The 114,992-nt window shown below is 42.3% G+C and overlaps 1 protein-coding gene across 1 annotated transcript; it reads left to right on the top strand.

Annotated features, from left to right (window-relative positions):
- The first annotated feature begins 36,041 nt into the window (after nt 1-36,041).
- On the top strand, nt 36,042-101,341 carry LOC132822847 (deoxynucleoside triphosphate triphosphohydrolase SAMHD1-like). The gene is made up of 14 exons (XM_060836220.1): nt 36,042-36,257; nt 40,825-40,985; nt 44,628-44,743; nt 46,820-46,893; nt 53,460-53,609; nt 58,667-58,767; nt 63,293-63,401; nt 64,278-64,369; nt 64,998-65,113; nt 71,907-72,046; nt 87,030-87,101; nt 95,438-95,542; nt 96,120-96,248; nt 100,723-101,341. Exons 1-14 carry the CDS (start codon nt 36,042-36,044, stop codon nt 100,753-100,755), a joined length of 1,614 nt encoding a protein of 537 aa, XP_060692203.1. The 3' UTR covers nt 100,756-101,341.
- Nucleotides 101,342-114,992: the final 13,651 nt, after the last annotated feature.

Below are 114,992 nucleotides of genomic sequence, written 5' to 3'. Positions count from 1 at the left end.
AAATCAATTCCTGAACTGGTTTCTCGTCATGATCTGACTGAGTTTGTGGCTCAGTGTTTAGCCCTCTGCCTCACAGTCTTGGGCGACTATCTGTGTGGAGTTTGTACATTCTCTCTGTGTCTGCGTGGGTTTCCTCCAGGTGCTCTGGTTTCCTCCCACAGTCCAAAGATGTGCAGGTCAGGTGAATTGTCCATAGTGTTAGATGCATTAGTCAGAGGGAAATGGGCCTGGGCAGGTTACTCTTTGGAGGGTTGGTGTTGACTTGTTGGGACAAAGGGCCTGTTTCCACTCTGTAGGGGAATCTAATCTGAACAAACTGCGGTGGTACTCACAGCCCATGCAATTGGACAAGTTTACATATTACAAATTGAAGGCCTCATTTAATTCAGGAGGGATCCTGAGAGATCCCTGTGGACCTCACAAAGTGGCTCCACTGCCTCTGGTTTCTTTCCTTCTCTCAGCCACAGTCACGGCTGGACTGCTACCCCACTTTAGTGCCAAGATCCATTCAACAGGGTCCGTGCTATCCACCCAAAATGCAACTCCCATTGGTCAGCCACAAACTGGGTCCAAGCAGGAGTATGAGACTCCTCAATATGATGCTGGCAAGGAGGTAGAGTTCTGCTAAAATACATGCACCATTGCCACTTTTTGTTAATGTGATTCACCTTCCCTCCTCCACACATTAATCCAGCTTTTTCTTAAAATCCATCCCTTATTCCAATCAGCTCTTTCTTCTCCTCCCACCTTCTGCATTGTAACCCATCCCTTTCTGACAATGTGCTACGCTAAAGGGTCCATATTATCCAAGCTGGTCATACATTTTACTGGCTCCAACTTTCACTCATAGAAACATTCTAACTTCAATGCCAAATGAGGATAGCTTCTCCATTATTACGCTGAGTTGATGAATGATTTACAAGGGCTCTCTCTCGGAGTGTGTTCAGTGTGTTGGTGTTTATACTGTTTGAGAAAGAGGAGAAATCACAAAGGATTTTGCCCCAAGATCCAAACTTAACATTTACAGGAACTATCTGCAAAGTTTCTTTCTCCTATAATGACTCATTTCTAAGAAAGAAAATCCTTTCCGATTACTTTTACTGAAGCAATGAAGTTCTTTACAAGAATAGGTCATTAACCTGTTCCATTATTCCATGAGAATTATACTTGATAGATTGTTCTGTGTCTCCATGGCAACAGAGCCTTGCCAAGGGGCCAGTAGTCACGTCAGTGGAATATTTGATGGAGGGGGCAGGACCATTACAGTTAAATCCAATCCTGTTTTTGTGCATCATTCATACACTTGCACTTTCTAACAGGTCATTGTACAGGGGTGGCTCAGTGGTTAGCACTGCTTCGTCACAGTGCCAAGGACCCAGGTTTGATTCCAGCCTTGGGTGACTGTGTGGAGTTTGCATGTCAGTGCGGGTTTCCTCCGGGTGCTCTGATTTTTTCCACAGTCCAAATGTGTGCAGGTTAGGTGAATTGGCCATGCTAAATTGCCCATAGTGTTCAGGGATGTGTAGGTTAGGTGCACCAGTCAGGGATGGTATAGGGGAATAGGTCTGAGTGGGATACTCTTTGGAGGGGTCGGTGTGGACTTGTTGGGCCAAATGGCCTGTTTCCACACTGTGCAGGAATTCTATAGCAATTGGAAACAAGGAACCTGGTTGGCATTTTGCCCTTTATTTTTGTGGGGTTAGGGCATGGGATGCAACATAGTCCTGTAGAGGTACTGCCATCCTGACTGGGCCCTCAACATGAGGAGCTGAACGAAGACAAGCTTCTGCTTTTAGATATAACAGGGACCAGGACTTCAATGGAGCCGCCGGGAGGTGGGGGGCTGGGGGGGGGATGGGGGAGTTAAACATGGGTGGGAAGATGGTGGCAGTGATTCCTCCCAGCGGAAGAGAAGATGATGGGATGCGAGAGAAGAGTTGGTGAGGAGCTTATCCTCCCCTCAGCCCAGTAAGTCCCCTAACTGACTAATTAGACCCATAAAATCTCAGCCCAATGGTGAGACCTTCATTGAACATAGGAAGAGGTGGAGGCCATTCAGCCCCACAAGCCTGTTCCATTCCACCACTTAATTCCTTCATAACTGACCTGCATCTCTGCTCCTTCTATTCACTTTGATTCTATATCAGAGTTTTGAACATTTTAGTTAACCCCATATGCAGCCTTTTGAGGGACAGCATTCCAGAATTCCACATCCCTTTGCGTGAAGTGAGGGAGGAATGGCCTAACTCTAATTTTAATGTTATCACAACATCATAGAATTGCAGGAAGAGGCCATTCAGCCCATCATGCCTGCCCTGGCTCTCTGAATGAGCATTATGAGCATTTGATTGTCTTCTCCCCCTAACCTAGCACAATGCCTCTATTCAAATAAACATTCAATGTCTTGACTGAACGTGCCTCCACCACATTTCCAGCCAACATATTCCAGACCCGAACTACTTGCAGAGTGACAAAGGTTTCCTTTTAAACGTCATATTCACTTCTTTTGTAAGTTACTTTAAATATATGCCTTTTCATTCTTGATCTTTTTACACATGGGAGCAGCTTCTCCTTACCTGATCCTGTCCCTTCACGATTTCTACTAAATCTCCTCTTTCTCCTTTATAAGGGAAACAGCTCAATATTTTCCAATGTATCTTCACAATTGAAGTATATCATTCCAGAACCCTCCTCATAGGGTGGCTCAGTAGTTAGCACTGCTGCCTCACAGCACCAGGGATCTGGGTTCAATTCCAGCCTTGGGTAGAACTCTGTTTGCACATTCTCCCTATGGGTTTCCTCACATAGTCCAAAGATGTGCAGGTGAGGTGAATTGGCTGTGCTACAGTGTTCAGTGATGAATAGGTTAGGTGCATCAGCCTGGGGAAATGTAGGATAACAAGTCTGGGTGGGATACACTTTGGAGGGGTGATGTGGGCTTGTTGGGCTGAAGGGCCTGTTTCCACATTTGGAATTCTAATTCAAAAACACGTTCTCTAATGCAGTTGCATCTTTCCTAATGTATTGTTGAAAATATGCCAGACAATATTAGACTAACTAGTGTCTTATAAAAGTTCAGTATAACCTCCTTTCTCCTGTAATCCACGTCTTTATGAATTAAGCTGAGGATACTGAATACTTTATTGACTGCTCTCTTTACCTATCCTATCACCTTTAATAACATATGCGTTGTGCATCCAGGTCTCCTAGCTCTTGCACTCCTGTTAGAGTGTCAGTATCCTTGACGTTATCGGCTCAAAATTTCTTCCAAAATGTATCACCTCATACTTCTCCACATTGAATTTAATCTGCTGCCTGTCTTGCCTACTCCACCAGCTTGTCACTGTCCTTTTTATAGTCCTCACTGTTTGCAATATTTCCAAGTTTTATACCATTTGAAACTGTCTCCTGCAAACCAAATCAAGATCATTACTATATATCAGAAAATGCACCTCTTAACTGCCCTCTGGGCAAGTAACGATGGGTAAAAAATGTGGGCCTAGCCAGAAATACCCATTTCGTGAGCTAACAAAATAAAACTCCCTCATCCGAGCAAATATCTTTCTCTCTCTGTACCTAACTACATCCACTGAATAATTTCAAACCAGCTTATTAGTTAAACTAGCTGCTGTGGAACCAACTGCTCTGTACCCATTTTCCTCTAGTTTCCATGTGCATATTTATCCCATTTCCTTGCCGTGTTTCCGAATTTACTCTCAAATATTTAGATTTTTTCCCCTAATTCACTCAAGGGAGGTGAGGGTTGCTGCCTGGCCAGCATTTATTGCCCTTCCCGAGCCGCCCTGCAGATGAGCTAGGCTTTTTCAGAGGGCAGTTGAGAGACTGGAGAGTTGGGTCTGGAGTCACATGTAGGCCAAACCAGGTAAGGATGGCAGATTTCCTTCCCTAATGAACAGGTGGATTTTTCCAACAATTAACAATGGGTTCACAATCAACATTAGATTTTTAATTCTAGGTTTTTTAAAAGTCAAATTCAAATTCTGCCATCTTTCATGGCAAGATTCAAACCCTGGTCTCCTGAACATTAGCTGAGTTTCTGGATTAATAGTCTAGCAATAATACCTATCACCTTCCCCCTAAATATCTCTTCACTGAGGTACAGTGCCCAGAACTGATCCATTTTCAGAAAAAGGTTAGTCTTTAAATAAAGAGACAGTGAATGACATTGTTCTGAGAGGACAATCCTGTAATTGCACCTCCCTTTTTCAAGGAGTTAAATACCCTTCGAGCACCTTTTCACTCATGACCTGATTTCCTAAGTGCTTTTCACTCATGACCTATTTCCATAGGTTGTGATTTTAAACCCTCCGTTATTGCTAACTTTACTTTCAGGTTCTTAGATCTCTGGAATGTGCTTCTAGAACGTTTCTATCTCCCTAACCCTCTTTCCGCTTCAAACACATTCCTTAAAACCATCTTTTTGGCCAGGTTAAAAACTGAAAGAACTACAGATGCTGTAAAATAAGAAACAAAAATAGAAGCTGCCAGAAAAGCTCGGCAGGTCTGGCAGCATCTGTGAAGAGAAGTCAGAGTTAACAGTAACCAGCCCGGTGACCCTTCCTCAGAAATGTTAATAGAATCCGTGCGATGTGAAAACAGGCCTTGAAGACATGTTAGGCTTCAACCCAACAAGTCCACATTGACCCTCCGAAGAGTAATCCACCCAGACCTATTTGTCTACTTTTAACCCTGACTAATGCACCTAACCTACACATCCCTGGACATTATGGCCAATTCACCTAACCTGCACATCTTTTGATCATGAGAGGAAACCCACACAGACACAAGGAGAATGTGCAAACTCCACATAGACAGTCACCCATGGCAGGGGTCAAACCCAGGTCCCTGGCACTGTGAGGCAGCAGTGCTAATCACTGAGCCACCATGCTCCCCAAACTCTTGATTTCTCTTTACAGATGCTGCCAGACCTTCTGAGCTTTCTCAGCAACTTGTTTTCACTTTTGGTCATTTGCTGTAACACCTCCTTCTGTGGCTGTATGAGCAATTTGTTTTACAGCACTCTTGCAAGATTCTTTGGGATGTTTAACCACATTAACGGTGCCGTAGAAATGAAAGTTCTTTTGCCACTGAAAGGCTTTGCTACTCGTCATGCAGTTGCAACGGTTTAACCAATGTGAAGCAGTATCCCAAAAATGTAAAAGTAGAGAGAGAACCCAAACATTCAGAGCTCTTTTCCTAAGATAGAAAATTTCTGAGAGAACTTCTTACCTGCAGAAAGAATAGGTCAAGTTCCTGTAATCTTAGTTTGAAGGATAATGCCAATGGGACTGTACACTGTTTAGAAATCAGCTCGCAAGGGCACAGTTCCAAATTACAGCTCCCACAACTGCTTTGGCCAATAGCACTACCCTCCAACATTACTTTGTACCTTGGCTGCATTCCAACAGATATCTGTATCTGGTATGATTAAGGTGTGTTTTATGAGTTGGACACAATAGAATGAATCATTTTAATCTCCATGTCTCACTTGCCTAGGTTAAAAAACTTCCATAAAGTTAACATTTTTTTCTTTTTTTGTGAGAGCAATTGTGACAAAATGTAGACCAGCCTGATCCACAGACAAATCAATCCATATAAAGTAATGCTTTGGAGATGCCAGTATTGGACTGGGGTGTACACAGTTAAAAATCACACAACACGAGGTTATAGTCCAATAGGTTTAATTGGAAGCACTAGCTTTTGAACCACCTAATGAAGGAGCGTCGCTCTGAAAGCTAGTGCTTCCAATTAAACCTGTTGGTCTATAACCTGATGGTGTGTGATTTTTTAGCTTTGCATAAACTAATATGCTTCTTAGTTCAAAATTCTTGTTCGAAAGGAATGGGGGAGGGGTTCATCTAATAACTTGAATGAGATAGTGCAAAAAATAGCTGTAATTTAAGTTCAACACATTTGCATTATGAGATCATCGGAAATAAGTAGCTTGAAGTGAGAGTTTGAATGGATTCTGCAGATTTTTCTTCAGTTTCAATTGAAAGCAGCACTGCCCTCCTGTGATCATAGACAGTCACTACAATATAATTCACAAGATCAGGTCAATCAGGAGTTTATTCGCAAATGAAAGATGCACTTTTATGATATTTCACGACCTTACAATGCCTCACAACCAAATGAGTTGCAGGCTTTGTTGTAATGCAGTAAACTCGGCTGCCTACTTGCACATTGCACGTTCCCAGAAGCAGCAATATTATATGTTTTTACTTTGTGATGATTGACAGTCAATTTTGGCCAAGGCATGGAGATTAACTTGTCTGCTTTCATTCAAAACAGCACCATGGCAGATTTTATGCCCCCCCTCAGAGGACCTCAGGTAAATGGCTCACCTGAAAAGTGCATCATTAACAATAAAGCAGTCACACAGAGGCCCAGTGGATGGATGGCCCAGATTTTTGAGATAAAGATTTGAGGCAGGAGATGAACCCACACACTTTGACCTGAAAACTTACGGTGCTGCTAACTGAACTATGGCTGTGGTATTTGTAACATATTAGCATTGCATATCATTACATTTTGTTCATTAAAGGTTCCCCATGGGAGGCTGGTTAACAAGGGTAGATCTCACAGAATAAAGGTAGAACTAACCATTTGGATACAGAACCGGCTCAAAGGTAGAAGACAGAGGGTGGTGGTGGAGGGTTGTTTTTCAGATTGGAGGCCTGTGACCAGTGGAGTGCAATTTGGATCGATGCTGGGCCCTCTACTTTTTGTCATTTACATAAATGATTTGGATGCGAGCATAAGAGGTACAGTTAGTAAGTTTGCAGATGACACCAAAATTGGGAGGTGTAGTAGACGGCGAAGAAGGTTACCTTAGATCACAACAGAATCTTGATCAGATGGGCCAATGGGCCGAGAAGTGGCAGATGGAGTTTAATTCAGATAAATGAGAGGTGCTGCATTTTGGGAAAGCAAATCTTAGCAGGACTTATACACTTAATGGGTGTGTTGCTGAACAAAGAAACCTTGGAGTGCAGGTTCATAGCTCCTTGAAAGTGGAGTTGCAGATAGATAGGATAGTGAAGAAGGCATTTGGTATGCTTTCCTTTATTGGTCAGAGTATTGAGTACAGGAGTTGGGAGGTCATGTTGTGGTTGTACAGGACAGTGGTTAGGCCACTGTTGGAATATTGCATACAATTCTGGTCTCCTTCCTATCAGAAAGATGTTGTGAAACTTGAGACGGTTCAAAAAAGATTTACAAGGATGTCATCAGGGTTGGAGAATTTGAGCTATGGGGAGAGGCTGAACAGGCTGGGGCTGTTTTCCCTTGAGCGTCAGAGACTGAGGAGTGATCTTATTGAGATTTATAAAATCATGAGGGGCATGATTAGGATAAATAGACAAAGTCTTTTCCCTACGGTAGGGGAGGCCAGAACTAGAGGGCATAGGTTTAGGGTGAGAGGGGAAGATTTAAAAGGGACCTAAGGGGCAACGTTTTCACGCCCAGGGTGGTAAGTGTATGGAATAAGCTGTCAAAGGAAGTGTTGGAGGCTGGTACAATTGCAACATTTAAAAGTCATCTGGATGGTATATGAATAGGAAGGGTTTGGAGGGATATGGGCCAAGTGCTGGCAGGTGGGACAAGATCGGGTTGGGACATCTGGTCGGCATGGATGGATTGGACCGAAGGGTCCATTTCCATGCTGTACATCTCTATGATTCTATGATTTTAATGCAAGTCCAGATAAATTTCATTATTTGAATGAATTAATGAATGAGCTGAATTAGCTTTATTGTTCACAAGTACTCAAATGATCACAGTGAAAGGTTTCCAGTTGCTGCATTGCAGTGCCACCTTGTTACAAACGTACAGATACTTCAGATCAAATTCTTAGGAAACAAAAAAAAGTTAGAAAAATAGAGAAATAAGTAGTCCTGCATTACAGGTCTTCGGAATATATAATAAAAATAAAGAAGTAAAAAGTTCAGAATATCACTCCGACCCAGAGCATGCCAGCACTTATCCTCAAAGGAGACATTCAGGGCCTCACCATCACCTATACCAGAACCACCAACATAGGAGTCACCCACTTTAGGCACCATCTTTTCATCGCTGGGCCCCTTGCACTGATTCTGCTGAACCCCTACTCACCCCACAACTAAGAGTCCCTGGTTCTGCTGCCCAGCCACCACTGAGTCACGAGTCATGCTTAAGCTGCAGATGTCGCTTTACCAGCGCCGCCGTCTTGAAGAGTTCACTGCTGCCGGCGCAGCCATCCCTGATTGTCAGAGTTGCTTTGCTGCTGCTGCCACCAGCCCCAATGCCGGAAGAACACACTCACTGCTCAAGGCCCAGTGTAGAGGGAGAATGACCCTGCTGGCGCTGGTCTCTGATCACCAGGAGAAGCCATGTCCCTTGTGGCCCGCTCTCGCTTCTGTGTTGGTGCTGATGACCAACCCACTACAGAAAAGAAGGAAAAAAAGACAACAAGAAAGGAAAATAAAGCAAAAGAAAAGAGCAGAAGCAAGAGGCAAACAAACAAGGAAAACAAATAGGAGCAAATGCAGCCTGGGCAATAACCTGCATACAGCTTTGTACTCTGCCACCATCTTGCACTGGATGCTCACCCTCATCATTAACTCACCCTCACTTTAATTATGCTCAAACTGGGAGGGGGAACAGGGTCAGTTAGCTCAATTGGCTGGACAGCTGGTTTGTAATGTGCAGTGATGCCAACAGTATGGTTTCAAATCCTGTACCTATTGAGGTTGCCATAAATGTCCCACTTCCTCAACCTTGCCCCAGCCTGAGGCATGACGAAACCACCACCAGTTATTTCTCTCTAATGAGAGAGCATCCTATGGTCTGCTGAGACTCAATTTACCTTCATGTGCAAACTCTGGTGCTATCAAAATGATCTTTCAAGCAATTAGAGATGCAATGTTGCCTGATAAAGCACTATTCCCAAGATCATATATGAATCAAGGGAGTATGCAAGAAGTCAAACTAAACCAAGATGGTTCTTTGTAATGACATAGGAAAAAGGAGCAAGAATAGGTTATTCAAGTCTACCCTGCCATTCAACTAGATTATGACAGATCTTCTGTCTCAATGTCATTTTCCAGCACTATCCCCACATCCCTTGTTTTAAATATCTAGAAATCCATTAATCTCCATATGCAACATACTCTCTTGTTAAATTTTCAATTGAATTTACAGGATTAAAATGCTTGCTACAGCTCACATGATGTGCAAGTTTGCTCTGGAGCCATGTAGCTATGAAAAGAGAATGGATGTGCGCATGCTGTTTTCTTTGAAGCAGAGAGCTCTGAGAGGGAGTGGATAGGTTCCCTATATTCACAGAGTTACAATCGAGAATAATCTGTCTGAGTATTGATGGTAGAAGACACATTTTGTGGAAGCATTTCATTTTGCATTCATCAGGACAATTTGCAAGAATAACAATACAAAAGGGGGAGGGGGAGGAGAAATGGCAATGCCTGTTCCAAACAGAGTCTATTTACCAACCAATCAGCACTCTTCTCATACAGCTTTAATTGCTTTCCCCCAATGATGGTCATTCTTGCAAAGTGTTCTGTTGAGTGCAAGAACGAAAAGCCTCACAAAATTTGTCTCTTTCCAGCAAATTGTTGTGTGGTGGCAGTGTTACTGGACTAGTGATCCAAAGAATGTTCACTGCCACAGTAGTCTCATAACTTGAACCCAACTTAAATGAAACATAAAAATTGGTATCACCAAAGTAAACATGAAACTGTCAGATTTTCACAAAGTTCAAACTGATTCACTCCTTTCCTTGATTGTCACTCTTAATCAGTCTGGAACCAGGGGTGACTCCAATCCAATGTTTACTTTTAATTGAAGTTCCAGAGCAATAGTTATGTCAAAGCTGTCAGTACAGCAACTCAAGTTGCTTCTCATGGGAGTTGGTGATTGGCAATACAATGTTAGTCTGGCCAGCAATGGACACTCCCCAGAAATGTAAAAAGAAAGTTAAGGGGAATCAGAGATGAATTAGAGAGTGCGCAATGTGGAAAAAAGGAGTGAAAAGAGGATATGAAATGAGAATGAGGGGTGTTACCTTTACACCACACAGAATACATTGTCAATCATTCCCTTGGCCAGCTGCTACCTGTAACTCACTGTGGAAATTAACATGACAATGATAAATAAGGACATTTTTGCCTTTATTTCATACAGTTTTTAAAAATGGCTTGGGCATCAATATTCAAATGGAGGAATTCAAATAATAACCTTAACTTAGTGTCAAAATTCCTGATCTGGCAATTAGCTCATTAAATTGTACTAGTTTAAGTGATTATCCCCCAATACCTTCTGGGGTGGAGGGAGGTTTTTTTTTAATTCATTTGGCCCATCAACAGTGATGGAATGACAATATAGTTCCAATTCAGGATAGAACAAAGAACAAGCAAGAACAAAGAAAACTCCAGTACAGTAACAGGCCTTCGGCCCACTAAGCCTATGCTGATTCCAAATCTTTCTTGAAAGCCACTACTAATTGCCCATATGCTGTTTCTAGCTTTATGTTCACCTTCCATTCATGCATCTATCAAGATATACTTTAACCGTTGTCAACGTGCCTACTTCCACCACCTCCACTGGCAAAATGTTCCAGGCAATTACCACCCTGAAAATGTTTTTCCTATACTCGCCCTAAATTTTCCCCCTCTCACCTTGAACCTGTGCCCTCTTGCAGATGACCTTTCCACCTTGTGAAAAAAGCAACTGACTTTCCAACTTGTCTATGAAGACCTCTATCAGGTCACCCGTCAGCTTCCAGTGAAAACAATCTGAGTTTATCCAACCTCTCCTCATATCTAAAACTCTCCAGATCAGGCAACATCCTGGTAAACCTTCTCTGCACTCTCTCCAAAGCAACCATATCCTTCCAGTAGTGTGGCGACCAGAACTGCATGCAATATTCAAAATTTGGCCAAACTAATGTTTTAACAGCTGTTACTGCCAGCTTTGATATTTGTTACCCAAGCCAATGAAGGCAAGCATGCTGTACGCCTTCTTGACCACATTATCTACTGTGTTGGCATTTTCAGGGATCTGTGAACCTAAATACCCAGCTCTGTCTAAGGGGTTCTGACATTTATTATATAATTCACACCTGAATTCAATATTCCAAAATACATCTTAGAGCATTCATCTGGAGTAAATTCCATTTCTAAACTAATCTCCAAGCTCCGAGATCTAAGACTTGGCTCCACACTGTGCAACTGGATCCTCAGCTTCCTGTCTCACAATTAGTGAAGATAGACAACAGCTTCTCCACAATAATCCTCAAAAACAGTGCCCCACAAGTATGTGCACTCAGCCCTCAACTGTACTCCCTGTACACTCATGACAGTGTGGCCAAATGTTGCCCAAACACCGTCTACAAGTTTGCTGATGATACCACCCTGTAGGCTGGATATTGAACAATGATGAATCAGAATACAGGAAGGAGATAGAATGCTTGGTGTCATGGTGCAAAGATAACAATTTCTTCCTTAATGTCAGTAAAACTAAAGAGCTGATCATCAACTTCAGGAGGAAAGGCGGGGGACATGCCTCTATCTACATCAACAGAGCTGAGGTGGACAGAGTTGAGAATTTCAAATTCCTAGGAGTGACAATATCCAACAACCTGTCCCGACTCTCCCACGTAGATGTGATGATCAAGAAAGCACAACAATGCCCCTTCTTCCTCGGAAGGCTAAGGAAATTCAGCATGCCCATAAGGACTTTCACCAACTTCTACAGATGTACCACAGAAAGCATTCTGTTTGGGTGCATAACAGCCTGATATGGCGACTGATCTGCCCAGGGCCGTGAGAAACTACAGGGTTGTGAACACAGCCCAGGCCATTACACAAACCAACCTCCCATCCATGGACTCCACCTACATCTCCCGTTGCTGCAGAAAAGCAGCCAACATCATCAAAGATCCCTTTCACCCTGGTATTACTTTCTTCCAACCTCTTCTGTCAGATAGAAGACACAAAAACATAAACACATGTGCCAACAGGCTCAAAACAGCTTCTCCCCTGCTGCTACCAGACTGCTGAATGCACCTCTCTAATTTCAAATCTAATATTGATCTTGCTTTTGTGCACCTCCTCTGCAGTTGTAACCTTGTATGCCTCACTGTTTGAATATCCTATGGCTTGTATGTCCTTATATGTTATGAGCTGCCTGTACTGTTCGCAAAACAAAACTTTTCACTGTACTTAGGTACATGTGATAACAATAAATTAAATCAAATCAACTCTGTCATGTCACTGCCCAAACCTATAATTATCTATATCTCGTTGTATCCTTTGACAGTCCACCACACTATCTGAAACTCCACCAATGTTGGCGTCATCCACAAACTTACGAATCACACCACCAATATTTTCCTCCATATCATTTATATATACACACAAACAACAAAGGCCCCTGTGGAATACCACTAGTTAGTGATCTCCATTCTGAAAAACATCTTTCAAATGCTATGCTGTGAGAGGAACTTGCAGGAGTGGTACCTGAGCAGTAGCTGTCTTGTCTCATCTAGGTGGGTTTGGAAGCTGCTGCTGACAGAGGCTTAGTGAGTTTCTGAAATGTATTTTGTGGTTATATATCATATGAGCATTCAATGCCAAACACTGCCACCATATGGTTGGATAGAAGCTTCCTGCCACCAGCTTCATTTTCAATGTGGGTCTACTTGATTTACAGTGGCAGTGAAACACCACTAGATAGTCAAATGAGAAGAGGCTATTGCCCTGAATAAGATGTGGTTTATTGCATGGTAGCAATCAGATACAAATTATATTATTAAGATAGTCAAAGTAACAATGTCTATTTGGAGATGTAGGAAAGTAATTTTGAGATCCCAAAGTGGTCTGTCTTTGCCCTACGCAAGTTCTTATAACATGATCAGATTAGGAAGACCTTATTTTACACATTAACATTTCAGAGGGCCCTCTGTGGTGCAGTAGCAGTGTCCCTATCACTGACTTCACAGGTCAGTAGGTTTTTGGATTGAGATCTGCTGACCTGGATTCTGTTCTTGACCGCAAGTGATCTGTAAATTGTTGTCCACATCATGTTCCCCATGTTCCTCAAGCAATTATTGGTGGATGATTGATTGGTAAGGAGACAAGGTTCCTACGGTTCCTTTGTTCAATTCCCTCAGCTATGAACAACATAAAATTGCTGATGATCTGTCACTTCTTGAACTATCATACCTTTCTTGTTAAGGTTGCAAATCCATAGCTGTCCAAATGTTTCAACCACTGTTCATAATATATCTACTCTCTTTCATTTTATGTTTCAATTGACATTTTTTTTACTTCTTGCCAATTTAGTTTCATAAGCAATTTCTTTCTCATAAGCTTTTTAGTCACCTGCTCCTGGTTCCCCCAAAATTCAGAGTCTTCTTCCCTATAACTAGTTTTCACCACATCATATGGCTTGGTGTCTGATTGGATACTCCCCTTGACTGTGTTTGTTAACAGTGAGTGTTTGATTGGATACTCCCCTTGACTGTGTTTGTTAACAGTGAGTGTTTGATTGGATACTCTCCTTGACTGTGTTTGTTAACTGTGAGTTTTGATTGGATACTCCCCTTGACTGTGGTTGTTAACTGTGAGTTTTTGATTGGATACTCCCATTGATTGTGTTTGTTAACTGTGAGTTTTTGATTGGATACTCCCCTTGACTGTGGTTGTTAACTGTGAGTTTTTGATTGGATACTCCCCTTGACTGTGCTTGTTAATTGTGAGTTTTTGATTGGATACTCCCCTAGAATGTGTTTGTTAACAGTGAATGGCTCAATCTTCCCATTGAATTCTTCTTTTTGACTGGAATAAGGTTTGCTGAATGTCATGAAATATCTTCTCCATTGTCTGCCACTGCTCATCTACTGACTTTCCCCTTAGTCTGTTTTCCCAGGCTACTCTGGACAACTCCTTCTCCATACTTCTGTAATTGCCCTTACGTTTGACTTCACTGATTTGAGACCAAAGCTGCTCTCCCTCAAGTTGAATTTGAAATCTACCCTAATGTGATGCTCACTGCTAAGGGATCCTTAAATATGAGATCTCTCAGTAAGAAAGCGGTATTACACAGTACTGGATCAAAGGAGGAGACAATGGCCAGGTAGTATTATTGATAATCTAGAGACTGAGGTAATGTTCAACCATGTATGGCATCAAGGAGCTCTTGTAAAACAGGAATCAAATGGGGGACAAACTCTGAAAAGTTTTTTCAAATATTTATTCATGGGATATGGATGTCACTGGGTAGACCATCACTTATTGTCTATCCCAAATTCCAACAAAATAGTAATGAGATAGGCAGAAAATGCCTCAATAGTTTTGAGATAGTTGTATGGATGTGCATTGCCACAATAAAAGTCAATGAAAATGGTCAAGTGACATTCCTTTGAATTTTCCCTCTTTCTGTCTTAACTGTTGAATACAGAAGGCCAAGCAATAAGCACAGGTGAAGATCATTTAGTTTAATGTACCTCATCCATTTACAATGAACCATAAGATTCATCATTACATTATTCAACAATTTTTAAATGATAAATTGCTGTTCCTCCCTACAATGCCTTACCCTGGAACTTGAGTCAATCTCAACTTAAAGGCTAAAGAATTGCAGGTTACAGAAGATGAAGATGTGGGCATACATTTTCCACAGTTCCAATTTTGATAAGCTGCCCTGAAATATTATCACATCACTCATTGCACAATATTTCTCCCCTAAAGCCTATGGATGCAGTTACAAAGATTAATAAAAGCTGGATGTAGATTTGCTCGCTGAGCTGGAAGGTTCATTTCCAGGCATTTTGTCACCCCATTAGATAACATCTTCAGTGGGCCTCCGGGCGAAGTACTGTTAATAATTCCTGCTTTATATTTATATGTTTTGGTTTCTTTGGGTCGGTGATGTCATTTCCTGTGGTGACATCATTTCCTGTGGTGGTGTAATTTCCTGTTCTTTTTCTCAGGGTGTGGTAGATTACTCAGACCCCTTGACATCATGGTGGTCCACAAACCCACCAACACACTAGAACAGCAGCTAATGAATTTGAAAGACTCTGTACAGACAACAAACAAAACATAGAACATAGAACATAGAAGGATACAGCGCAGTACAGGCCCTTCGGCCCTCGATGTTGCGCCGACCGAATCCTACCTAACCTATACTAGCCCAATAACTTCCAAATGCCTATCCAATGCCCGCTTAAATGACCATAAAGAAGGAGAGTTCACCACTGATACGGGCAGGGCATTCCATGAACTCACAACCCGCTGTGTGAAGAATCTACCCCTAACATCTGTCCTATACCTACCACCCCTTAATTTAAAGCTATGTCCCCTAGTAACACCTGACTCCATTAGCGGTAAAAGGTTCTTAGTATCTACCCTATCTAAACCCCTAATCATCTTATACACTTCTATCAGATCTCCCCTAAACCTTCTCTTCTCCAATGAGAACAGCCCCAAGTGCCTCAGCCTTTCCTCATAAGATTTTCCTACCATTCCAGGCAACATCCTGGTAAACCTCCTCTGCACTCGTTCTAAAGCTTCCACATCCTTCCTATAGTATGGCGACCAAAACTGCACACAATACTCCAGATGAGGCCGCACCAGAGTCTTATACAACTGCAACATGACCTCAGGACTCCGGAACTCAATTCCTCTGCCAATAAAGCCCAGTACACCATATGCCTTCCTCACAGCACTATTTACCTGGGTGGCAACTTTCAGAGATCTGTGTACATGGACACCAAGATCCCTCTGCTCATCCACACTACCAAGTAGCCTACCATTAGCCCAGTAATCCATCATCTTGTTATTCCTACCAAAGTGAACGACTTCGCACTTAGCTACATTGAATTCCATTTGCCACATTTCCGCCCAGCTCTGCAACTTATCTATATCCCGCTGTAACCTACCACTTCCTTCCTCACTATCCACAACTCCACCGACTTTTGTGTCATCCGCAAACTTGCTTACCCAGCTTTCAAGTCCTTCCTCTAGATCATTTATAAAGATAACAAAAAGCAATGGTCCCAAAACTAATGTTATTTTCAAAATACCATGCAAGGACTGTAACAAACACTACATTGAACAAACGGACAGAAAACTAGCCACCAGGATACATGATCATCAACTAGCCACAAAACGACATGACCCTCTTTCACTAGCATCCTTACATACAGATAAGGAAGAACACCGCTTCAACTGGGACAACACATCCATCCTAGGACAAGCCAAACAGAGACATGCACGAGAATTCTTAGAAGCATGTCATTCCAACCGGAACTCTATCAACAAATACATCGAGTTAGACCCCATCTACCACACCCTGAGAAAAAGAACATGGACAACAGCACATGGACAACAGCAATTCAAGAAGGTACCTTACCACCACCTTCTCATGGGAAACTAGGAACAGGCAATAAATGTTGGCCCAGCCAATGACGCCCACGTCCCACAAGTGAAAGAAATAAAATAATAGATCCAACATTATCAATAACAGAATCAGAGTCAACATTTGACAGTGACCTTCCAGCAATGTTTTGGGCAGCCATTGGGCGGTTCTGCACACGTTACTCAGTAGCTGGAGGTCCACATAGCTGTGAAAATAAATACAGTGATAGGAGCCAAACAGTCAAAGGGTTCAATTACAGGAGCAGGAGTGTCTTGCTGCAATTATACAGGGCCTTACTGAGACCATGCCTGGAATATATTGTGCAGTTTTGGTCTCCTTATCTAAGGAAGTTAAAAATCACACAATACCAGGTTATAGTCCAACAGGTTTATTTGGAAGAACTAGCTTTCGGAATGTTGCTCCATCATCAGCGCTTTGGAAGCTAGTGCTTCTAAATAAACCTGTTGGACTATAACCTGGTGTTGTGTGATTTTTACTTTTGTACACACCAGTCCGACACTGGCACCTCCAAATCATATCTAAGGAAGGATGTCCTCATAATAGAGGGTGTTATACTAAAGGTTTCTAAACTGATTCCTGAAATGGTGAGACTGACAGATGAGAAGAGATTGAATCCATTAGGATTATATTCACTAGAGTTCCAAAGAATGAGGGGAATCTCATAGAAACCTCTAAACTTCTAATAGGACTAAACAGGATGGATACAGGAAAGGTATTCCTGATGGTGAGATTGTTCAGAACCCGGTATAACAGTCTATTGATATGGGGTAAACTATTTACGGCTAGGATGAGCAGAAAGTTCTTCACACAGTGACTACTGAGATTGTGGAATTTACTATCATAAAAAGCAATCAAGGCCGAATCATCGTATGATTTCAAGGAGGAGTTGGATTTAGCACGTGGTGTTGAATGAATCAAAGCGTTCGTAGAAAAGCAAGAATCGGCTATTGAATTAGATAATCAGCCATGATCATATTGAATGGTGGAGCAGAGTCAAAGGGCTGAATGGCCTACTCCTGCACCTGTTTTCTATGATTCTGTGGTTCCATGTCTTCCAAGTCTGAAAGGAAAGTCTGGGAGAGTCAATAATACCCTCGATCTCCTAAATTTGTGAAAGCAGACTATTGGGGAGCTGGGGTCCTGGTAAATGTCAATCTATAGCCTAATGTATAGTATTATTAACAATAAGAAATAGCTTCTTGAGAGATGTTCCACAAGGATTTGAATGGGTTAATGCTGAGGGGTATATTAAGAAGTCTCCAACAGAACAACATCACTTGAACTGGGAGTAAGAATCAGGGAACAGTTTTGAATCTCAAAGATGTAAGACCTGTCTTCAAGCTCTCTCAATAGCCTCAGAAACAATGTCTATTTTGATCATGCAATAACCCAATAAAGCTTATCTTATTGAGACAACAGCTTTTCAGTTATTCTCACCACTCAATGTGATAGGCCTCGAGCATACAACATGCTGAGCAACAGTAGTAGCTGAAGGTTTAGCTTAACTACAGTTTACAACAGTTATCATTTCCTTTCCTTTCATTTCTTGAAATTCTCTTTTAAGGCTTCCATTTAGTTAATTGGTACTATTTTCATTTGGTTTCACTTGTGATCAAGAGGTTGTTCCTTTTGCATTTTGCTTTTCAATTTATTCCCAAGCTGCTCATATATGTTTTCCTCAGTTGTTCATTTCTTTAAGCATGTAAGTTTTACTATTCAGAATTAAAGTTAGGGATTGGCAACAAATTCATCAGATCTCATGAAAATTTTAAAGAAAAGGATTTTTGAAGTGACAGATGAGGATGGGTCACTGATGATGTAGTGGAATTAAGTGAATAGGATTGATGGTGAATTTTGTGATGTGCATTGAGAAATAAAACAGCATTGACAGTTTCAGTTACAGTTTGACAACCTGAAAATTAGCAACTTATCTTGGCTTTCTATTTTATGTTAGTCAGTCAGTCCTCTATCGTTGCTAATACATCATTCCTAATCATTCTTATCTTGTAGTAGTGTTATGAAGTTGAAGGCGTGTACTGTACCTTTAAGAGAGAGGGAATGCTGTTCTGAACTGATATCTTGAAAGCACCTGTGTATTTGAAGAGATGGCAGTCCTAGAGTGTACTGGAAATTTGAAAATATGTGACATTTAGCTGTTAAATGGATACCTGAGGTTTGGTTGCTGTTTTGACAACAATTCAAATTTAGCCAATCAGCTTAAATTATACTCCAGGATAGTAAAACCTAATCAAGTATGAATTTAATGTTTTGGCAACATCAAACCAATGAAACAATCCACTGTTGAGGTGGGTATAAAATGGAGACCTTTCGAAAATGGTCAGAGAGAGCAAGTACCATTGAGATAGAAATGCCTAGTGATATAATATCTTACTCACCCAGAAATTAGGAAACACAGTCTATCAAAGGTACATTTTTAATGTGAAACATATTCACAGTAAAAAGAAAATAGATAACCCACGGAGATCTTCAGCCAGAAGAGGACAGACATGGAAGAAGACAGCAGCTGTGTGGTTTTGAAATTAAATTGATATAATTTTAATACGTGTTTTACTAGAACAGCATATTGTTATAGAGTTGAAGGCAGATAATAAGCAGTTAAGAGAAAGGAGAACTTAGAGTTGTGAATAATTGTTTAATATTCACTTTTAGAGTTAAAAATAAATTGATGTTATTTTCTTTAAATGTGAGATATGTGAGTTCGCTGTCACTCATATGTTAATACATTACTAGGCGTGGTGAGCTTTTCTGGGTGTTTGGTTTAATTAGCAGAGAGGTTCACCTCTGTGTCGGAACAGTAGTAATCTTTTATTTAACATTTGATTCAATAACTCTTGAAAATCCAATGAATTAAATCTACTGGTTGCCCTTTATCTACTCTGTGTGCTGAATCCTCAAGAACTCTAATAAATTTGTAAAATATAATAATTACCTTTTGTAAAACCACATTAACTCATTACAGTGCCTGACTGTAATATGATTTTCTAATGCCCTAAAATTATCCCTTTAATAACAAATTCTAGCATTTTCCCAAAAATGGATCTTAGCTAAGTAGCATATAGTTTCTTGTTTTCTGCCTTCCTCCTTTCTTAAATAGTGAAGTTAAGTTTGCAATTTTGCAATTCAGGAGAAAGTGAGGACTGCAGATGCTGGAGATCAGAGCTGAAAAAATGCGTTGCTGGAAAAGCGCAGCAGGTCAGGCAGCATCAAAGGAGCAGGAGAATCAACGTTTCAGGCATAAGCCCTTCTTCAGGAAGGAGGCCTTATGCCCGAAATGTCGATTCTCCTGCTCCTTTGATGCTGCCTGCCCTGCTGTGCCTTTCCAGCAACACATTTTTCAATTTTGCAATTCACTATACCTTTCCACAACCAAGGTAATTTTGGGAGATTACAGCTAATATATCCACTATTGCTACACCCACTTTCTTAATAACTCTAGCAAATTACTTCCATGGAATTCTTCAGCCTATCAGCCCATTGAATTCCCTCATACCTTTTCTCTAATTATTATGATTAGTTTCGGTTCCTCCCCACCTTATGCCATTTGGTTTTCCACTGAACTTGGAATGCTTCATGTCAGCTTCTGTGAAGACAGATACAAAATACTTGTTCAAATTATCTGTCATTTCCTTGTTGTATCTTATTCTTTTCCATTCACCAACCTCAAACCACTTTATCTTACATTTTATATCATTATAGAAACTTCTTTGGTCTTTTTATATTCCTTGTCTGCTTTTTCTTGTACTTTAATTTCTCCCTTTAATACGTTTTTAGATGTCTTTTTTCTGATTTCCTGAATTTACCCAAACTTCTGATCTACCAGTAATCTTTGCAACACTTTTTCAATATTTGATTTGGAGTTGCCAGTGTTGGACTGGGCTGTACAAAGTTAACAGTCACATTATGATACCAAGCTTGCCTTCCTTAGTTATCAATGGATGACACATTGTTTCCATATCTCTCTTTCTCTACAGAATACTTTGGTTGAAAGTTGTTGACTAAAATGTCTGCCACTGCTTCTGTAACAATTTACGTTTAAAACTATTTACCAAGTTCATTTTAGACAATTGTGAATTCATACCTTTGAAATTTCCTTTAAGACATTAGTTTCGCGCACACGTTTCTTGTCTTCAAACTCAATGTCCAATTTTGTCATGTTATGATCACTCTCATCCAGAGAATTCTTTGCCTCATTAATTAATCCTGTCTCATTATACATTTCTGGCTCTGAAAGAACCTGTTTCCTGATCACTTTCAGGACACATTATGTTGTGAATGTGTTTCAAATATACCATAAGTTCATCCATCATAGAGTCAAAGGGATGTACAGCACGAAAACAGACCCTTCGATCCAACTCGTCTGTGCCAACCAGATATCCTAAATTAATCTAGTCCCAATTGCCAGCATTTGGCCTATATCCCTCAAAACTGTTCCTATTTAAATACCCTTCCAGCTGCCTTTTAAATGTTACAATTGTACCAGCTGGCAGCTCATTCCATACACACACCACCCTCTGCATAAAAACATTGCCCCTTAGGTCCTTTTTTATATCTTTCCCCTCTCACCTCTTGTTTCCCCTCTCACCTCTATGCTCTCTTGTTTTGGTCTCTCCTCACTTTTTGCCTAGTTGATTTTAACCGTACTGCGAATCCTCTTGCAAGGATGCCTACCTTGAAGAAGTTTGCCTCCTCTCTCCACAAGACATTTTGCTACCTTCTCCCCAGCCCCATTTATCTCTCCACCCTGGAGGCTTCCTGCCTCTATTCCTGATCCCGAAACGTCGATTCTCCTGTTCCTCGGATGCTGCCTGACGTACTATATTTTTCCAGCACCACTCTGATCTAAACTCTGGGAAAAATACCTTGGCTATTCACCTTATCAATGCCCCTCATGATTTTATAAACCACTATAAGGTTATCCTTCAGCATCCAACCCTCCAGGGAAAATTGCCCCAGCCTATTCAATGTCTGCGTATAGATCAAACCCTCCAAATCTGGAAACATCTTTGTAAATCTTTTCTGCACTCCACCAAGTTTAACAACATCTTTCCTATAGCAGGGAGACCAGAATTGAACACATTACTCCAAAAGTGGGGAAACAAATGTCCTGTACAGCCAGGATATGATATCTCAATTCTTATGCTCAATGTACTGATCAATAAAGGAAAGTGAACCAAATGCCTTTTTATTACCCTATCTACTTGTGACTCCACCTTCAAGGAACTATGAACCTGTACCTCAAGGTCTCTTTGTTTGGCAACACTTCCCATGACCCTACCATTAAATGCATAAATCCTGCCCTGATTTGCCTTATCAAAATGCAGCACCTCACATTTATCTAAATTCAACTCCATCTGCCAGTCCTTGGACTATCTGATCAAGGTCTCATTGTACTATGAGATAACCTTCTTCGCTAATCACTACACTACCAACTTTGCTTTTAATTGTAAACTTACTAACCATTTCTTCTATACTCATTTCCAAATCATTTATATAAATGAGAAAAACCAGTGGTCCCAGTACTGATCCTTGAGGCATTCCACCATTACCCTCTGTCTTCTCCCTTCAAGTAAAAAGTGAGGTCTGCAGATGCTGGAGATCAGAGCTGAAAATGTGTTGTTGGTTAAAGCACAGCAGGTCAGGCAGCATCCAAGGAACAGGAAATTCGACGTTTCAGGCCAGAGCCCTTCATCAGGAAGCCCTTTCTGATGAAGGGCTCTGGCCCGAAACGTCGAATTTCCTGTTCCTTGGATGCTGCCTGACCTGCTGTGCTTTAACCAGCAACACATTTTCAGTCTTCTCCCTTCAAGCCAATTTTGTATTCAGATTGATAGCTCTCCCTGGATTCCATGTGATCTAACCTTGCTAAGTAGTCTTACCAGGGGAATCTTGTCAAATGATTTGCTGAACGTGTTGTCCATATAGACAACATCCACCACTCTGCCTTCATCAATCTTCTTTGTCATTTCTTCAAAGAACTCAAGCAAGTTAGTGAGGCATGATTTCCCATCCAGAAAGCCACGTTGACAATCCCTAATCAGTACTTACCTTTCCAAATATGGGTATATTTGGTAATATGTCCCTCAGAATCTCCTCCATCAACTTACCCATCATGACATCTGGCTCACTGGTTTATAGTTCCCTGGCTTTCTCTTCCCACCTTTTTTAAATAATGGCATCACATTAGCCACCTTCCATTCTTCTGGCACCTCCCCCATGGCTGTCAATTATACAAATAAGACCATAAGGCCATAGGACATAGGAGTGGAAGTAAGGCCATTCGGCCCATCGAGTCCACTCCGCCATTTCAACTCCACTTACCAGCATTCTCCCCGAAGACCTTAATTCCTTGTGACATCAAGAATTTATCAATTTCAGCCTTGAAGCCATTTAGCGTCCCGGCCTCCACTGCACTCCGCGGCAATGAATTTCACAGGCCCACCACTCTCTGGCTGAAGAAATGTCTCCTCATTTCTGTTCTGAATTTACCCCCTCTAATTCTAAGGCTGTGCCCACGGGTCCTAGTCTCCTCGCCTAACGGAAACAATTTCCTAGCGTCCACCCTTTCCAAGCCATGCATTATCTTGTAAGTTTCTATTAGATCTCCCGTTAACCTTTTCAACTCCAATGAATACAATCCCAAGATCCTCAGCCATTCCTCATATATTAGACCTGCCATTCCAGGGATCATCATCCGTGTGAATCTCCGCTGGACATGCTCCAGTGCCAGTATGTCCCTCCTGAGGTGTGGGGCCCAAAACTGGACACAGTACTCCAAATGGGGCCTAACCAGAACTTTATAAAGGCTCAGTAGCACATCGCTGCTTTTATATTCTAATCCTCTTGAGATAAATGACAACATTGCATTCGCTTTCTTAATCACGGACTCAACCTGCATGTTTACCTTTAGAGAATCCTCAACTAGCACTCCCAGATCCCTTTGTACTTTGGCTTTCTGAATTTTCTCACCATTTAGAAAGTAGTCCATGCTTGTATTCTTTTTTCCAAAGTGCAAGACCTTGCATTTGCTCACATTGAATTTCATTTGCAGAATTGTATTTGCAGATTAACAGCAATCTAGGTTTGTTCAATATATCGTATCAGTTGCATAACACTAGATCCTGTGCTATAAATTCTGTGTCTTACGATCCTGCCCCACTATGTAACTGACGAGATCCTTCTGCAGCCTCCCCACTTCCTCAGTACTACCTGCCTGTCCACCTAACTTCGTATCATCGGCAAACTTCACTAGAATGCCCCCAGTCCCTTCATCCAGATCATTAATATATAATGTGAACAGCTGCGGCCCCAACACTGAAACCTGTGGGGCACCGCTTGTCACCGGCTGCCATTCCGAAAAAGAACCTTTTATCCCAACTCTCTGCTTTCTGTCAAACAGCCAATCCTCAATCCATGCCAGTAGCTCACCTCGAACACCATGGGCCCTCACCTTACTCAGCAGCCTCCAGTGTGGCACCTTATCAAAGGCCTTTTGGAAGTCTAAATAGGTCACACATCCACTGGGTTTCCCTGGTCTAACCTACTTATCACCTCTTCAAAGAATTCTAACAGATTTGTCAGGCACGACCTCCCCTTACTAAATCCATGCTGACTTGTTCTAATCCGACCCTGCTCTTCCAAGAATTTAGAAACCTCATCCTTAACGATGGATTCGAGGTTAGGCTAATTGGCCCATAATTTTCCATCTTTTGTCTTGATCCTTTCTTGAACAAGGGGGTTACAATGGCGATCTTCCTATCATCTGGGACTTTCCCTGACTCCATTGACTTTTGAAAGATCTCAACCAACGCCTCCACTATTTCCTCAGCCACCTCCCTCAGAACTCGAGGATGTAGCCCATCGGGGCCAGGAGATTTGTCAATTTTAAGATCTTTTGCCTTTCTAGCACTATCTCTTTTGTAATGGCAACCATACTCGACTCAGCCCCCTGAATCCCTTTAATTGTTGGGATATTACTCATGTCTTTCACTGTGAAGACTGACGCAAAGTACTTATTAAGTTCACCAGCCATTTCCTTATCTCCCATCACTAGCCTTCCAGCATCAGTTTGAAGTGGCCCAATGTCTACTTTTGCCTGTCGTTTGTTTCTTATGTATTGAAAGAAACTTTTACTATCATTTTAATATTACTGGCTAGCCTATCTTCATATTTGATCCTCTCCTTCCTTATTTTTTTCTCTCTTTGAATAATTCAAAGTTAAAAATCACACAACACCAAATTATAGACCAACAGGTTTATTTGGAATACTAGCTTTTGGAGCACTGGTCCTTCGTCAGTTACATAGTGAGGCAGGATCGTAAGACACAGAATTTATAGCACAGGATCTAGTGTCACGCAACTGATACGATATATTGAACAAACCTAGGTTGTTGTTAATCTGCAAATACAATTCTGCAAATGAAAATTCCCCCCCATAGACTTATATGTGTGTGTGTGTGCATGTGAGGCAGAGAGAGAGAGAGAAAGAGAGATAGAGACAGTATGTGTGGGTGGGAGAGAGTGCGAGCATGAGTGTATGTGTGCACATGTGTCCGTGCGCATGTGTGTGTGCATGGTAGAGTGTGTGAGTGAGCGTGACGGAGTGTGAGAATTGCATACATTCTATTTTGCTCAGTAAGCACACAATCTGCAGTCAATCCATGTGACATTTTATAAATTCCCTCTTTGGAAATAGAACCAGTCAGACTCAAAATTGGAATATAGACAGACTCTAACCTCACATTTTAATGCATTGTCTGAGTTGAGATGCCACTTTTTTTTATAAAACCTTAAGTTATCTAGGTAACATGACTTGAAAGATGTTCTGAGATTTACATATTAATGAATCAAAACCCGCAACACATTCCAAAAGATGAAAGACTTAACAGCAATCTAGGTTTGTTTAATATATCATATCAGATGCATGACACTGTGATCTTGTGTTATAAATTCTGTGTCTTATGATCCTGCCCCACTAGCTATCTGACGAAGGAGCAGTTTATACTTCTAAATACAGAAATCCTGTTTGACAAGAACCTGATGTTGTCTGACTTTTAACTTTGATGCGCCCCAGTCCAACACCAGCACCTCCACATTATAAATATTCCAACTAGGGGCCTAGCAATCACTTCCCTAGCTTCCCCCAAAATTCTAGGATACAACTGATCAGGTGAATCTTGTCAAATTGTTCATCCAATCTATAAATTATTGCAATACCTCTCTTCCAAGGTCTGATTTCTTCTTGATTTACATTCAGACCAAAGGTATAGCTGCTGTCATAGAACTTTTAAAATACTTAAATTACTTCTTTCTTTCATTTTCTCCAACCCAAACTGATTTTATATCTGAATCAAGATTATCTCTCTCTCTACTATACTCATCCCATCTTTCATGAAGAGACCTACCCCACATGAACTTCCCACCCCATTATTTTATGTACAGACTTCTGTGTGGTCCCAGTTAGAAACCTCTTGGTTGAAGCATGATACATGTGAATGATCGTCCGAACAGTCACAGAGTCATTAGAGTCATACAGCATGAAAACACAGTTCAGCTCCCCATTTTAGCCCAGAATAGACAGATCTGGTCACCAGAGCTGCAGCTGCCACCTTGGATAAAACTTGATCCCGAATCAAGTGACAAATGTGCCAACATCAGGGCAGCAAACATTGACGGAAGAGCTTTAGGAGGAAATTCGACAAACTGGGGTGACTTTATAGAGGAGGAAGTGAGGACTGCAGATGCTGGAGATCAGAGTTGTGAGTGTGTTGCTGGAAAAGCACAGCAGGTCAGGCAGCATCCAAAGAGCAGGAGAATCGACGTTTTAGGCATAAACCCTTCATCAGGAATGAGGCTTGTGGGTCGGGGCTGAGACATAAATTGATGGGGAATGGGGTTTGGGGGAGGTAGCTGGGAAAGCGATAGGTGGATGAAGGTAAGGTGATAGGTCAGAGGGGGCAGTGATGGACAGGTCTGGAGGATGGTGCCAAGTTGGAGGCTTGGCACTGGGATAATGTGGGGAGAGGGGAAATGAGGAAACTGTGGAAATCCACATTTATCCCATGTGGTTGCAGGGTCCCAAGGTGGAATATGAGGTGTTCCTCCTCCAGGTGTCTGGTGGTCACGGTTTGGCGATGGATGAGGTCCAATATCTGCATGTCGGAGGGGGAGTTGAAGTGTTCAGCTTTGGGGCGGTGGGATTGGTGGATATGGGTGTCCCAGAGTTGTTCTCTGAAACGATCCGCAAGTAGGCATCCTGTCTCCCCGATGTAGAGGAGACCACACCGGGTGCAACGGATGCAGTAGATGGCATTGGGAGAGGTGCAGGTGAATTTCTGACGGATGTGGAAGGATCCCTTGGACAGAGGTGAGGGGAGTGGCGTGGGCAAGGTTTTGCCTTATAGAGGTTTATAAAATCATGAGGGGCATGGGTAGGGTAAATAGACAAAGTCTTTTCCCTGGGGTGAGGGAGCCCAAAACTAGATGCATAGGGTTAAGGTGAGAGGGGAAGAATTTGGAAGGGACCTAAGGGGCAACCTTTTCACTCAGAGTGTATGGAATGAACTGCTGGAGGAAGTGGTGGAGGCTGGTACAAATGCAACATTTAAAAGGCATCTCGGTGGGTATAAGAATATTTGGGTTCAGAGGCATATGGGACAAATGCTGGCAAATGGGACTAGATTTATTTGGGATATCTGGTCGCCATGGATGAGTTGGATGGAAGGGTCTGTTTCTGTGCTCTACAGCCCTATGACTATGATACATCAACAAAATGACAGTGGCGTTGGCAGAATGGCAAGGAAGGTTGGTGTGGAGACATTGTGTGCACTCTCTTGAGAGCAGGGCAGGGCTGGGCTGAGGATTTGATTGTCAGCTGGACCTGAACAATGAGCGGAGAGGGCGGACCGAAACCGGGAAGACTGTATTTTTGGCAATCTGAGAGTTGTGAGGACTCAGACAGCGGGCGAGAGAGTGAGAGAACATCTTTACTGCACTCATAGCGAGAGAGAGAGAGAGAGCCGCGCCACCGCACTCGGAGATGGCCAGTAATCCAAGAGACTCCAGATCAACAAGATACCACAGGGGTACGTCCGATTGCTCTGACTGGGGAAGGAACATAAGTCGCCGGAAAAAAAAACTCAGCATCTGTGGAGAGAAGTCAGAGTTAACGTCGACTGACCCTTGCTCAGAACTCGCTCCGAAACGTTAACTCCTGGTTTCTCTTCACAGATGCTGTCAGACCTGCTGAGCTTTCCCAGAGATTTCTGTCCTTGTTTCGGACTTTCGGGGTTTTATTTTACCGGAACTGGAATCTCGATGAGGGGTGATCGGGTTGACAGCATGGTATCTTCCTTGCAGCTGGATAGAATGGAATCAGCAAGTGAAGGGTATCTAGAAAGAGCCCTCTCGGTTGTCCCCATCCCACTTGCATTTTGGCTGGAGCATGGTTTGAATATTTTGTAAATTTTCTGAAGGGACCTTGTAAAGTGTTGGGAGATACCCCTGGATCCCTGGCAAGAACTGATTCCAGTCTGACCAGTTGTGGGCTTGTTTTAATCTGAGAATCTTCAAGGAGAAAGTGAGGTCTGCAGATGCTGGAGTATCAGAGCTGAAAATGTGTTGCTGGAAAAGCGCAGCAGGTCAGGCAGCATCCAAGGAACAGGAGATTCGACGTTTCGGGCATAAGCCCTTCATCAGGAAGGGCTGATGAAGGGCTTATGCCCGAAACGTTGAATTTCCTGTTCCTTGGATGCTGCCTGACCTGCTGCGCTTTTCCAGCAACACATTTTCAGCTCTGAGGATCTTCAGGCAGGCTTCAGACCTTGGGCATTATTCTGTAACATATGGGGGATAAAACTCATTGGGATTTGCGACAGAATTAAAGTGATGCAGATGGGAGTACAGTGAGGAACTTAGAGTAGGATAAAAGGCTGGCACAACATCTAGGGCCGAAGTGCTTGTACTGTACTATGTTCTATGTAACTTCACCCTCAAAGTCATAGCTGCAGCTGGGTGTTTGAGGAAAGTGGCCCTCCCAAATTTTTGACAACGCTGATTGAACCTTGAATAGGCAGTACTTCCCAAACTTTTCCCACTGTGACCCCATTTCGAGCTTGAAGACTGGTGTGACCCATCAGTGAGTGAAGGGGCTGGGAGAAGATGAAGACCCACCTGTTGGAGCAGGGAAAAGGAGGTCAGACACTGATCCTGGGAGGGCGGGACCCCAACATTTGTCGTTCCATTTGGGGTCCTGACTCCAACTTTGGGAAATCCCGTGTTAAGATCTGAGACCGAGGGGGGAAGCAGTAAGTATTACTTTATGAAAATTAAGTGTGGGAATTTTAAAGGAATGGCATCATTTGACTGCAGTAAAAAAAAGGGCTGAGGCTGTGGTGAGTAAATAAACAAATCTAGGAAGTATGGAGCACTAAGGCCACGTTTTGAAGCTCTGGAGAGCCACCTTCATCAGTGTCACCTCTGAACCCCTTTGAGACCCTCTTTAGATCAGATTTGTCCACAGAACAGCTGACCAAAAGGTTACAATGCAGCTGAGTGTCTCTGTGTAAGGAGCAGTTCCTCCAATCAATGATATTTGCTTCAATATAACATTTAGCACCACAGCAATCCAAGTTCTGTGTCTATAAAAATCAGTGAGGTTGTTGAGCAACTACGGTTACCAAATGAGGGAAGAAACAGTCTCAAGCTAATTTACCATATTTGGATAAGAATATTAAACTCACAAAATAATTGTTTTGGCCTCACATGGAGTACTATAAACCTTTCTGGTTCCTTTATCATAGAAAAGACAGAGCTGCTGGACAAGTGCAAACAGTTGAGGATCATCCTGGAACTGAAGACTATATCTGTCAAGAAGTGTTGACCAATCTGGCGTTCATTTTCTTGTAGACGTAGAGGGGTGATCTGATCAGGTTATGGTTTAAGGTTATGAAGAAGATATGTAGAAGACAGACCAAAGGAGACTAGAACTAAATTCACAAAAATAAAATCATTACTAATAAGGAATTCAAAAGAAACATTTTGCCCAGAAATTAGTGAAAATATGGAATTTACTATTTTGAAGCAGTGCTATATTTGAGGAAAAGCTACATACCTACTTGAGGGAGATAAGAATAGAAGGAAATATTGACTGGTTTTAGAAGAAGGAGAAGATGTTCGTACAGAGCATAAATGCAAGCATGGATCTGCTGGCCCAAATGTCCTTTTGGGAAGGAAATCTGCCATCTTTACCTCGTCTGGCTTACATTTGACTCTCTAGACCCACAGCGATGTGGTTGACTGTCAACTGCCCTCTGGGCAATTAGGGATGGGCAATAAATGCCAGCCTAGCCAGTGACACCCTCATCCCATGAAGGAATAAAAAAAGGATTGTTTCTGTGTTGTGAACACTCCATAAACATTGAACTCAAGGACAAGGAAAAATAGAAACCCAGTAGGTTTGGGAGAACGATGAGGTGAGATGAAGGAAATACTGAAATATTTTTTTAAAAGTAGCATGAAAAAGGCCTACACAATTGGTAGCAATGCTTATCATCAATATCTGAAGAAAAAGATGAGTTGAAGGGAATGCAGAGGCATCATGGTTACGGCACTGTAGTCACACTCTTCTCATTACAGAGAGATGGTTGAGTGTTTATCATGAGGGCCATTACACCTCAGAAAAGGGTCAAAGTTGAGAAGACAATGCCTTCACAGTGATCTCAGCTGGTATAGGAATTAAATCCACACCGTTAGCATTGCTCTGCATCACAGACCAGCTGTCCAGCTGACTGAGCTAACCCGTTAAATACAATTTAAAATTAGATCATAATTATCAATAAAGGACTGACAGACTTGTTAAGTGAGTAAAAATAGAAGATATTGGAAATATTGAGCACAACTGACAACATTTATGAAGAGAGAAAAACAGAATTCAAAGTTGAAGACTTGAACCATTTCTCGCTCCACAGATGCTTCCTAACCTGCATTAATTCCACTTGGGAATACTTGCAGTATTTTTTGTTTTTGTTTTTCTCTTTTCAGTATTTTGTTTTTGCCATTGTTGCCTACTTTTAAAAACATTTTGCAGTGGAGAATAACAGTGTAACAGGACATAACAAGGAGTCAAGGAAAGAATTTAATGAGCTTCTTATTTTGATAAACAAGGAAATGCAAAGTAGCCAATTCACCAAGACCTGATGCAGTCATGCCAGAAAATGAACATAAATAATTGAAAAGTTATAGATGCCATAGATGTAATTCTATCAAAAACATGACATCATAAGATTGACTAATTCAAAGATATTTTAATAGCTCTAGATCCAACAAAATGGGTCCTTTTTTAACTGTTTCTCTGAAATGCAGAATCTTAAATGCTGTGTGATCTTAGTCTGCTAATCTATTTGCACGGTTCAGGATTGTAGTTTTCCGACAGCCAAGCAGAACAGCAAGCTGAGTACCAGGAGAGGTGCCAAGCGGGTGGATGGTGGCGTTGCAAGCAGAACGGCGCAGAATTAATAATGCAGAACCAGTGGTTGTGGTTCACCTGGATGTTCAAAAAGGTTTAGTAAGGCCCCACACAGAGATTAGCATGCGTGATCGGAACATGGGATCAGGAGTAGTGGACTGACATGGATAGAGATCTGTTCGGCAGACAGGAGACAAATGGGTCATTTTCCAAGTGACAGCCAGTTGGTCACCATAGGGTTCAGTGTTTGGACTGCAACTATTCACAAAATAAATGGCTTAGATGAGGGAATTAAATGGAATACCTCCACATTTTCAGACACGCAAAAGTCAGTTGGAGGGTGAACTGTGAGGAGGATGCAGAGATGCTTCAATGTGATTTGGACCATGTGAGTGAGTGGATAAATGTGGGGTTATCCATTTTGGTAGAAAAAATCAGGGAAGCATATTATTATCTAAATAGTGATAGCCTAGGAAAAGGGACGTTACAACAAGTTGTGATTATCCTTGCATGCAGAGAAGAAGGCAAATGTATGTGGCCCTTCATAGAGAGAGGTTTTTTTATTCACTTTGGCATCATTGGCTGGCAATATTTATTATTTGTCCCTTGTTCCATTGAGAAACTGGTGGTGAGCTTTAGGCTTTTCCGGTGCCTAGGTGAATGCCATTTTGTCCGTCCAGTTTCATTTCTCTGTTGAGAGTTTGTAGTGATTGATACAACGGAGTGGCTTGCAAGTCCATTTCAGAGGAGTCATTTGTAGGCTAGACCTGGTAAGATTAATGTATTTACTGCCTTGAAGGATATTGGGAAACCAGATGGTTTTTCTTTTTCCCCACAATCAATTGTGATTTCATAGTCATCATTGAGTTATGTATTGAATTCAAATACCACCTCAGACATGGTGGAATTCAAACCCGGGTCACTGGAACATTTGTTTCTGGATTACTAGATCTAGCAATAATATCACTGGGCCATTGCCTTGCTTCAACAGCAGGAATGTCTGCAGTCATTGTACAGGGCCTTGGTGAGGTGACACCTAGAGTATTATGTGCAGCTGTGGTGTCCGTATCTGAGGAAGGATATTCTGGCGATGGAGGGAGTGCAACAAAAGTGTACTAGACTAATTCCTGGGATGGCATGACTGATGTAAGGAGAGAGACTGAATCAGTTAGGACTACATTTACTGGAGTTTAGAACTAAAGTTGGATATTGCATAGTATCCTGTAATATTCTAACAGAATTAGACAGAGTAAATGCAGGAAGAATGGCCCTGATGACTGGGCAGTCCAGATCCAGGGGCCACAGTCTATTGATACAGAGGAGGCCATTTAAATCTGAGATGAGAAGTTTCTTCACCCATACAATGGCAAGTTTTGGAATTCTCTACAACAGAAAGTGGTTGAAGCCAAAACATTGAATCCTTTTAAGAAGAAAATACTGCAGTTCTTTGAGCTAATGGGATCAATGGAGAAAGTGGGAAAAGGATACTGAGTTAGATGATCAGCTGGGATCATATGGAACGGTGTGGTGAGTGTGGTGCTGGAACAGTACAGCAGGTCAGGCAGCATCCGAGGAGCAGGAGAATCGATGTTTCGGGCATTAGACCTTCATCAGGAATTTGGGGTGGTGGTGGGGGGAGAAGAGGAAGTGGGCTGAGAGTGAAATGGGATGGAGGGGATTTGAGGGGTTTTCTTCCCACCTATCTGCTCCACCCTCCTCTCTGACCTGTTACCTTTTCCCCCACTTCATCCACCTATCGTACTCTCAGCTACATTCCTCCCAGCCCCACCCCCTCCCATTTATCTCTCCACCCCCGAGGCTCACAAGCCTCATTCCTGATGAAGGGCTTATGCCCGAAACATCGATTCTCCTGCTCCTCTTCACACTAAATCTTTTTCAGCACCACACTCTCGACTCTGATCTCCAGCAACTGCAGTCCTCACTTTCTACTCATATCATTTTTGAAGTAAAGTAATATGTTTTCTGAGCATGTTGATTGTTCCTGATTAAAAATCTGTGTATCTCAGCGTTGAAGTTACTCGATGACTTCACCTCAAAAGCCCTCAAATTCCAGTAAAGAATTCCACAGATTCACTACATTGTGCGAGAAAAAATTCATCCACAGACCCAGCCTACTCAACCTTTCCTCATAAGACAGTCTCTCAATACCCAGGATCGACCTCATGAACCTTCTCTTGATTGGTTCCAATCCTACTATATCTTTCTTTGGATAAGGGAATTAGAACTTTTGAGGATTTCAGATGTGATGTAATTAGTGTCTTGCATAGTTTTAGTGAGTCCTCCCTATTTCTATACCTCACTGCCTTGGAAATAAAGGCCAACACTCTGTTTGCTTTCCCTATTAGCTGCTGAACTTGTATGCTGGATTTTTAAAATTTACCCACAAGGACTCTGAAATTCCATTGCGCGGTAGTGTTTTGCTAACCTTCTCCAATTGAATAATATTCCGATCATCTATTCTTCCTGCCAAAGTGCATAATCTGACATTTTCCCATGTTGTGTTCCATCTGTCACCTGTTCAATCCGTCTGTATCCCTTTCTGCACTCTTTCTGTAAAAAATGAGGTCTGCAGATGCTGGAGATCCGAGCTGCAAATGTGTTGCTGGTCAAAGCACAGCAGGTTAGGCAGCATCTCAGGAATAGAGAATTCGACGTTTCGAGCATAAGCCCTTCATCAGGAATTCCTGATGAAGGGCTTATGCTCGAAACGTCGAATTCTCTATTCCTGAGATGCTGCCTAACCTGCTGTGCTTTGACCAGCAACACATTTGCAGCTGCACTCTTTCTGTCAAAACCATTTAAAAACTTTTCTACCCAACTATCTTCTCTTTTTTCCAAATTGTGCTCTCACCTCCTTGGAATTTCCAAATTTCTCCAAACTCATCTCTGTTCATAAATCTCCAATTTGTTATTGTCTCACTCAGTATATTTTTTACTTATCAATACTGATGGCTATAACCACTCTGAGAAGCCTGGATGTTCTTTAATGAACTTCTGCATTCCACAATAATTTGCCCTTAATATCATGGTAATTCTTATTGGAGAAATTTGCCCAATAGGTTAGAGATCACAAAACACAGCTCGAGGTGAAATTGACAGTTTATTGCAAACGATATCGCCGGAAGAGAAACTGACTCGGCTGATGCAGAACTGACAGTCTGCACTGGTAGATCAGAATTTCTCTTCCCAGAGCTGAGGATGAGAGCAGTTTTATAATACTGCTGCACAATAAGGCTGATTAAGAAATGGGGAAACTACAATGTAGTTGTATCTGGAAATGGAGTAATCTAGTTACAAGGATGTTAATTGGAAAACAGTTATCGGATGAATGCCCTGTTCCTTCACACAATGCAACATCCTGACAGTATCGATAGTTCCACTCCTCTTCACAGGTAGGTGTTAATGCCTCCTCTGAGGTGATGAGGTGCCTCCATTGTCTTGTTCTGGGAGCATGACCTTGCTGGTGCCTCTCTGTCTGACTTGCTCTTTGTGTGGCTTTGGTATTGCTGGGTTGTGAAACTGCACTTGTGGCTTTGAGATATTTGTGGTGCTCGGTCATTGTTAGCGAGCTTGAAGTGTATTCCCTTGTCTACGTGGACTGTCTGATTTGGCTTGTGAGCCTGCTTGGGAATTCTGGGTGTCTTTTTGGTACAGTTTGGCCAATTTTGCTTTGTGAGCCTATTGTGGGTTGGCAGTATAGCAAATCTTTTCCCACAATCCACCCCTTTTTTGTTTTGCTTAGGGGAGGGATGAGAAGGGGGCAATGTTGCCGGAGCCAGAGGGTTTGTCGGGTGGGAGGGGCTCCGCATCAGACATGGAGCTCTCAGTGTCCAAATGTGACCCAGCAGAGACTATCCCAGAGGCAGGGGTGTTCTCCCAGTGGATCCGTGCCAGCTGATTGGTGGTGGGGTGGGGGGGGGAGCAGAGGGTAACAGGATTGCACATAGGTGTAAGTAGCACAGTCAGATGGCCATGGCTAGTGCTATAAGGCTGGCTTTGATAGCAATGAGGACTATCAATCCTTGTAGTAGGGCTATGCCCCATGACCCCAGTCAGGAGGCTGCCCAGTTCCATTGGGAGTTCTGATCATGCAGGACAGAAGCTGCCTGCCAGATATGTTGGGCCAGGTCTGTGATATTTTCACTGGGGTCAGGAATGTAAGTGCAGCAGTCAGCACCACTAAGGGTGCATGTGCCCCCTTTTGCAGCGAGCAGGTAGTCCAGGGCCATCCTGTTCTACAGAGCCTCAGTATAGATGATAACAGTCTCCACACTCAGCTGAGTGAATGCGCCTGCTGTGGAGTTTGCAACCTCCTCTAGTGTTGCGGCGAGTTTGTGGGCTTCTACCTGTAACCGCAGGGTTGCAGAGTGGGGGACCATCAGGTAGAGAGCTGCTTCAATGGCAGCAAAGGCTCGTCTGCTGCCAGTCGTGGACTTTGGGAAGGGAGGGGACTGGGAGTGATAGATGAATGGTACTGTGTACCCAACATAGCAGCTCCTAGTCCAGGATAACGGCAACCGGGGTAGGCTTTCCGGCCACAGATAAAATAGGTGCCATTGTAGGTCCGGAGATGGTGGGTCTAGGTCCCTGTCCAGATGATGAGGAAGGTGATGTTCTGGCTGGTCCTGTTGAGGACCTGTAGGTTTAAAATGCTGCCATCTGCAGCTGACCAGCGTGCTGCAGGAGTTAGGAGGAGGGAGTCAGTGCGCCTGCTCCAGCCTGCCTCCCATCCGGATGGCTGTGTGTGTTTCAAACAGATGGATCCCGCAAGTGGCCCGTGTGTCAGTGTCAGCAATGGTCAGGGCTGGGGGCTCATGGGAGAGGTTGTAGGCGGGTAAAACCGCCCTTTAAATTTGTTCAGGTCGTACCCTGCCGACCTCCAACGGGCTGGGCTGTTGTCCCTATAGTTGGGCATGGCCAGTGTGGTAACTTCAGGGGACCTGTCTGGGTCTAGCCACCATTCCGCCATGGCAGAGATATTTAATGGGACTGAGGCTAAGGGTATGCCCCCATCAGAGTGGATAGGGACCCTAGTGCAGATCCAGTAGCAGGTCTGATTAAATCTCTGGGCGTATCCATGGGCCATTTTGAGGAAGTCACGGCGGGTTATGAAATGTGCTGCCCCTTGTGCCTGTTTACCAGCAAGCCACAGTGTGATGGTCAGACAGATCAGGCCGAGCGTGCTGATGGTGATGGCTGCCGTGAGCAGTTGGATCCATCCGCGGTGGTTGGAATGGTGCCTTCCTCTGTGTGGTCCCTGGTCATTGGTTGTGGAGCCCTCTTGCAGCAGGTGGTATGTGTCCAGTCGAGCCATCCTTCCAGTTTCACAGCAGTCCAGGTCGTCGTCAAGATCAGATACAGGCCTTTCCACCTAGGGGAGAGAGAACCTTTTTCTAGTGACTTTATCATGACATAGTCCCCGGTGTGGGCATTGTGGCCTTGACCTGGCCGTGTGTAGCACTAATGCTCCTGCTAAGGGTCTGGACATATTCTAGCAGGGCGTCTTGAGTCAGGAGAAGGGCTGTGTCTGTGGAGAGTTTCTGGGGTCTGGTCGCAGTGGGCATAGGCCGCCCCATAAGTACTTCAATAGGGGTGAACCCAGTTGTACGGTTTGCCTTCACATGTATGGTGTAGAGGGCAAGTGGCAAGGCATCTGGCCAGGTCAGTCCTGTTTCCTGGGTGACTTTTGTCAGTGTGGTCTTCAGGATGCCATTCATTCACTCGACCATGCCTGATGATTGGGGTTGGTAGGGGATGTGGTGTCACTATAGTATCCCTATATCCTCGCTAATGCCAGTCATAAGCCTAGCTGTGAAGTGAGTCCCCCTGTCCATCTCTATGCTACTGGGAACTCCAAATCTGGGTCGACATCCTCTAGGAGGCATGTACCAAAAAAACACCCAGAATTCCCAAGCAGGCTCACAAGCCAAATCAGACAGTCCACGTAGACAAGGGAATACACTTCAAGCTTGCTAACAATGACAGAGACCCACAGATATCTCAACGCCCCAAGCGCAGTTTCGTAACCCAGCAATACCAAAGCCACACAAAGAGCAGGTCAGACAGAGAGCCACCAGCAAGGACATGCTCCCAGAACAAGACTTCAGAGGATGCATTAACACCTACCAGTGTAGAGGAATGGAACTATCGATACTGTCAGGATGTTGCATTGTGTGAAGGAACAGGGCATTCATCCGATAACTGTTTTCCAATTAACATCCTTGTAACTAGATTACTCCATTTCCAGATACATTGTAGTTTCCCCATTTCTTAATCAGCCTTATTGTGCAGCATTATTATAAAACTGCTCTCATCCTCAGCTGATCTACCAGTACAGACTGTCAGTTCTGTGTCAGCCAAGTCAGTTTCTCTTCCAGCGATATCGCTTGCAATAAACTGTCAACTTCACTTCGAGCTGTGTTTTGTGATCTCTAACCTATTGGGCAAATTTCTCCGACAGTTCTTGTCAACTTAATACAGCCAATACCAATTAGTAAGGACTACTAAGTGAGTAAAAATGAGTTCCACTGAGTATTGGTCATGTTTCTCTTTCCTATCATCATTTTCTAGAAGACAATCGATCCGGCTGCCCTCAGGGTGATTCTGCGGATGATTTAGACGTTCAAGAGGGGTAAGTGCAGCAAGGTTAAGTGATGGTGAGTACTCCCTGGGAGCCCAAGGCATGGTGTGATCATCATTATGTGAAGATTGTTGTTTCTATCCAGTGAGCAGCAGGATGTTTCTCCAGAATCACAGGCAATGGACAGTAGGTTGGAAGCCATCATTATATTTGTGCTCACCTGCACATTTGGAAGTAAGTTCATAATTCAGCATATATCAATGGTCATCGTTGCTCCAACAAGGGGTGATATACATTTGGTTGAGTCAGGGCTGGCATCAATGATGAAGAAAGCAATGGGATTTCATCCTTTTATAAATGATAGGTTGGTGGATTATATTAGCAGTGCTAGACAGCATGGATTAATCTGCTTGGTCAGTGGGAACTAGGGCCAGGGATATACAACACTTGTGGTCTTATAGCTACCCATCTCCAAGCAGAAGATGTACGGGAAGCATTTAAGATGGAAACCATGGAGACCAAAGACGAGAGGGGCTTTTGTCATTTGCAGCTCCTCTCTCGAACTTGATAAACCAGAATCAGACTTGAAAAAACCTGAACACTGAGTGTTGCTCAGAGAGAGGAGTTTACTCGTGTTATTTTGGTGTTATGGACCAGATCAAAACCACTCAAAATATATTCAGTAGATAGTCTCGACCTTAAAAGTTCTACTTTAAAGATAAATTTATTGTGTTCCAGATGCAACTGATTGGTCAAAGTACTTAACATTAAGCAAAGTACACTGTATTCATGCTCTATAGTAAAAATACAACAAAGGAAAGAAGAAATTGGAATAACTGAACAGAAAAATAGAACTACTAAACAGTAACTGTAAAATATAAAACTATCCTATAAACACACTCTTGACAAAGGCAATATCAGTAAAGCAGATTGTCTCATGTGCTACTCCAGCAACAAGAAGACAACCCCTGGTTTTTAGCTGTAATTGGGAGAGGAAAAACAGCTTCCACATTCAGCTTGAAGGATCTAACAGCTGCTACTGAAAACTAAAACTAAAATTAAAATTCCTGGTTCTATGGGAGCTTTCCACACCCTTTCAGGCTGCTTCTATTGTTCCAACTGTTTACCCTAGTGGCTCTGAGTAGACTACTCAGAACGTCTCAACCTTTCTTCACAAAACAAAACACCAAGAGAAAATGCACTCTTAAAGCCGTGGTATTGTCACAGTTGCTACTGGGGATATTTGGGATGCATCTTCTCAATGATCAGATTCTTCCCTTATCAGCAAAGAGATGACATTTACATTTTCTGTTTCATTTACTTATCCTTTCCAGAATTCATGGAAAACAATCATCATGTACTGGTGGCATAAATCGTGCTCCAAAGGTAGGAGAACATTTCTGAAGAGGAAATAGATATTCAAAGTTTGTGAGAAGATTTGTAGCTCGGGTGCTTGTTGTTGTGGTTCTGTTCGCCGAGCTGGGAGTTTTTGTGGCAAATATTTCATCCCCTTTCTAGGTGACATCCTCAGTGCTTGGGAGCCACCTGTGAAGCGCTTCTGTGCTGATTCCTCCGGCATTTATACTGGTTTGAATCTGCCGCTTCCGGTTGTCAGTTGCTGTCCGCAGCAGTGGCCGGTATATAGGGTCTAGGTCGATGTGTCTGTTGATAGAATTTGTGGATGAGTGCCATGCCTCTAGGAATTCCCTGGCTGTTCTCTGTTTGGCTTGTCCTATAATAGTGGTGTTGTCCCAATCGAATTCATGTTGTTTCGATTGGGACAATACCACTATTATAGGGCAAGCCAAACAGAGAACAGCCAGGGAATTCCTAGAGGCATGGCACTCATCCACAAATTCTATCAACAGACACATCGACCTAGACCCTATATACCGACCACTGCTGCGGACAGCAACTGACAACCGGAAGCGGCAGATTCAAACCAGTATAAATGCCAGAGGAATCAGCACAGAAGTGCTTCACAGGAGGCTCCCAAGCACTGAAGATGTCACCTAGAAAGGGGACGAAACGTTTGCAACAAAAACTCCCAGCTCGGCGAACAGAACCACAACAACAGGAAATAGATAGTTTAAAGTTATCAATTGTCCATCCTTCTGTCTGGCTTACAACAATCTTGAGGATTTGGAGTCAATTGTGATTCTGTAAAATCAATACAAGATGGAAAAGGAGGTTGGAATGAATTAAAAGATATTTGCACTGAATCATTTTGCTACTGTACTTTGTTGCAGAGAAGAAGTTACCAATAATTTTATGATGTACATTTGCAAATTGTCTGATCTGTGTGATCTGATACACAAGTCAGGTTAAAGTTAAATCCAGTACTGGGGTTTATTTTCACAGTGATCAAAGTGAAGAACAGGGAAGGCAGGTTAGACTCGTACAGAAACTCTTGCAATGTGTGTACTTCTGCAGCTCATGTTTCCATGTTACAAATAGACCACGGAGGCATTGCTGAAGATGGGAAAGAGATTTACAAGGACAATACCCAGGTCTGTGATCCTTCTAGAAAGACTGAAGGATCCAAGGTGCTTTTCTGCAGAAGAGAGAAGCCTGGATCTCTGATAGGGATCTTTAAAAATATGAAGAGGTTCAGCAGAAAAATGTTTTGATTTGTGGGAATTCAGAAATGAAGGATGATAAATAAAATACTAAATATGCCAGCTCGGTGGCTCAGTGGTTATCACTGCTGCCCCCCATCGCCAGGCACCCGGGTTTGATTCCAGCCTCTGGCGACTTCATGGAGTTTGCACATTCTCTCCATGTCTGCATGGGTTTCCTTCTACAAGGTGTGCAGGTTAGGTCAACTGGCCATGCTAAATTGCCCATAGTGTTCAGGGATGTGTAGGTTAGATGCATTAGTCAGGGGTAAATATAAGATTGTACGGGAATGGGTCTGGATGGGTTGCTCCTCGGAGTGTCGGTGTGGACTTGTTGGGCCGAAGGGCCTGTTTCTACACTATGATTCTAAAATATTCAAGAAAAACATTGTTACTCAGAGTGGTGAGGAAAGCTGGAACTTCCAACCACATGGCATCATTAAGGCAAATAGCTTAGATGTATTGAAGAAATGAGAATATTATGAAGAAAAGATTAGGCTGTTCCAATAGGCTGATCTGTAAAGTGTTGACATCCAGATATGGCCTGGGGGCCAGTTTTTCTCTAATAACCTGAAGGTAGCTCAATATGAGATGTAATACACATGTCCGTGTTTAAAGCTCTGTCATGTAATGTAATGAGTCATCTTTCCGTTTTTCTGTAGATTTTCAATGACCCGATCCATGGACACATTGAGATGCATCCACTCCTCGTCCGGATCATTGACACTCCACAGATGCAGCGGCTCCGGTTCATCAAACAGCTTGGCGGGGCATACTTTGTGTTTCCGGGAGCCTCCCACAACAGATTTGAGCACTCCATCGGGTAAGGATCCGGGATAGAATTCCAAATATGACAGCAGATTTACATTACTTCTCCTTTATTATTTATTTTCCCAATAATTCTTTCTCCACGGTTGTTAGTGAGCCATCAATCCCTTGTTCTTAGAGCAAAGAGCTAACCAGGTGATTGCGGTTATAGTAAGTCCTCGTTTAAAGTTGCCTCAATTTATGTTGATTCCCTTTAAAATCTAAGTTATTGGGATCTGTTATCGTGCTGAAAGTTGCAAGATATGATTAGTGCGACTCGCCACTGGAGCCATTTTGAAGTGGCTTCCCCTGCTGTCTACCTCTCCACTTCAGTCTGCTCTCTATATTGAGGCAAAAGTAAGGACTGCAGATGCTGGAAACCAGCGTCTAGATTACAGTGGTGCGGGAAAAGCACAGCAGGTCGGGCAGCATCCAAGGAGCAGGAAAATCGACATATCGACGTTTCGGGCAAAAGCCCTTCATCAGGACTGAAGGCAGGGAGCCTCCAGGGTGGAGTGATAAAATATCTGCTCTCTATATCTTATCTTTCAATATGTGGCCACTCCTGGTGCCCAAGACTCTGCATCAACCCCTAAGAGTGGAGCCCAAAGTGTTGCTGCCTGAGGTCTGCTTAAGAAAACCTTTACTCACCAGAACCAGGCGGCCTGCTTGAGCCATAACCTGTTTCTGGGCCATCTCAGAGCTGCAGCCACAAGAGACCATGGTGCACCATCTTGCTGGCTGCCTCTGCCTTCAGGTAAATTTTGGGGCCTGTGATAAATGGACAGCAATAATCATGAGTGTTTTTGATTGCAATTAGCTCCACTTCTCCCGAACACTGCATGCAGGAGAACAGCATTCATTAAGAAGAACATTCCTGAAGTTTCAGACAAAATTCAGCAAACCTTAGGGTATTGTATAAGACCATCAGAAATAAATTTTAATCCAGGGACGAGATACATCACAAATGAAAAGGGCAGAAAGAATAGAAAGTTTGGGTAAGGACGTAAGTCGTAATGGACAATGGTAATTTTACACCACAGCAACTAATCTGTTATGGTGCATTCCTCAAGATTAATTGACACTGATTACATGCTTACAGAATCTGAACCAATTGCAACTCACTTTTGGAATATTGCATGCAATTCTTGTCTCTTTCCTATCAGAAGGATGTTGTGAAACTTGAAAGGGTTCAGAAAAGATTTACAAGGATGTTGCCAGGGCTGGAGGATTTGAGCTATAGGGAGAGGCTGAACAGGCTGGGGCTGTTTTCTTTGGAACATCGGAGGCTGAGGGGTGACCTTATAGAGGTTTATAAAATCATGAGGGGCATGGATAAGGTAAATATACAAGGTCTTTTCCCTGAGGTGGGAGAGTCCAGAACTAGAGGACATAGGTTTAAGGTGAGAGGTGAAAGATATAAAAGAGACCTAAGGGGCAACAGTTTCACGCAGAGGGTGGTACGTGTATGGAATGAGCTGCCAGAGGAAATGGTGGAGGCTGGTACAATTGCAACATTTAAAAGGCATCTGGTTGGGTATATGAATGGGAAGGGTTTGGAGGGTGCTGGCAGATGGGACTAGATTGGTTTGGGATATCTGATCGACATGGACAAGTTGGACCAAAGGGTCTGTTTCTGTGCTGTACATCTCTACGACTCTATAAGTTAAAGGAGATAATGAAGCACCAGGCATTTGACATATGCTTTGAAAATAGAACAATACAGAACAGTCCAGGCCCTTTGACCCTCGATGTAATGCCGGCCTTTTATCCTACTATAAGATCAAACTAACTTACATACCCTTCGTTGTACTATCATCCATGTGCCTACCCAACAGTAACTTAATTGCCCCTAACGTATCTGACTCTACTACCACCACTGGCAGTGCATTTCACTCATCCACCACTCTCAGTGTAAATACATTAATTAAATACAGTTTCCCTTTCACAAAGCCATGTTGGCTGTGCCAAGTTCTAATTATCCTTCAAAGCCCTTTCACGACGACAGATGCTGTTTCCTGCTTTCTGCCTCCCTCCTTATTTCACTAAAGGTTAAATCTATTTATTTACACCATTCGCTAGGACCCTTCCATAATCTAAGGAACTTTGGAAGATTATAACAATGCATCTACTATCTGTGCCAGACTGTAGGATGCAGGCCTTCTAGCGTAAAGAACTTGACAGCTTTTGGGTTCAATAGTATGCTAGCAATTTTTCCCTAGTGATTGTTGTAAGTCATGGGGCCAAGGCAGCAGCTCCTGGACTGCAGCGTCATGGAGAGGTGGGCAAAGCAACAGAGAGGAGAAGCTATTTGCAGAGGGGGAGGGACGACTTCCAATAGGAGACCTTACCCACTCCTCGCCCCTCCACCTCAGGAGCAGTGGTTGCAATGGCTTCTCTGAGACGTTGGTGACTAAGATGTGCCATTATCTCAAACTGGATGGACCTGCTACCCTACAGCAGGGCAAGAGAAGCAGACCCAGTGGCCATCAAAATCTCCACGGCTGTCAACTTCTCCATGATGTTTCTGGTATCAAAACATTTCTCAGTTTAATGTGCAGCTCTGTATCTGGAAGGTCACTAAGGCATTGTGGTCAGTGCCTCCATTCTAAGAAGACTGTGAGATTCTCAATAATGCAGAGAACCGTTGAATGTAAGCATGTGATTCTGCAAATGCTGTATCACAAAGTGGAGCTCTAACGATACCACAGAGGGATTCTTTAACTTTGAAATGATTTCAGACATGCCAAATATGTGGAATGCTTAATTAGAAATGAAAATTCTTCTCCCTGAAATTTCACAAATGCGTGGATACCATTTTGTGATTTTGTTTCTATAATGCAATAATAGCAAATCTAGGCCTACACTTAATGTCTTAAAAAAATCATAACCCCTTTCAGTTTAGATGTACTGTTTCACATGCAGTCTGCTTTTCAAGATGACTCTATCATAGCTAGTATTACATTCATTGTCCTTTATTTGTTAAAGAAAGACTTGCATTCATAGATAATTTCATCCACCTGTTCAGAAATGTTATTACACACCTCTGAAGCTGGTGGGACTTGAACCCAGGCTTAGGGGTAAGGGCACTATTGCTGCACCACAAAAGCTCATCGTTCTCCACCTCAGGATATTCCAATTTGCTTTTCACTTCAAAAATACTTATGACTTCTGTCACAGCCCATTTACACATAACCTCTCTCAAATAGAACTGGAGCAATCTGTTTTTTATAATGGTTGATGGTTAAGTATTGCCCAGGAAACTGGGAGACCTCCTAACTCTTTGAAATACTGCTGTAAAACCTGTTATATCTGGCAGATAGGTCCTTGACTGAATATGATGGCACTTCTGACAGGGCAGTGCTGCACTAAAATGCCAGCCAAGGTCTTTGCCTTTTGGTCTCTGAATTGAGATTTAAACACACAACTTCTGACTCCATAGCGAAAGTGTTGCCAATCAAATTACAGAGGAGTAATTAAAACATGCATATTGTTAATTAATTTCCTTAATTGCTCGTGTGAAAATTATTGTGTGCAGGAAATTGAAACAGCTGATTTTCATAGGAAAATCAATTGGTATTTATTGATTAGAAACTCTGACAGTTAAAGTTTAAAGAACTGTGTAACTTTGTTAAATTGCTCTTTTCTCATCCTTCAGTGTGGCATATCTGGCAGGCCAGTTGATTAAAGCTCTCGCTGAGCGACAACCAGATCTTGATATAAGCCAGAGAGACATTCTGTGTGTGAAGGTAGCTGGACTCTGCCATGATCTGGGTGGGTAAACAAATCTGTAAGAGCTGGTAGAACAGAATCCTATTTTTGTTAACAAGTTATAATGATTCTTTACTTAAAATCATTAGCCAAACTGATTAAAATTCTGTTTATCCCAGCCTTCAATATACTTAAGAGCCTCAACAGCTCTCTCCAGTAAAGAATATTACAGAATCATTACGCTTCAAGAGAAAAAATTCCTCCTCATCTCTGTCTTAAATGTGTGGCTCCATATGCTGAGAATATGTCCTCTGGTCCTAGATTCTCCCACGGGGAGAAACAACCTTTCTGCATCTACAGAGACCCCTTGTAAAATCCCTAAGAATCCTGTATGTTCAATAAGATTGTGTGACATTTTTGTAAAATCCAATCAGCAAAGGCTTAACCTACTCCGCTTCTGCTCATAAGACAGTTCTTTCAGCTGTGGTCCAACTAGAGCCTAGTATAGTTTTAGCAAGGCATCCCTAGTTTTAACTCAATTTCCTTCGAAATAAAGGCCACCATTCAATTTGCATTGCCTATCCCCAATTGAGGAGAAAGTGAGGTCTGCAGATGCTGGAGATCAGAGCTGAAAATGTGTTGCTGGAAAAGCGCTTTTCCAGCAACACATTTTCAGCCCTATCCCCAGTTGAACTTGGATGCTAGCTTTTTGTGATTCATGCAAATCCTGTGTTCCAAAGCTTTCTCCAGTTATCCCTCATTTAAATAATATTCACTCCTGTATTCTTCCTGTCATAGTCATAACTTCACATTTCCCTACACTATATTCCATCAAGTTTTTGCCCACTCGCTTAATCTTTCTAGATGCCTCTGCAGAATCTCTATCCCATCTTCTTCGCTTGCCTTCCCAGCTATTTTTGGGTCATCCAAAAACTTGGCTATTGTTCATTCACTTTTCTCATCCAAGACATAAAAATATAAAATAAATAACTGTGGTCCCTGCACTAGTTAAAGGTTGCCATCCTGAAAATACCTCCTTATCCCAACTGGCTTCTATTCGGTAGCCAATCCTCGACTCACATTAACATACTACCTCAAATATCAGGGGTTCTTATCTTTTTATGTAGCCTAATGTGTGCTAGTTTATCAAACAACTTCTAAAAATCCAAAAATATTGCGTCACTGCTTCCCTTTCATCTATCCTGTTTGTTACCTCCTCAAAGAATTCTAGTCAGACAAGATTTCCCCTTCATAACACAATGCTGACTCTGTTTAATCACATTATGTATTGCTAAATGCATTGCTGTTACATCCTTTATAGTAGGTTCTAACATATTCCTAATAACAGACGTTAAGATAACTGGCTTATAGTTACTTTCTCTTGTCTCCTTTTTTAAAGTAAATCCTCTGAGACTCTGAAGGATTCTTGGAAGATTACTATTTGTGCATCCACTATCTCTGTAGCAACTTCCTTTAATATCATAGGCTGTATCTCATCTGGTCCAGGGGACTTATCATCCTTTTTAGAATCCCTACAGTGTGGAAACAGGCCCTTCAGCCAGCACATCCACACCAACCCCCCGAAGAGTAACACACCCAGACCCATTCCCCTATTACTCCACATTTCCCCCAACTAGTGCACTTAACCTACACTTCCCTGAACACTGTGGGCAATTTAGCATGGCCAATTTAGCATGGCCAATCCACCTAACATCTATGACCCCCATTACTTTCCCTTGTATTTTTTTTCTAGTGATAGTTATTGTGCTTATTGCCTCTTCTCCTTATTGATACTGGAATGCTGTTTGAATTGAGAAGCAACTTTTATGAACATTCTGCTTGGTTGTTAACAAAAAACACAATTTATGCTGCATTTCACAGCAGTAGCTGCTGTTCCTCCTCACTGCAGTAATTCCTTTGTTGCTCTATTCACCTGTGTCTCTAAAACAAACACTCCCTTTACGGAGTTACCGTGCCAAGGCATGAATTTTCAATGGGTTTCTATTTTGTTTCCTTTCCTATGTGACGCATTACATAGACCTGCAGAATGTCTCTCTTTAAAGTTAGATGAGTTACCACAATTAAACTACACCTGTTGATGTGAACAGTAGGTATAACACATCGTCTTTGTTTCCCCAGGTCATGGCCCATTTTCACATCTGTTTGATCAAAAATTTATCCCTAAAGCTCGAGGAAATGATTTTGGCTGGAAGGTAATAACTGCAGTGTCTGAGTAACGCTGAGCGATACTAGAAACAATGAAGTCAACTGGAAGTTATTATCAAATTAACAGGAGTAAAAAGTGAGGTCTGCAGATGCTGGAGATCAGAGCTGAAAATGTGTTGCTGGTTAAAGCGCAGCAGGTCAGGCAGCATCCAAGGAACAGGAAATTCGACGTTTCAGGCACATGAAGGACTTGTGCCCGAAATGTCGAATTTCCTGTTCCTTGGATGCTGCCTGACCTGCTGCGCTTTAACCAGCAATACATTTTCAGCTCAAATTACCAGGAGACTATCTTCAAGCATGTACCTGTGAGAACTAAATTACCTAACCCTAACAGAAACAGAGGAACCGGAGTAGGTATTCAGCATGTGGTATGGTGGCTCAGTGGTTAGCACTGCTGCCTCACAGCACCAGGGTTCCAGGTTCGATTCCAACCTCGGGTGACTGTCTGTGTGACGTTTGCACATTCTCCCCATGTCTGCATGTGTATCCTCTGGGTGCTCCAGTTTCCTCCCACATCCAAAAATGTGCAGATCAGGTGAGTTAGCCATGCTAAATTGCCCATAGTGTTAGGTGCATTAGTCAGAGGGAAATAGGTCTGGGTGGGTTACTCACCCATGGAGGGTTGGTATGGACTGGTTGGACCAAAGGGCCTGTTCCCACACTGTAGAGAATCCAATCTAATCTGATGTAGAGCTTGCTCTACCATTCAACTAGATCATGGCTGATCATTCACTTTCCTGTATGATTTCCTTGGCCTTAGTTTCCAGAAATCCATTCACTTCCACCATGGACTTTTACAGCTCCTTACAGCAGAAAATTCAAAAGATTTAGCATGTTCTGAGTAAAGAAATTCCTCTTCATTTCAGTCTTAAATTGCTTATGTCATATCCTGAGATTATGACTGGTTTAAAACTTGGGTTGGGTAACATCTACGTCTACCCTGTCAAATCCTGAAAGAAGTTTGTCTGCTTCAATGATGTGACCCTGAACTCTTTGAAAGTTTAAGGAATATGGACTCAGTCCTCAATCTCTCCAACTAAAACGGTCCCACCTTCCCAGGGATTACTTTGGTGAACCTCCAGTGCACACCTTCATGGCAAGTAAGCCCTCCATTAAGAATGAGACCAAAATTGTACATTTTACACTACGTGAGGTGTCCTCAAGGCTCTGTACAACTGCAGCAAGACGTCTTTACTTCTGTATTCAAACCACCTTGAACGAAGGCCAAGTTACCAGTTGCTTTTCTAATTACTTCCACCTTTCTGGTTTTCTACCAAAGTGAATAACTTAACACATTATTTTCCATCTGCCATGTTTTAGTCTATTTACTTAGCCTGTTCAAGTCCTCTCAATGCCTCCTTGCATCTACTTCGCAACTTAAGTTCCTGCCAAGTTGGGCACATCACCAAAATATGGAACATTACAGTTAAACCCATATCCGAACCACTAACATAGATTGTGAGCAACTGTGGACCTAGCACTAATCACTTTAGTACTTCACTAGCAGCAGCCTGTCACCCTGAGAATGATCTGTTTATTGATGTTCTGTGCATTTATCTGTTAACCAGTTCTCAATTCATGTGAGTATAATTCCCCAATCCCATGCCCTTTATTTTGTTCACTAAGTCCTGCATGGAATCTTACCAAAAGCGTTCTGAACATCTAAATACACCACACCAGTTGTCCTTTATTAATGCAGCAAGCAAAAGCCTCAAAAAGACTCCAAACAATTTTACCAAACAAGATTTCCATTTCATTAACGGGTGTGCACTCTAACCAATTTTACAATTGTTTTCTAAGGGTCTCGTGAGCAAAGCCATTATAATAGATTCCAATATTTTCCGTATTGATTTCAATTTGATAGTTTGTGATTCATCATTCTCCCTATACCTCCTTTCTTAAATTCTCATCAAATATTGGCTGTCTTTCAATCAACCAAAACTTTTCTAGAATCTATAGAATTTTGAACAATAACCATCAATGAATCAATGCATCCATCCCTTGTCTAACCTCCTCCTTCAACGCTTTGGGCTGAAGCTCATCTGGACCAGAGAATTTGTCAAGCTTCAATTTGATTAACTTTTCAAGTACTACTTTTTTATTATTACTCATCATTCATAATTCCACAAAACCCTTTGTCAGATGATGTTTCTGGGAGATTTTTTTCATCTTCTTCTGTGAAGGTAGAGGCAAAGCGATTATTTAATTTCTCCACCATTTCTTGTTCTCTGCTATACATTGTCCTGTCCCAACTGCAACAGGCCTACGTTTGTCCTAGGTGATTATTTTCCTTTTTACATATTCAATAAAGCTTTTACACTTTGATGTTTCTGGCTAGTTTACATTTATATATTCTCTTTTCTCTTTCCTAATGAGTTTCTTGGACCTCCTTTCCTCAGTTTTTAATTGTTTCCAATCCTTAGGCTTACCACTTTTTTGGCATTCAGGCATCCTTATAAGCTACTGATCTAATGCAGTATTAAATTCTTTCATTCATCATGGTTGATTTGACCTTTTCCTTCTGATTGAGGTTGTTCCTCAGAGGAATGTTCACCCATTACATAGGAACCTCGATTATCAACTTTTCGAATTTTGGATTATTCGAAGAAGATCTCAAGGTCCCGATAGAAACATTACATCAAAGAGGTGTTACCAACACTGATTGAGTCTTTTGTTTACAGTGATTAAAAGTGAATTCGGCTTATTGAAATGCTGTCGAGAGCAGTCCTGGACATCGATGGGAGCCCAGGCACCATCTCCAAATGACTGACCTCCCACGCCCCCACTCTCTCTCTCTCACCCTCCCACACTTTCCCTGGAGTTCTACACAGGGATTCCCCCCTTCCCCGGATAATCTCTCCAACGTTGTCCTGTACAGGGCAGAGTGGGAACTTGCCAAAAAGTTGCAGTAAAAAGTGTGTTTGACTGTGGTTGTGCATGCTATTTTGAGACTCGCCCAGCTCCCCCCCACCCCCCCAACCACAACCCCCCCAACCACCACCCCACTCCCAAAGGTAGCAGCAATCTTGCTGTTGGTTTCCAGGACAGCTACCGTCTCCATTCCGTTACTTTATTTTGTTCTGGATTCCCAGTGGAGAGAAGAGATAAGAAGCATCTGGCTGCTTCATTCCATCCACTGGCTGGAAATGTGGAGAGTTGAAAGCACACAGCAGGGACTAGATGCCGCAGTGTGCTGCTGCCTATTCTACTGAACAGGGAGCGGACTTAGCAAGTGCTCACTCTGTCAATCCCATTGAAGTGAAGCAGCAGCAGGGAGAGACATCAGCAATATGTGTCTGTTCAGAAATACATTCTGATACAGAGAAAGGGAGCAAGGCAGCAAGAGCAAGGAAAAAGGAATTTTCAGAAGACTCCGAGTCCCAAAGGAGAGGCATTGGATCAGTTATCCAAATAATCAATTATCCAGGCAAAATGCTGCCTGCCCATCTCATTCGGATAATCGAGGTTCCTCTGTATAGACTATGTAGTATTTATTTAAATACGAGCCATTGTCTGTGTACCATTAAATTCTCGAGTGCATTTTCTCAAAGGCTCCACTACAGCAAGGTTAATAAATAGGCCTTTCTCATCTTCCAGCTCTTAATCCTCAAAATTGCCTGAGCCTTAGTTGACTCTTGATGTCCTGCTCCAGAAATCTGACTTGTAAGCAGAAATCCAGAAATTCATTGTCCACGATATTCATGCTAATCAACTCACTCTGTGCTCAAATTGAAATTGCTGATCATTAATGTATTGCCTTTATTACATACATCCCTTACTGTCCTGATCTATATCTTGTCTAACAATGCCACTATAGTTTGATCACCTAGGAACAACTCCCGTCAAAGTCTGCTGCCTCTTGTTGTTTCTTAGTTCCATCGTGACAATAAAACCTGAATCTAAATGTAAATTGAGATTAACTCTTCATCTTAAACCTTCACTCCAAGATCTTCTGTTACTAATGTACTGATTCTGTCCCTTATTATGAATGCTGGCCTACCTACTTTTCCTTTTTGCCCATTTCTCCTAAATTTTGAATATCCTTGGATATTCACTTCTCAATCTTTCTCAGCCTCCAGCCACATAAGGTGTTTAGAGAGGCAAGGTTACGACTGCACAGGAGGTGCACAGAAGCAAGGTCAGTATTGGATTTGAAATTAGAGAGGTCCATTTGGCAGTGTGGTACAGCGGGGAAGAAGCTGCTCTTGATCCTGTTGATATGTCTGTTTAGGCTTTATATCTTCTGCCTGAGGGAATAGGTTAGAGGAGAGTATAGCGGGGTGGGTGAGGAGTCTTTGATGATGTTGGCTGCCTCTCCCCAGCAACGGGAAGTGTAGGTGGAGTCCATGGATGGGATGGCATGCTTGCATGATGGTTTAGGCCATGTTCACAACCTTCTGTAGTTTCTTACAACCCTGGGCAGAGCAGTTGCCATACCAAGCCGTGATGCACCCAAATAGAATGCTTTCTTCAATGCAACCGCAAAAGGAGGTGAGATTCCATATGGACATGGCAAATTTCCTAAGTCTCCTGAGGAAGAAGAGGCATTGTTGTGCCTTCTTGTCCAATGCATCTTTGTGGGAGGATGAAGACATTTTGCTGATTATCATCACTCCAAGAAACGTGACGCTCTCAAATTCTCCACCTCAGTTCCATTGATGTAGATAGGGACATGTCCTCCTCCTTTCTTCCTGAAGTTAATGATCAATTCTTTTGTTCTGCTGACATTAAGGGAGAAGATATCAAAGATCCCATGCTTCTATTTTGAAGATCAAGGAATTCATCCCTGGTTTCCAGCCAATATTTATTCTCATTCAACTTCGCAAAACAACAATTGGATTGATCTGGTTCTTATCAGATGGCTGATTGTAGGACCTGCTGTGCATACATTGGCTGCCACATTTCCTGAATTACATGTGTGACTGCACTTCAAAAGTAACCATTGGCTGCAAAGTATTTTGTAACATTCTGAGGTTATGAAAGGCCCCATATAAATGTGATTCTGATTTTCTTTTTTTTTAATTTTGTTGTCACATGTACTCAAGTATACATTCCTGATGAAGGGCTTATGCCCGAAATGTTGACTCTTCTGCTCCTGGGATGTTGCCTGACCTGCTGTGCTGTTCCAGCACCACACTTTTCAACTCTGACCTGCAGTCCTCTCTCTCTCAAGGACAGAGGTGCAGGACTACAATGAAAAATATATAATATTGCCACACGTGGCACCATCCTGGATACCAAGACACTCAGGCACAAAAAGCTTAGGTACAAAGTAGTAAGAGAAGCAAGAATTAAAAATTTAAGCATTACTTCATCGATAGTAGAAAGGTAACGAAATAAGGTAATAGTTAATATTGAAATCTTTTGTAGTTTTAAACTAAAAATAAGTTAAAAGTTCAATAGTCTTTGAGTCCTCCTGTTATCTTGCTCTCTGGGAGACCTCAGCTGTCTGTTCTTGACACCACCACCAGAGATACCGTCGCTTCAGCTGGAACTGCTGTCTCTCCAAACTCCCCAGTGCCTCGGGAACATGCTTGGGCAGAATCCACAGACCTGCTGAGCCGAGACACTGTCACAAGCTGCCGAGGGACCATGCTAGGATTCACCATGAGCTGCCGAGGGACCAGGCTGAGACACCAACATGAGCCACCGAGGGACCAGGCTGGGATTCACCACGAACCGCCGAGGGACTGGGCTGAGACATGATCACTAGCCACCGAGGACCATGCCAGGATTCACCATGAGCTGCCGAGGGACCAGGCTGAGACACAACCACAAGCTGCCGAGGGACCAGGCTGAGACATCACCACAAGCTGCCGAGGGACGAGGCTGAGATTCACCACGAGCTGCCGAGGGACCAGGCTGAGACATCACCATGAGCTGCCGAGGGACCATGACAGGATTCACCATGAGCTGCCGAGGGACCAGACTGAGACATCACCATGAGCTGCCGAGGGACCAGGCTGAGATACCGCCATGAGCTGCCGAGGGACCAGGCTGAGATTCACCACGAGCTGCCGAGGGACCAGACTGAGATACCGCCATGGGGGAGGTGAGCAACAAGAGGGGAGAAGCACGAATAAGGGGAGAAAAGAGAGAAGGAAACAGAAAATAAACTGAAGGAGCAAAAGAGCTCTGATTGGAATGTCCTACTCTGCCGCCATCTTGACCGGAAGGCTTTCCTTCCTGAAGTATATTTTTTGTTTGTCCAGTTGTCCTCTCCCAGTTATTTTGCAAATTCTGTCCTTTTTCTGCTGGTTTTCTCCCCTCCCTCCTGGTTAAGCTTCCTGAGACAGATCCATTGCCTGAGGAATGATGATGATGGTCCAATAGTCCTTTGTGCCTGCAAGTTTCACTATTAGGAAACCAAATCCTGAACGTCACCAGAAGGATTTGGAAAAGCCCAGGGAGCTGGGGATCCCTAAATTGATAACCTGGAATAGGGTTTTCACTCTAAGTCTCTGCATCTTAACATGCTTGAGTGTGATACTATAGATTTCATTTGTTCTTCATCTGCATTGAATGATGACTCAATCTTTGTTCTTGTACAAAGCACGAAGAAGGTTCAAGGGCCATGTTTGACCACATGATCAAGACCAATAAGCTGGAGGGTATTTTCCAGGACTATGGCCTTGTGTTACCAAAAGACCTTGACTTCATCAAAGAACAGATCGCGGGACCTGAAAAGTCCAATAAAAATCCAGTAAGTGTTGATGCTCAGCTATTGGGAAGGAAGCTGCTTTAAAAATAATAATGCACACTTTTTTTGTTTTTATACACTGACTATACTGCAGACATTCTATTAACAAATTAGTGGAAAGGCCCAATGATAAAATTCAATTGATGGAACCGGGGTACATGGGACTGGAAGGCAATGGGTTCAGTTTGTGTTCTGTGCTGGATTGGATGATCAGTAACGGGGAGTGAAATGACCAATAATTTGGAACTGGGAGTTCAAATTCCACTGTGAGAGTTTAGTAACATTTTTTGAAAAGTCTATAAATTAGAAAAAAAACAGAAAATGAGACTGGGAAGTCATTGAAATGTTTTACAAACTTAACTGATTCATTCATGTCCTTGAAGAAAGTGAAACTTTTGTTCCTTGGTGGGTCTAAACCTACATGTGACTTGAGTCCCACAGTAACTCAAAGGCTCTGAGCTGTCCTTTGAAATGTCTTAGCAGGTTAATTGTTTGGATGAAATCTGCATTCACAGCAAAGAATTTGGGGAACTCGGAACCACTTTGCCATAATTTGCACTTTCCAGGAATTCATGTAAAAATGTTTTTGGTTGGGGCAGTAGACCTCTGCAGCTGTGGGAATGAAAGGATTTAAAAGGGACCTAAGGGGCAACCTTTTGATGCAGGGGGTGGTGCGTATATGGAATGAGCTGCCAGAGGATGTAGTGGAGGCTGGTACATCTTCTTGGGTATATAAATAGGAAGGATCTAGAGGGATATAGGCCAAATTTGTCAAATTCAAGTTGCACTTTGCTGTCAATGATTCTTGATTGAAAGAATTCATGTGTGACATCAGCAAAAACATGGGATTTTGTCTGAAGCCTTCCACGGTTCATTAGTAAAATATGTATTAGTAAAACATTACTAAAACTGGAAGACCAAGGTATTGCAATAGAATTTTACAGATGAGTGTCCGTGTCACCAGTACATCATCACCCCATTAATCGGAAGAAAACTCAGTGCTGCAACAACTGGTATTCAATCATAATGATCTCCAGGTGACCCTGAGGGGAGAGTTGGATTTTTGCCCTTTATTGGGCATTAATAGAGTCATAGAGATGAACAACACAGAAACAGATCTTTCAGTCCAAATCATCCATGCCAAACTGATCTAGTCCCATTTGCCAGCATTTGGCTCATATCCCTCCAGACCCTTCCTATTCATATACACAAGAAGATGTACCACCTCCACTGCATCCTCTGGCAGCTCATTCTGTACACGCACCACCCTCTGCATCAAAAGTTTGCCCCTTAGGTCCCTTTTAAATCTTTCCCTTCTCATCTTAAAACTATGCCTTCTAATTTTGGACTGCCCTAACCAGATGAAAATACCTTGGCTCTAACACCCTGTCCATGATTTTATAAAACCTCTATAAAATTCCCCCTCAGCTTCTGATGCTCCAGGGAAAACAGTCCAGGCCTATTCAGCCTCTCCTTATAGCTCAAACCCTCCAACCCTGGCTACATCTTTTCTGAACCTTTTCCAGTTTCACAACATCCTTCCTATAGCTGGAGACCAGAATTGAATGCAGTATTCAAAAAGTGGACTGACCAATGTCCTGTACAGCTGAAACATGACCTTCCAACTCCAATACTCAGTGCACTGACCATTAAAAGCAAGCATACCATATGTTTTCTTCACTACCCTACCTGCGACTCTGCTTTTAAGGAACTATGAACCCTAGGTCTCTTTGTTGGTCAACACTCCCCAGGATCTTACCGTTAAGTGTATAAGACCTGCCCTGATTTGATTTACCAAAATGTAACACCTCTCATTTCTCTAAATTAAACTCCCATCTGCCACTCCCTGGCCCATTTCCCCATGTGATCACGATTCCACTGGACTCTGAGGTAACCTTCTTCACTATTCACTGCAGCACCAATTTTGGTGTCATCTGCAAACTTACTAACCATACTATATGCGCATCCAAGTAATTTATATAAATGACAAAAAAGCAGTGGACCCAGCACTGATTCTTGTAGCACACAACTAGTCACAGACCTCAAGCCCAATAAGCAACCTTCCACCACCACCCTCTGTCTTCTACCTTCAAGCTAATTATATATCCAGACGGCTAGCTTTCCCTGTATTCCGTGTGATCTAACCTTGCTAACCAGTTTACCGTGCAGATGAAAATGTGTTGCTGGTTAAAGCACAGCAGGTTAGGCAGCATCCAAGGAACAGGAAATTCGCGTTTCGGGCACAAGCCCTTCATCAGTTTACCATGCAGAACCCTGTTGAACGCCTTACTAAAGTCCATATAGACAACGTTCACCACTCTCTTCATCAATCTTCTTTGTCACATCTTCAAAAACTCAATCAAATTAGTAATTCCCCACTCACAAGGCCATGTTGACTATCCCTAATCAGTCTTTGCCTCTTAAAATACATGTAAATCCTGTCCCTCAGAATCCCCTACAACAATGTACCAACATTGAGGTCAGGCTCACCAGTCTATTGTTCCCTGGCTTTTTAATACCAACTTTATTAAATAATGGATACCACATTAGCCAACCTTTATCAATCTTCTTCAAAAAACGCATTCAAGTTAGTGAGACGAGTTGGACACTAACAGGGCACTTAACAAGCTATAATCCCCCTTCATTGGTTGTTGCTTAGTGATCATCTCGCATTGTGCTCAAGTAAAGCAATGTCAAGATAGGTCCCACCAGACTTTTTGTCTGATCTTGCCACAAATATCGCTCCAGTCCATGTCACTCAATACTTTTCAGGTTCTGCCCAATGAATTCAGACAGACATACATAAACCCATCTGTATTTCAAGGCACTGTTTATGGCAGAAAGATAGAAAGAGAGAAGAATCTAAAGATTCAGACCTGATTTGGCTGGGAACTCTCTCTCCCTATCGCTCAAGATGGAAAAGGCATGTGGAGATAATAGGGATCAAAATAAAACAAAGTCAACAGTGTGATGCTGGAAAAGCACAGCAGGTCAGGCAGCATCCGAGGAGCAGGAAAATCGATGTTTTAGGCATAAGCCCTTCATCAGGAAAGCTTATGCCTGAAACGTCGACTCTCCTGCTCCTCGGATGCTGCCTGACCTGCTGTGCTTTTCCAGCACCCCACTCTCGACTGTGATCTCCAGCATCTGCCGTCCTCACTTTCTCCTCTCAAAATAAAACATCAGAACATCAAAAATGCAAAGGGTAATAGAAAATAATCTCCAAGAGACCAACCAAAACACCACTGTCTCAGATTAAAACCTTACACTTGAAGGACTCCAGAAGAAATTTAAACTCTTCACTCCTTTCATTTTCCATTTGTACCGAACACTATCCCTTTCTAACTCTGTACTTGTGAAGATGTATGCTTGACATCATATCTTTATGATTTGTCTTGGGGTTAGCAAATAATAAAATCCCTTTTTCTTTCACGCAAGAAAACCTCTAATTGGTTCCTTATTTGTTCAGTGGAATTGAATTCACCACATTTTAGTTGGAGAGTGGTATAGTTTTATCCTATAAAGAATGTAAATCTTTGTTGTGGTTAGGTTAAAAAGAGGGATGGCTATTTGCCCTCTCGCCTAGTTGTAATGCCCACCTGGAGTGCATTCTGAGACCTTGCTGCTCTCAGTATTTCTACCAAGTTGTATATAATGAGCTGGTTCATCAGCTGAGGAAGGGTAGGTCATAGGAGCTAGTCAGCAGTATCTTTGCCTTGGTGCCATGAAACTTCACGGAGACTGGAGTCATTGCTGAGAACTCCCAGGATGACCCCCTTGCAGCCCATTCTAACATCACCTCTATCCATGTGGGACAGCTGTGTTAGCTCAGCCTCCCAGATGTTCAGAGAACTTCTTGGGTTGGTGCCAAGTGGTCCATCTTTTTTATTTACTTTTCTGCAGTGGTTTGCTACAGCTGAATAGATCACTGGTCCATTTCCAAAGACATTTAAGAGTCAATCTCACTTTTTGTGTCCAAGTCATATGTAGACCAAACTGAATAAGGATGGTAGGCTTCCTTCCTAAAGGGTACGATTCAACCAAATGGGTTTTTACAACAATGTGTTAGTTTTCTGGCCACTATTCCCAGCATGAAGATTTAATTCCAGTATGATTAATTGTATTTATATTTCACCCATTGCTGCAGTACAGTGTGAACCAATGTCCCAGAATTAGCTTGGATCTGCAGATTATTACACGAACATTACCATTATGCTACCAGTTAGCTGTTCATCAGGAAAAGTGTTGTTACCTCTGCCAACCTTTTGGCCAATTAGTTCCAGATCATCATTGTACTCGGGGTAAAAAGAATTACTCGAATCCCTTCTAAACCTTTGCCAATCATTTTCAATCAATTCCTCCAATAATGACCCAATTGGAAAGAGAAATAGGTCCTTCAATTCTTATGTCTGGGCATTTCATGTTTTTATACACCTCAATTAAATCTACTTCTCAGCCTCGCTGTTCCAGCTAATCTACTCCCTCCTCAGAAGTAAAGTAATCTAATTCTAGAGAAATCTTCATGCATTTCCTTTGTTCATTCGAACCCAATCACATCCTTCCAGTAACAGAACTGTACACAAATTTCTATGTTCAGCTCAACACACAATTTATGAAGTACCAGCATAACTTTGTTGCGCTAACTTCCCTTTACTCTTTGAGTTACGGGATATATTCCAAGTGCACACTAATCACCTTTATGACCTCACCCATTATCTTCGGGGATCTGTAGACAATATGCTCCCAAAGTCCTTCTGTTCCTCTAAACTGCAAACTATCCGATTTATCCTGTATTCCTATGCCTTCCTCAAATGCATTCCATCATGTGCCTTTGTATTGTATTCCCTTATCATGTTTCTGTCTATCAGAGTGGTGCATCTTAGTGCAGTTTACAGCTTTCTTCCTCTCTTTGAACCACATAACCAATTTTTGGATCATGCACAAACTCCTTAATTATGTCTCTAACCCTGAATTTCCATTGACCTCCTTCTACACCATTACAGTCCTGTGATTCTGTGGTCCTGTGAACTGTATCTAACTCTGGTTCCATATCTTTTCAGTGGCCATATAAGGGTCGTCCCAAAGAGAAAAGTTTTCTTTATGAAATCATTGCCAACAAAAGGAATGGGATTGACGTTGATAAGTGGGATTATTTTGTCAGGTAAGCCTCATCTTTTAATTTCTCTGATCAATTAGTGATGGATATTCATTAATCCATTGTTTCTCACAGTAAGAATTCACCACAAACATTATAAATTTCATTAAAACCAAATGTGGTATTTTCTGGGTACAATTTCCCATGATCATTGGGTCCTAATAGTGATGCACACAGACATATGCTCTAGTTTGGAGGACTGTATCAGAATCGGGCATTTTAAGTTGCTGAATAAGTTAAGGCCCAGAACTTCAGGGTCATCAGAAACAGCTCTGTGGAAGCCCATTGGAACTTGTCACAAGATGTCCCAGACTTAACTAGTTTGCTACTTGTCTTATTTTATGTTGCTCCTAGTCAGCTGGAAGAACCTTTTAAGTCAGGAAGAATGGCTTCACCTTCATGTTACACCCACTGCCCATCACACACCTTCCCACATCCATGCTCAGCACCTCTTCCTTTCACCCCGGCTCACCCTTCATAAAGATAGTGAACATAAAGTCGCACCCATTTAAAACTGAGATGCGAAGTAATTTTTTCTTTCGAATGCTAATGAATGTTTGGAATTTTTACCACAGAGAGTCGTGGAGGCTAAATCACTGAAAGTATTTGGAGAGGAGGCAGATAGACTTTTCAGATATTAAGGAGTTGAAAGCTATGAGGAGCTGGCCTGAAAGAGGAGTTGAGGCCTGAGCTGATCATCGAGTAAAAAGTGAGGTCTGCAGATGCTGGAGATCAGAGCTGAAAATGTGTTGCTGGTTAAAGCACAGCAGGTCAGGCAGCATCCAAGGAACAGGAAATTCGACGTTTTGGGCCGGAGGCCTTCCTTGGATGCTGTCTGACCTGCTGTGCTTTAACCAGCAACACATTTTCAGCTCTGAGCTGATCATCAAAGAGCTTACTGAATGGAGGGACATGTTTGAAGGGCTGAGTAACCTATTCCTGGTCCTATTTCTTATGTTCTTATGTTCTTTACCATTGAGCAACTTATTACAATATTACAGTTCCCCCGTTGACTAATGTCTTCATTTTGGAGTCATGAGATGATTCAGCAGGAAGTGCAGGGCATATTAACTGGCATGATTTCTTTAAACTAGAAAGTTATCAGAAGGCAAAGGTAAAACTCGAAGGAGTATATCTGAAAAAAGTGAAAGGGATGGAGAGCTCAGGAGAGGTTATTAAAGTCTCCACACAAAATAGGACAGAGTGTTTGGAAAAAGTTAGGAATCAAATGTCAAGGACACTGCATAAACGAATGACAATGAGAAGAGGGACGGTCAATACAGGACTGAACATGTTGGACGCAGTAGGTAAACGAGCTTATTGTGCACATCGAAACTGTAGTAAGGACATGATGGGCATCATGGAGACATGGCTGCAAGGGAATCGGACTGGGAGCTAAATATCTAAGGAGTTATACATCCCATCAAAAAGACAGGCAGGTGGATAGAGGGAGTGGGATTGCCTTATTAGTAAGAAATGAAATTAAATCAATAGTAAGAAACAAAGTAGAGTCAGATGACATAGAACCTGTGTGGGTAGAGTTGAAAAACTACAAAGGTGGAAAAACCACAGTGGGAGCTACGTACAGACCTCCAAACAGTAGTCAGGATTTAGGGCCCAAGATAGACCAGGAGCTAGAAAAGGTGTGCAAGAAAGGCAGGGTTACAGTGATCGTGGGGGATTTCAATATGCAGGTGGACTGGGAAAATCAGGTCGGTAGTGGATTGCATGAAAAGGAGTTTGTGGAATGACTACCAAGCTTTTGGAAAAGCTTGTGGTGAAGCCCACTAGGGAACAGGCCATACTGGATCTAGTGTTGTGCAATGAGGCAGACTTGATAAGGGAGCTTAAGGTGAAGGAACCCTTAGGAAGCGGTGACTATAATATGATAGCATTTACTCTACAATTTGAGAGGGTGAAGGTGGAATCAGGTGGAATGGAATTACAGTTGAATAAAGGCAACTACAAAGACATAAGGGAGGAACTGGCCAGAATTGACTAGGAGAGGAGCCTAGCAGGAAAAATAGTGGAACAGCAATAGCAGGAGTTTCTGGGAGTAATTCGGGGGACACAGCAGAGATTCATCCCTACAAGAAAGAAGCATGGTACGGGGAGGATGAGGCAACCATGGCTGACCAGGGAAGTCAGGGACAGCATAAAAGCTAAGGAGAAAGCATATAAATGAGGCAATGAACAGTGGGAACCCAGAGGATTGGGAAGCCTACAAAGACCAACAGAGGACTACCACAAAAGAAGTAAGGAGGGAGAAGATTAAATGTCTGGGTAAGCTAGTCAGTAATATAAAAAAAGATTTCAAGAGTTTTTTAGATATATAAAGGATAAAAGAAAGGACATTGGATCGCTGGAAATGATGCCGGAGAGTGGGAAACAAGGAAATGGTTGAGGAACTGATCATTTATTTCGCATCAGTCTTCACGGTGGAAGACATGAGTAATATCCCAAAAATTCAAGAGAGTGGAGAGAGCAGAAGTGAGTATGGTGGCCATCACCCAACAAAAGGTAAATGAAAACCTGAAAAGTCTGAAGGTGGATAAGTCACCTGGACTAGATAGACTACTCCCAGAGTTCTGGGGCACATTGTTGAAGTGATAGCGGAAACATTAGTGGTGATCCTTCAGGAATCACTGCAATCAGGGAGGGTCCCAGAGGACTGGAAAATCATGAATGTCACCCCTCTGTTTAAGAAGGGAGTAAGGCAAAAAACAGGAAATTACAGGCCGATTAGCCTGCCCTAGGCCATTGGTAAGATTTTGGAGTCCATTGTGAAGGATGAGATTTCTGAATACTTGGAACTGCACGGTAAAATATTGCAAAGTCAGCAAGATGTCATCAAGGGGAGGTCATGCCTGACACATCTGATAGAATTCTTTGAGGAGGTAATGAATAGGTTAGACCAAGGAGAGCCAATGGATGTTATCTATCTGGATTTCCAGAAGGTTTTTGACAAGGTATCGCATGGGAGGCTGCTGAGTAATGTAAGGGCTCATGGTGTTACAGGCAAGGTACAGAAGAACCTCAATCATCCAAAGGACACAGGCGGGGCGTATTTCATTTGGTTAATTGAATTCCAGATAATGGAATGCCGGACAACATAGTTCAGCCAAGCAACCTTGCGATCTTGCCAGATAATCCGAAATTCAGATAATCAAATGCTGGATAATCGAGGTTCCTCTGTATATCATGGATAGAAGCTTGTCTGTCTGGGAGGAAGCAGAGAATGGGGACAAAAGAGCCCTTCTCAGGATGACAGCTGGTGACAAGTGGTGTTCCACAACGGTCAGTGATGGGACCACAACTTTTCACTTGATAAATTAGTGATCTAAATGAAGGAACTAAGGACATTCTGGTTAAGTTTGCAGATGACACAAAGATAGGTAGAGGGACAGGTAGCACTGGGGAGGTGGGGAGGCTGCAGAAGGATTTAGACTGGTTAGGAGAGTGGGCAAAGAAGCAGCAGACAAAATACAATGTGGGATAGTCTGTGGTCATGCACTTTGGTAGGAAGAATAGAGACACGGACTAGTTTTTTAACTGGGGACTAAATTCAGAAATCTGAAGTGCAAAGGGCCTTGGGATTCTCTGAAGGTAAACTCGCAGAATGAATTGGTAGTTAGGAAAGCAGATACAATGTTGGCATTTATTTCAAGGGGACCAGAATATAAAAGCAGGGATGTACTTCTGAGGCTTTATAAAGCCCTGGTCTGACCATATTTAGAGTATCGTGAGCAATTTTGGGACCCAGGAAGGATACCTCACGAAGGATGTACTGGTCCTGGAGCAGGTCCAGATGAGGTTCACAAGAATGATACCAGGAATTAAAGTCTTAATGTATGAGAAACGCTTGAGCACTCTGGGTCTATACAGGTTAGAAGGATGTGGAGGGATCTAAATGAAACTTACAGAATACTGAACGGCCTGGACAATGTGAATGTTGGGATGTTTTTATTGGTAGGAGAGTCTAGAACCCAAGGGCACAGCCTTAAAGGGAAGACCTTTTAGAAGAGTGGTGATAAGGAGAAACCTCTTCAGCTGGAGAGTGGTGAATCTGTGGAATTCTTTACCACAGAAGGCTGTGGAGATCAATTCATTGAGTATATTTAAAACAGAGATAGATAGGTTCTTGATTATCAAAGGGATCTGGGTTAACATAGAATATAGAACATAGAACATAGAAAAATACAGCGCAGTACAGGCCCTTCAGCCCTCGATGTTGCGCCGACTGAAGCCTACCTAACCTACACTAACCCAATAACCTCCATATGCTTATCCAATGCCCGCTTAAATGACCATAAAGAGGGAGAGTCCACCACTGCTACCGGCAGGGCATTCCATGAACTCACAACCCGCTGAGTAAAGAAGGGAAAGCGGGAGGATGGGGTTGAGAAACTTATCAGCCATGATTAAATGGCCGAGCAGACTCCTTGGGCTGAATGACCTAATTTCTGCTCCTATGTTGTATGGTCTTATGATGTGTCGGCCGAGATTAACTGTGTTTATCATGTTTCTGAAGGGACAGTCACCATCTGGGAATCCAGAACAACTTTGACTTTGGACGCTTCCTCCGGTTTGCTCGAGTTTGTGAGGTAGATGGAACGAAGCCGATTTGCACTCGAGATAAGGTGATGTATGTTGTCAGGTAGAATGGAAGTCTTGTTTGCTTGTGGAATATTTGCATATCTGCTTTTCACCATCTTCACTCAGATACACGGGAGCCAATTGAAGCACTTCTGTTGTCATAAGCCAAGGCTGTGCTAAACCTTTCCTCCTTTTTAGCTCTACTCCTCAGATGGCAGGACCCATCATAAAAACTAAATATAAGGAATTGTGGGGAAGAATGAGTGATCTACAGTTTCACAGCATGTTGTGCTTTCTTTATGTTTATTCTGAAGAGCTGGGTAATGCTGACAAGGTTAGCATTTATTGTCCGTTCCAAATTGTCCTTGAGAAGCAATTGTGCGGAACGTTCTGGAACCGATGCAGTTTGTATGTTAAAAGGGGAGGGAGAGGGTTCTAGGTTTTTGATGAAGCAGTGGTGATGGAATGGTAATAAATTTGGGCTTTCCAGCTTTGAATGGATGAGTCCAGCATGTGATTTTACGCTAGCATTGAGATGGAAACAGGATGGAAAGGGTGAACGCAGAAAATTATTTTATGCTTTACGTACAGCAATAGCACAAGAGACCCCAAATTCAAATAAATAAAATGCCAATTTGATGACAAAAGGTTCACATTGATCAAATTAAAAAAATTAACTGCAGGATAGCATACTGCAATACTTTGATGGAGAAAGTATAATTTGCAATGTCAGGATTAGGGTGGCGGGATCTTTAAAATATTTCTGATGCCTGAATAGCTTCCATGTCAGCAATTATTTGGTTTTCCAATTTTAACTAAATTGTACATCAGTGGGTTCAGCTCCTATCCTACAGGGTATCTGTTACTGACAGATTGTGCTGAACAAGGATTTATTCCAGTTTTCAATATTTTCTCTGCAGGAAGCTGGTGACATGTATGACATGTTTCACACGCGCTACACTTTGCATCGCAGAGCCTTTCAACACAGAGTGGTCAACAACGTCGAGAGCATGTGAGAATTGCTGCAGGGATGACATGCATCTCTGACACTTGTTTTTCTTACTTACTTACTCTTTATTGTTCTCTCTTATCTCAGCTCAAATATTCCCCTTTACCCAGCAAGTATTCCTTTCTGCTCCAGGTAGTCTTTTGGAACCCAACCCTACACATGAACCGAAGGTAGTTATTGTCAACAGCTGGTTGACTCTCCCAAAGAGACGTCTCATCTTAAAGGACTGCGCCTCTGACAGTGCAGTGCCACCTCAGTGCTGTGGTGGGGATCAGCCTGTGGATTTGGTGCTCAGGTCCTAGAGTGGGAAAGTTAGGAACACTGACTAATTGTATTCTGAGCTGAAAATGTGTTGCTGGTTAAAGCGCAGCAGGTCTGCCAGAATCCAAGGAACAGGAAATTCGACGTTTCGGGCAAAAGCCCTTCATCAGGAATTGTATTCTGAGCCTGTCTCAAGGAGACTAAGTCCAACAACAGGCCATTATTGCTTTGGCTGATCACTGTGCCAGCCTATCCAGACTAGGGACCAACTCTGGATTTCAATTCATGGCATTTTAAAAGTCCCTTTTGTTTTAAAGAAGCAGCGTGGAAAATATTCCAGTAACAGTTTTGAAAATATTTAATCCTTCAGGATCACAGAGGCATTGCTGCTTGCAGATCCACACTTCATGATAACTGGTAAAAATGGGATCAAGTGTACAATGTCCAGAGCAATTGATGACATGGTGGCTTACACCCAACTCACAGGTAGGCATTATCAGGTGATTGTGTTGGACCTAAAGCTGTTTTTTCTCAAATTTTACTGCACTAAAGGAAACTCTTTGGTGTATTGTGCCTGTAGTGATTTATTTCAATTCATCATTCAGTATGGGAGTTGGGAGGTCATGTTGCAGCTGAACAGGATGTTGGTTAGGCCACTTGTTAAAAACTGCATTTAATCCTGGTCTCCTGCTCTAGGAAAGATGTTGTGAAATTTGAAAGGGTTCAGAAAAGATTTACAAGGATTTTGTCAGGTTTGGAGGGTTTGAGCTATAACGAGAGACTGAATAGACTGGGGTTATTTTCTCTGGAGCATCAGAGGCTGAGGGGTGACCTTATAGATAGGGTGAACAGCCAAGATCATTTCCCCAAGTAAGAGAACCCAAAAGTAGAGGGCATCAGTTTAAGTTGAGAGGGGAAAAATTTAAAAGGGACCTGAGGGGCAACTTTTTCATGCAGAGGGTGGTATGTGTCTGTGGAATGAGCTGGTACAATTACATTTAAAAGACATCTGGATGGGTATATGAATAGCAGGGTTTAGAGGAATATGAGCCAAATGCTGGCAAATGGGACTAGATTAATTTAGGATATCTGGTCGGCATGGATGAGTTGGATGGAAGGGTCTGTTTCCGTGCTGTACATCTCTATGACTCCAAATTTTTATCCAGTTCCATTTTGCGCAAGTACTGAATCTGCTTCCAACACTCTTTCAGGCAGCACATTGCACAAGTTAAAATGAAAAACTCTTGCTTCAGGGCATAGGTTGGAAAGTACCTGCAGTACTGTATATGTTTATGCTGATGGACTGTGTAAAATAATTTCTCAATTCCATCATGTTTCATTCACCAGTTCACTTAAATCGGTCACTTCCCATTATTGCTCCGCCTGCCAGTTGAAACAGTTTTAATCATGTATTGCCTAAAATAATAACTTCATTAATATGTATTGATAAATCGCAAAATACATTGCAGTCAATAAAGTATGTTAAAACAAAGTTACTGCTGCGTAGTAGGAATTATGGCTATCAATTTGAATTTAGCAAGCCCTCAGCAACATGAAAATGATCAGAAGGATCGATTTTTAATGATGTTGATTGAGGAATAAATATTAAGCGAGATTAAATCCTCGGCTCTTCTTCAGAATCATGCTATGGGATCTTTTAATTCCACCTAAAAGCACAGACAATCTGTTGGTGTAACCATTTCTCTGAAAAGTGACACACATCACTGTGCAACTCACCCTCAGTACTGCACTGAAGTATCAGCCTTTGCAATCTCTCAAAATGCATTGTTGTTTTCAGCAACATAATGAATCCTTTCAATTTCATTGCTCTAAGGAGACAAATGTAAGCTTCTCTAGTGTCTCCAAATAATTGAAGTTCCTCATCCCTTGTAGTGGCCTGATAAATCTGTCTGCTCCCTCTTCACACACTGACATCTTTCCTAATATGCAGTTGCTAAATTTGTTGATGATACAAAGGTAGTTAAGAAAAGGACACGAGGACTCTGCAAAGACATAGGGATAAATAAATAAACATGCAAAGGTTTGGCGGATGAGAATGAAAATATGAACTTGTCCAATTTTGTGTATTATTTAAATGGAGAGAGATGACAGAACTCTGAGGTACAGAGGGATCTGGGTGCCCTGGTACATGAATCAGCATGCAGATGCAGTAATTAATTTGGAAGGCAAAAGGAATATTTATTTAACTTTATTGAAAAGGAGGTGGCATATTAAAGTGAGAAACTCTTGCTTCAGGGCATTGGTTGCAGTGTACTTGCAGTATTGTATAAGTATTTACTGATACCTTGGGTAAAGGGGTTCTCTTATGAAGAAAGATTTAGCAGGTTTGGTCTACACTTATTGGAGTTTGGAACAATGAAAGGTGATTGTATTGAATGTGTGCAAGGCTGAGTTAGAAAGAGTTTTGTTTGAGAAGGGAGTCAAGATCTAGGCACAACAGGCAAAAAAGGAGAGAAGAGACCACAATTAGATTAGCTATAATCTTCTTGAGTGACAGAGAAGACTTAATGGGCAGAATGGCCTTGCTCTTGCTCCTGTTTCTTGTGTTCTTGTTTATAGATAGATAGACAGATAGATAGATAGATAGATAGATAGATAGATAGATAGATAGATAGATAGATAGACAGACAGACAGATAGATAGATAGATAGATAGATAGATAGATAGATAGATAGATAGATAGATAGATGGATAGATAAGAATGATAGGTAGATGGATAGGTAGATGGATGGATGGACGGACAGACGGGCAGACGGACGGATCCCTATCCATTGTTTTCCAAAGATGACATTAATAGGAACATCACAGGCATTCACTTAATACGAATAAAAGTGATTTTATGTCTGGGTGGCAAAAGACCTAAGTCACAATGTTGCCATGGAAATGGAGAAGGGTTTGGATGTGGGCATGCTGGCAGTTTTGTCACACAGTGTGTCATGCTGCTTGTTTGTTGCTACTTCCGTGCTATATTTCCAGAAGTAGTATTTAAGGAGTGTTACGACGTAGGCCAAGTCAAATCGAACCAGCCTTACTATCACTGATTTCACAACACAGTGAAATTAAAATATTAAATAACCCTCAAAATTGCCCAGTTGTTTCTTACTGGGCTTTATGAATGACACCAAGTTTATAACTTAAACAAAGTTAACAAGTTATTATTCATACTGTAACTTTAGCAGAGCAAAGCTAAACAAGATAATGAATTAATGTCTGCGTCTTCTTTGATTCGACCTTCTCTCACAGACATAGACAGCCACAGGATAAATTAATAGTAAATAAAGGAATTGTAACTTTCCAGTTCACTTTAGCAGTTTTGAATGATAGTTGCTAAGCCTTTATGCAATCCTTAGAACACAAATCATCCTGAGCTCTCATCATCACCATCAATTGCTAGTCCTCATATGTTATCAGCTGATCCGAAGAGAATAGGTCCATTTTGCACACTCCTTTTTCTCAGTCGCACCTGATCAGACATCAGACAGAATAGCAAATGAGATCAAATGGGTATGAGTGCACAAGTTAGGAAGCTGTGTTCCTGAGTAGACAATAGACTTTTCCTTCTCTCTCTGTTGGTCATGAATTTGACTACCAGGAGCAGTGAAACTACCCTGTTGAAGTCAACAGCCTTGTTTTCAATTAGTCTCAGTAATGCCATTCACTTACAGAATGAGCCCTTCCTCGAATGTTGTCTGTCCCTTTCTCCTGTAGGATGAGGATGATCAGTTTAATCACTGTGAAACCTTCCTGACTCTCATGATGCACATGGTGTCATTGCCTGAGTTTACCTGACCATTCTCCAAGAGCTAAGATGATTTCACTCCCTCATGTGAAAGGTAGCAAGAGACACATTTCTTCAAAGCAGAATTGCAGAAATGTTCAACCACAGAGGAGCCCTTTAGACAGTCAGATCTGCACTGGCCTCCAAGATAATAGTCCAATTTCCTCCTGAATGCTTCAATTGAATTTGCTTTCATCGCACTGTCAGGCAGCACATTTGACACCATAACTACTCACTGCATGAAAATGTTCCTCCTGATGTCTGCATTGCTTCTTTTGCCAATTACTTTGAATCTGTTTCCTTTTTTTCTCAATCCTTCCAATAATGAGAACAGCTTCTCCCTACCTATTCAGTCCAGTTTCCTTTGGTTACGTGATTTTGGATACATCTATCAAACCTCATTTTGACCTCTCCAAGGAAATAATCGTAACTTCTCCAATGTGTCTACTTCAAGTTCTTCAAGTGGGCGGCACGGTGGCACAGTGGTTAGCACTGCTGTCTCACAGCGCCTGAGACCCGGGTTCAATTCCCGACTCAGGCGACTGACTGTGTGGAGTTTGCACGTTCTCCCCGTGTCAGCGTGGGTTTCCTCCGGGTGCTCCGGTTTCCTCCCACAGTCCAAAGATGTGCAGCTCAGGTGAATTGGCCATGCTAAATTGCCCGTAGTGTTAGGTAAGGGGTAAATGTAGGCGTATGGGTGGGTTTCGCTTCGGCGGGTCGGTGTGGACTTGTTGGGCCGAAGGGCCTGTTTCCACACTGTAAGTCTAATCTAAGTCTAATCCCTGGAACTTTTCTTGTGAATCTTTTCTGTGCCTTCTGTCATACATTCGTATCTTTCCTAAAGTATGATGCCCAAAAGCAGACAGTATTCCAGCTGAGGCTGGATCAATTTTACAAAAGCTGAACACAACTTTGTTGTTACATTTGATTCTTTTGTTAACAAAGCCTAAAGATACGGCATGATTTATTTACTGCATTTTCAATCTGTACTGCAACCTTCATTGATTTATGCACAAGTCCGTATATCCCAACACACTCTTTAGCACTGTGACATGAAGTATATATCATCTGTCCCTCTCTCTTCTTGACTGCATCATTTTGGGCTTCTGTGAAATTCCGTTGATTATTTGTACGTTCATACTGCTAGCCTATTGCAATCAATTCATTTCATTCTCACTTTGCCACACCTCCAAATTGGTATCATTGGCAAATTTTGAAATTTTAATCTTTTTCCACTTTGCAAGTCTTTTACATCTATCAAAGATATTGTGACCCATGTAATGATCCTTGGGGAACACCATTATCTACCATACTCCAAACTAAAAACAACCATTTTCCATGACTTACTGATTTTCTATTGTCCTTTATCCAATTTTTCATCCAAGCTGCCACTGACCCTCCTTTCCAGAAGCCGCAATTTTGTTAACTCATCTTCTCAGTCATCAGCTTGTTACACTGAATGTTGTCAAACACAGTCAACCTGTTAACTGTCAGTCACTACTGAAGGATGCATTTTGTATGGCAACAGCTCACTCAGAGTCTACTTAGAGCTTTAGAGATGGACAGCATGGAAACAAACACTTCGGTCTCACTCATCCGTGCTGACCAGAAATTCTAAATAAATCTAGTTCCATTTGCCAGCATTTGGCCCATATCTCTGCATACATTTTTCTATTCATGCACCCATCTAACCAACTGATCAAAACACTCTTCCCATGCAGAATAAATGACGGTTTTCTCTTTTAATTAGTATTCTTGCAAATTCTCCTGTTTGCAAGGCGCAAACAGTCAACAAAATGTCTGTTTTATTCAGTAATATTCAAGTGAGTGGGCGGCACGGTGGCACACTGCTGCCTCACAGCGCCAGAGACCCAGGTTCAATTCCCGCCTCAGGCGACTGACTGTGTGGAGTTTGCACGTTCTCCCCGTGTCTACGTGGGTTTCCTCCGGGTGCTCCGGTTTCCTCCCACAGTCCAAAGATGTGCAGGTCAGGTGAACTGGCCATGCAAAATTGCCTGTAGTGTTAGGTTAGGGGTATGGGTGGATTGTGCTTCGGCAGGGCGGTGTGGACTTGTTGGGCCGAAGGGCCTGTTTCTACACTGTAAGTAATCTAATCTGATGTTTTCTTAAACAGTTTCTTAAAACCCACATGGACAACATCCACTGTATTCCCTTCATCAAACCTCTCCAACAAAATAATTTGAATGAAACAAACACATCCACATTGGCCTTTCTTAATTAATGCAAACCATTCCCCAAGTGCCTTTGAATTTTATCCCTGATGGTTGTCTTTGAATCTTACCCACCAATGAGATTAAACTGACCTGCACATTTTCTTGAATAAGTTTGTCACATTTGCTACTTTCCAAGCCTGTGAGTATCTCCCCATTAGTTTAAAATGGTGCTGCTATTATACACTTTTCTTATAACACAGGATTGCACGTGAATGGAACTACTGTGTTAAAGCAGAACTGACTGCAATGCACTCAGTACTGGTCGCCTCATTACAGGAGGGATATGGAGGCTTTGGAGAGGGTGCAAAAGACGTCTACCAGGTTGCTGCCTGGATTAGATGGGATGAGCCATAAAGAGACGCTGGACAGACTAGGGTTGTTTTCTCTGGAGCGGAGGTCGCTGAGGGGAGACCTGTGAGAAGTTTATAAAATTATGAGAGGCATAGATAGGATTGACAGTCAGAATCTTTTTACCAGGGTTCAAACGTCTAATACTAGAGCATTTAAGGTAAGAGAGGGAAAGTTCAAAGGAGATATTAGGGACAAGTTTTTTATAACACAGAGTGGCAGCTGTTGGAGAGCCTAGAACGTACTGCCAAGGCTAGTGGTGGAGGTATGTACAATGGTGCATTATGAATAAGCAAGGAATGGAGGAATACGGACCAAAGGCAGGCGGAAGGGATTAAATTAAATTGGCTGTTGTGGACTGAAGGGCCTGTTCCTATGCTATACTGTTCTATGTTCTATCTCCATTTCTAATATTTTGCCAATACCCCCTTCTTTAAAAAAAAGCTGATTCAAAGTATTCATTAAACATTCCGAATTTGTCCAGTCTGAGCGTAAGTTACTTTCTATGTATTTCATAGGCCTGACCCCACCATTTAGAAATAAGGCATCCCTCCACTTCACCACCACCAGCCTGAACTCCAGGGAGGTATCGTTAAAGCATGGTTTGGACTTTCATGACAGGATGCCATATAACTTTGACATCTAGCTGCAGTCACATTGATGACTGACTAACACTTTTAAAATGGCGACAGCCACTTCTAGATCACGCCATTGATTGCACCTGCTCATTCTAATTGGACAGCTGTCACAAGAGCAAACCATTCATAGAAATTCCAGCAGATGTTGTGTAACCGTCTCGAATGGGGCCAGGAAGTGGAATTGGTCCCTGCATTGAAGTTACAATGAACTCCGCAAACTCCAGCCCAAAATTCATAGTTAACAAATTTTGTTTTTCCAGACTGTGTCTTTGAAAACATCCTGAATTCATCTGACCCTGCATTGAGCAAAGCACAGGAAATCCTGAGAAATCTTGTGCAGCGCAAGCTATTTAAATTCATCAGGGAGGCTCGATTTGCAGAGAAAACAGAAAATTTAGAGGTATGTGTTGTGAACTATTATATTCAGCATCTGCATCTACAAACAGGTGACTAAAATTCAAATAGTCAAAGCCAGGGTTGGTACTTGGCATAAGTAGATAGTTGTGGGTGGCCCTGTGGCACCCTCAGAATGTCACTACCTCTGGCTGGGGAGATCCGAATTCAAGTCTCACCAATATCATCGTCACTATGAGTTTCAAAGTGGCACCATTGTGTATCAAGCAATGTAGCAACCCTCCCTCCGTGAACTGGTGAGGGGATTGAACCCAGTATTCTGCATCTGTAGTCATCCAGGCAACTGTTCTTTAAAAATCGTAAGTTGATAGTTGGCATGATCAGTAAGCTTCACACAGCCTGGTAGGAGAGATCACATCTGGACTGAGACACTGCCCAAGATAAATTGAAGCCCAAGTCCAGGGACCCAGCACAAAAGAGTGACATCACAGGTAAACAGTAAGTTAATTGGTTGATGGTAATCAAATTAGTAGCTATCTATTATAGTTACTTTCAGATTGAAGTTAAATAAGGGGAATATTTACAAACTAAAAGACCAGTAGGATTTTTAAAAACATTATTTAAGGACTATGTCATTAAAATAGAAAGGTCTGGCAGGGCCATGTGTGCTCTAAGAGCTGGCGGAATGTTTTGTGGCTCCTAGTGACCACATCTGTAGTAAGTGTTGGTTGCTTGAGGAACTCTAGCTCAGAGTTGATGAGCTGGAATGTGAGCTTTGAACACTGCGACACATCAGGGAAGGGTAAAGAGTTACCTGGACGCTGTTTCAGGATGCAGTCACACCCCTTATATTAACTGTTTTGAAGTAGTCAGTGGTCAGGGGCAGGAAGGTGTGACTATGGGCAAGGCTGGTGGAGGGGGCCAGGAGATAATGGGGAAGGAGCCTCAGTCCTTGAACTTGTCTAAGAATGTACTGAGTGTGGTTGAGAATGTGAGGTGTAGGGAAGATGAGCAAATTGACCATAGCACTATTGTACAGGGAACCATTCAGTAAGGGATAGAAAAGAGAAATGTAGTTGTAATTGGGGATAGTGTAGTTAGGGGAATAGGCACTGGTGTCAATGGCCAGGATGTGGAGGTGCTGGTGTTGAACTTGGGTGAACCAAGTTAAAAATCACAGGACATCAGGTTATAGTCCAATAGGTTTATTTGGAAGCACTAGCATTTGGAGTGCTCCGAAAGCTAGTGCTTCCAAATAAACCTGCTGGACTAAACCTGGTGTTGTGTGATTTTTAACTCTGTGACCAGGATCGAGAATCCAAAAGCTGAGTTGCCAGTCTGGTGTCTGGGTTCAGGATATCTTCTCTGGGCTGCAGGGGAACTTGGAGTGGCAAAGGAAAGATCCAGTTATTACAGTAGATGTAGATACCAATGATGCAGACTTGATTAGGGAGCTTAAAGTGAAAGAACCCCAAGTGGCAGTGACCATAATATGACAAATTCTCGCGGCAGTTTCAGAGGGAAAGCTGTAATTAGATATAACAATTGTACAATTGAGTAAAAGTAACTACAAAGACATGAAGGAGGAGCTGACCAGAGTTGGTTGAAAGGGAAGGTCAAAGGGAAGATGGTGGAGCAGCAATGGCACAGCTTCTTGGGTTAATTCAAGAAGCATAACAGAAATTCATCCCAAGGAAGAAGAAACATATGAAGGGGAAGATGAAGCAACCATGGCTGACTAGGGATGCAGGGACAGCATAAACGCAAAAGAAAAAGCATACAATGTGGTGAAGATTAATGGGAAATCCGAAGATTGAGAAGCTTTTAGAAACCAGCAGAAGATAATTTTAAAAGTAATAAGGGATAGAAGGTGAAATCTAACAGTAAGCTAGCAGATCATAGGAGCTTTTTTAGATATCTAACAGAGAAGCTAGAGTAGATAACAGACCGCTGGAAAATGAGGCTAGAGAAATAGCAATGGAGAACAAAGACATTGTGGAGGAACTTTGCACTTTGCACCAGTTTTCACAATGGAAAGATGTCAGCATACCAGACCAAGAGAGTCAGGAGGCTGTGGTGAGTGTAGTGGCCGTCCCTTAGGAGAAGGTGCTGGGGAAGCTGAATATCTGAGGGTGAATATTTCACCTGGACCAGATGGATTACACTCCAGAGTTCTGAAGGAGACAGCTGAAGGTTTGTCGATGGATTGATGGTGATCTCTCAGGAATTACTGAAGTCAGGGAGGGTCCCAGAGGAATGGAAGATGACTATTGTAACACTTTTGTTTAAGAAAGGAAGGAGATAGAAGACAGGAAATTACAGGCTCGTTAGTCTAACCTAGGTCATTTATAGGATTTGAGAGTCCATTACTAAGGATGAGATTGCAGAGTGTTTGGAAGTACATGGTAATATGGGGCTGGTCTCCTAAAAATGATATAAAAAGGAAATAAAAAAGGGCTCTCCTCAAGGAGCAGTCATGCCTGACAAATCTGTTAGAATTCTTTGAGGAGCTAATAATCAAGTTAGTGGATGTGATCTATTTGGATTTCTAGAAATCCTTTTACAAGGTGCTGCACGAGAGACTGTGTTTAGTGCAAGGTACTGACATAGATAGAGGATTGGCTGACTGGCAGAGGCATCTTAGGGATAAAAGGATCATTTCAGGATGGCGGCTGGTGACTAGAGGAATACCATTGGGTGCTGTTGGGACCACAACTATTCACATTATACATTAATGAAAGAACGAATGGCATTTTTGCTCAGTTTGCAGATGACATAAAGGTAGGTGGAGGGCCAGATAGAGTTGAGAAAAGGGGAGGCTTCAGAAGGACTTGGATAGGCTAGAAGAGTGGACAAACAAGTGGCAGATGGAATACAATGTGGAAAAGTGTGAGGTAGGGAATCAATAGCAGTGTATACAATTTTATAAATGGGGAAAGGCTTTAGATGTCTGAAGTGCAAAGGGACTTGGGAGTCCTTCTTCAAGATTTTCTTAAGGTTACGGTTAAAATGCAGGTTCGGTTAGCAGTTAGGAAAGCAAATGTAATGTTACATTCATTTCAAGAGGGCTAGAATGAGCAGAGATGTACTGCTGCAACTATATAAGGCTCTGTTCAGACCGCATTGGTCACCACTTTTGGGCCCATATCTAAGGAAGGATGTGCTGGCATTGGAGGGGTCCAGAGGAGGTTACAAGAATGATCCCTGTAATGAAGGCTTTACCACAGGAGGAGCTGTGGACTCTGTGTCAGTAATTGATGGAGTATAGAAGGATATGGGAGAATCTGACTGAAGCTTACAGAATACTGAGAGGCCTGGATAGAGAGGAAATGGAGAAGCTGTTTCCACCAGTAGGAGAGACTAGAGCTCAAGGGCTCAGCCTCAGAGTGAAGAGACTACCCTTTAGAACTGAGGCAAGGAGGAATTTCTTCAGGCAGATGGTAGTGAATCATTGGAACTTATTGCTGCAGAGGGCTGTGGAGATCAAGAGTGTATATATGACAGAGATAGGTTCTAGATTAGTAAGGGGATCAAGGGTCACAGGGAGAAGGCAGAAGAATGGGGCTGAGAAACACATCAGCAACAATCGAATGGTGACGTAGACACAATGGGCTAAATCAACTAATTCTGAAATAACTCCAGAGACCGGTATCCCATCACCAAGTCACCCTTTATTTACACACAGAGTATCCTTGACACTGATCCAGCTCCCTTAGACCCAGTTCTCAATCAACAGAATCTCTGACAGTCCTGTTTATAATTTTATTAAACAATTTCCAGTTTACAAAACAATTAACATTTACAGCTGTATACAGAGAAACAGCAATTTTACAAGGGAGAGGAATGGCAAAGCCAAGCCCGAAACCCTGACATTCAACCGGTTTTCAGGGAAATGAGGACAAACCTCAAATCTCCACACTCCTGTTTATTTTTTTTATTTTTTTAAATTTTATTAAGCAATTGCAAAACACAGTTTACAAAAAACGGTTAACATTAACAGCTGTATACAACAATTTTACAAGAGAGAGGAGCAGCAAAGCTAGGCCCCAAACCCCACCGTTCAACCAGTTTACAGGGAATTGAGGAAAACCACAAATCCCAGTTTCACAGTCCTGTTTATTTTTTTTCTTTCTTTTTTTTCTCTCTGACACTCCTGTTTATTCTTTTATTTTTAAATTTTTTTTCCTATTTCCCACACTACCACCTAACTGTGGTATTGCTTATTTTCCCCCAGCACCCATGCTGTGTGTGTGTAGGTGTGAGACACAGTGAAAGACACAAGTGCACAAATCTTTATTCAGTTTCCACCACCAGCAAGAAAGGAAACACCCAAGTGGTCAGTGACACAGTCCTGTTTTTTTCATAGTTTTTATTTTTTTTATAGAACACCTGTTTTTTTTTCTTTTTTTTCCTTTACCCCCACACTATCGCCTAACTGCGGTAGTGCCTAGCACCCATGGCGTGTGTGTACAAGTGCGAGACACTGTGAGAGACACAAAGTCCATGAATCTTTATTCAATTTGCACCACCAGGAAGAAAGGAAAACACCCGAGTGGCCAGTGACACAGTCCTGTTTATTTTTTTTTCTTTTTCTTTTTTTTCCTTCAAAACCCCCACACTACCGCCTAACTGCAGTAGTGCTTATTTTTCCCCAGCACCCATGGTGTGTGTGTGTGTGTGTGTGTGTGTGTGTGTGGTTGTGAGACACAGTGAGAGACACAAAGTGTACAAATCTTTATTCAATTTCCACCACCAGGAAGAAAGGAAACACCCGAGTGACCAGTGACACAGTCCTGTTTATTTTTTTTCTTTTTTTTTGTTTTTATTTATTTATTTATTTGTTTGTTTTTATTTATAGAAAAACACCCGAGTGGTCCAGTGACAAGCAGTGCCCTTCACATCAAAGGGCAATGCTGTGTGAACACTCCTGTTTATTTATTTTTTTTCCTTTTTTATTTTTTTTTTATTTTTTTTACATCAAAGGGCAATGCTCAGCTGGTTCTAATTTTTTTTTAAATTTCTTTCCCCCACACTACCGCCTAACTGCGGTAGTGCTTATTATTTTTATCCCCAGCACCCATGGTGTGTGTGTGCAGGTGTGAGGCACAGTGAGAGACACAGGTGTACAAATCTTTATTCAATTTCCACCACCAGGAAGAAAGGAAACACCCGAGTGACCAGTGACACAGTCCTGTTTATTTTTTTTCTTTTTTTTTGTTTTTATTTATTTATTTATTTTTATTTATAGAAAAACACCCGAGTGGTCCAGTGACAAGCAGTGCCCTTCACATCAAAGGGCAATGCTGTGTGAACACTCCTGTTTATTTATTTTTTTTCCTTTTTTATTTTTTCTTTTTTTTTCTTTTTTTTACATCAAAGGGCAATGCTCAGCTGGTTTTAATTTTTTTTTAAATTTCTTTCCCCCACACTACCGCCTAACTGCGGTAGTGCTTATTATTTTTATCCCCAGCACCCATGGTGTGTGTGTGCAGGTGTGAGGCACAGTGAGAGACACAGGTGTACAAATCTTTATTCAATTTCCACCACCAGGAAGAAAGGAAACACCCGAGTGACCAGTGACACAGTCCTGTTTATTTTTTTTATTTTTTTTTGTTTTTATTTATTTATTTATTTATTTATTTATTTTTATTTATAGAAAAACACCCGAGTGGTCCAGTGACAAGCAGTGCCCTTCACATCAAAGGGCAATGCTGTGTGAACACTCCTGTTTATTTATTTTTTTTCCTTTTTTATTTTTTCTTTTTTTTTATTTTTTTTACATCAAAGGGCAATGCTCAGCTGGTTTTAATTTTTTTTTAAATTTCTTTCCCCCACACTACCGCCTAACTGCGGTAGTGCTTATTATTTTTATCCCCAGCACCCATGGTGTGTGTGTGCAGGTGTGAGGCACAGTGAGAGACACAGGTGTACAAATCTTTATTCAATTTCCACCACCAGGAAGAAAGGAAACACCCGAGTGACCAGTGACACAGTCCTGTTTATATCTGTCAGCTGGGACTCCCTGATTGGACCAGATTAAAAGTCTCAATCAGGGTATTCTATGATGTCCACCTGGCTGACCTCGTTACAATCACTACAAATTCTGCTCCTACATCTAATGGTTTTATGGTTTCCACCCAGCCTGACCTCCTTATTCTGGGGTTCCATATCCTCCTGTTTTGTAGAATGAAGGTTACTCTCCTGTAGACGGGTGACACTCATTATATGTATAGTTTGCACACAGTACCTTGGACAATGTGGTTCATAACTCATGTGCCTAACATTGACCCTCCATAGTTTGGACTTACTGTTTTATTCTGAAAATTCTGGAGCCACCAACTGGGGAAGAGAGAGAGAGAAAGAGCCTCTCAACTGGGAGAGGTTGAGAAAGTGAAGAAAGTGAATCGGGGAGAAATGGGAGAGCAATATTTTCAGGGAAAAAGAGAGAGAAATAAACAGGGAAGAAGAGCAAGACTAATCTATAAACTGGGAAAGGAGATGAAACACCAGCTGGAGGAGAAGTACATGTGTGGGTGGCACGATGGCACAGTGGTTAGCACTGCTGCCTCGCAGCACCAGAGACCCAGGTTCAATTCCCGCCTCAGGTGACTGTCTGTGTGGAGTTTGCACATTCTCCCCATGTCTGCGTGGGTTTCCTCCAGATGCTCTGGTTTCCTCCCACAGTCTAAACAAAATGTGCAGGTTAGGTGAATTGGCCATGCTAAATTGCCCGTAGTATTAGGTGATGCGCTAAATGTAGGGGAATGGGTCTGGGTGGGTTGCGCTTCAGTGGCTTGGTGTGGACTTGTTGGGCCAAAGGGCCTGTTGCCACACTATAAGTAATCTAATCTAAGACCCAAACTGGGAGAGGAAGAAAGAGAAATGTAAACTTGGAGAGCATGGAGAGAGAAACGCAAACTAAAAGGAGAGTGTGTTTGTGCACTGTTATATCTGAACATATCAGTACAGAACAAGGCATTTAGATTGCTTAGTCATTCAATCAAATCTATTGTAAACTCAAATCTGCATTCCAGCCTACTTCTGGTAACCTTTAACCTTTGCTTAACACAAATCGATCTACCTAAGCCTTCAGTATACTCAAGGACTCTGCAGCCACCACTTCTCAGGAAGACATTTCTGATTTGGTAGATTTGAAAATATCACAACCCTCTAATCAGTAACCCCTAGTTCAAGATTTTCCTGTAAGGCTATATTCTCTCTATATGTACCTTGTCAAGACCCCGCAGGATCTTAAATGCTTCAATCAAGTCATCTCTTACTTTTCTAAACCCCGCCAAATACAAGCCTAGTCTGCCCGACCTTCCATCATAAGATAACTCTGCACACTCCATTCGAGGTATTAGAATTTCCTGGGCTGGAGAGCTTTACTTATGAAGAGAGATGAGATAGATTGGAGTTGTTTTCTTTGGAGAAGAGGAGACCAAGGGGGACCATGATTTAGATGTATAAGATTATAAGCATTCCACTCATAAAGGTAAAGTTACCATAGTCTTACTAGACCAATGGGCTGCTCTCTAATTAGAGGGAAAGACAACTGGTAGTTTAACCTGATGGTCACCACACATTTGGTGAGGGGAGAGGTTGAGTAGGACAGTCCTTCATGATAACCTCAGCTGTTGCAGGACTTGAACCCATAATGTTGTCCCTCCTTTGCATCACAAACTAACTGAGCCAATGAATCTCCTATTCCATTCATAACATCTTACCACCCGCAAAAATACTCAATTATTCCTAATGTGCTTCCTATTAGACAGTCAAACTTCTATGCATGCTTATATAAGACCATAAGACAGAGGAGAGGAAGTAAGGCCATTCAGCCCATCGATCCACTCCGCCATTTAATCATGGCTGATGGGCACTTCAACTCCACTTACCCGCACCCTCCCCATGGCCCTTAATTTCTTGTGAAAACAAGAATTTATCAATCTCTGCCTTGAAGACATTTAGCATCCCGGCCTCCACTGCGCTTTATGGCGAAAATTCCACAGGGTTAAAAACAAGGACTGCAGATGCTGGAAACCAGAGTCTAGATTAGAGTGGTTCTGGAAAAGCACAGCACATCAGGCAACATCCGAGGAGCAGGAAAATCGACGTTTTGGGCAAAAGCCCTTCATCAGGAATAGAGGCAGGGTGCCTGCAGAGTGGGGAGATAAATGAGAGGAGGGTGAGGGTGGGGAGAAAGTAGCATAGAGTCTGTGGTAGCGGGGCTTTTGCCCAAAACGTCAATTTTCCTGCTCCTCAGATGGTGCCTGACCTGCTATGCTTTTCCAGCACCACTCTGATCTAGACTCTGGTTTCCAGCAACTGCAGTCCTTGTTTTTACCTAGCTGAATTTACTGCTTACTGCGAATCCTCTTGCAAGGATGCCCGCCTTGAAGAAGTTTTCCTCCTCTCTCTACAAGAATCTCAGTGAGTCTCTCTCTGTCTCTCTCTCTCTCACAGCAACACCTTGGTCATCTCCTCTGCCCTGAAGCTCTTCAACCATGTCCTGAAACAGACTTGCTACCACAGACTCTTTGCTACTTTCTCTCCACTCCCACTCCCCTCTCATTTATCTCTCCACTCTGCAGGCACCCTGCCTCTATTCCTGATAAAGGGCTTTTGCCGAAACGTCGATTTTCCTGCTCCTCGGACGCTGCCTGACCTGCTATGCTTTTCCAGCACCACTCTAACCTAGACAATGAATTCCACAGGCCCACCACACTCTGGCTGAAGAAATGTCTCCTCATTTCCATTCTAAATTGACCCCCTCTCATTCTAAGGCTGTGCCCACGGGCCCTAGTCTCCCTGCCTAACGGAAACAAATTCCCAGCGTCCACTCTTTCTAAGCCATGCATTATCTTATAAGTTTCTATTAGATCTCCCCTGAACCTTGTAAACTCTAATGAGTACAATCCCAGGATCCTCAGCCGTTCATTGTATGTTAGGCCTACCATTCCAGGGATCATCCGTGTGAATCTCCGCTGTACTCGCTCCAGTGCCAGTATGTCCTTCCTGAGGTGTGGGGCCCAAATACTGGACACAGTATTCTAAATGGGGCCTAACCAGAGCTTTATAAAGTCTCAGTAGCATGTCGCTGCTTTTATGTTCCAACCCTCTTGAGATAAATGACATTACATTTGCTTTCTTAATTACAGACTCAACCTGCCCATCAACCTTTAGAGAATCGTGGACTAGCACTCCCAGATGCCTTTGTATTTTGGTTTTATAAATTTTCTCACCATTTAAAAAATAGTCCATGCCTGTGTTCTTTTTTCCAAAGAGCAAGACCTCGCACTTGCTCACGTTAAATTTCATCAGCCATTTCCTGGACCACTCTCCTAAACTGTCTAAATCTTTCTGCAGCCTCGCCACCTCCTCAGTACTAACTGCCTGTCCACCTAACTTTGTATCATTGACGAACTTCGTCAGAATGCCCCCAGTCCCATCCTCCAGATCATTAATATATTGAAGTGAACAGCTGCCACCCCAACACTGAACCCTGCCTGGAGCACACTTGTCACCAGCTGTCATTCCAAAAAAGAATCTTTTATCCCAACTCTCTGCCTTCTGTCAGACAGTCAATCCCCAATCCATGCCAGTAGCTCACCTCAAACAGCATGGGCCCTCACCTTACTCAGCACCCTCCCGTGAGGCACCTTATCAAAGGCCTTTTGGAAGTCTAGGTAGATAACATCCACTGGGTTTCCCTGGTCTAACCTACTTGTTACCTCTTCAAAGAATTCTAACAGGTTTGTCAGGCACCACCTCCCTTTATTAAATCCATGCTGACTTCCTGCACTTTAGTGGGCGGCACGGTGGCACAGTGGTTAGTACTGCTGCCTCACAGCGCCTGTAGACCCGGGTTCAATTCCCGACTCAGGCGACTGACTGTGTGGAGTTTGCACGTTCTCCCCGTGTCTGCGTGGGTTTCCTCCGGGTGCTCCGGTTTCCTCCCACAGTCCAAAGATGTGCGGGTCAGGTGAATTGGCCAAGCTAAATTGCCCGTAGTGTTAGGTAAGGGGTAAATGTAGGGGTATGGGTGGGTTGCGCTTCGGCGGGTCGGTGTGGACTTGTTGGGCCGAAGGGCCTGTTTCCACACTGTAAGTCTAATCTAAGTCTAATCTAATCTAAATCTCATCCTTAACGATGGATTCTAGAATTTTACTCACAACCAAGGTTAGGCTAATCAGCTTGTAATTTTCCATCTTTTGTCTTGATCCTTTCCTGAATAAGAAGGTTACAACAGCGACTTTCCAATCATCTGGGACTTTCCCTGACTCCAGTGATTTTTGAAAGATCACAACCAACGCCTCCACTATTTCCTCAGCCACCTCCCTCAGAACTCTAGGATGTAGCCCATCGGGGCCAGGAGATTTATCGATTTTTAGCTTATCTTGCACTTTCTCTTTTGTAATGGCTACCATATGCAACTCTGTCCCTTGACTTTCCTTAATTGGTGGGATATTACTTATATTTTCCACTGTGAAGACTGACACAAAGTACTTATTAAGTTCTTCAGCTATTTCCTTATCTCCCAGCTCTAGCCTTCCAGCATCAATTTGGAGCAGCCCAATGTCTACTTTTGCCTCTTGTTTGTTTCTTATGTATTGAAAGGAACTTTTATTATCATTTCTAATATCACTGGCTAGCTTACCTTCATATTTAATCCTCTCCTTTCTTATTTCTCTCTTTGTTATCCTCTGTTTGTTTTTGTAGTCTTCCCAATCTATTTTTCTTTGACACATTTCCTGACTTCCTTTGTCAGCCGGATAATCTTTCTTTTTGGGATGAACCTATGGACAGTGTCCTCATTACACTCAGAAATTCCTGCCGTTGTTGCTCTACTGTCTTCCCCACGAGGCTCTGCTTCCAGTCGATTTTAGTCAGCTCCTCTCTAATGCCCTCATAATTACTTTTACTTAACTATAACGCCATTACATCTGATTTTGCCTTCTCTCTTTCAAACTGCAGACTGAACTCTACCATATTATGATCGCTGCCTCCTAAGTGTTCCCTTACTTTAAGATCTTTTATAAAATCTGGCTCATTGCATAGCACTGTCCAGGATAGCCTGCTTCCTCGTGGGGTCCATGACAAGCTGTTCCAAAAAGCCATGCTGTAAGCATTCCATGAATTCCCTTTCTTTGGATCCATCGGTAACTTTATTCACCCAGTTCATTTGCACATTGAAGTCCCTCATGATCACCGTGACCTTGCCTTTCTGACATGCCCTATCTATTTCCTGTTACATTTTGCACCCCTGGTCCTGACCACAGCTGGCAAGTCTGTACATAACTCCCATTATGGTTTCCCTTTGTGTTTCCCCAACTCCACCCACACAGACTCCACATCATCTAACCCTATGTCATTCAGTGCCATAGATTTAATTTCATTCTTAACTAACAAGGCACCCCGCCCCCTTTGCCACCTCCCCATCTTTTCGATAAGTTGTAAATCCAGTCTGGAACCCGTTGTAACCCTCTCTCTGTGTTGCCTCCCACATCATAACCATTCACGATGATTTGTGCTGTTAATTCATCTATTTTGTTACAAATACTACGAACATTCAGGTAAAGCACCTTAATGCTATTTTTCTTATCCTCACGATTTCCATCACTTCTTGTAATATGTCCTAAGTTATCCTTCCTTTTTGCTTTATTCCTAGTCTGCCTTGAACTTAAACACTGCACACATGCTAATCTGCTGCTTATCTTTCTAATTGACTCCATACTCCCTGTTGCTTTCCCTTTCCCCGACTCACAAGTTTAAAGTCCTAGTGACTACCCTATTTATCCTTTTTGCTGGAACACTGGTTCCAGATCAGTTCAGGTGGAACATAGAACATAGAAAAGTACAGCACAGAACAGGCCCTTTGGCCCACGATGTTGTGCCAAGGTTTAATCCTAATGTAAAATATAAAAACTTAACCTACGCACCCCTCAACTCAATGCTATCCATGTGTATGTCCAGCAGTCACTTAAATGTCCCCAATGACTCTGCTTCCACCACCACCGCTGGCAATGCATTCCATGCATTTCCAGGCATAAAGAACCTTCCTCTGATATCCCCTCTATAGCTTTCTCCTAATATCTTAAAACTATAGTCCCTCGTAACAGCCAATCCTGCCCTGGGGAAAAGTCTCTGGCTATTGACCTATCTATTCCTCTCATTATCTTGTGATACACTCTTAACCAGATCAGGATTGGTGAAGTTGATGTGCTGGAAATTTTGGAAAACATTAAGATTGATAAGTCCCCACGCTAGAGCAGATACGGCGGAGGCGGAGGAATTGGGAATACGGGATGGCATTTTTGCAGGAGGTAGGGTGGGGAAGAGGTGTAATCCAGGTAGCTGTGGGAGTCAGTGGGTTTGTAAAAACTGTCAGTGTCAAGTCGTAATGGAGATGGAGAGGTCCGGGAAGGGGAGGGAGGTGTCAGAGATGGTCCAGGTGAATTTAAGGTCAGGGTGGAATGTGGACCCGATGCAGTCTCCTCTACATTGGGGAGACTGGACGCCTCCTCGCAGAGTGCTTTAGGGAATATCTCTGGGACACCCGCACCAATCAACTACACCTCCCCGTGGCCCAACATTTCAACTCCCCCTTCCACTCTGCCGAGGACATGCAGGTGCTGGGCCTCCTCCACCGCCGCTCCCTCACCACCCAATGCCTGGAGGAAGAATGCCTCATCTTCCACCTCGGAACACTTTAACCCCCGGCATCAATGTGGATTTCATCAGTTTCCTCATTTCCCCTTCCCCCACCTCACCCCAGCTCTAACCTTCCAGCTCAGCACCACCCTCATGACTTGTCCTACCTGCCTATCTTCCTTTCCGCCTATCCACTCCACCCTCCTCTCTGACGTATCACCTCCATCCCCACCCCCATTCACCTATTGTACTCTATGCGACTTTCTCCCCATCCCCCTCCCCTTCCATTTATCTCTCCACCCTGCAGGCTCCATGCCTCTATTCCTGATGATGGGCTTTTGCTTGAAACATTGATTTTCCTGCTCCTTGGATGCTGCCTGACCTGCTGTGCTTTTCCAGCACCACTCTAATCTAGACTATGAGGAAACTGTGTCTATTCAGTGGAATTTACAAGACGCATATTCTGACTGGATAAATACTGAGAATCATACAGTACAGAAGAGGCTGTTCAGCCCATCAAATCTGTACCACCAAAGCTACAGTATACCTACACTAGTCCCATTTTCCAGCATCAGGCTCATAGCCTGGATGTTATGATGTTTCAAGTGCTCATCCAAGTACTTTTTAAAAATTGTGAGGGGTGTGGTCTCAGGCAGTGGATTTCAGACCCCCGCCATCCCTTGTGTGGAATAATCTTTGCTCAAATGCCCTCTAAAACGTCTGCCTTTCACCTAAAGTGTATGTCCCCTTCGTTACTGATCCTGCATGTTGACCCTAAAGTTTGTTTCTTCTCGTGGGGAAATCTAAAATTCAGGGAGACGGTTAAAAATGTGTTTCCCATTAAAGGTGGCGGTGAGGATAGTATTTTCCTGCAAATGCTCGTTAGCGCTTTGAATTCTCTTTCCTTGTTAACACTGAACGTCATGTCATTGAGTGAGCATATTCAAGGATAACTTTGAAATATATTTGACTAACAATGAAGTTAAGGATTATGGAGGACAGGCAGGGAGGTGAAGCAAAGGCCGCAATCAGATTAGGAATTTTCTTATTTAATGGCATAGCACCTTTGACAGGCTAAATGGCCTACACTTGCTCCTATTTCATATATATATTACTGTAAAATTTTGCCAAAGCCATTTTGCTCCAAGAAAAATAATCCCATCCTTTCCAACTAACTCTGTAACTGGAACGTCTAATCCCTGTAACCATTCTCGTCTGCACCATCTCAATTCTTTTTCTAGAATTAGATGCATTCTTCTCATTGCTACCTAACTAGAAATATATGCAAATAAAACAGAAGAAACAAAATGGAAGAAACTGGACTACCACTAACCACAGCTTTCACATTTGGAGCATTGGCTGTCGACATTCTGAACTTCTTCTCAGTGTAGTTGAAAACTTCATGTACCCCTCCCTCGCCTTCCAGTCTGATTTCTTCAAAACTGCTCGACTTGACCCTGTGAATTGTAGTTATGATTAACTCTTAAATTGCTGACTATTTTCCTGACTGTTCCCTATTCTGTGAAATATCTGTCACTCTGTGCTTCATTTTGCTCTTCACAACCACCAGCCACAAACAACAAATTCTTATTTCCTTTTCCAGTTAGCTAAATCCTGATTGCACTCAGTAATCCATCTCTCCCAGTGCTGATTGACCTACATTGACTCCCAATCCTGTAACTTCTCAAGTATACTACGCAGAGTGCTTCATTCTCTGTCTGCTCCCTATTTCTATAACCTATTCCAAGCATACAATAACTCTGGATTCCTCCAATTCCCATCTCTTCTGCATTTCAGATTTCCTTTCCTGCTCAGTGGTGCCCTAATGGCTGAGGCCATAAGTTCTAGAATTTTCTCCCTGAATATCACCACCTCTGTTTCTCTTTCTCTTCACCTTAAATCCCTACAGTGTGGAAACAGGCCATTTGGCCCAACAAATTCACACCAACTCTCTGCAGAGTAACCCACTCAGACCCATTCCCCTACCCTATTACTCTACATTTCCCCTAACTAATGCACCTAACCTACACATCCCCGAACACTATGGGTAATTTAGCATGGCCAATCCATCCAAACAGCACATCTTTGGACTGTGGGAGGAAACCGGAGCACCCGGAAGAAACCCACGCAGACACGGGGAGAATGTGCAACCTCCACACAGACAGTTGCCCAAGTCTGGAATGGAACTTAGGTCCCTGGCACTGTGAGGCATCGGTGCGAACAACTGAGCCACCGTGCCGTCATTCTTTAAATCCAGATTGACTTAAAAGTCACTTGGCCCAAGTTTTTTTGACTATCGTTATTTCATAGCAAAATAAATTTACTTTTTGACAAACTATTTTTAAGATAACCCTGTCATAATCTGTGTTTTCTTTCAGAATGAAACAAAAAACTTGCTTCAGAAATTGGTTGAAGCTACCAGATTGAAGGCAGAAGATTTCATTGTAGCTGTAAGTACTGAATGCATGCGAGACTTGTACCCCAGTTACAGATCAGTGGTAGAAATCCTGGCTAATATTAGTGCAGGCCCCAACTGAAGCATTGCCCAACCTGAACGACTGTGATTAGCTTATGTTCATCTGAACTAAGGAGAGTGAAAGCATTTGGCAGGAGAAGTATAATGTGGGAAAACGTGAACTTGTCCACTTTGGCAGAAAGAGTCCTAAAACAATGTACTGACTAAATGGAGAGAGTTTGAAGAAGTTGGTACAGAGAGATGAGTATCCTCGTACATGAATTACAAGTCATATATGCAGGTACTGCAAAGGTTTAGGAATTGGTCAATGGAATGTTATTGGTAATTACAAGTGGTGTGGTAAGTAAAAATAAAGAAGTATCTGTACAGGGCTTTCAGGAGACTTCATCTGTTTATGGCTTTGGTCTCTTTACTTAGAAGGGAAGGATATGATTGCTTTAGAACCAGTTCAGAAAAAGTTCACAAAACTTGCTTCTGGGATTAGAAGTAATTAGTCATTAGAGTCATACAGCATAGAAACAGGCCCTTTAGTCCAACTCATCCGTGTCCACCAGACATTCCAATCTGATGTGGTCCCATTTGCCAGCACTTGGCACACATCCCTCTAAATCCTTCCTATTCATATACCCATCCAGTTGCCTTTAAATGTTGTAATTGTATCAGCTTCCACCACTTCCTCTGGCAGCTCATTCCAGACACGTACCACCCACAGCGTGACAAAGCTACCCCTCAGGTCCTTTTTAAATCTTTCCCCTCTCACCTTAAACCTATGTCCTCTAGTTTTGGACTTGCCCACCCCAGGGAAAAAGACCTTGGCAAGAGATTCTATCCCTTCTTCCTCCTCAACCTCGGCAAGTTGAGATGCAAACTATTCTGCCAGATTAGGCAAGGAAATCAGATTCAATACTAACTTTCAAAAGGGGAAGCAAATAACAATCTTTAAAAATGAAAAATCTGCAATGCTGTGGGGAAAGAGCATTGGAAGGACGTGGAATGAATTGGATACTCCATTCAGAAAGCTAGAATTACTCAATAGGCTGAATCACCTCCTACTGTGCTGTATGACCAATAAACACTCTCCTGCCTGGTTAGATTTCACTATTTGCAAATCAACATTCAAATTGTTTTAAAAAACACGTTTCTAGTCCTGAATGAGCTCAGAAAAATGAAGGATGATTTTATTGAAACACTTAATATCCTTAATAGAATGGATGCTAAGAGGATGTTGCTTCTTGTAGGGTAGGCTAAATTTAGGGGACGCAGTTTAAGACAGAGATTTGGAGAATTTCATAGGGTTATAAAAATGTGGAATTCTCTTCCCTAGAAATCAGTGGAATTTACTTAAGGTAGAGTGAAAGTTTTGAGAGGCTTGGAAGTCAAGGTTGCAGAATGCAGACAGGGGGATAGAGTTAAGACCACAACCAGATCAATCATGATCTTATCAAATAGTGGAATAGGTTCAAAGAACCCAAGAAGCCTACGCCTGCTCCTAAGTCTTATGTTTCTGTGTTCCATGAATGACTGAACTATGCCAGTATTGTTCAAAATACTAGTTTACTTGGATGTCGGATTGCTCACTGAACTGGAAGGTTCGTTTTCAGACATTTCATCACCATACTGGGTAACAGTTCCATTTGAAATGTCATGCTTCTAGGACTTCTCATGCGTGTCTCTGTTTGACTTATCCTAGGATGGATGCATTGTCCCAGTCGAAGTGGTGTCCTTTGTCATCTGTATGTAAAGATACTAGTGAGAGAGGGTCATGTCTTTTTGTGGCTAGTTGGTGTTCATATATTCTGGTGGCTAGTTTTCTGCCTGTTTGTCCAATGTAGTGTTTCTTACAGTTCTTGCAAGGTATTTAACAAGACATGACCATCTCTCACTAGTATCCTCACATACAGATGAGGCAGAACACCACTTCAACTGGGACAACACATCCATTTTAGGACAAGCCAAACAGAGACACACATGAGAATTCCTAGAAGCATGATATTCCAACTGGAACTCTATCAACAAACACATTGACTTGGATCCCATTTATCACGCCCTGAGAAAAAGAACAGGAAATGATGTCACCACAGGAAATAACATCGCCAATCCAAGGAAACCTAAACGCATAAATAGAAACGGGCCATACCACCAGTGCTACATCCAGAGACTCACTGATGATGTTACCTAGTGTGGTGACAAAACATCTGAAAATGAACCTTCCAGCTCAACAAGCTAACCTATATCCAGAACCTCAACCTGAGCTACAAATTTTCTCAAAACTTGCTACTAGTTTACTTGTTTTTTTCAGAGGAGTAAGGAAATAATCACCCTTAGATATTAAACATCAATAATCTCCAGGTAACCTAACTCATTTCTTCAAAATCAAGGGATCTATCCCCTTGATTACCCTGAGCTATTTCTCACCATCTTTGCAATTAATTGTTAGGCAAGAAGTTCCAGGGTAACTTTCTTAAATTGCCAAAAGTTTAGACCCTTAAATGATCAGTTAATGGCCACTTAATGGCCTTGACATGCCACTTCCCTGATCACCTGCCCCTCAAGGTGGTTGCGAAAGGTATCAGTTTGCCAACTGGAAAACCATGGCAACTGCCTAATAAGTCAGGGCTGGTCATTGACTTCAGGAAGCAGAGTGGAGGACACACCTCTGCCTGCATCAATGGTGCTGAGGTGGAGATGATCAGGAGGGTCAAGTTCCTAGGAGTAACGATCACCAACAATCTGTCCTGGTCCACCCACGTCAACACTACAGTAAAGGAAGCACAACAGAATGCTTGTACCTCCCCAGAAGGTTATGGAAATTTGGCATGTTCATAAAGACTCATCAATCTTTATAGATACACCATAGAAAAAGTCCTATCTAGATGCATCACATCTTGGTACACTAACTACTCTGCCCAAGTTTGCAAGAAATTACAGAGAATTGTGAACACAGCCCACCCATCACGTAAACCAGCCTTCCATCCATTGACTCCAAATATATTTCCTGCTGCCTTGGAAAGCAGCCAACATTGTCAAAGTCCCCTCCCACCCCGTTTAGACTGTTGTCCACTGTCTTCTATTGGACAGAAGATACAAAAGTTTGAGTACACGTATCAACAGATTCAAGAATGGCTTCTTCCCTGATGTTATCAGACTTCTGAATGGACCTCTCAAATTCGAATGTTGATTTCTCTCTGCGTCTGCTCTGTCACTGTAACATTGTATTTGTATTCTCTTCTAATACCCTGGTGTACTTTGTATGGTATGGCATGATCTGCCTGTATAGCACACAAAATAATATTTTTCTCTGTATCTTGGTCATATGATCATTCAAATTAAATCCTTGTTTAAGGATGGATATAAATGCAGTTGAGAGAATGGGTGAATTGTCTTATGATTGGATAGTCTCGACTCATATCCACTGGAGTTTAGAAAGTAGGAGGTTACTTTATTGAAACACAAATTCCTGAGGGGTTTTGACAGGATGCTTGTGGAAAAGATGCTTCCTTTTGCATTAGAATCTAGGCCTTGTTGTTAAAATAAGGGTGGCCCATTTAAGATAGAGATAAGGATACATTTTATTCATAAAGAGTGATGAATTGTTGGAACTCTCTTTCTCAAAAGATGGGGGAAGCAGAATTTTGAGTCTTTGAGCTACAAAGCTTAAGAAAATTGGATGATTTTATTGCTTCTCTTTTGCATTTTCTTTTTCTGTTTTAGATATTTCTTCTTCCAGTTTTATTCTCTTTCTCTGTCTTTAGTATTCCATTGCAAGCTTTTTCTACTCCACTTCCTTTTTCTCACTCCAGTTTTTCATTGCTATTTGAAGTGTAGCTGACAATTTGAGTGCTACAAAGATCCCCCTTTTTCCTATCAAGAATTAAGTGCCAATCCTGTCATAATTTCTGGTTTTTGAATATAGAGTTTCAGGTCATGCCTAATACTGCTGCCACAAATTAGCACTTGCAAGATATCAGCATCAAGACTTCTTTTTCCACAAAATGCCTGTGCATTAAAAATAATATCTTTTCACTGAACCGAGATAAAGTAAACATGATTTTTTTTTATTCCTTACAGAGTCAAAGAGATGTTCAGCACAGAAACAGAACCTTTGATCCAATGCATCCATGCCCAGATATCCTACATTTATCTAGACGCATTTGCCAGCACTTGGCCCATATCCCTCTAAACCCTTCATATTTATATAGCCATTCAGGTGCTCTTTAAATGTTGTTATTATACCTGCTTCCACCACTTCCTCGGGCAGCTTGTTCCATACATGCATCATCCTCTGTATGAAAAGGTTGCCCCACTGGTCCCTTTTAAATCTTTCTCCTCTGACCTTTAACCTATGCCCTCTAGTTTTGAACTCCCCCACCGCAGGGAAAAGACCTTGTCCATTTATCCTCTCCATGTCCCTCATGATTTTATAAACCTCTATAAGGTCACCCCTCAGCCTCCGATGCTCCAGGGAAAACAGCCTCAGCCTCTTCAGCCTCTCCCTAAAGCACAAACTCTCCAAACCTGGCAAATTCTTTGTAAATCTTTTCTGAATCCTTTCAAATTTAACAACATGCATGAAGACCAGAATTGCACACAGTTATCCATAAGTGTCAAATGTCCTGCACAGCCACAAAATGACTTCCCAACTCCTGTACTCAGTGCAATGACCAATTGACGCACCATAGCAAACACCTTCTTCACTATCCTATCTATCTGCAACTCCACTTTCAAGGAACTATGAACTTGCCCTGCAAGGTCTCTTTGTTATGGATATATTTCTAGCCTAGGGTAAGATCCCATTTGAGTCCCCAGTAATTAACCCTGTCAATACTTATAAAAGAGATGAGTTTCTCAACAATTAATGGAAAGAAGCAAAACACACAACTTCACATTTAATAATTTTCTTGCAACGAACAAGATAAAATCGACATAAATCAAACAGTCAATAAAGAGCTACCACACTAAACTCAACAAAAGCTACATTAGTTATTGGGTTAGTTCCAAATGAAAGTTTACATGAACTATCAGAACTAATGCCGTTTAAATAATTCTACAGAGCATCAAACATCTCAGAGCTATGTAGTGTTAGAGTGACAATTATAGTCACTTCGGGATCTCAAGCTGCAGTTCACCGTGCAAGCCAAAATGTCTAACATCTTTTGATAATTATTCCACTTCACCCAGATTTTCCCAGATATTTATGTAAAAATGTTTAATTTTATGATTCATATGATTTTGGATACGACATAGAGTTTGAAGATTGCATTACTAAATGTAAGACAAGTGAAAACCCTTTTTGAGGAGCTGGTAAAGAGTACTGTAAGTAATTTTCATACCAGGGGAGGCCTTTATTTACTACACAAGATTGGAATTGGTATTGGAAAAACACTAAACAAAGGATAGCTGCTTTCTGAGTTTCTTGGTGGAGACAAAATATCAACTGTTGTCTTCGTGAAGAGTTTAAATTATTCATTCAATTTCCTAAAACACAGGGTTGGAAAGCAACTGGCAAACAATACAACATCTTAACATATCATGTACTTTTCAGGTCAATGGACAGGTTTGGGGGTTGAAGTTTATTTGTTGAAATTTCTAAATGGGATATATCAGGTACACCCACATTGCCATGGAGAAAGGTTGCAGGTAGGTAATATGGTTTTTAGTTAGTCTGGGTTAATTTTTCCACAGAGTACAAACAGTTTTCATAGGAAGAGCTTTACATGCACAGAGAAAGCTACTACGGGTTGAAGATAGATTCCAGAAGCAGCTTTGAGAAAGAGAGAGAGAGAAGGAGAATTTGATAGAAGCTATGACCCAGAAGCAAAACAGCCATCGAGACCCAGGGTACATTCTGATTTCGGAGTCACTGAGCAAGAAAGCAGAAAGATCTATGCCAGACTAGGATATCCATAATAAAGGGTCACTTAGCTGGAAGCTAGTAGAAGGACTCCAAAACAGCTCAAATCACAAATACTGAGGTGAATCAACGTGAATTCCTCAGAGCTGTGGCACACATTGGTTTTCTCCCAGGAGAAGTAAAGAAATTTTGAGAGATCCCCAAGATCCTGGAATGTCTAACAGAACGCTTGGTGGAAATAAAAGAGAACAAGGACTTTGCTGTTCATAATTAGATCATAGAACAGTTCAGCACAGTAAAGACCCTTCGGCCCACAATGTTGGGCCAAGCATTTACCTTAATCTAAGATCAACCTAACCTACACATCCCTCAATTTACTGCTGTCCAAGTGCTTGTCCAGTAGTCGCTTAGATGTCCCTAATGTCTCTGAGTCTACTACCAGTGCATTCCATGCATCCACCTCTCTCTGCATAAAAAAACCTACCTCTGACATCTCCCCTATACTTTCCTCCAATCACCTTAAAATTATGACCCCTCATGATAACCATTACTGCCCTGGGGAAATGTCTCTGGCTATCCACTCTATCTATGACTCTCATTACCTCAGTTAAAAATCACACAAAACCAGGTTATAGTCCAACAGGTTTATTTGGAAGCACTAGCTTTCGGAGCGCTGCTCCTTCATCACATGGTTGTAGAGTATAAGATCACAAGACATAGCAAGGGGTTACAGTGTCATGGAGCTGTAATTAGATAGTAAACAAATTTGGAAGAAGTCTTTCATCTTTTAGATTGGAATATGCTAGTTCCAGTTCTTTCACTATGTAAATCCTAGAACTCCTTTTAAGTTAGATTCTCAAAATAGCTTGAACTTTTCTAACAATAGGTGTCATCTCTGCTGAGACAATGCCTTAAAGGTGTGAGGTTGAAGTCTGTCTGTGTCCCAATGTTGAGTGAAACTGGTTCTCTTTCTAAAGTAGGACTGACAGAATCTTACATGAATTTATGCAATTTTTGAACAAAATAAAACCTAATTCTGAAAATACAAATTCACCTCATAAACATATATGCAGCGTGTGCCAGAGAGACACAATGAATGTGTGTGTGTGTGTGTGTGTGTATAAACTTGGTCAAATATGTGTGAGTGTGATAGGGTATAAGTCTGTGAGAGGGTGCGTGCATGGATGTGAGTGCAGGGGGTGCATGTGTGTGTCTGTATGAGAGAGAGCTTACCTATGAGAGAGCATCTGCATGAGTGTGTTTGTATGAGTATTTGTCTGTGTGTGTGAGAGAGAGGGAGGGAGAGAGTGGGTATAGTGCAGTGGGGTCACTTGCACTGTGACGTGAACCCAAGGGCCCAGTTGAGGTCATCCCCATGGGTACCAAAACTTGGCTATTAGCCTGTGCTTGGTCACTCTACTTTGTTGTCTGTCCGCCTTGGAGGATGGTCACCCAAAGGTCCGAGGCTATATGACCCAGACCACTGAAGTGACACCTCTTGTTAGAAAAGCTAAAGCTATTCTGTGAAAGTAACTTAAAAGGAGTTCTCGGACTTATATATTAAAGAACTTGAAAGAGCATATCCCATTCTTAAAGATGCAAGACTTAATCTAAATTTGTTTAAATTACAGCTTCATGACACCATAATTCTGCATCCTGTCAATGTCTTGTAGCCTGCATCAGCCCTCGACACTATCTACAACATCACCGACCTTAGTATCATCGGCACAATCAGTATCGCCAGCCTTAAAAATAGGTGTTTATGAAATTTATCGGCTTAAGTTTGCATACTTGCTTTAATTCTTACATATTGTCACATTTAAAAAGTTACTAACTGCGAGTTCAAATGTCATATTCAAGGTCACTGCACCCCACCACCACCATTGCCCCCCTCCCCTAGGACATATCAATACAGTTTTCAGTGGAAAGACACAGTTTATTGACTCCCCATTCTTGAAATCTTCAAGATGTGTTCCTTTGAGTGGAAGCTAAATACTTAAAAATATCCAGTTTTGCCATCACCACAAACAGGCTTTCTCATTTCTTTTCTGTCTGAATCAGCAACTATCCTTCTCCTGGGAGATACTGTGAAAGGTGTTAAGTGTATCATCCACCACAGTGAGTTTGAGTCTCTTTCTCCATGGCAACCTGACCACATGAACATTTCCCCAGTTGAGGTGTTTTTCAGAATGTTCACCTCCCCACCCCATACCCCACCCTTTACAGAAGTTTTAAGGGGACATTTGATGAATCATGGTACTGTTGTACAGACTGGTGTTCATGACAAATCGACCTGAGATGTTACCATTGCAGTAACAGCCACTCAACGGTGAAATCTGTGCCAAAGGTCCCAGCTAGTTTCGGGGTCCCACTTCAGAAATATCAAGTAGTCCATTTGCAATGTAATTTTTCAGATTTAAATGTTTGAAAGATTTCAACATCTGTTTCTGTGGATTTAGATTATTCCGATGGACTATGGGAAGAAGGAGAAAGATCCCTTTCAGAATACCTTATTCTACACAAAAGAGAACCCGAATGTCACAATCAAAATCTCTAAAGATCAGGTAAATCTTGCTTGTAATGTGGCTTTAAAAAGTCAACTCTTCCCAATCACACACCAAATGAAGACAGGACTGGGACCAACTGCCAGTGCTGTGATGGGAAGACACTGGACTGTAGTCTAGAGGTTGTTGTTAAACCTCATTTGTATTTCAGTTAACTGTGCCTGATGAGGTGTTGGTAGCTCCATACATTGGCAGGTTAACAGAGCCTTCATTCACTGCAACACTGCTCACTCTATTATACCAAGTTAAAAATCACACACGACACCAGGGTACAGTCCAATAGGTTTATTGGGAAATACTAGCTTTCAGAGCATTGCTCCTTCAGCAGGTATCTAGTGGGGCAGGATTATAAGACACTCCTTCCCCACTAGTTACCGAATGAAGGAGCAGCGGTCTGAAAGGTAGTACTTCCAAATAAACCTGTTGGACTGTAACGTGGTGGTGTGTGATTTTAACTTTGTCCACCCCAGTCCAATACCAGCACCTCCATATCATCTATTATACAAGAAAGTCCATTATTATCATTTTTCTGTTGATCTAGATGGATATGAACTTTCTACCTCCTGTGCCTCTCCAGGTGTCTCATCTGCTGCCAGTGAGGTTTGCAGAGAAGCTGGTCCAAGTGTACTGCAAGAACATGGAGATGGATGCAGAGACAGTGAAAAAAGCCAAAGTCCAATATGAAGTCTGGCACGACGAGCTGAGGGTAGGAAGAGGGAGAAGCAGTCAGTCAAATTGCTGTTTGGTGTGTTCTCTCTGTGCTTGTATTCAATTCCGGCTTGTTACTGTTGAGATTGTGTAATTGTGAGGCTGCAAGGGATTGTCTGTTCATGCATTTATTCACTCTGCTCAACACAATGAAATGATTCTGCAACCAATTCAGTCAGACCTTTGCCTCAGGTATGAGTCAGGGCTCATGGGTTCAAATCCCACTCCAGTCACCTGAGTATGTGGTTCAGGCTGAGGCCACATTATATGATGAGAAACAAGCTCACAAAAAAATGGGAGAGTTTCGCTTAATGACAGCACACATTAATCCAGCATATTTTCAGCATCACTTAAGCACATCAGGAAGAAGTGGAAGTAGACCAATCAGCCCCTCAAGCCTGTTCCACCATTCATTACGTTCATGACTAACATTGTGCTCCAACCTCATTTTGCTTCCCGTGATTTTCAGAGGCACCAGTAATCTCTCCATTCCAACTTTAAACTTGTTCACTGATGGTACAACCATAGCTTTCTGAGATAGAGAATTCACAAGTTTTCTAATCTTGTTTTCATTTCATTTGATTCAAAAGATCATGCCCCTATCCTGAGACTGTACCCCTGCTTTCTAGATTTCTCAGGACGGGAGAAACTACCTCTGTGCCTACACTTCTGAGTCCTGTCAGCACATTGTATATTTCAATGGCATCCTGTCTCATTCTTCTTAACTCCAGACAATCTCGGCCCAATTTACACCATTTCTCACCATAGGACAATTCCTCATTCTGAGGACCAATCCAGTGAATGTTCACTATATTGCCTCCATCACAAACAAACCCTTCCTTAAATATAGAGACCAACGCTCTGCAGCATAATCTAGCTGTGCTCTCACTGAAAGTCCTGTATAATTACAGCAAGATTTCCTTATTCCTGTACGTCAATCTTCTTGCAATAAAGGCCAACATACCATTTCAACTCCTAATCTCTTTGCATACCTTCACACTAATTTTTAGTATGCCCAATTTTTTTTCTTCATTCTTTCATGGGATGCAGTTATTGCTGACTTGGTCAACATTTCTGCCATAATTGCCCTTTAACTGAGTGTCTCACTGAATCATTTAAGTCTCAACCACATGGTATGGGTCTGGAGCTAAATGTACTCCAGACTGGGTAAGGATGGCAGATTTCCTTCTCTAAAGGACTTCAGAATCATCATCTACTATGTTCTGAAGGAATGACAAAACCTCATAGAATGAGGGAACAGATAATGGATATCTGGGGCTTTACAGTGGCTCAATGGTTAGCACTGTTGCCTCACTGCAGATTCCAGCCTTGGTCTGGAGTTTACACATTATTCCTATGTCTGCATCGGTTTCCTCCGGGTGCTCCGGTTTCCTCCCACAGTCAAAAGGGCAGGTTAGGTGGCTTGGCCATGCTAAATTGGCCAGTCAAGTACAGTTTGTGCAGGCTAGGTGGACTGTCTATGGTAAATATGGGGACAGGTTGGGATCCTCTCCAGACGATCATTGCAGGTTCAATTGACTGAATGGCCTCTACCCTCACTGGATATTTCAAAGAGTTAATTGCATGTAAATTGGTTGCATAACTTTTGTGAACTAGTAATCAGTGAGGTGAGAGTTTTTAGGATTGTGGTGAATTGAAGAAAAGCTCTCACTAAAACATTTGGATTTGAAATACAGTGAGCATCTAGTGTATAACAATTTGTGAACCAGGTGTATCTTTACAATTGATGATAGTTGTCATTTTACCATCGCTGTGACTAGCTGTATATTCCAAATTCATTAATGAATTCAAATTCCACAGGCTGTCATTGTGAGATTTGAAACTATGGCTAACTAGGATACATTGCTCTCTCTCTCTCGCTTTGCCTTGGTCATGGATATAGATTGCAAATAGCTGAGGTCCTTTCACCAATCCTTGTAGCACAATCTCACAAACTACCCTATTTATCTTCACTCTCTGCTTCCTCCCCTTTGATCAATTCTTTTTCCACTTTAATGCATTACTCCCAATGACATGAATCTCGTCCTGAGTATTAAATGGTACCTGTGCTGAGAGGCCAATCCACAACATCTCACTCTCGCCCCCATCCCATTCCCACTGAGGGATCAGGTTACAGTGGGAAATGGTGTGGTGAGCACTGATCTCAGGAACTTTCAATAACAATAACCCACGTAATGCTCATCTCTGCAGCCATCTCTTTAGAACATTAGGGTATAAAGTGTGTCAAGTCCTTGCATTTTAGTCCCTTAAGCTCCTTAATTATTTTTTACTCCCTGTTAAAGTTATTTACCTTCAGTCCTTCACACAGTCTGTTGATTACCCTCCACTTCTGATATGTATATTAAATCTACTACAGTGGAAAGAGATAGGAACAATCATTGAATGTCTCTGCCATTTCTTCATTCCTCATGATAATTTTTTTTCTTGTTTTTGTCTCAAATGGAATGAATGTTTACTTTAGCTGTTTCCCTCCTGTCCCATCTTTTTTTCTCTGTTAAATCTCTAACCTTTTCACTTACATCAACCTTTGGTAATGTTTTTTCTTTGTTTCCATTGCAATCCTGATCCTCAGCTTTACTATTATTAGATTACTTACAGTGTGGAAACAGGCCCTTCGGCCCAACAAGTCCACACCGACCCACCGAAGCGCAACCCACCCATACCCCCACCCATACCCCTACATATACCTCTTACCTAACACTATGGGCAATTTAGCATGGCCAATTCACCTGAGCCGCACATCTTTGGACTGTGGGAGGAAACCGGAGCACCCGGAGGAAACCCACGCAGACACGGGGAGAACGTGCAAACTCCACACAGTCAGTCGCCTGAGGTGGGAATTGAACCCAGGTCCCTGCCGCTGTGAGGCAGCAGTGCTAACCACTGTGCCACCGTGCCGCCCACATTATAAACTTCTTCCTTCAATCTAATATTATCTTTAACTTCCATATTAAGCCATTACAGGTTTGAAAATTGCAATTTGTATATGGAACATATTGCCTCCACTATGCATTCTTGGTGGTGGTGAAGTGAATGTTTCATTTGTGGATGGGCTACCACCAGTTGGGCTGCTTTGTCCTAGATGTTGTTAATATTCTTGAGTGTTGTTGGAACTGGAGCCAGTCAAGCAAGTGGGTGAGTACTCCATCACATTCCCAAAATGGTCTATCAATGGCAGACAAACGTGGAGGAGTAGGGAGATGATTTACTTGCTGTGGAGTTCCCAGTCATTAACCTGCCAGTGTTGCCAATGGAGAAGATTTCCCCATGATTCTGATACACAAATTTTGCAAGGGTTCCTTGATGCCATACTTGTTCAAATGTGACCTTCATGTCAAGGGCAATCACTCTGACGTCTTGGGTTCAGCTCTTTTGTCCACATTTGGATCGAAGTCAAGAACCAAGCAATCCATGCTGAGCATAAGCGTGCTAGTAAATGCTATTCTGTTGTACTTCTATCACTTTGCTGATGATCAAATATAGGGTGTGGGCAGTAGTTGGTTGAATTGGATTTGTCCTACTTTCTTTGTGGACAGGACTTACCTAGGCAATTTTCCACAATGTCTGACAGGTACCAGTGTTGTTGCTATGCTGGAATAGTTTGTCTAGGGGCACTGTTTTGAGATTGGAGAACAAAAGTTTTGTCAAAGAATTGGGTTTGAGGTGTCAGAGGAGTAGGCCGTTGGGTTTAGCCAAGAAATTTCAGAGCAGAGAACAAAGTTGATCAAGTTATGACAACAATAATGTTGGAAGGCTTGGATGTGGTGGATGTAGCCCAGAGAGGAAATGTTCCCTAACTGTCAGTGAATTCTTCAATTCCTCAATTATCATTTGTAGAGGAATTGCATGTACCTCAGGAAGAAATGTTTGATGTTTGTGGAACAGAGATACAAGGCAAGTAGTGTTTCTGAACCCCTCCATGTCACAACCATGCTCATCAGCGTGTGGAGAAAAATTAACTGATTAAGAGTCAGCAATGCAATGATAAAGTACTACAGATGCCAACAATCAGAAATACAAACAGAAAATATTGAAATTACTCAGCGATACGACAAGAGAAACAGAATTACAACATTACATCATTGTTGTAGGAAATGCAGCAACCAATTAGCATACAGCAAGCCCCACAAAGAACAATGTGACAATGATTGATGATCCATTTTGAGTTGAGGTATAAACACTGGACAACAAATTACAGCGAACCCCTCTGCTCTTCTTCCAAATGGTGTTGGGATCTTTTACATCCACGTGAAAGGGCAGACTGGCTTTGGATTAATGTTTCATCCGGTAGGGCTATGCTGATCCGGATTTTGTGCTCAAGCTGTGTCATTGACAAAACTGTAGATTTATAAAGATATTTAATTTAGGATGTAAAGTTTAAACATGATGGTAATTATTCTCTCTTCTCAAAACGCAGTTGCCAATAACTTCACTTTCTTATCTATTTACAGAACCGTACTGATCCTGCTCCTGGGCCTAATTAGAATGACAGTGACAGTGAAAGTGACAATTTGATCCCAAAAGTGACCTCCAGTTCCATCACCGTGACCACAGGCCCAAGATGAAGCTTTTCAAATAGAGAAAATGGGAATTTCCTGTGGAAGCTGGGAGTCTTGTTCTATTCAAGTAATGGAGTTACTTTCATCTGGAATCACTTAGTCACCTCAGATCCTGACCTTTGGGGCTGTCACGCCTGGCGACACTTCTGATTATTTTCTCATTTTAATGACAGGTACCTCTCATGCATAGGAACCTATATGTGAATGTATATGTAGCTATATATTTTATTGCTTGGTGAGGGAGTATGTCTGTTGTTATAAATCTACTAATTGTTTCAGATGTTCTATTCAGCATACAATGTGGTATAGTACCAACTGAATTTTGGTCATGGGAGCCTCGGAGAAACTGTTGAAATAGTTATAATGTCTCTTCTGACACAGTTATGACAAGGCTTATTGCACTCAGTTTCATAATGGAGTAGGTTTGGTGGAGTCTGACATGTGAATATTGTTGTGGAGATTAGTGGACAGTCCATGGCACAGTGATTCTTGGTCACTGTATTGAAGATAATTGGGGATTTGTGACACAAAGTTATTATGTTAAGTCTTGACATTGTCCAGGTTAAAGTCATATTTGGGTATCTTAGATAATTTCGGGTAGATGAAAATTCAGTTTTAATCAAGTAATCGTTTTCATAGGTTGAATATATTTTACTGTGACTAGAATATCTTCTGGCATTTACAGGTTGAATCATCTGATGCTTATAATGTTTCCTGCCTAGGTACACTCAGGGACTTTTTTTAAAAATATAATTCTATGAGCAGCTTGTTTTGCATTGTAAATGCCATTATTTTGCACATGTGCCTTATGCAGAACACTCCGCTCTACATTAAAAGGCAAGTAATATAAACCAAAACTATTGCAAAATACAGCAAAATCCATCAAGAAACTCTGCAAAACTCTCTATTCCCAGGAACCCCACATTCTTTTATATCTCACTATTCAGCCATTCCAGAGGTGACCTCAATGTGTTGAAATTAAGCCCATGTTTCCATCCTTCAGTGAAAACAGCTTCAATTTCTGAGTTGAGGAATTTGTGTGGCACTTCAGCCTTTATTTACCATTAGAGAATTTTGAATACACATTAAGCACCATTAGCACCCAAAAACCTGCTTGAGAGGCCTGAATTAGAGTGCAGTGTTCTGATTGAGCATTCGGAATCCTTGAATATCCGACCCCCCAGATTGTGAGTGCTAGCCCTGAATTTTAAGGATATATCACATGCAGAGTTTTTACACTTTGCAACATGGAGATTTATCCTGTCAGAGAAATATCTTACCACAAAGAAACAGACACCACATGACTAGAAACCAAATCCTTTCAAGGATGAACAATATTTTAATTCCGCAAAGTGTGGGCTCTTTACTGGCTCCGGGAGCAAATCAAAAGGATATACATTAACCCGAACCCTTTGTGCTCTTGTATGTTTTTGTCCAGTGTGCATGTATCTGCACAGATTGGGGACAAACTGGAACTAACTTCAAAATTTAATGCCTTGTCTTTGTTGCACAACTAAAGAGTGCAAGTATACTTTTGTATACAAGTAACGATGGGCATGTTTACAAAGTCACAAATGACATCAACAAAATTCAGTTTTGCCTTGGTCACGAATTGTAGAGTCTTTAGTCAAATTTGAGAATTGGGACAAAGGGCAAAGTTGATGAAGACACTGACCTGCTTACCTTGAAGGGACCTGGGTTATATTTTTGCACAACTCTCATTGAGAGGCAGCTTTTGTGTGAATTGGGTGCTATTTCCTGAGTTTTTCATACAATGCGTGATGAATCTGATCAGATTTTGGATTTTTCGTTTAACTTCCATGCAGGTGATTTACTTTCGCATCTGTTTCTGAGTGAGAGACACAGACACTTGGTTACCATTTGCCTCATTCAGCCTGAAGTGACAGACATTTAGTGTTTGGTAGTGGGTGGAGATATCTGCTCTTTATAAATAATGCATTCAGTGGATTAAATACACGAGGGAGAAGGGAATAAATGGTTATGCTGATAATGCTAGATGAAGAAGGTTAGAAGGAGGTTTATGTGGAGCAATAACACTGGTACAGTTGGGCTGAATGGCCTGTTTCTGTGCTGTAAATTCCATAAAATTTCACTTCTTTGTTTCCAAACTGAAATTCCTGGATCAAAGTTCCAGCCAAACTGAATAGAATAATATGAAACTTAAAATTAGTGAAAAATACCAGGTGCAATTTAGGTTTATTAATGGTTTTTATCCTAATGCAAGTGCAAATTAATTTGAATACTACATTCAATAAATTGATTTCAAATACCAATCAAAATGTCAAGAGGAGTGTTATTAACTCTCTTACCTCCTTCACCTTCACCCTGTTGACAGACAGTTGTTTGAACATTTATAATATCTTTCTGTAATAACATATTTGTTATACTCAAGCTGTCTGAATAGTTGCTTGTTGGATGCACTTTAGTGAGGATTTTTAACTAACGGGAGAAGGTTTCAAGTTTGCACTTTCAAAGTTTTAAATTGAATATTTTTGTACATTTTTGAACATGTACATTTCTGAATAAATTTTACCACTGCTGTTCATAAAGAGTCATGCTTTCCATTCATTTGCTTTGAAAATAAACATAAAACAATTATAGGTAAGTACTAACATGCAACTGATAAGATATATTGAACGAAACCTTTACATGCATGACACTGTTCTTTTGCGATAAATTCTGTGTCTTATGATCCTGCTCCACAGCTACCTGATGAATGAGCATATTCTCTGAAAGCTAGTGCTTCCAAATAAACCTGTTGGACTATAACCTGGTGTTGAGTTTTTAAACTTTGTCCACCCAAGTCCAACACCAGCTCTTCCATCTAGTGGCTGTCTCCTGTGTAGGCTTAGTCCAGTTCCATTCTCTGACTACTGAGGCAAACCACTGAAACTAAAGAACAAATAAAGAACTACAGATTCTTGAAATCCAAAATAAAAACAAACAGAAATTGTTGGTGAAACTCAGGTCTGGCAGCATCCGTGGAGAGAAAGCAGAGTTGACATTTCTGAAGAATGGTCACTGGATCTCTGCACAGATGCTGCCAGACCTGCTCTTTCTCTCCAGCAATTGCTCTTTTTGTTTTACACCATTTAACCTAATTAGCTCATCTCTCAAGATTTCTACCTTGTTAGAAATTAGAAACGTGCAGGGTGCAGCAGATTGATGTGACCCTGGTCAACATTTCTCTGGGGAATACTACAGCGTGCCCCCATATCCAAGCACATGAAAACGTTGTTCTCCACTAACTTCCTTAGAGAGTCACAGTCCTCATTGTATGTCACCTTCCCTTGAATGGTGTGGTTGCAATAATGGAGCAGCAGGAGGTAGCAGCCGAACATCAGGTCAATAAGTTGCCTGAAAGAGTTCCTTGTGATAAAGAACATTGTGGGTTCTACCACAATGTACATATCAACCTTATATATGATTCACAAACCGGTATTGCACACATAAAAACAGAAGTAGGGGTCAGGCAATTCCTCAGATGTGTTCCCCCCTTCAATGAGATCAATGTTGATTGGTGATAAAACTCTGTGTACCCTAATCCTTTCGTTTACAGATATAGAATCAGAGAGATGTAGAGCATGGAAACAGACCCTGCGGTTCAACTTAGATGCCAATCAGATATTCTAACCTAATCTAGTCCCATTTAGAGTCATAGGGTCATAGAGATGTACAGCACGGAAACAAACTCTTCCGTCCAACTCGTCCATGCAGACCAGATACCCCAACCCAATCTAGTCCCACTTACCAGCACCTGGCCCATATCCCTCCAAACCCTTCCTATTCATATACCCATCCAGATGCTTTTTAAATGTTGCAATTGTACCAGCCTCCACCACTTCTTCTGGCAGCTCATTCCATACACGTACCACCTTCTGTGTGAAAACGTTGCCCCTTAGGTCTCTTTTATATCTTTCCCCTCTCACCCTAAGCCTATGCCCTCTAGTTCTGTACTCCCTGACCCCAGGAATAAGACCTTGTCTATTTACCCTATCCATGCCCCTCATGATTTTATAAACCTCTATGAGGTCTCCCTTCAGCCTTCAACCCTCCAGGGTAAACAGCCCCAGCCTGTTCAGCCTCTCCCTATAGCTCAAATCCTCCAACCCTGGCAAGATCCTTGTAAATCTTTTCTGAACACTTTCAAGTTTCTAAACATCCTTCCAATAGGAAGGAGATCAGAATTGCACGCAATATTCCAAAAATGGCCTAACCAATGTCCTGTACAGCCACAGCATGGTCTCCCAACTCGTGTACTCAATACTCTGACTAATAAAGGAAACCATACCAAATGCCTTTTTCACTATCCTATCTACCTGCAACTCCACTTTCAAGAAGCTATGAACCTGCACTCCAAGGTCTCTTTGTTCAGCAACATTCCCTAGAAACTTACCATTAAGTGTATAAGGCCTGCTAAGATTTATTTTCCCAAAATGCAGCACCTCACATTTGTCTAGGTTAAACTGCATCTGCCACTTCTCAGCCCATTGACCCATCTGATCAAGATCCTATTGTAATCTAAGGTGACCTTTTTGCTGTCCACTACACCTCCAATTTTGGTGTCATATGCAAACTCACTAACTGTACGTCTTATGCATACAGCCAAATCGTTTGTATAAATGATGAAAAGCAGAGGACCCAGCACCAATCCTTGTGGCACTCCACTGGTCACAGGCCTCCAATCTGAAAAACACCCTCCACCACCATCCTCTGTCTTCTACCTTTGAGCCAGTTCTGTATCCAAATGGCTAGTTCTCCCTGTATTCCGTGAGATCCAACCTTGCTAATCAGTCTCCCATGGGGAACCTTGTTGAACGCCTTACTGAAGTCCAGATAGATCACATCTACTGCTCTGCCCTCATCAATCCTCTTTGTTACTTCTTCAAAAAACTCAATCAAGTTTGAGAGACATGATTTCCCACATTCGCAATGTTTCTTTTTATTGAAAAAGGGTTTTTTGACAAAATTAAAAACATACAAAAAGTAGTATAACAATCTTATATTACAATAACATTAACAATAAACTACCACTACTCTACAGAATAAACCAAAACTATCACAGAGGTACAAAACAATCTTTTCACTTAAAGATTCAATAAATGACTGTACTTAGCAAATTAGTCTAAACTGACTTAAATTGTACAACACTAACCTAACAACTTAGATTAGAACAAATTAGATAAAATCACCTTGCATTAAGTTAATTTAATTTCAGTTAGATTACACCATTTGACATACCCCTACCGAGGCTCCTGTCCATGGGAGCATCGGTTATTATACCTGTACTTATTAAGCTTCCACCCCCCAGGCCCCCAGACCGCCAAACCCAGCCTTCATGGCTATATAAAGGCTTTGGTCAATATGGCTGACAGTTCCAAGTCTATATAATTCAAAAAAGGACCGCCACATCTTATGAGGTAGTTTCGTTTTCTGGTGCATCAGAGTTGTACGATAATCTTGAGGGACTTGTAGACTAGTGATGGAGGGCCATCCCATGAGATCTAGGGATGTTTTCTGAGATCCGGTTCATTAAATTGTTCTTCCTTACACAATATATGAGAATGTTGAATTATGTCTTCCCATGTTCATCTGGTGAAGGCAGGTTCAGCAGTCCGGTAAGAAGGGATATTGGATCCGCCCTAATTTCAATTCCGAGGATTCCCTCCAATTCACTTTCTATGGGACCCCAGTACCTACAGATCTTATGACACATCCGTAGCCAATGGGTATGTTACATTTAGAGCACTGTGGAGATATTCCTTTCTTGAACTTTGCTCATCACTCTGGGGACATATCAGCCCTGTGAAGAATCTTCAATTGCATAGCCTGAGCTTTATTGCATATTGAGATTTTCTTCACATTCTCCCACACATCCTCCCATGTTTCACACAAAATTTCTACTCCTAGTTCATGGTTCCAGACTCCTTAGAGTCTTTCCATATCTTCCCAGGTGTCCCCTCTCTGTAGATGATATGGCACTGACAGAGAGAGTGCCTGCACAGCGGAGCACTGTTCTCTCCATGTCAGACTTACAGGGCTGAGCAATAATATGGTCCTTCTCTGTGTATAATCTGTCCAGATTCTCAAAAAAGGATTCCATTCTTGCTACTCCATCCTCACAACCCTGCGACCGGTATAACCCTACATAGAATTTCCTGAATATGGCATTGATCTTTTTTCGATTTGCGAATGATAGTACCAGTTCTCTCCATATAGATGCGATGGATGCAGGGTGATTTTCTGCCCAGTCAGATACAGCTTATCCCCATATTTGAATAACCTTTGCTTTGCAAAACAGACCTCCCTCTTTGCTGCCTGGGTAAATACTGAATTCTGAGCAGCCTGGGGCGCTGTGACCTGCTGTAACTTAACCATGGCTGGTCTATCATAATATGCCGATTCGGCTGCTTTCAGCCCGGCCTCCAGCAACAATTACCGCTCTCCTCTCTGCCTTTTCCTGGTTGCTGAGTATGAAATAAATAAACCCCTTAAATAGGCCTTGGCAGTCTCCTAAAGCACAGATGGGTTACTGGCCATACCCGAGTTAAAGTCCCAGTAGGCCCTAAACTCCCTTGTGAAGCACTCTATAAATTTGCTATCATTCAAAAGAAATGGATCCATGTACCAGTGCCACATATCTATTCCACTCCCATGATCTTAACATGCAAGTACACTGCCGCATGGTCCAAAATAGCTATGCTCCCAATCCTGCAGGATAGCATCAAATCCAGACAGCTCGATGAAACAAAGAACATATCAATTCTTATGTGGCACTTGTGTGGGTTGGAGTAAAATGGAAAATCCCTCCCATTGGGTTGGAGACATCTCCACATGTCCACCAGTCCCAACACCCCATACAAGTCCACTAGCTGTCTGGATTGCAGAGAGATACCCGAGAGACCTCTTGGCATCTGTCAGCCTCAGGGTCCATGAGACAGTTGAAGTGTCCTCCTGTAATTGTACGACATATCCCAAGAGTCATTAATTTGGAGACTACGTCAATTAAGAATTTAAGGGGGTACAGCAGGGGTGCGATAGACATTCAGAATGCCATATCGTCCCTGTGTATTAAGACCTTGAGGATGATGAACTGTTTATGTTCATCCTTCATTTTTTCTATTATCTGGAATGGGAGATTCCTCTGTATTAGTACGGCCACTCCTCTGCTTTTAGAATTGAAAGAGGAGAAGAATACCTACCAAAATCCTCCCTGGTGTAACTTCAAATGTTCCTCGTCATTCAAGTGTGTTTCCTGTAACAGGGCGAAGCCAACCCTTTCCTTTCTGAGGCTTGAGAGCACCTTTTTTTTTGATCGGGAAATGGCTCCCTTTTATATTCCAAGTGCACCATCTAACCAAACCATCTGTGACCGCCTAGAGCAGCCCATGGCTCCCCGAGTGGAAGAAGCTTACTCCTGGTGCGCTGAGTGGAGAAAACACAACATTTATAATATCTAAAAACTACCAGTACAGACGCTATCAAAACTAAAAAACTAACCACTATTCTTAAATTAAACAAAGAAACACATAAACAACAAAATTGCGAGAGATTTCCCCACTCACTCATGGAAGGGACTCATCCCAAACGGTCCCACCTGAACCAGAAGGGCACCAATATCCTGGGAGGTAGGTTTGCTAGCACTCTTCGGGGGGCTTAAATTAATTTGGCAGGGGGATGGGATCCGGACTTGTCATCCAGCAAGTAGGTTAGCTGTTTTTCAGGATGTCCAAGAATGTAGGGAGGCTGTGGAGAAGGTAGCACTGACAGGGAATACTTGCGGACACAGAGATGGGTTCAAGTGTGTATTCGTCAACGCAAGGAGTATCAGAAATAAGGTGGGTGAACTTAAGGCTTGGATCAGTACCTGGGTCTACGATGTTGTGGCCATCACGGAAACGTGGATAGAAGAGGGACAGGAATGGTTGTTGGAGGTTCCTGGTTACAGATGTTTCAGTAAGATTAGGGAGGGTGGTAAAAAAGGAGGGGGTGTGGCGTTGCTAATTAGAAATGGTATAACAGAAGGCAGTTTGAGGGGGATCTGCCTTTGGAGGTAGTATGGGCTGAAGTCAGAAATAGGAAAGGAGTAGTCACCTTGTTGGGTGTTTACTATAGGCCCCCCAATAGCAGCAGAGATGTGGAGAAACAGATTGGGAAACAGATTTTGGAAAGGTGCAGAAGCCACAGGCTAGTAGTCATGGGCGATTTCAACTTCCCAAATATTGATTGGAAGCTCTTTAGATCAAGTAGATTGGATGGGGCGGTGTTTGTGCAGTGTGTCCAGGAAGCTTTTCTAACTCAGTATGTAGATTGTCCAACCAGAGGGGAGGCCATATTGGATTTGGTACTTGGTAACGAACCCGGACAAGTGATGGGCTTGTTAGTGGGTGAGCATTAATTCTCTGACTTTCACTTTGGTTATGGAGAGAGATAGGTGCGTGCAACAGGGTAGGTTTTACAACTGGGGGAAGGGTAAATGCAATGCTGCAAGACAGGATCTGAGGAGCATAAGTTGGGAGCATAGGCTGTCAGGGAAGGATGTCATAGAAATGTGGAACATTTTCAAGGAACAGATGCGACATGTCCTTGATATGTATGTACCTGTCAGACAGGAAAGAGATGGTCGTGTGAGGGAACCTTGGCTGAGGAGGGAGGTTGAATGTCTTGTAAAGAGGAAGAAGGAGGCTTACATAAGGTTGAGGAAACAAGGTTCAGACAGAGCGTTGGAGGGATACAGGATAGCCAGGAGGAAGCTGAAGAAAGGAATTAGGAGAGCAAAGCGAGAGCATGAAAAATCTTTGGCGGGTGGGATCAAGGATAACCCCAAGGCCTTTTATGCCAATGTGAGAAACATGAGAATGATGAGAACGAGGGTAGGTCCGATCAAGGACAGTGGGAGATTGTGTATTGAGTCGGAAAAGATAGGAGAGGTCTTGAATGAGTACTTTTCTTCAGTATTTACAAATGAGAGGGACTGTATTGTTGAAGAGGAGAGTATGAAACGGACTGGTAAACTATAGGAGATACTTGTTAGGAAGGAAGATGTGTTGGGCATTTTGAAAAACTTGAGGATAGACAAGTCCCCCGGGCCTGACGGGATATATCCTAGGATTATGTGGGAAGCAATAGAGGAAATTGCAGAGCCGTTGGCAATGATCTTTTCGTCTTCACTGTCAATGGGAGTGGTACCAGGAGACTGGAGAGTGGCGAATGTTGTGCCCCTGTTCAAAAAAAGGGAATAGGGATAACCCCGGGAATTACAGGACAGTTAGTCTTACTTCGATGGTAGGCAAAGTAATGGAAAGGGTACTGAGGGATAGGATTTATGAGTATTTGGAAAGACACTGCTTGATTAGGGACAGCCAGCATGGATTTGTGAGGGGTAGGTCTTGCCTTACAAGTCTTATTGAATTCTTTGAGGAGGTGACCAAGCATGTGGATGAGGGTAGAGCAGTGGATGTAGTGTACATGGATTTCAGTAAGGCATTTGATAAGGTTCCCCATGGTAGGCTTATGTGGAAAGGCAGGAGGCATGGGATAGTGGGAAATCTGGCCAGTTGGATAGAGAATTGGCTAACCGGTCGAAGTCAGAGAGTGGTGGTAGATGGTAAATATTCAGCCTGGAGCCCAGTTACAAGTGGAGCTCCGCAGGGATCAGTTCTGGGTCCTCTGCTGTTTGTAATTTTTATTAATGACTTGGAAGAGGGAGTCGAAGGGTGGGTCAGTAAATTTGCAGATGATACAAAGATTGGTGGAGTTGTGGATAGTGAGGAGGGCTGTTGTCAGCTGCAAAAGGACTTAGATATGATGCAGAGCTGGGCTGAGGAGTGGCAGATGGAATTCAACCCTGTCAAGTGTGAGGTTGTCGATTTTGGAAGGACAAATAAGAATGCGGAATACAGGTAGGGTTCTTGGTAAGGTGGAGGAGCAGAGGGATCTTGGGGTCTATGTTCATAGCTCTTCGAAAGTTGCCACTCAGGTGGTAGAGCTTATAAGAAGGCCTATGGTGTATTAGCGTTCATTAGCAGAGGGATTGAATTCAAGAATTTGCGGCACGGTGGCACAATGGTTAGCACTGCTGCCTCACAGTGCCAGGGACCTGGGCTCAATTCCCGCCTCAGGCAACTGACTGTGTGGAGTTTGCACGTTCTCCCCGTGTCTGCGTGGGTTTCCTCCGGGTGCTCCGGTTTCCTCCCACAGTCCAAAGATGTGCGGGTCAGGTGAATTGGCCATGCTAAATTGCCCGTAGTGTTAGGTAAGGGGTATTTGTAGGGGTATGGGTGGGTTGCACTTCGGCGGGTCGGCGTGGACTTGTTGGGCCGAAGGGCCTGTTTCCACACTGTAAGTAATCTAATCTAATCTAATCTAATCAAGTCGTACAGCTGCAACATCACCTCACAGGATCTTGGTAAGGCCACATTTGGAGTACTGTGTGCAGTTCTGGTCGCCTCACTTTAGGAAAGATGTGGAAGCTTTGGAGAGGATGCAGAGGAGATTTACCAGGATGTTGTCTGGAATGGAGAATAGGTCGTATGAGGATAGGTTGAGAGTGCTAGGCCTTTTTTCATTGGAACGGCGAAGGATGAGGGGTGACTTGATAGAGGTTTATAAGACGATCAGGGGAATAGATAGAGTAGACAGTCAGAGACTTTTTCCCTGGGTACAACAGAGTGTTACAAGGGGACATAAATTTAAGGTGAAGGGTGGAAGGGAAAGGGGATTGTCAGGGGTAGATTCTTTACCCAGAGAGTGGTGGGGGTCATGGAATGTGCTGCCTGTGGGAGTGGCAGAGTCAGAATCATTGGTGACCTTTCAGCAGCAATTGGATAAGTACATGGTTAGGTGCTTAAGCTAGGATAAGTGTTCGGCACAACATTGTGGGCCGAAGGGCCTGTTCTGTGCTGTACTGTTCCATGTTCTATAAGCTTCCTGGTTCCTCCCAGGTATGACCGCACCCCAAATCCAAGCACTACAGGAACAAAGAAAACCTATTACTTACATATGAGAGTTAAAAATGGACACCCACTCCTTCCCCTCCATGCATCAACCTCATTTGTCTTCGATAAAAGAAATAACCACCCCTCACCCAGAAGAAACAAAGAAATAACAAAAATTACTGAAAAAGAGAATTTGACATCAAAGCAATGCCAGACCTATAGGACCAACAACCATAAAAGAAAAGGATATGCCATTGTCTATAACTTTTATTTCCCCTGACCCAGACCATTTATTTCAAACAGTCTAAAAATCCCTTGCTTTCTCTGCTGAATCAAAATTGTAAATAGACCCTCCATGGTTGAAGCGCAGTCCTGCCAGGTACCTCAGAGATTATTGGATATTCAAATCTCTTCTTCCTGACTTCATCAGATTTCCTCTTAATTATATCCCCAGAAGACTTGAAAAAAACAATTTTCAAACATTTGTACACTAGAGCCTGAGAGTCTTTTCCCAGCTTTCTGGAGGCTTCCATTACCAGTTGCTTCTCTTTACAACACTGGAGTTGCACTAGGAGCAGGCAGGGACATTGCATAGCAATCCAGTGGGCCAGCTCCACCCATACCCGGCCCGAATCAACTCCCAACCCCAGAAGCTGCAGAAGTCACCGATCCAGGAAACTGACCAGGCTCTCGCCTTCTTCATGGTCCAGGAGCTCGATTATTTGCCCTTCGCCCTCCAGAGTCGCTCTCTGAATTCTCCGCCATGGTCTCTAACGCTGCAGTCCTTTGTTCAACCGCCTCAACCCAGTGTTCAGATCTCCTGCTCTTCCTTCTGCAGCACGGCAGAGATCGGGTCTAGCACCAATTCGATTTTTTCTCTGAGTTCTACAAACTCAGAGACGAGATTCTGGTGCGGATGCATCTGACACTGTAGGGGAGTGCCCTGCTTGCCGCAGTCCTTTGGTTCCCTTTCCTTTATTTGTCTTCATCTCATTCCCAGAACATTGGAATCATAATTTAAAAGATTCTAATTATTTTGTATTGCTTTGCTTTATCAATTTTTCCCATGGATGAGTCGGGAGGGTGGGGAGCGGGGATGAAAGCCTCATTTTACTTTGGTTTTGGTGCAGAGCCCAGCACAGCAGATCTATTAGATCGCCATCATCTTGGATCCCCCTCCCCTCCGCACGCAAAGACTTGAGTGCTATACAAATGCAGGTTAGACCATCTAATTAACTGAATTCTTAAAATTCAGTAAACATTAAAGCTTCATTTGTCCTTTTCAACCTATATGTTCCTCTGAATACTGTACACTTACTTCTGAATTATCACTTCAAAAATAAATGACTATATATTGTTAACCAGTAAACCCCAGGCTAGCAGTTACTTACCTTTAAACTTGTAAAAACATACTCTGTATTGTAAACACATGGTGATATAAATTAGGATGCCACATCAGCTGGTAGGGCGTGAGATAGACACTGTTGGGAGACTGACCGCTGTTCAGCAGTGCACAGGAACTCGGAAATCTGTCTTCTCCTCAACAACGTTTCCATTCTTAAGTCAAAAAGACTGACAAGACTATGTAAACAGTTTAAGTTCTAGCATCCATCTTGGAACAAAAGTTCAAATCAAGCCTCCGAGATCAGATGAATCTCAACATTCTCAAGTTTTAATGTAAAAGCAATCCATGTCTTTATTGAAATCCCCTGTGGGGCAGTGGGTCCATTGGTGTGAAATGTTTGTTTTGGCCATCTTGAAGAAATGAAGGCTATATTGACCCTGGGTCAGAACCTTGTACCGCAGACAATTTTCACGTTATTTTATAATATAATGAGGAAGCGGTCACAGCCGAATATGACTCCAGGTATAGGTGGCTACGAAACCCTGTAAATGCACTCCTGAAAGGGGGGGGGGGAAAGAGACTGTCACACACCTCCTTATGGAATGTGCCTATGCAGAGGAAGTCTGGAGAGGAATGCAGTGGTGTTTGTCGAGGTTCGTCCCGAGCAGCGCCGTGACGTGGGACTCCGTGCTCTACGGCCTGTTCCCCGGGACGCACACTAAGATGAACATCAACTGTGCCTGAGAGATCATCAACTCGGTGAAGGACATTCTCTGGGTGGTCCGAAACCTGTTGATTTTCCAGCTGAAGGAGTTGACCCCGACTGAGTGTTGCAGACTGGCACATTCCAAGGTCCAGGACTACGTGTTGAGGGACGTGCTGAAGCTTGGAGCAGCTGCCGCCAAGGCGCAGTGGGGAAAGACCACCATTTAACATCTGCCTGTCTAAAGAAGAACAGGGGGCCCATATAGTCGTTTTGGGCTCTGCTGACGCCTCAGCTCAATATATGGGCAAATGAGTGAGAAATGCACAGACCTGTATATAACAATGATAATTCTGAATTGTGTATGTAAATGTTGAGATATGTATGGCATGACCAAACGTACAGACCATCAAATTATTTTATGATTATTTTACGAATAAAGTATATTTTTGAAATTAAAAAAAACCCACCCAGACCCATTCCCCTACCCTATATTTACTCCTGACTAATGCACTTAGCCTAGACATCTCTGAAGACTATGGGCAATTTAGCATGGCCAATTTACCCAACTTGTCAAGACCAGGGACCATAGGAGTCATATTTGGCTTACCTGCGGATGGGGTCAAACTGCTCCTCAGCAATGACCTTGTGGAATCAAAGATAATAGCATTCCAAGTGGTCTGTGGGTCGCCTATGGAGGTCAAGGAGAGCAATCAATTGTAGGAGAAAGTGCCTTGGCATTATCCTTCCTGTATGGTCACCCAGACCATGGCCATACAAACTCACCCAGTGGAAGCTCCAGCAGGACTGCAAACACTAGACCCTCCAATCTGATTATTTGGGTGCCTAGTAAGTCCCAAAGAGGCAATAAATAAGTCTTCCCAGATAGCAGCCCAACAAACTGACCCATTGTTAAATACAGTAGCTCACACTGAAACTTAGGCAGACACAGTCTCTGAAAGTTATGATATTAAAGATAGAGTTCCTGATGAGGAAATAGGGAAGACCACATCCCCACACCCCACCACAGATCTGCAAACGAGGAGCGGTCAAAGATCCAACAGGGTAATAGTGCTGCCCAGTCACCGTATGGAAATATTGCAGCTAACTCACGGGATTCTGACAACTGGGAATATTAGTCTCACAAAAGCTGTGG

The sequence above is a fragment of the Hemiscyllium ocellatum genome, chromosome 15 (assembly GCF_020745735.1).
Source record: "Hemiscyllium ocellatum isolate sHemOce1 chromosome 15, sHemOce1.pat.X.cur, whole genome shotgun sequence".
Classification (NCBI taxonomy): domain Eukaryota; kingdom Metazoa; phylum Chordata; class Chondrichthyes; order Orectolobiformes; family Hemiscylliidae; genus Hemiscyllium; species Hemiscyllium ocellatum.
This window is presented reverse-complemented; position numbering and strand designations above follow the sequence as displayed.

What these genes read in the sequence shown, in the direction of transcription:
- LOC132822847 (XM_060836220.1), top strand. Translation starts at nt 36,042, where the DNA reads ATGGGCCATTTTGAGGAAGTCACGGCGGGTTATGAAATGTGCTGCCCC. An exon ending in GAAATGATTTTGGCTGGAAG is followed by an intron (nt 46,894 to 53,459) that starts GTAATAACTGCA and finishes TCTTGTACAAAG; the next exon opens with CACGAAGAAGGTTCAAGGGC. An exon ending in CGATTTGCACTCGAGATAAG is followed by an intron (nt 63,402 to 64,277) that starts GTGATGTATGTT and finishes TTTTCTCTGCAG; the next exon opens with GAAGCTGGTGACATGTATGA.